At 38.1% G+C, this 141902-nt stretch overlaps 14 protein-coding genes across 18 annotated transcripts; 7 read left to right on the forward strand and 7 right to left on the reverse strand.

Moving 5' to 3' along the window:
• Nucleotides 1-2212: 2212 nt before the first annotated feature.
• LOC6639304 lies at nt 2213-11350 on the reverse strand. Its single transcript, XM_047012182.1, has 5 exons — nt 11310-11350; nt 10949-11038; nt 7680-7744; nt 2870-3534; nt 2213-2805 (listed from the first exon to the last, which is right to left on the reverse strand). Exons 2-5 carry the CDS (start codon nt 10961-10963, stop codon nt 2363-2365), a joined length of 1188 nt encoding a protein of 395 aa, XP_046868138.1. The 5' UTR covers nt 10964-11038; nt 11310-11350; the 3' UTR covers nt 2213-2362.
• A 5052-nt stretch (nt 11351-16402) lies between these two features.
• LOC6639322 (fibroin heavy chain) lies at nt 16403-20591 on the reverse strand. Its single transcript, XM_002061690.4, has 4 exons — nt 20313-20591; nt 18723-18860; nt 18009-18190; nt 16403-17957 (listed from the first exon to the last, which is right to left on the reverse strand). The coding sequence occupies exons 1-4, from the start codon at nt 20423-20425 to the stop codon at nt 16618-16620; spliced, it is 1773 nt and encodes a 590-aa protein (XP_002061726.2). The 5' UTR covers nt 20426-20591; the 3' UTR covers nt 16403-16617.
• A 2329-nt stretch (nt 20592-22920) lies between these two features.
• On the forward strand, nt 22921-24447 carry LOC6639321. The gene is made up of 3 exons (XM_002061689.2): nt 22921-23110; nt 23176-23504; nt 24131-24447. The coding sequence occupies exons 1-3, from the start codon at nt 22921-22923 to the stop codon at nt 24416-24418; spliced, it is 807 nt and encodes a 268-aa protein (XP_002061725.1). The 3' UTR covers nt 24419-24447.
• A 266-nt stretch (nt 24448-24713) lies between these two features.
• Nucleotides 24714-31952, forward strand: LOC6639320 (heat shock 70 kDa protein 4). Of its 2 annotated transcripts, XM_023181780.2 has the most exons (7): nt 24714-24788; nt 25012-25249; nt 26904-27855; nt 27921-28493; nt 29488-29583; nt 30284-30484; nt 30548-31952. In XM_023181780.2, the coding sequence occupies exons 2-7, from the start codon at nt 25143-25145 to the stop codon at nt 31193-31195; spliced, it is 2577 nt and encodes an 858-aa protein (XP_023037548.1). In that variant the 5' UTR covers nt 24714-24788; nt 25012-25142; the 3' UTR covers nt 31196-31952. The 2 variants fall into 2 exon arrangements, with proteins under 2 accessions (XP_023037548.1, XP_023037549.1); XM_023181781.2 differs by lacking the exon at nt 29488-29583 and having other exon boundaries at nt 24715-24788.
• Nucleotides 31953-32550: 598 nt separating this feature from the next.
• LOC6639397 (neuralized-like protein 4) lies at nt 32551-39682 on the reverse strand. Its single transcript, XM_047012242.1, has 9 exons — nt 39164-39682; nt 38744-39091; nt 37658-38688; nt 37415-37591; nt 36263-37353; nt 35372-36199; nt 34814-35126; nt 34635-34745; nt 32551-34569 (listed from the first exon to the last, which is right to left on the reverse strand). The coding sequence occupies exons 1-9, from the start codon at nt 39368-39370 to the stop codon at nt 32910-32912; spliced, it is 5766 nt and encodes a 1921-aa protein (XP_046868198.1). The 5' UTR covers nt 39371-39682; the 3' UTR covers nt 32551-32909.
• A 307-nt stretch (nt 39683-39989) lies between these two features.
• LOC6639396 (RNA exonuclease 4) lies at nt 39990-41157 on the forward strand. Its single transcript, XM_002061686.4, has one exon. It carries the CDS (start codon nt 40118-40120, stop codon nt 41021-41023), a length of 906 nt encoding a protein of 301 aa, XP_002061722.3. The 5' UTR covers nt 39990-40117; the 3' UTR covers nt 41024-41157.
• On the reverse strand, nt 41060-41679 carry LOC6639395. The gene has a single exon (XM_002061685.4). The coding sequence runs from the start codon at nt 41595-41597 to the stop codon at nt 41148-41150; it is 450 nt and encodes a 149-aa protein (XP_002061721.1). The 5' UTR covers nt 41598-41679; the 3' UTR covers nt 41060-41147.
• A 1463-nt stretch (nt 41680-43142) lies between these two features.
• On the forward strand, nt 43143-64641 carry LOC6639394 (formin-like protein). 4 transcript variants are annotated; one of them, XR_006954740.1, is made up of 10 exons: nt 43375-43728; nt 52624-52707; nt 58349-58435; nt 59081-60934; nt 61008-61227; nt 61294-61586; nt 61889-62443; nt 62532-62651; nt 62985-63372; nt 64357-64418. XR_006954740.1 is itself a non-coding variant. In XM_023181791.2 (9 exons), the coding sequence occupies exons 1-9, from the start codon at nt 43438-43440 to the stop codon at nt 64597-64599; spliced, it is 3747 nt and encodes a 1248-aa protein (XP_023037559.1). In that variant the 5' UTR covers nt 43143-43437; the 3' UTR covers nt 64600-64641. The 4 variants fall into 4 exon arrangements, 3 of the variants coding, with proteins under 3 accessions (XP_023037559.1, XP_023037560.1, XP_023037563.1); XM_023181791.2 differs by lacking the exon at nt 62985-63372 and having other exon boundaries at nt 43143-43728; nt 64357-64641; XM_023181792.2 differs by lacking the exon at nt 62985-63372 and having other exon boundaries at nt 64387-64641.
• A 2765-nt stretch (nt 64642-67406) lies between these two features.
• LOC6639357 (peroxisome biogenesis factor 1) lies at nt 67407-80436 on the forward strand. The gene is made up of 9 exons (XM_047011991.1): nt 67407-67617; nt 67857-67983; nt 68159-68262; nt 68785-68899; nt 68963-70579; nt 70643-70839; nt 70899-71522; nt 79991-80094; nt 80178-80436. Exons 1-9 carry the CDS (start codon nt 67525-67527, stop codon nt 80245-80247), a joined length of 3051 nt encoding a protein of 1016 aa, XP_046867947.1. The 5' UTR covers nt 67407-67524; the 3' UTR covers nt 80248-80436.
• Nucleotides 75899-79831, forward strand: LOC6639356 (fibroblast growth factor receptor homolog 2). The gene is made up of 2 exons (XM_002061682.3): nt 75899-78753; nt 79213-79831. The coding sequence occupies exons 1-2, from the start codon at nt 76093-76095 to the stop codon at nt 79798-79800; spliced, it is 3249 nt and encodes a 1082-aa protein (XP_002061718.1). The 5' UTR covers nt 75899-76092; the 3' UTR covers nt 79801-79831.
• A 1142-nt stretch (nt 80437-81578) lies between the features above and the next one.
• On the forward strand, nt 81579-86597 carry LOC6639354. Its single transcript, XM_023179857.1, has 2 exons — nt 81579-82697; nt 86406-86597. The coding sequence occupies exons 1-2, from the start codon at nt 81579-81581 to the stop codon at nt 86595-86597; spliced, it is 1311 nt and encodes a 436-aa protein (XP_023035625.1).
• Nucleotides 86598-94136: 7539 nt separating this feature from the next.
• On the reverse strand, nt 94137-97825 carry LOC6639353 (fat-body protein 1). The gene is made up of 2 exons (XM_002061679.2): nt 97658-97825; nt 94137-97549 (listed from the first exon to the last, which is right to left on the reverse strand). The coding sequence occupies exons 1-2, from the start codon at nt 97749-97751 to the stop codon at nt 94302-94304; spliced, it is 3342 nt and encodes a 1113-aa protein (XP_002061715.1). The 5' UTR covers nt 97752-97825; the 3' UTR covers nt 94137-94301.
• Nucleotides 97826-105807: 7982 nt separating this feature from the next.
• LOC6639185 (transcription factor Sox-3) lies at nt 105808-110587 on the reverse strand. Its single transcript, XM_023178230.1, has 3 exons — nt 110561-110587; nt 108798-109465; nt 105808-106545 (listed from the first exon to the last, which is right to left on the reverse strand). The coding sequence occupies exons 2-3, from the start codon at nt 109388-109390 to the stop codon at nt 105852-105854; spliced, it is 1287 nt and encodes a 428-aa protein (XP_023033998.1). The 5' UTR covers nt 109391-109465; nt 110561-110587; the 3' UTR covers nt 105808-105851.
• A 6454-nt stretch (nt 110588-117041) lies between these two features.
• On the reverse strand, nt 117042-138473 carry LOC6639184 (transcription factor sem-2). Its single transcript, XM_023178242.2, has 7 exons — nt 138437-138473; nt 131594-132504; nt 131333-131496; nt 122447-122513; nt 122246-122373; nt 119820-119914; nt 117042-117723 (listed from the first exon to the last, which is right to left on the reverse strand). The coding sequence occupies exons 2-7, from the start codon at nt 132397-132399 to the stop codon at nt 117127-117129; spliced, it is 1857 nt and encodes a 618-aa protein (XP_023034010.1). The 5' UTR covers nt 132400-132504; nt 138437-138473; the 3' UTR covers nt 117042-117126.
• Between the last annotated feature and the right edge of the window lie 3429 nt (nt 138474-141902).

Raw genomic sequence — 141902 nt, forward strand, 5'->3', positions numbered from 1 at the left:
GTTTGTTTGTAATATTATGCAATTTTGAATGCAATGTCGTTTATCGTTTATAGATAAATAGGTATATTTTATTTTGTTACGCACAAGAAGATATTGCAAATTAAACTAAGATATGAATTGACTAAGACTTTCACGATCCTATATGCAATATCTATATCTTTGATATTATCAAAGCTTTAAAGACACAACCAAAACTGAGGAGAAGATAATTTAAACATATGTCTTTGATTTTTTTAAACTAATATTTCACAACCGGCAATAGAATTCTAATGCTTTCTAGACCATTCTTAATTACAAAAACGTTTTCTAATAAAACTTCTTATAGTAAGTATTTCCAAATTCAATAGTTAACAATTATATTCCAAATTGCAAACTTATTTAACGACCTGTCTAGACTTTGAGACACTATTTTTTGGCAATTAATTTATAAAGTAAGCCTACATTAGTTAAAAACTTTCTTGGATAACCTCAAACGAGATCATAAAAATATGAAAACTTACCTTTTTGTTTGTTGTCAGTCTTCTGTGTGTGTGTGTTTTATTTTTAGTGTTTCTTTGTTCTAGGCACGTCGGCGTTTAATTGACACTTTCCAAAAAGTAATGAATCTCTTTTTTTAGGCAGAGTTGGCTTGATTTTTGAACTAGGCTAAGAAGCTGCTACTTTTATATGGCCACAAAATGTGTGTGTGTGTGTGTTGTGTGTGTTCGGGGGAGAAATCTCAAAAAAAAAGAGTCACAAAAACAAAGTGTCGACGACGTCTTTGATGAGGGTTGGCACAATTGGTTTAGTTGGTTGGTTTTCAGTCTTCAGTGTTAACACGGCGACCACTTCAAGGAAACTGGTGGCCATGGCTACATGGCCATGGCCTTTTATAATGTGCCAACTACGCGAGTCTTTGCAAACTGACCTAGGCCACAGAACAGAACAAAGAACCAGAAATGGGAAAAAGCTGAAAAACAAGACGATCTGACTCGGTGCGGCAGCTTCCCGCAGGAAAATGTCGACATCAAGCTCGAGTCGGTTCAAGCTGAAGTAGTGAACAAAAAAAAAAAAAAATGCAGAAAACAACAAAAATAGATAGCCAAAAGGAAGAAACAAGCAACCAGAATAGAATAGTCGACTGGTAGAGGGTTCTTTAGGTATCAGGTTCCCCGCTTTGCGCTTCTGTCTCGTTTTTGCAATCTCTTCCTATCCCTCTCTGGTTTACTTACATTCAGTTGGGCAGATGGCAGATGGTCAACGTAGATGTTGGACTTCTTGGAGAATGTTAAACCAGCCGCGTAATAGAAGTCAAGCATGGCCATGGCCACTGCATTGAAGCCACATTGACAGGCCCAGACCAAGACCAAGGCACAAACTCAAGCTCAAGACCAAGTTTAGGGCGGGGGGGGACTGGTTCAGGTGCAAATTGAATGCCTTCTTCCCCACTTATCATCGTCCCACCGATTCGTTCCCCTCAACGTGATCCTCCTCCTGCTGCACCACTCTTTCTTTGTAGATAATTTATTTTCATGCTCCATGCCTTGGCGGAAAAGATTAATCAAGATTTGCACATGCTTGCGTTCTATTCTCCGATCAGTTCTCCCCTTCGCTCTCTCTCTGTCTCTCTCTCTCTCTATCTATACTCATGTCTCTCCTCTTCTTCTCTTGTCGTTGTAGATGAAAATTTATTTTTGTTATAAAATATAATCACTTCCCGCAGCAATTAAATACATGTCTCTGCCTTAGACTTAAAACTTGGACGTCTTTCTTTCTCTGTCTATCTTTCTCTCTGTCTCTGATATCAGCGCCTCAAGTCAGGCAATGAAAATTGATAAAAAGAGATGAAAAAGAGTTCATTGGACTTTTACGATGTGAGAGAAGTTTATTGCGTTTGTGTGTGTTGTAGCGAAATGAAACCCCATAAAGTTTTTCCTACAAGTTACAATCTTAATAGTCATCATATATGTCATTATATATAAAAATCTAATTGAACATTTAGTCATTAAATGACATGATAAAGTACTAGAAGACCAATCAAAATCTCTTTACTTCGGTTTTGGAATGCAATGTCAACTTCGTGTATCTATGTCTTTTGGATTTCAATCTAAAGTGGAACAGGAAATCAAAAAATTTTTGAATTCTAATAATGATCACTTATTTACAAGATCTGTCTTTTCTTTTTTTTACTTGTGTCGCCTTCAAAGTATTTAAATTGGATAGGCAAAAGTCATAAGTTGGTTTGTTTTTTTTTTTTATTATTGGCAATTGGTCAGTTGGCACACACACAAAAAATATATATCTCTAAGCATTTAGTGTATAGAATAGAATTGTCATTGGATATCCGTTTGAAGAATCCTTTAAGAGGGAATCGTCTGGGGACTCATTCGTAATGCAAACGCCGCTTGGGGGCCATGCGTATGAAGGGTTTGGGTGGCGATTTGACCTTTGCTTGGGTTTGCCTGGCAGCATATTCCTCGGCAATGGCTGTACGCCATTGATCGACGAGAGAGTCACCATTGCCGGAGAAGCGTATGGGGACAAATGGTGTTTCGCGAGTCAATGGAAAGCGGGCGACTGCAGCAGCTATGGGTACATCATTGTAATCGTAGTCATCGCTGGCCTTTTCCGCTGCCGAGTTTGGTGTCTTGATGACCAATTGATTGCGGGTGGGCAATGAGATGCTGAAAGCGGCGGCTTCCTCCGGAGAGACACCAGCAATGGCTGTGGCCTTGGGTGAGGCAACTGCCAGACCATTGCGCCCAGAAAGGGCAACTGCATTGGGCTTAGATGAGGCCACTCCGCCCTCACCGGCAATGGAGAGACCTTGAGTAAGAGTAAATGACAATGAGTTGAAGTTTTTTACGGCTGGCTTTCTATTACGACTTACCCACTGGCTTGGCCTCGGCCACAGCTGCGTCTTTTTTGGGCGCCATTATGGCCACACTATCATTGACATCCTCGTAGGGATCTTCTTGATTGGGCGGCAGAAACTCATCCGGTGACAATTGCTGTTCGGTTACCTCTTCCAGCTTTTGCTCATCTATTTTCTGATCTGCTGGATTAATGCCCGATGCCTCGAGTCCAAAGTTTGAGGGCTGCTTTTGTGGTATGGGAAACAGTTCCGGCTGCAGGAGTACACTGAAATCCTTAATCTGTCCCGTTTGTTGTTGCAGGGCCAAACTTTGGGCTGCCTGTCCCAGTTCAAGCAAACTGCTGGCATAGATTTTATTATCCTCTTCGCTAAAGGAGCCCTTCCTTTTGGCCATCTCCTGAATGGCCACAAGACGAGCGGCGGCCAATTGTATGCGATTGAAGTCACTGGCACTGGCCGAAATGGATGATGAAGCAGGGGAGGAACTGCCATCTGCAACGGCCGATATGCCAGCTGCTGATATGGTGATGGTGTCATCTGCATCCCGATCTCTGGGCACAGCTCTCACTTGCGGTTGGAGTATATAGGTGGCCAGGCTGCCATCTCTTTGGGGATGCAATTGCAGCAATTGCCCTCTTAGGCCACCATAGTAGTTTAATGGACTTGCTACCGATCTGTGTCTAAGTTAAGATTTGTATATATATAAACGTTATAGATGGTGTAGAGAGTGTGTGGGTGTCTGTGTGTGTGTGTGTGTGTAGGTGTTTGTGCTTGTGCGAGAGAGATAGAGTGTGTGTGTGTGATGGGTGAAAGCTAAGCTAAGAGCAACAATATCTACAAAATGGATTAGCGGGCTAAAAAGCAAATTAAAATCAAATAATTTATACAAATTACTTAAACATTTATTTACACTAAAATGTATATTCAGGCCTCTACTTAACATAGGAACAACACACATATATATATATATATATCTACAGATTGTATAGGACTTATTATATATACGTATGTATATTTTTGATATACTTATGCCCTTGGGGAAGTTGCCTCGTTTAAAGTTATTAGCATTTGTGTTGACTAATTAAACAAATCCAATTCCAAATCGGCAGTGGCATGTGCTTTACCCCCCACCCCTGCTATGGCCACAGATTCAGGATTAAAATACACATTGGTGGGCACGCCCTTCTTTAGCAGTGCCTTGGAAATGGGCGTCGAGATGGCTGTGCCACCATTACCAACCACAGCCTTGGAATGCGGCTCTAATATCAAAGCTGCCTGCTTATGTCCTTGTATGGCCTTGGCTTGCAGTGGCTGATAAGGCAGAAAATAATTGCCAAATGGTATTTGTGGTATATTCCCACCATTGGTGCTTGTTCTGCCGGTGGCCTCCACCTTTAATGCCGCTGCCATTGCCGCCTGCTTCTTAATGCCATTCAATTTCAAGGGCGATGAGTTCTTCTTTTTATTTTGGATTTTTCTCAATTGCTGGCTATTAGTGGTAGATGATATCACATGTTTGCCAGGTATGGCTATTATTTCCTCTATCACATAATCCGTGTTAATTTGTCTTATGGCCGATTTAAGTTTTTCATCTGATTTGAAATCGCCCAATTGCTGTTGCTCTTTGTTGGTTGGTGTCTTGGCTTGTTGTAATTTAGCCAATGTTTCAATCTCATCGTCGAATTTTTCGGTGGTTGTCTTGGCTGTGGTGGTGGTGGTCGTTGTACTCGCTACCGGTGAGTTGGTGCTTGTCTCTGCTGTAAAACGCATGTAGAAATGCATGTAGAAAACGATGTAAAATTACGTAAGCTGTGTAGAATAGACGTTTTAACGGATTTTCAAATATTATGAAAATCAAATAAAACAAAAAATGCAAATAAAATTTCAACCTTGTGGCAGGAATATTATGGGTTGAAGTTGCAACGCCTGTAGCTGGGGCTGTAGCTGTGGCTGTGGCTGGAGCTGGCCTTGCAGTTGCAGTTGATAGGCTCCATATGGCTGTAGATTGGCAATGAGCTGCTCCAATGATCCAGTAGTGGCTGGTGGCCAAGACTCCAAGCTGGCAGTACGCCAATAAGCACTATTTTCATTATAGTTGTTGTTAGTTGTAGGATAGTTTACGAAAGGTGGGGGATAATAATGGGAGAAAGAGTTTTGGGGGGGAAAAAAAGCTGTTAGTTTTGTGCAAATTTTATTTGTGGTTTTTTGTATTTACAGCATATAAGTTGAGAGTGTGGGTGTGTGTGTGTGTTAGAGACAGCAAAGAGAGTATATTTCGATTAAGGTTTAGTATGACTTTCTATATATACATATTCAATACACCGTTTTACACCAAATGGAATGGAAAGCCAGCCAAATGACAAAACAATCACAAAAATACCATTAAAAATATATATATAAGTCAATATATAAAAAAATTTATTTAAAAGTTCCTAAATGAGAAACAAATTACGAAAACTAAATATAGATACACATATAGGCTAAAACGACATGTTTTTTTTTGTATTTTGTTTGTTTTTCTTTTTTAAATAATCAAAAATAGTTAATAAACATTAAGCCTCAGACTCAAATTCCGCCTCCTCCTCATCGTACTCGCCCGTTTCTGTGCCCGTCGGTGGAGCATAATAAACAGTTGGCCCAGTGGCCACCACCTTGCCTTCGCGTGGAAAACTCTTGGCTTCCAAATTGGTACGCTGCAATGCATCCTTGAGATCCACCTCGGGTGGTATGGATATCACTTTGGCTCCCGGGCCAGCGATGGTTAGACTACGTGGGTGAGTTAAAGCATATCCACCGGGACCGACAATAGCCGTGCCGCCACTGCCAGCAGTGGCCACGCCTCCCGGTCCAGCAATGGCAATACCCCCCTTGCGTACCTTTAGCCTTTGAATGATGATGCCACCCTCACGTAGAGCCTGCTTCTGGGTAGACTGATGGGCTGTGGCCACTTGGCCCACTGTATGCATCAGATGATGAGCCTTATGGGCAAACAGATGCTTCTCCGCCGATGTACTGCTATCCTGTTCGGCCGCTGTATTCTCTACGGTATCCAGATCATCATTAAAGCCATCGCTATCTCCATCGCCGGCTCCTTCTTTCTCATCATCCCATTTATAGTCCTGTGAGTCACTTAAACTTGCCTGCATCAGATGCTGCGGCTGTTGCTGGTTTAGCGTAGAGCCAACAACCACTGTTGGTGTGGGGCCAGCAGCAACGGCTGGGGCCAGTGGTGATCCTTGGAAGGGCATTTTAAAGATATTTGTAAAGGCATTTTTAATAGCCATCGATGTGTGGTTCTGCATCTCGGCCAGATTAACGCTGGGCACTCGGAAGGGATTCAATCGATTACGATTGGGCAACAAACCACCCGAAGGAGGCAACGTCGACAGGATATGAACTGGTGCCGAGGTGACCTTGTTGTTAACCAATGGCTGTACTTCTTTGGCACTTGCTTTAGTTGGCTTCGCAGTGGAACTGCTGACACGTTTGCGATTGGCAGTCAAACTATTTGGCTCTGGCTGTTGACGTGGTAAATGAATGGATTGCGGTTTATGTACTTGTTTCTCACGTGAATCCAGACGAGATTCTTTCGAATTGATCAATGTGGGATGTCTTGTGGTTGTTGTTGTTGTTGTCGTGGTCGTCGTTGAGTTGCCTCTCTTGGGTGTTCCATCCTCATTTAGAGCCAATTCACGTGGCAAGAAAAACAAATGATATTTGGGTGTCGATTTGCCCTGTTTTGCCCGACTGCGATCATTGAGCATCGACTTGGCCTTGCCATAGAAACTGTCCACATCGCCAATGATCTTATAGCCCTTAATGCGATACTCCTGTGGTGCCTGCTCCTTCAAATATTGCTCTTTATTCAGTTTATAGAGATGAACTGGTATAACAAAATGGGCTGGCAATTGTTGAGCTTCTTCAGCTGATACGGGTTTCGGTACAATCACACGATTGGGACGAAAATAAAGCTGCGACGGAGAGGGAGATGGCATTGGAGATGGCGCTGGAGATGGTTTCTCTTTGTGCTCCGTGGTAACATTTGGTAGACGCGTTTTCGAGGGCACATTATAATTAATTCCACCCACATTTCTAGTCAATTTCACAGCTCTTATTGAGGGTTCCAACAGAGTTTGACCATTACCACCGGTAAAATGATGCTGCTGATTGTGAAATGGTGTATAAGCGGGCTTGGGAAATAAATACTGACTGGAATCGAGTATGGGCGGCAGTTTCGGCTGCTCTGGCTGCTTCTTCACATAGCCAAATGCCTCGTTCACTTTGGCTATTTGCTCCAAAATGCGTTTCGCCTCATCCGTTTTCTCTGATGTCGGAGGCGCCACATTTGGATCAAACTCTTCCGGAAATTTGACCAGTCTTTGCTTTTGTATTCTGTAATTTAAAGTTTAGGTTTTTGTTTTTGTTTTGGTCTCTTTGTTTTGGTTTTTTTTTTTTTTTTGATTTTCGATTGTTTTTGGCTACTAAAACTAAATGCAGAAATATGGGTCAAATGGATGGGTTTCATTTATTATGCGTTTTTCTCTTCTTTTTTTTTTTGTTTGTGGGTTAGAAATTGGGAGAATGAATTAATAAAAAAATCTTAGTCACACACTTAGTCTGAGTTTAGAGTTCAAGATTTTTGTTTTGGTTTTTTTTGTTTTTTAGTCACAATTCTAATTAATAGGAGTAAGTGAGAGTGAGACAGAGAGCAGGCGGCAACAAATTTCTACTAAGCAAAAAATAATGACACATTCACACGGCAAGGCAAGGCAAGGGGTTAATAATCTTCTTGAATTGAGTTCGAAAAATAGAGAAATCAACTTACTCTACATTTGCAGCATTTGAATGAGGATGACCCAGTGCCAAAGTGGCCAATAAAAGCGTTGATAACTAAAAAGAAAAGTTAAAAAAGAAATGCCAAAAAAAAAAATTAGAAAATTTATCACATAGTATGTGAATATTATAATTACAAGAATTTCACAAGAAACTATGTTATCTTATTCATAACATCCATATAAATAAAGACATCTCTATAAATATGCTTAAAAATAAAATGAAAGAGAAATGGGCTAAATATGCTTATTGTAATTAAACTGTGACTTAAATTTTCACAGCTTCCTTCCTGGACTATATTTTTCAATCTTAACCAACTTATACTTGTGATGAGAGGCAGAATCTAAGTAGTGAAAGGGGTAGGAAAACGTTGCAAATCTTATTAACCTAAATATCCTTATTTACCATGTATGGCATTTACATTAATTAACACATGCTTAAATTTTAATAAGTCTTTTTGGAACAAGTTATTGGCCATTTCTAGCAAATTAAGTTTAATTCCTTAAATAGAACTTAGTGAAATTAGTTTTATACATATATGTATAGAGACATAGGTAAGATGGTAAGATTCTCTGATTCTTAAATACTCATGACGTTAAAGACCAAAAATGCGGTCAAGTGTCTTGCGAAAGTCTCTGCCTCGCCCCCTCCCTTTACCTCTTGCTCTTGCTGTCTAAAGGCATTTGCATAATTTCTTTAAACTTGAGCCAAAAAAAAAAAAAAAAATTAAAATAAAATAAAAAGAACAAGTGAGCAAAAAGTGAGAGCCAAGCCCAGTTTAAAGTACAAGTTTTCTCTGGTTTTTCACTTGGAAGTACTTACAAAATAAAAAGGGGGCCGATTTGGGTGTGGGGGGGATTATCGGTATTAACAAGAAAGAATATCGTGAAACTCCGTGCTCAGTGTAAATATTTAACTTCTTTATGCTCTCCCTCTCTCTCTCTCTCCCTCTCATTCTTGGTCTTTGTTTCTGTCTCTGTCTCTGTTTGAGCATTTGGCAAAAATCAATATTGACGCAATCTGGCCGGCCGGCCAGGGCGGTCGACCGACCCGTTAACTTGACTTGGCCCAAGCAAAACGCCCATCTATCAAGCTAAAAAGAAATGTCACTAAGCCGTAGCCGCAGCAGCAGCCGCAAACTGAAACTGAAGTTGTAGCTCGTGTGAGCTTGTATCTTAGCAAGTCATTGACCTGTTACGTTTTCTCAGATCAGAGCAGAAAGAAAGACACCAAAGGTAACTTGAAACAAGCCATCATTATCAGAGTTCTGCTAGAAAGCTAAAAGTGTATACCGATTCAATTTCGATTCAGTTTTGATTTGCAAGTTGGATTGCATTCTATGTAAATGTATAGCTTTTAGGTGTAGTTCTGAATGGCTTTCTTTTATTTATTATATTATACGATTTTCTTTTTATTGACCATAAAGTTGGCAGAGACTTGTCGTTGTTGTCATTATCTTGTTCTTTATTTTTTTTTTTTTGGGTGTGTTTATTTATCCAAAAATAAACTGGGTTAATAACTCGAAATGCAAAGTTTATGCAGCATTTTTTATATATAGCCCCGAGAAGTACCATCTCAAGTGTCTGTGACTGTCTGATTGTTTGTTTTAAGATTGAAGATAAAGTTAAATGATCATTTCGTTATACTATATATGCAGATGAGGAGCCATCCACCGTTCATCGGTACAAATCAATTCCAGAGTTAAGATTAATGAGCCAATAGTCAAAATCTGTGGGCAGCAACAGCTCAAATAACCGACCAGAATAGAATTTATGCTCTGGTGTTGGTGTAGCCCACAGAACCTTACTGACAACAACAAACAAAAAAAAAAAAGCCTTATCGATTTATTGATTTATGTTCTGAACAAAATGGAAAAACTTTCTGTTTTTTACATCATGTTTGTATGTATTGAATGATTCATATACACATGTACATGTTCTATGACCCACGCCTAGATTTCCAGATGCCTGAAGAATATTAATTTTATGATCTACGGGCATCATAATTAAATTGTCTTTCTATTTCTTTATGGTATTTTCCTTGTAAATATATGCTTGAATTCAAATTATTGTCCATGTCCCAAATTGAGTTATTCAATATTTATTTTTTAATTTCTTAAAGGCTTTTGGTGCCCTGATGAATAATTAAATTGAGGCCCAATAATGATTCATTTTCACTTTTCATATAAAGGAGTGTATGAGCCTATAGAATATTATCACGTATCATAAATAATAAAAAAATCACAACACTCACAGAAAATTTCAATTTATCCAAAAGAACAGAAAGGAAATGATCAATGCATAAATTATATTAATTAATTTTGTATACTAAAATAAAATTCATATACTTTTTTGTAACTAGCAGATCATTTTTTTTAAATGAATCCTTTAGGCACAAGAAAATTCTTAAGTCATTTTTCTAGCTTGCCAAAAAGTCTAAATAATTGCTATGAATTCATATTTCAGACTTCTTCTAGGATAACCAAATAAAGCTTACATAAGTTGAAATCTTATTAGACCAATAGAAACTGAAACAAAGCCTTAAAGGTTGACAGATTTCTCTATTGATGCTGATATATGTATTTAGTATTTAAATACATACTTTATGGTGACAAAAAAAAGGTGAAGAACTAGAAGCTATTAAAGACTTGCTGTCAGCTTATTTTACTCCATTTATCACCAAAGAAAACTTCAAAGAATGTTCATAAAAATCCGGGCTAAATACAAATTAGTGTCATTTTCCAAACAAATCGACCTTTACGAACATTTAAATAATTCCCACATCAAATAGCAGAAATTCTTACAATCTAAATAAAAACACCAAGACCATTTAGATAAAAGTTACTGTAACTTTTCAAAGAAAACAGAAAGAAAAAAAATAAACAACCTTTCTCTCTGGCCAAAATCAATTTTCTTTCTCTCTTTCTGTGGCTTTCAAATTGATTTTTAATGAGCTAGTCAAAGTCATAGATTTGCATATATGCCACAAATTCGAATTTCAATTAGGCTAGAATAGAATTTAACACAAAAAAAAATTGTCGCTTAGTGAAAGTTTCAAAATTTCAAGTGAGGGGGGAGAGAGAGAGAGACGATACAAAAGACTTAAGACACAAACTTCTTGGGGTCAGTTAATGAGTTCAACGGCAGCGACAAAAAAAGACCAAAATAATGAATGGATGATTAAATGCAATATTGATAAATAATTAACCAAAGAAAATTAATAATATCAACTTAAAAAAATGTATTTTTTATCTCTACTTACAACAAAGAAGCGCATTTTTCCTGTGCCTGTTGCTCTTTTTTATCGCTGTCTTTTTTTGTTGTTTTAATTTGTCCTGTAGTTGTCCTTGAACTGCAAAAATGAATAAATAAGATTCTCTCAGTTATCACCGTGCTATATCAGCAGCAACAACTGCAGCAACAACAACACACTTAAAAAAAAAAAACCACATCCAATCCTTTTAAGATTTCAATTTACGATTGTTCTTTCTGTCTCCTTGTTATTTGTTGTTTTCTCTGTTCTCTGAACACGCACAGCACAATATCAAAAGACACACACACACACACACAGCACATGAAAAAATGGTCACAATTTATATGTGTGGGATGGGGGGGAAACGCACCTCCAATCTAGAACCAAGCCAGTTAACAGCTGAAGATCAACTGATTCGTGCCCGGGCCCAATGTGTCCGTTTTATAACATTTTCCATTAGCCATGCAAAACAGAAGTTCAAAAGAAATGCCCAAGAGACTAAGAAATCCACAGAGAGAGAGAGACAGATGGAAGCAGAGACAGAGAGAAAGAGAGTGGCTAAAGTCAAGAGAATTTGATATGCCATGACACGTACGAATACGAGTGCGAGTGCGAGTACCTTGTAGCGCCTTGGCCTAAAGCTTATCAATGGGCGGGCATCTTTTCTCAATTTCTTATTGAAATTCATGTTGCTCCGTTTTTTTTTTTTCAGTTTCGGTTTTCTGTGACTGATTGAAATCATTTATCTCCCACTTCTTTGCTGGCTTTTTTTGTCGCTTTTGTTTTAACTGAAAACTTGTTAGGTCGCTGACAGAGCTACTGAACATCTTTTTAGTCTTTTTTTTTGCCTCCTTCGTTTGGACATTGATTAATTGGTCAATTATTGGCTTGATTGAGTGTTTCATTGCTTTAGGTGGAGGTGGAGGTGGAGATGAAGAGTAGCCCAGCCTATTAGCAATTTGGTGTGAAGAAACTGTCCAATTGTGTCTCATTGTGTGCCTTCGTGCGTGTGTCTATTTGTGTGGGACGCATGACATGTCATGTAACATGACATAAGCCTATCAGAAAACATAAAGGCTTAACTGAAGAAAAAAAAACAAAATTTGTCAAACAAGATTTGCAATCTGAACTTGTTAGAAAGTTTGCCAAATCATTAAATTTCACATAATTGGATCAAGTTCGTGTTCTAGGTCTTTTGTTTCGCCAGCGAAATATAACAACAAAATAGAAAAAGGAGAAAATTTAAATTATGAACAAAAGGCATAGTTACACTATAGAAATAGTTATAAATACATCGATAAAGTTCTTATGGAAAAATTTCATAAATTGTAAATCAAAGAATTATTTCATGAAAATGTGAAATTTCGGTTCTTTTTGTTATTATTATAATTCATATGACTAAATTGAAAAGTTTAATTCAAATATTTTTAAAAAATTACCCCAGCTGATTTCCTTCTAGAAATACATTTTCAAAAATTTTGAAATTCTATATAAATTGATTGCCCGTTTATTTGATTCACACTGTAATCGCTTAATGGCTGAGCCAACTCGAAGAAGATAAAAGTTCGTGTCCTGAGTCTTTTGTTTTTCATTCGTATATAAATCGATTTCCATTTGCAATTGACAGAGCCATCATAAGTCTTCATTAACTGCCCCCAAGTGGCAAGCAACTTGAAAGCGAATACGCACAGGTTTATTTATGATAATTTGAATGCTGCCTGCAGCTAAACCGATACATATTTCCTCGATTAACCCTAAAAAAAATAAAAACAACTAAGGAAATATTTCATGTGCACACTACCCACTTACACAGCACTTACGACCTTTTGTGGCACACGTAGAAATCAATAAAAAACCAAAAAAAAAAATTTAAAAAAAACAGGCAATAGCAGCAACAAATTGCCATAAGATTTATAGGTTCGACTCTGTGTACGAATACAAAATTAGCGGGTAAAACTCTGCACACACACACACACACATACAATAAAACAACACACTACACACAATTGGAATGCAGCCATCAAAAGGCGATAAATCGAACGGGGTGAGAGCAAAAACCACAGCTGGAACCATCGATACCAGAGCTGCCTTTGCTCTGGGCTCTTTGCATGAAGAAGAACAGAGAGACCTTGAGACCTATTTTTAAATGCAGTCAAAACGGGACTACTGCATAAAACTGGGTAGGGAAGAGGAGGAGCTTCAACATGATAATGATGATGATGTCGTTGCCTAGGCCTAAGCCAATTAAGTTTGACCTTCACCAACGGGAACAGAATACAGAATACACGATTCAGGAGAAGGCAATGGCAAAGGCAAAGGAGAAGGCAAATTCTTTAGCCAACAACCAAACCGTTGTTTATTCTATGAACTAATGAGTGAGTGAATGAATGTGCTGCAGCACCTGAGAGATCACATCTCCCTTAATATATGACTACTGCTTATTGTTGTTGTTGTTGTTGTGCGATTATGCTAACCCAATTATAGCTGGCAAACACTTCATTCCCACATAGCCGCCACACATTTCCCCATTGAATTGATATACATATATTGCTGAGAACGTGACCAAATACAAAAAATAATCCAAAACTACAATTCTCTAACATTAGACTTTGGCCCTAAAGTAAGTCACATTCTAACCAGGTCACTTTACTTTTTATTATTATTAATTTTGTCTTACTTGTTTTAAGAGCATTAAATTTGAAAGAAAGTTGTGCGTAGGAACTTGTTTTATAATAGCTCTTAAAACGAACATTTCGTTTAGCAAAAAAAAAAAATTAATTTAAAAAAAAGTGTGTTTTAATGGCCCACAAATTGTTGACAAAAAATTCTCTCAGTGAAACTTTATGATGTGTTTTTTTTTTGGCTTTGTTTCACAATTTTTGTTTAATGTTTTTTGGTTTTTTTGCCAAATATGATTATTATTTATAAGCATAAGGTTTTTGGCTTTGTTTTTGGTTTACTGTGTTTTATTTTCTGTAAATTTAAATATTTTTATTTTTTGGGTATTTGTGCCTTTTAGTTGTGATTTTTATTTAGGCCACGATGCGAGACGGCCCCAAGGCTTTCCGTTCAATTGAACAAAATTGTTTGGCAAGTGCTCGCACGCGTTCAACATTCGAAATGTTAATTTTTTCTTTTGTTTTTTTGGCGGGATGCACCTTGCCCATAATAAATGTAAAGCATTTTGTCAACAAATACCTAATTGTTTATGATCGGCAAATCAATTAGGCATTATCAAATGTTTATGCTTGAAGCCTGCAGCAGCACGTGGCCAAAAACAAATTTATATGGCAAATGGACAAATTTCTGCGCGAGGTGGGCTAATTGTTGGCTAACAATGAATTTTTAGTTTAAAAATATCCTTAAAACTTAGGTGTTTCTATTAATTATTTGTTTAGAGTACATTTTTATTTTAGCATAGCCCAGAAGAATGAAATATCACAGAAAGAAGCTGCTTTAAATTGATAATAACTAATAAATTATTATTATCAATTAACCATTTGATATTTTATTATGATGTTATACAACTTTTATTAGTCATCCCAATTGATTTTCCAAATTTAAGTATTTTCTTTCATTTTTCGTTTTACGATGCTTACAGATTGAAAGATCTCATTTCCAAAACTTAAGACATAACATTTTTTTTGTAAATCATTTAAATGCATTTGGAAAATGAGATTTTATTCCTATTTTATGGATCGTTTTCAGTCATATCGATGACTTGCAGGTCTGTGGTTTTCCCCTCCCCATCCACCTATCGAGTTTTTGGTGTCTTCTGATTGATCTAACAGACTAAAAAACGACTTACCTACTTGCGTTCCGTTCTCAGGTCACGTACACGGGTCTACATGACAGTTGCGACAATCTGATTGTTTAGCTGCCAACTAATATAAATGGTTTCATTAAAATCAAAGTACAAAAGATAATTTAAATTATGTCATTTATTTTTATTTGCGAAAGAATCTTTGATGCAAATGACCAAAATTTGTAGCGGAACTCAAGTCATTTGATTGGATTTCCGTTAGTTGTGATGGCTGTTCCGTTGCCTTGGCCAAATTACCACCCATGACAACAAATCCAATGCCAGCTCCGGCTTTATAGCTAAGCTCATGATAACCAGCTGCATCATAATAGGAATATTTACCCACAATATGTCCAGCCTGATCGGTATGCTGTGAGTGAGACATTTGATGGGTAGAGAAATCAAAGTTTGGACCCGTTTGCCTTGCATGTGACAAGTGCTCCTGATGAGGTTGTTGGTGTTGATAGGGAATCTCCATTGTATTGGGATGTCTGCGCATATTACTCCAAGATTGCTGAACAAATTGATGAGGACTATAGCCAGGGACAGCAGCAGTAGCAGCAACAGCAGCAGTAGTAGGAGATGAAGGAAGTGACGTTAGATATTGTTGATCCTGATAATCGTAATTGGGCGATAGGGCATGTCCGCCCAATGCATCTTTATCCGTATTGTAGGCATATTTATGACCATTGAATTCCATATAGACCTGGGCTCCATGCGCGAGGCCACAGCAGAGTGCCAACAAGAGTAACACGTGACAGATGTTCATCTTTAACTGAATCAAAGTTCGCTTGAGTTGGGAGTTTTATAAGATATTAGTGCTAACCGCAAGACTTGGCATACAACTTGTTGTCTTGTTAGATTTTGTGAGCCACGAGTATCGCATAACCGTTATTACTATATACCTATTGCATATACCGCTTTGATATGATGGATATGTATCACAACTGACATCCATTTCCTATATCAATTCTTGTCACATTTTTTCTCGTCATAAACTAGCAAAACCTAACATGTTTTTCCATGAAATGGTATAAATCCTTTTTGTTTTCTCAAGTCTTTATGAAGATTATGCATTTCAGTTGCTGTATATTCCATATTTAAAGTACTTAACTGAAAGTGTAGAACGAATTTATTAATCAATCTTACCAAAAAGTGTTTCCTATAGTTCAATATTCTCTAGTGGATTAATGAAAGAGACAGAACCAAATGTGCATATGCTGTATCCATTGGTGTAAGTGCGATGGTCTTTTTTTTGTTCTTGTTCTCGTTTTCAATTTATAATAAATTTGATATGCCTTTTCCATTTGCTTTTCAAATAAATGTTTCCGCTTGGTTCTCGTTTATTTACAATTTACTTTTCGAGTTTCAAAACGATTTGAAAATGAAATGAGGAATCGAGAACAGGCCTGGTTAATAACTTTTTGTGGTTCTTGCCTAAAAATATGCAAAGAATTTCAAGTTCTCTCGCTTATAAAAAAGAAAAAACTTTATTCTGAGATATAAGTTTAGCCAAGATAAGTTCCTATTGTAAAATTATTAGATTTTGTTGATATTTCTTCTATCAAACCAACAGAAGAAAAGTTTATGAGAAGATGTTCTGAAAATGTTAATATATTTACATAAACCTAAAAAAAAAAGGAAATGAAAAGAAGGGTGTTCTGAAAATTTTGTTTTTTTTGCTGTATGATGGGTATGATCAAAGTCGTATTGTAAATGATTTTGTTGTTTAAAGTAGATTGGCAAAAATGTATTTCTGGTTCTTCTGGTTTCGATGATCGGCCCACTTGTGCACAGTTAGTTAGTTACTTAAATAACAATGTTTTAACTTAAACTAAATCGATAAGGGGAAGTGTGTAGTGGTTGTTGGTGGGTGTTAATGCTCTCTGGAGGCATTTAGCTCGTTGATCTCATCTTGCCTCAGGGCTTCGGATGGTGACAGAGAGACACGTCCGCCCAGCGGCACAATGTCAATATTCTGGACATGAGCCCTTACACTCTGACCCGGCGGCAGACCCACATACCATTTACCCACATTTTTAATGACCGTGGAATCGCGATGTCGTTGCACCCATTCGCGATCCCGATCGATTTCCAATATACGATGATTTGCAGTGACCAATGGAGGCAGTGAACTGCCAACATCATCATCATTGAGATGGTAATTGTCACCGGGACCACTTGAAGCACTGCCGGTCCCACCACCTCCAGCTGTGGGTGGTAGATAGCCAAATGATGATGAAGATTCTCTTTCAGCTGAATCACCACGGCGTGAGGATGAGACGGAACCAGAACCGGAATTGCTAAATCTATTGCGATTTCTTGTGCCGCTTGCATTGATTCTATTGCCTGAGGTTCGACTGCCACCACCTGAGGCACCACTGGTAACTCCACCTCCGCTCCCACCTCCTGCTGATCCCCCTGACCCATATCTGGTGTTGCCACGATTTGATCCGCCAGCTGGATAACCTCTGCGATCATCTTTGCCTCGTTGTGGGCTAACGGAACCACTGGAGCTGCTACTTAGGCCATTACCACCATCAATCCCAATCTCCGATTCGCCGTCATCACCATTTCCTGGACCTGAACCTGCACCTGCGCTAGCACCTGGGGTTCCACCTGCAACGCCTGGTTTCAAGTAATCCGTTGAGCCAGTGCGTCCCCTGCCACCACCCCCACCCCCACTTGAAGAACTACTACCTCCACTGCCTCCACCCACTCCTACGCCCACTCCTGCTCCACCGCTTCCTGTCGTACCCAGTTTACCACCTGCTCCCCTACCAAAATCATTGGCCAAACGAAAATCTGTATCGCTCAAACGAAAATCAGCCACCGAAGGATTTATATGAGTGCCCGGACCTATGCGATTCTGGACAACTCTATAGCCTATGCCTGCACCAGCTATATACTCCACCGTCCTCTGAACACCCTTGTCATCCAGAAAGGAATAGGTGCCCCTAACCAAACCATCTGGAGCACGACTCTCAGCCCTACGATGATCGGGACCAGCGGCTATCAGTTTATAACTTCCCGCCGGACCACGTTGAACGGACATCTTGCCCCTTGTCTTGGGATGGGCCTTGTACAATGGATTCGAATAGCCAACATTCGATGGATTATCGGGCACTGCATTGGATATCTCAAATCCGGTGCCAGCTCCAGCTGCATAGCGTACACTATGTCGTTCACCCACATCATCCAAATAGGAATAGAGACCTAATTAAGTTGAGAATTAGTAGAAAACTACAAATTGTTATTCCTACTTACCTCTTATGCGATTTGTGGAATCATTCTCTTCACTTCTCGATTGATCGGCTGTACGAAAACTAAAACTATATGAGGGATCATCGAATGGATCGGCTAGCGGATCATCTGGACTTCCTCTGGGTCGTACCGGATACTGGGCCAAATCCATTTTTCGATGTATTTTCGGACCATTCGCACGAAAGCTTTTTGTATGAGAATGTAGAGGGAAATTATTAATTAATTAGACACCTTTTGTTCCCATCAAATCAAAAACAATTCTCAAGACTTATCATATTTTGGATCTTGTCATTACATTGATTACCACATCCACCATTAGCGATCAGAGAGTTTGATCTCTCTCGGTACAGAATTTACCTAAGCACTAAAACTCTAAGCAATTTGTTAACAGTTTTTTTTTTTTTTGTTTTTGCCGTTTGCTCGTTTCCCCCAAACCGGAGATTGCAACAAAAAACAGTTTGGTTTTGCCACTATTTGAACTTAATGGAAAAACGTTTAGGCAACACACAAAACACACAACGAGACACAACAAAAACAAAAAAAAAAAACGTAGTTCAATGTGTTAGAACCGTTGCGACTTGAAGTCGTCCAACTCAAAGTTATGCTTCAGTGGCGCCTGCCGCTGTTGATATATGAGCTCAGAGAGAAGTTCGCTGGAGGAGCCACAGAGGGAGGAAGAGGAGGAGGAGATGGCAGTTGGTGTCTTCATTTACTCACCCACGTGGTCCGGCCGTATAGACAGTCTCTTCGATTTGGCCGCTCGCTGGACTACGCGAACCATAACGACCTCGCACTATGTTGTCGGGAGTACCAGAGGCGCTATGATAGTAGCCGCCAATGTCATCATTTGCATGTCTATTTGTAAGTCCAAGACAAGAGAAAGAAAATATACATTAAGTGAAAGAAACATAGTAAGGGGGAGTGAGAGAGAAGGAGATAAATAAAAAGATTTTGTTACGCTTGCCAAACGCCGTTCAAAAGGTGTTAAATATTCCAAACAATAAAGTGGGCATGAGTGAGGGGGAAGTGGCTATGTATTTGGGGGGGGGGAAATCTTTGATTTGGCCAAATTTATGATCCATGGTAAAACGAAAACAAAGAAGAAGAATAAGGTAAATAGACAATTACAAATTGAGATGTTAGCAATTAGTTGGAAAACTTGTCATAAATATGTAAAACAAAATTATTCGAACTAAATTGTTCCTTAACAGGAACGTTCTTTTGATCTAAAGGATTCCATATTATTCTTTTTAAAATGGTCTAAGAAAGGACTGCATATTCTAATTCTTCTTTGAAGATGAAATCCTTTTGATCTAGAAGGAATTCCAAATTTAAGTTTTTCTCAGAAGATAAACTTTTCTATGGCCAAAAAAATGATCCCACGAATCGCTTTAGCAAATATTTTTTATGTCGATTGCTAACTGAATTACTTTTTATTTGATTGGATAGGTATAGTTTATACTGCATAGCTAAAATGATAATAGTTTAAATTTTATGTATACAACTGGTGAACTTTGATCTAAGGATTGAAAGGATTCATCTGAAAAAGTGTTCTAAGCAATTTTGAAATATTTTTGAATGTTTTTTACTCCATTTACTAAGATTTTAAATATTTTTATATGCTTTTGATAAGTATTATATAAGGTCTATAAATAATAAATTTGTATTCAAGTTAAAATTTAAAAGCAATAGAGATAAGTTCCTTCTGAATCGTTCACCATATATATTTTTTATATAGCCATAATATTGTTATAATCTGAGAAGATCTGTTAAACCTAAAAGTAGTCAAACATAAAAAGAAACTCCTTTTGCATAGTCTACAGAAAAATTTAAGAAATATTTTATCCAGCATCTATTAATAGTTTTCTTAAATTATTATAAAAAATTTGAAGATTGAACACTTTGTCTAGGACTAAAAAGAAAACAAAATTCTCTTTTCTGTAACGTCTCGTTTATACAATAAAGCGAAAGATTATGGAGAAAAAATTCTCAAAAAAAGAACAGAAGAAAACAAACATTTGCAATTACAATAGTCCTTAAGTTCACACTTAAAACATAGAGACTTTCCAAGGCCTTCCAAGACTTTCTGAAGTGGTTCCAGGTAAAGAGCCACTTCAAAAGCCTTTCTTTTCTTAAAGAACTCTCTTTGGGCGCATTCAGTTGCGAAACACAGTTTGGTCTCTAAATTCTTTCTTAACTCTTTTCACAACAACAAAAAAAAGGATAAAAATAATGAAAAAAAAAGTAAACCCCAATTTGCACTTGGAGGGCTAAACACATTTTGAACACTTGAGCGTATAAATATACCGATATTGATAGGATCCATCATCGTTAATGGTATTATATTCGATTTCAGCATAAACCGTTTGAGTGAAATGGCCAAATAGAGCGCATAGAACAAGCCACAGTAGCAGCAACATTTTATGATAGACAAACAAAAGTAACTTTCAACACTGCAGCAAAGGGAGAGAATGCCAATCAAATCAAATTAGCATCCTGTCCAGCAGTAAGAGGAGCTGGACAACAACAATTTTTGTTATGTATCCCCGATACTATGGCGAACCGAACCGAGTTGGCTTAAGAACAACGCGACAATGACGACTGAATGGGTTAGAGCGTTAGGCTTTTGTATTTAAATACAAATTCTCAGGCGAATCAGCGAACGGTGGCTGGCCAGCGGTTCGAGTGGTTCGTGCTGTGTTTTGCTGCTGCTGCTGCTGCTACTGCTGGCACTTGTCTCACCTGACCACCCACCCAAAGTGATGGAAGCCACGAAGATGAAACAGCAGCAGCAGCAACAACAACAACAGCAACAACGTTTTGTGTGCAAATTGCGTTACAAGAAATGTTTGTCAAGAAAGAGATACAAAGCGAGAGAGAGAGAGAAGAAAAGAAGAGGACGATAAAATGCACAGGTGTGGGAGAGATGGTAGAAGGTAGGAGATGGCAGGAGGGTCAGACAGGTGAGAGAATTTGTTCTAATGATGGACACGCAAGCAACTGCTGAAACTGCTGCTGCTTGTTCTTGGCTTCTTGTATTTCTCTTCTTTTTTTTCCTGTCCAGGCTTCATGTTCAGTAAATTGCAACGAATCATGGAGAAGGTAGGAGGAAGAACGAAGGGGATAAACGATTCGAAATGGGGGAGAGAATGTTGGCTGTTGGTTGCTGTTGTATATTGCCGGGAAAGAATGAAAATCGTGCCTGAAGCTGTCTGTCAATTAGCTCACGTTGTTCCTGTTGTTGTTATTCTCCTTCTTGTTGCTTGCTTGTTGTTTGTTGTTTGTGTTGACAATTTTCCTGGGTGATCTATGACCAAACAATTTCCAATGTTTCCATTCCTCCGTTATTTCACCCAAAGAGCAAAAGAGACACCATTCTCCCATGGGAGACAGAGATCTTGATTATGGTTATGGGCTATTATAAATTTGTTACCCTCTCTCTCTCTCTCTTTCTGTCTCTCTTTCTATTTTTTTATGCCCGAGTCTAGGTCAGTGTCTTAGGCTCTCTGCACATTATGCAATTAAATGCAATTACACCCCTCGACCAGAAGTCGACACAATTTCCGCCTAGGATGTGCCAAAAACTTTGAAAACTTTTAAAGAACTTCTTCGTTCTTTTTTAATGAAGCATAATTATAGAAGGTAGCCAATTTCAAGTACAGTTATTGGCCATTGTTCTCATAGATACACTGAAAGAAATTGTCAAAAATATAAACAACTTTTCTTAACAATTAATACAAATATATACATACTAGCTGACTGAATACAAATCTTTCCATGGCTCAACACATCAAAACTGAATTAAAGCTGTGAAATGGGGAAATTTGCGCCCTAAAGTATGCCATGAATTAACTTGCACATATAATCCTGGAAATAATTTTAAGTTACTTTAGTTTCCTCTATTCGGTTTTTTATTTTCAAAATATATATTACAAGTTGTTTTAAAATTATGTTTTTTTTGCATTTCGACCGCCTTGTAGTTAAAATTCACCCTATCTTGAAATCCTTTTCGTTTTGTGGGGCCTCGGAGCAATTGAGCCGCTTGTTCTCCTAGAATTCTTTTGCGCACAGTGTAGGGGAAATATGTCAAACCTTTTGATTAGAGCAGAAAGAAAATATTCTCGAGTTAAGGCATCGCTTGGCTGACTATGATACTTCTTCTGCTTCTTCTTGGATATTCTTTGTTTGTTTTTAGCTTTATGACTACTGCCGCATTTGATAATCTTTATTATAGCTTAACTTTTGGTCATACATTTTACGCATATATGCAAATTAGTTTCAACTCCCCCGAAAGAAAAACAAAAAAAAAAAAAATCCGAACTAATGCGGAAGACTTTGTTGGCTGACCCAACCCCAACATATTTTTGTGGTCGAATTGTGCAGTCAATTGAATCGTGATTCTGTGGCGGATGAATTCTAAGCAATGAATGAACAATAAGGCGAATTGACAATAACATCTGTTTTGTAGGCAATGTTTGTTGATGTAAAGTTTATTGTAAAGTTGAATCAAATGAAATGTAATCCAAAGCGAAAAGATATCATGCCAAGCCAATGGCCATGTTCATAATGATCATGTTTGGTCTAAGGACAAGTTTCTAACTGTCAATTTTGGAGGCAACTGCACGCATGGGAAATGTGCAACCAGTTGTGGCAGGTTGCAGGTTATTGCCAGTTGCCATTGAACCACATAACCAAACAGCAAAACTGGAATTATGCTTTCCAACCAACTAGGGAAGAAGGCGGAGGCCAGCAGGAGACGTGAGGCAGTAGAGAGGGACTACAACGATCCTGCCATGTGTTTGGATGAAAAGTGAAAATGCTTTCATTTTCATTCATTCAATTGACAGCAGGCAAAGTGTTCAGTTCAGCTCAGATATTGTTGTTTTTTTGTTACTTTTTTTCTTTCTTGTACAATATGAAAATTACACAACTTTGGAAAATTTTGCAAATTTTCTGTGTGTTCATCACATCGATCAATGCTCTGGGCTATATAATACGCTATGAAAAGAAAAAGGCTCGATGTCTAAATCCACCACGAACGGCCAGAAGGGTGGAATCAGTGATTGGCGATTGTCAAGATGAGGTCAAAAATAAACTGGTTAACGGTTAGTATGAGTAAAAAGAATACTCTTCTGTAAATTCTATAATCAAAGTCGCATTTACCCTTCAGAGGCCTATGAAATTCTCAAGGAGCAGGTCTCCCATAGTCAGCCTCCGATAGATGTCAATGATGATAAAGTTGAGTTTATAGAGTCTCTGGAATGGCCACCGATACATGGTGAAACAACTATAGAACTGGATGAGTCACAGCCTTCACCTGCATCTCCTGCCCCATCGCCTCCCAGTAATGGCAGTGAGTATGAGTATATAATCTTTGATGAGCCCGAACCACATAGACGTATGGCTCGACTAATGAGAAATATTAAACGTTTGGATATAGCCAAAGCGGGTATATATCATCCCACTTTGGTACCATTAGAAGATAAACGTATAGCTGGGGTAAGTTTAAAAATAAAAAACATAACTAGAAGATTCGGTTTATGCTTCAAGGGTAGCGTTGAAAAATATTAGAATTATTTGGCTGGTCACCTCTCTTAGTTTTCATGTTAATGAAATGCATAAAGCAAAACTGCATCCCCAACGCTTAATTAAGTTCAATGTTAAGCCCAAAGTAACAATATGACTTTGTCGACTTTGTCTGCCATTGATTTGGCATGCAATTAAACAAAGTACATCCCCCATTCCCCCCAGTCCCGTCCCCAAAACCCATCCCTTTGCCACCCAGTCACATTTGTTGCACTCCCACAAGCTTCTAAAGTCAGGGTTTTCCACAACAATTGAAAGAAAAGCTTAACCGTAGATTTTTCACACAAAACTCACAGCAAACGCAGCTCAGCAGCAGCGGCAGCAGCAACTTAAATTTGATGGTTGAAAAGTGAATTTTATGGCTGCATTTAATACATATTAGCTGGGCTTTTATGCATCAGCAAATTGAATGGCCGCCATTGCATTTTATTTTTGTGTTTTTTTTTTCATGTTTCTCCCTCCCCTGCTCCCTCTTTTTTTTTTTTGTTCTTTGTGTGGGCTCTTGATTTTTCTTCGGGGGGCGGTGGGCTGGATTTTAGTGCCTGCTGCACTGTGTCTACGCTAAGAATAACGCCATCGACAAATTTGGATGGCCGACACTGGATGGCCTGGTGGACTTTTATTCAGAGGGTGTCCACGAGCATGGATTTTTTATGGCCACGCTGAGATCGGTTAATCTCTGTCTGCGTGCCATGACGAACAAGTATCATGTGAATCGCAAACGATTGCCACAAAAAGGTGAAAGCTGTGATTTGGCCTTCGATGTGTTTGATTGTATATCGGATCAAATAACAGGATATTGCCTCTATCAATACAGCCGGTATTAACCGACAATAAAAACTCATCTAAAAAGTTACCACAAATTGGTTTTTTATTTTATTTGCCGAAAGTAAAAAATGTATTTTGAATTTTTTTTTTTTGATATTTGAGAATAGAGTGAATAGAGTGAAAATGAATGAATTTGAAATTATTTTAAATACTAAAAGCTTGGCGCCCAAGTTTCGCAAGTAATCGTCTATCGCCAAACAAACTGAGAGCGCCACAGTGCAATGGCGAATTTCGATAATAATCGATAGTCGATTGCAAATAATTCATCGATTCGCATTTAACATTTCTCTGCTATTGCACATTTTTGAGTCTGCCTTGTAACATCTGACATCGAAAAATTGTTTTTTTCCTCCAATTTTGTTATAAACGGTGCGTGTGTGTAAAACGGATTAAATTCATTTGAAAATTCTGTCATATATTGTCAATACTTTTCATTTACCTTTACTAAGGGATACAATTTGAAACAGTATTTACTTTTATTTATTAAATCGACTAAACAGCACGCGTTTGCCTGCATGTCTAGGCGCTTTTACGTGCGTGTGTGTGTGAAAAAGAAATATATTTTATCGAAAATTCTCACATATATTTGCAGTAAAATCTTGGAGCTGGTGTGTGGAACCAAAGCGAATAACAACCGAAAACCAACAGCAACAGCGGCAAATCAATATAAAAAAAAACCGAGAAATACTATTAAATAGAAGAAAATCAAAGAAACTATAGAAAATGTCTGTGATTGGCATCGATTTTGGTAACGAAGGCTGCTATGTTGCGGCTGCCCGTTCCGGTGGCATTGAGACGCTAGCAAACGATTACAGTTTGCGGGCCACGCCGTAAGTAGAGAAATCCCCATATTTTATTCTTTGTGTAAATTGTCATAAGTTTTTTTAATTGGGGGGCGAAATCATTGATAAGGTTCATCATCTTTGGTCGTGTCCCCCCACCACCCAGTATTCCCATCCGTCACTATGCACCAGTCGTACATTGGTGTTTTTTTTAGGTTATGTAGAAATGTAAGTCATGCCTATATGTGTGTGTGTTTGTGTTAGTGTGAGCGCGCCTAGAAAATTCCATGGTTGTTGTTGGTAACGATTGTGGAAAAAATTACATACATATGTATGTATGTACAAATTTATATTCGTTTATATGTACATATGTATTGCCAATTGAGGCCTAAATTTGGCTGACTGCACACACAACAATCCCATAAAAAGAATTGCAATTTTAATGAGAGGAGCACGCTATGGCGACCACCCCTAACAGCACCTTTCCTCCTCATTGTCGGCATCTTCGACAACGACAACAACAAGAGCAATTTGGGAGAGGGGCGAAGAGAGAGAGATAGAGATGAGAAGAATTTCATTGATTTAATTTATTGTTGCGCTGTTTAAACTCAAGATTCTTAATTTAAATCTGATAATTTGCGTGGGCTCAATTTCCACTTTTGACAATTTACATTTTTTTTTTTGCTCTTTTCGCTTTTTGTTTTTTTGGCAAGCACGCAATGTGCAATGCGTCATGCGGTCAAGCAGCAAGTTAGAGTGAGATAGAGATAAAAGCAGCGGCAGTACCAACAACAGCAGCTGTTGCTACAGTGAAGAAGAGAGAAAGGAGAAAAACGTGTATGTGTATGCGCGAAACTGTCAAAAATAAATTCAAAGCCGGCAAATACAGACGGGCCAAAAAGATGACATAGGCCACTACAGTGAATATTCATCCCATTTCCATCTCTCTCTCTCTCTCCAGCCAATAGGATTTGGAGGGGGCCAATAGAAATAAAAGAGAAAATTCCAGAAAGTTCGAGAATGTCGAAAGGTGTTCCATTCACATATACACACACACACACACATCCAAATGTACATGTTAATTCTGCTTAGGTTCTACGCCAAATGGGAAATTGTTTTCGTCGTCACACTGTGTGTACAGTTCTAGAAACATCCTGCAACGTTTTTAACCGTTAACTGTAATCCAATTGGATATTTTACTGGAAACTTGAATTACAATTGGATACTTTTCCGGGATATGTACATCAATTTTCTTAATGATTTCTTAAAGAATTAGATGAATAATCCTTGAACACAATTGGGTGGAATAATTTCTGGAGTTTCAATATTTTAAAAATATTTTATATTAGTTTATATGGACATATGTAATTATTGTCGATCGTTTGTTGGAGCGGCTACTGTAGTAATAGGCTAGCCAACTAGCACACACTCACTCACACATAGAAATCTAAACTAACCCATACATGAACATACATATATGTATGTATTTATGTGCATGAATGTTTGTTTAATTAATTTGAGGTGATTTTTTTTTAAGGCACTTTATTGATGGAATTGACATTGATTTTTTGGCCTTATAAGTACTTGTTAACTAAATACATTCCATCTTTCTCTCGCTCTCCCTCTCTATCTCTCTGTTATGCTCACTCGTTTAATAAGTTCTCACACTGATTGGTTTTTTGTATTTTTTTTTTTTCGACAGCTCCTTTGTGGCCTTTGATGGAAAGAAACGGATCATTGGCGTTGCCGCCAAAAATCAACAGGTGACAAATATGAAAAACACAGTTGGCGGTTTCAAGCGTTTGCTGGGACGTAAATTCAATGATCCACATGTCCAGCATGAACTATCGAGCATTCCAGCGCGCGTCGAGGCGCGCCAAGATGGCAGCATTGGGATTAAGGTTAACTATTTGCATGAGGATCAACATTTTAGCCCCGAACAGTTGACAGCGATGCTGTTCACCAAACTAAAGGAGACATCGGCTTCGGCGATGCAAACGCAGGTGAATGACTGTGTCATTGCTTGCCCCGTATTCTTTACGAATGCCGAGCGTCGTGCTTTATTGGATGCTGCTTCAATTGCCGGATTGAATGTCCTTCGCTTGATGAATGAGACAACGGCGACAGCTTTGGCCTATGGTTTCTATAAGAACGATTTGTTTGAGGAAGAGTCACGTAATGTTATATTTATCGATTTTGGCCATTCAGCACTGCAGGCCAGTGTCTGCGTTTTTACCAAGGGTAAATTAAAAATGTTGGCCAGCACTTGGGATCAGATTGGTGGTCGTGATTTTGATTTGGCTTTGGCTGAACATTTTACCAAGGAGTTCCAGGAGCGTTATAAGATCAATGCCAAAACAAATGCACGTGCCAATTTACGTCTGCTGACGGAAATTGAGAAACTGAAAAAGCAAATGTCCGCAAATAGCACCAAATTGCCCTTGAATATTGAATGCTTTTTGGATGATATCGATGTCACTTCGTCGATGCAACGTTCCCAAATGGAAGAGCTCTGTGCCCCAGTATTGCAACGTGTTGAACAGACTTTTAAGCGTTTGCTAGCTGAATCGAAATTGCAATTGGATGATATACACTCGGTGGAAATTGTCGGCGGAAGTACACGTATTCCTGCCGTTAAGCAACTGATTGAGCAGGTATGTAAAACGAGGTCGTTATGTGAAGCATTTTCATCTTATCACATCTTTTTTCCCCACCCCAGGTCTTTAATAAACCGGCTAGCACTACGCTAAATCAAGATGAGGCTGTATCTCGTGGCGCTGCTTTACAATGCGCCATTATGTCACCGGCTGTGCGTGTCCGTGACTTTGGTGTCACTGACATACAAAACTTTGCGGTGAAAGTCCTTTGGGACGGTGAGGGTGCCGCTGGTCCCGGGGAGATTGAGATTTTCCCACAGTTCCATGCATCGCCGTTTAGCCGTCTGCTTACCATCAATCGCAAGGCACCATTCAATGTATCGATTGTCTACGGCCAACCAGTGCCATATCCAGATCAAACAATTGGCGTATGGAAAATCAAAGATGTCAAGCCCACGGAACGTGGTGAGGGTCAAGAGGTTAAGCTGAAAGTTCGCATCAATTACAATGGAATTGTATTGATCTCCTCTGCCACACTGCTGGAAAAGAAGGAGCTGGAAGAAGCTGCTGCTGCGGCCGCAGCTGATCAGGCTACTGCTGGAGCTGCACCAAGCGTCGGCGAGGAAAAGTCAGGCGAACAGCAGGCAGCTGGTGGCAATAAAACTGGTGAACCGGCAGCTGATGGCCAACAGGAGGTGAGTTCTCGTCTCGTACCATTCATCCATCCATCAATCGTGCCACATACGCACACACATTTCTCAACAAACTCTCCTTCCTCCTCTTCCTCATCCTCATCCTCCTCCTCCTCCTCCTTGTATGTTATTTGTCTTTGTTTTTCTTTTTTTTCATCTTATCTTTGTTTGTTATTAGCTAGAAGTTAACGTAGTTTGCTTTTCTTTCAACATCCCTTGTCTTTATTTTTTAACCCATGTGTTTGAAATTTTTTCAATTTTCTTTTATGTTAAGCAACAAGAATTTAGCATTTATGTAGCAAGGATATTTTTTAAAGATAGTTCCTTATAGGAAACGGCTTTACATACATTGTGCCTGTATTCTCGAGTATTCGGAATATCAAAAAACATTGGAAAACCACACCTGATTAAATTATTACAATTATTACAATATGTAGCAAAAAGTCTTAAAGCTAAGCCGCCTAGTCCTAATAGGAATCGGCCAAGTGTATATATAATGCTTAAATGATTGCGCCTGCTTAAAAAAAAAAAAAACCAATTCTGTCGGTTTGTCGTCTCTCAATGTTTGTTTGTTGCCATTAACCAAGATATTGTTAAGAAATTCTTCAGATAAGAAACAAACGCGATAATATGATTATTATGAAATTTGTTGAATATAGAAATAACACATAGTGTATTGCTTGTATTTTTTGATTTTTAGATTGTTTTAGTTTTTAATTATTTTGCCTTGCTTGCCATGCTATAATCCTTCTAAAAATTACACGTCTATATTATATCATTTGCATAAATATTAATATATTATATACATATATATATGTATATATATCTACCCATATATGCATATACATATGCCAACCAACGTTCGTTCTTTCCTCTCTTCTTCTTCTACTTCTTTTTTTTCATACCTTTATTTTGTTTACTTTTTTTTGGTTTCGTTTATGCGCGCGCGCGCCTCTCGTCGTGTTGCTGTTGTTGTTATATTTTGCTCTTCTCTTAGGCATATTGTGAGAATGAGGATGATAATTATACATCAACAGCGTCATCACCTGGCGGACAAGGGTGGGCACAGCGGGTCAAGGGCTGGTTTAGTTCGGTACGTCTTTCCCTATTCAAATTTCACAAAAAAAAAAAAAAAAAAAAACCAAAACAAAACAAAAAACAAAAACCAATTTTGATTCTAAAAATTATACAAATTTACAAAAACAAAAAAAAATTTGATAAAAACACACAAAGTTTTTTCCGTTGTTGTTCTAATACTCCCAATTAAAAACAAAAAACGATTGAGTTTACGGGAGAGATAATAAAACGAATGAAGAAGACCGCTCATAAGCCAAGCCGCCGCCTACCCTGTGTGCTCCTTACAAAGCCAACAAAACACAACAAAAACAAACCAAACAAATATTTCATACAAATTGCCTAAAACAGACATAAAGTTTTATTATATATATATATTATTTCTTTTTATTACTTGCCAGCTAACTTTAATTTTCCGGTTTTCATTTTCCACCCTCAAAAAACCTATCCCAAACTTTTCTGTTGCTCTATTTTTGGTTCTCCTAACATATTTCTAAATATTTATATATTATATATAACACAAAAGCTTTTGTTGTTGCTCATCTTGTGTAGGCCGCTGTGTGTTGCTTGAGCTGATTTTCCTCTTCGCTTTGTTGTTTGTTGGTATTCTGTCTGCTAATTAACGAACAAAAATTAAAAACAAACTTTTATATACTTTAATATTTACACATATATTAATAATCATTTCTCTCTCTCTCTCTCTCTCTCTCTTTCTGTAGGGCACCGATAAGAAAAAGAAGACAGCAAAATCAACTGAACTGCCTTTGGAGGTGATTACGCATGGCTTCAGTCCAATTGACTTGGATAACTATACACAGCAGGAACATAAAATGATTGGCAATGATCAGAAGGAAACTGAACGCATTGATGCCAAGAATGCATTGGAGGAGTTTGTCTATGATATGCGCAACAAATTGCAGGTAAGAAAGAACATAAGACTTGACCATAAGTTGGATAATATTTGGTTGCTTTTTCTATACTAGGGCGGTCCATTAGAACGTTTTGTTGTGGAGAACGTGCGCTCAAATATTGTAGCACAGCTGAATGATCTCGAGAACTGGTTATACGAGGACGGGGAGGATTGTGAACGTGAGATTTATACCAGTCGTTTGCAGTCACTGCAACAGCAGACTGATCCCATTAAGGCTCGTGCCCACGACTATGAACTGTGCCCGGCCGTATTTGAGGAGTTAAAGGCCAGCGTTGCCCATGCCCGTCAAGCAGTCAATGAATTCCGCAAGGGTGTCCCGAAATATGATCATTTGACGGAAACTGAATTCATCAATATATCGGAAATGGCCGATAAGACACAGAAATGGCTTGATGACAATCTATCCAAGTTTACGCAAACACCACGCACTTCTGACAGTCCCGTCCAAGTGGCTGCTGTCCGTCAAGAGGTCCAATTACTGAACGCCTGCGTCAATTCTGTTATTAACCGTGCGAAACCTAAGCCACCACCGACTGCTACACCGAAAACAACGACAACACCGCCCAAGGATGGATCAGCAGCCGATGCGAATGCCGAACAGAATGGCGGTGAGCCGACATCAGCTGGTGATAATAAAATGGATGTCGATAACAATGGCCAGAGTGCGGAACCTAATTCCTCGGGCATGGATGTCGAGTGAAATGACGATGATAGAAGATGATGATGATGTGTGTTATGATTGAGAAGAGAGCGAGGTGGCACATGGTTTATACATGTATAATGAATAATGGTATTGGCTTAACGATAAAAATCAACAACAACAAACAACAAGCATCAAACAAACAAAAAAGAAAAACCAACAGCGAAACAACAAATAATAATTATAACAAATTACTTTGTACATTTTGTAATTTCTCAATATGCTTGCCCGGAAAAATTCCAAAATGTACGAAAATATGTGAGAAAAGCAAACAACAACAACAAGCAAAACAACCACAGGCCCCAAAATTTATATTTAATTAAGAAGCCAGAAATCATAATTTTTGATGATATATATAATATTAATAATAATGATAATGATGATGGATAATAGCTGGGATGGATCGATCGATTGCAGCAGCTGTCAGAGAGTTGCTGTTAAGGCTAATGCTAAATCATATATATATATATATATATATATGTATATATATATATACGAACACACACATTTGCAGACAAACATAAACATATAGGTAAACATATATATACATATATATATATATATTAAACATGAAAATCAAACTTTAAACCAATTTCTAATCGATCATTTTTCATATAATTTGAATAACAACCAAAATCAACAAACAAACAAATAAAACATAAAACAAACATTAAAAAACAAAAACACAGCCGACACTAAATGAATGGAATTCAAAATAATCAAATAAAAAAAACCATGATGATTCCAAAAGAGAAAACGCAACTTTTTTATATTTTTCAAATGGAAGGAGGGAAAGTTCCGCCAAGTTTCTTTTTACGGCGGATAATTTGAAAGTACGGACAGAATATGGCTTGATTCCACAAGTAAGTTATCTATTTAATCGTTGTGTTTGTGTGATTATTTAAAAGTTTCTAATTTGTTTTGCAAATGATTGTAATGTGAAATTACAAATTTCAATAGGGGCAGAAGGAGCTAGAAAATTAAGAGATTTTTTAATAACTTTTTAAAACTCCTCAGAAATAGATTATAAAGTGTTTTATGGGTTCGTTAAATCTGGCCCGGGTTGTATATGATTTACGTGCCATAATAAGAAAACTTTTCACTCCTGGCATTTCGTGCCTTAAAATCGCACAAAAAGGAACGAAATTCACCAAAATTTCTGAAGATGAGATTTTTAAAGAAACATAAAAAATGATTGGTAAGGGTAAACGACTTTTTGAAAAAAGAGAAAACAATTAAATTTAATTTAATTTAAATTAATTAAAAGTTTAAAAAATTTCTCTATCGGACTGGGCCTTAAAATTAACTTTGTATTTGTCCTGTGGCGGACCTTAAAAATTTCAAACTCAAATTAATTCAAACTTTTGTGATTAAATTTTATTGGCTCTTACAATATATAAAAACTCATCGTTTACAAAGATTGAGAGGAATGCGTATGCGTTTTTTTTTTGTTTGTTTTGTTTTTAATGATTTTTGGTTTTTGGAGGCGGCGGCGGCGAAGGCTGCTGCACGGCTGAGGCTGTGGCGGCATATAGGAATAGGTAGGAGGATACGAGGCGTCTTAGCTGCTTGCTTGTGTTTAGGAGTATTTTATAATGATGACTTAGTGAGTATAAATTTGATAAATTTTAATGTTTGACTAGTGTGTGAGAGTGTGCGAGTGTTGGTAAGGTCAGACGAGTAAGGCCTAGAGAGCTCTCAGCTCTCTCTCTTTCTAATGTGAGCTTTGATCCTCAATACGATCTAATTTGATAATCAAGGCATTGATTATGCAGGCTCCAGCCTCTTTGGTAAACCAGCAGAGATCATTAAGTAGATGTAGAGATGATTCGCTTAAAGCAGGAGCGGGAGGTGCAGTAGCAGCAACAGCAGCAGCTCCTCCTCCGCCGCCATCAGTTTGCCCTCCTGCTGATGACTGACTGTTGGCAGCTGCCTCATTATCCAGACTGCGTCGTTTCACATCCGCTGCCGATTTGCCTGTGGTGGTTACACCCGAAATGGACTGACGCCTTACATAGACTTCAAATGATGTCGATATACGATGTAATCCCAGTTCGGAGACATAATGATGTTGAGGCAAAACTGGTTCAATTACCGTGGCATTGGGTGAGTAATACAATTCCAAGCGTGTGCCTGGCTCATCTTTATGGGTAGCCGCCGACTCTTCGTCTGTGTCGAGGGGCAGCGGTTGGCCACGATCCAAAATGGCTCGAATTTTATCCACTCGTGTCATATAGTAGAAGGGCAACCAATCGCCATTGAGATCGAAATGTACCTGCTGTTGCTGCTGCTGACCCTGCTGAGTCCCGGATGAGGAAGCTCCACTTGCTGTTGCTGCTCCCCCCGCTCCACCACCACCACCACCACCTCCGGTTGTGCCCGTCGTTCCGGTCGTCGTTGCTGTTGTTGTCGTTGTCGTTGTCATGGATGTGCTAAGCATATTGACTGTCTGCTGGTTTAACTTAAAGTAGACCCAACCCTCCAGTTTATCACCTCCAATGCCATTGCTGGGCAAGCCACTGCAATTCAAGCAGAAACATATTGGCTCCAAGCGACTATCAAAGAAAGCCTGCGGCAGAACCAGTGAGGCACAGAAACGTTTCACTTGCTTCAAATACTCGCAATCGTTTTGCTGTTGCTCCAAGCTGGAAGGCGCCGCCGTGGCCGAACGCAACGATTCGGCACGCTGTTGATTCAATGAATTTGTTGTTGTATCCACCGATTCCAATGAGTTTAATGAGGGCAAATCCAATGCCTGATCTGGCATTAAATGATGACGTGTATATTCATTCTGTTGCAGCTGCTGCAGCAGTAATAAATGATTCATATAATCAATTTCATCATCTTCCAGAACATTATCGCCAGCTCCCCCATTAGCTCCCGCTCCCACTCCAACTCCCACAGTAGCAGCCGCTACCAATTCATTGCTCAATTCACGCTCATTATTAATGTCCACATCGATATTATTCTCCAATTGCTCGGTGGTTGATGTTGTGCCAGCTATTGTTGTTGTTGCTGTCGCTGGCTCACCCAACGATCCAGAAGTGGTTATGGCTGCATTTGAGGATAATGGCAATTCGTCATATTCTTTGTTTGTATCATAGACAATTGAATTGCTTAAATGTTGTGGGAGATTCGTAGACAGATTTGCTGCTGCAGTTGATGATCCTGCTGCTGCTGCTGCTGATGATGATGACGGTGGTGCTGTTGCTCCTCCTGCTCCAGTGTTGTTTGTTGTGGTTGCCCCAGCTGCTGATGCTCCCGCTGCTGTTGTTGTTGAGGTATTAAGGGAATTTTGGAAACGCTGAGTACTTTGACTGCGTTGTATATTGAGATTTGTATTGTGCTGCAGTTGCAAAGATTCACGCAAACAACTGAAAATGAAAGAGAAGGCAACAATAAGGTCAGGAAACTTATTTTACTTTCTGTTTGGACCCACCATGTAGATGAAGAACCACCCAAATCATTACGTTGCTGCTCCAATGTGCGATTCTTAATCGATATATTTAACAATAGATTCTCCGAAACGCTTTCCATCACCGAACGTGTCCTGTGAAATGGATTAGCATTGAAATTCATATATAATCCTGTGATTAGTTAGTCGAAAATTTCACTCACATGGCATTTGAAGGCGCTGCCGACGTAGAAGGACCATCTCTGGCACTATCGCTCATCGGCTCGGTCTCCTTCTCCTTTTCATGCATCTCTAGGTGAGCCTTTTCGCATTGCTGCGGCATTCCATTATCTAATTCGAGGGCTTCGGGGGCTTCTAGTATCGGCGTGCCATTGGCATTGTTGCCATTTCGAGTCGCATCATTTCCAGTTATAAGTGAGATCTTTTCACATTTTCCATAGATATCAAAGACGGGATATACATGTCCTGGCAGTCCGGTGGCTAAATCCTCCAAATTTGTTGAACCAACCATAATTACTGAAACGGGGGAATAAATGTTATACTAATTAATTAACCAAATTCATAAGGATGGAATGAAATAAAATTCATATCGGAACGGTTGAATTTTTCGTTTCAATTAAACCTCAGAAAATTAAGAAAAGTTTATTGATTCGTTTCTTTTTACTATCTGAGGTCAATCTCTTGTTGATTCTCAAGTACCATTCTTCTTTGTTTGAACTATTGGGGTCATTGGGGCAAGGGGGGGTATTCTTTGTACTTACTCAGCATGCCGGCATGCGTCAGGGTCAATGTGATGACTGTGCCCACTTGAATGTGCTCCAGAGCTTCACCATATTTTGATGCCATCACTTGGCCATTGATGTTCACATAGTCATTGGTGGTTAGCCAGCAACTGCGTTTGCAATTGAGCAAGGAGATGGGCAACGTTTGTGGACTGGCCGAGAGGACACCCAAGCCGAGTGTGCCACGCCATTTATTATTGAGGGCATCGACTTTAATGCTTATGCTCTCACCCTTGCACAAAGGTTTATTAAGGCAGACAATGGCCTGATTGTAGGACTTGATTCTTGCGGCACTGCGTCGATCATCGGCGAGACGTATGTGTTTCTGTGTTATATCCACAAATTCATAGTTCTGGGCCTCCGAGTCAATTGATTCGAGCATTGAGCTATCTTGTTTATTCAAAGGATCCATGCCAAAGTCCATGGAATCCTGTAGACGAAGACTACAAGGACGCAAGGGTGAGCCCGCGGGGCCCTGAGATGATATCACCTGAACACCCATTGTCGAGCCACGCAGCTCAACAACCACATAGACATCATTGGGTATATTTTGGAATTGTATATTCACATTCTCTGAATTGAGAAGCATATTCAAGGAGTTTTCCACACGTTCCAATGTGATGCGATCATCGCATCGTAGCCAGGCCAATGAGGCCAAAGAACGTTGCAGGCAGCTGGAATTAAAGCGAACTTCATTCCCGCTGACATACCAGACATTGGCGGGAATGCGCTTAATACTAGTTGGTAACTTCTTGCGTACACTTTCATCACTCAGATTGAGATCCGTGATGCCTATGCTGAGACAGCCTATAAAAAAAGGGGAGAGAGAGATAGATGAAATGCTGGGCAAGTGTGAGAGTATTTACTTACCCGCAAACATGGGATTAATCGAGGTCAATTTGATTTCAAACGGTGATCCCATACTCAAGGGATGCTCCGAAAAGACCAAACAATGCGAAAGAGCAGCCGATGGGCCAATAAATCGTGTAGCTTCTGTCCAATCTTTGGTTAAACTAACATTACCCGATACACACGTCCAACGATGTTTCGTTTCTAATGCTCCCGGATGATGTTGTATCACAGAGGTGGCCTGACAACTTTGCGAATTCTCACTGGTCGCATAGGGTGCTCTAATATCCAGTTGAGTCTGTGTCAGACTCACCTGCGCACACTGGCCATAGAGATCGATAATGGCATAGATATTGGGTGCATGGCATTCGCATGCCGGCCCCTGATCCATTCCGTTAACAAAGAAATGTATAAAATCACCATTACGCATCACACCGACCCTCGTATTGGGTCCCAGAGTGTCCAAGTCTATGAGAACATTCGTGCGTATGGTTTTACGATTATGAAAGATCATGGAGCCACACAGAATGATCGTATCATTCGCCTCCAAATCGGTGGCATTTGGTGCCAATTGAATGTCTTCGGGCCGGGTGCCCGTCACCCCGATTTCTATGTTGCCCGACCAATGGCGTACCATTGTCTCGAGTTCCACTTCGAAGAGTTCACGCTGACGCAACGGGCGATTGCTAAAGACAATGGCATCATTGAACTCGGCCAATGAATTGGGACGTGATGCAGTCAATCCACTATTCGATATGCCCGCATTCGCACCATGTATACTATGAAAACGTAATGGAACTTCGCTGTACAGCGTAGTATTTGAGATTGTTGAGTTACCCGTGTCGGGACTGCCACATTCGGAGGTATCCACAATGCTGGCCTGGGCAGCCTGACCATAAAGATCGATTACTCCATAGACACGTTCGGGTACATTGGTAGCCGCTGGACCCTGATCGACACCATTAACCCAAAAGTGAAGAGTGCCATCATCTTTGCGTACAACACCGACACGATCGCCCACTTGAAGCCGATCAAGATTTTGACCATATTGCTCGATGACAGTGACACCATTCTGCATGACACCATTGCCAGTCATCATCCAGGTGCCAGATCTAAGAAAGAGACGATATATTAGTTTAAATTCCAGATTGGTGATGATTCTGCCTAACTTACCGCACATTTGTCATGGTAAAGGGAAAATCCAGTTCATCGGCTGTGTGTGTGGTAACGCCCATTTCAACGGAACCAGCCCATTTGGTGACCACACGTTCCAGACGCACCTGAAACAGTTCATTGGGACGCAAAGTGCGACGAGTGAGAACCACACCATTATTGAAATCATCGGCAGCACTGCAATAGACAAATTTCAATCAAAACAAACAGAAAATGGGAGTCTCTATAGAGAGATAGACTCACTTGGGACGTAGAGCAGTGCGTCCACTTTGCGTGACTTTGGCATGAGTGCCGCATATATGATGAAATGTTAAACGATCATCGTTACGGGCAATGGCTCGTGTACTGGATATGGTTTCACTTAGACCACTTACGGCACCAGCCACTTGCATTTCACTCTCTGGGCTGAGTAGACTCAAAGTGGGTGTACCCGATTGTTGCTGCTGCTGGTGGTGATGTTGATGATGGTGCTGATGATGCTGCTGGTGCTGCTGCTGCTGGCTCTGTATGCCTGCTAGAGTCATGCCAGCAGCCACAATATTATTACGTCTAGTGACCAAATTCTGTTGCTCACGTTCATCACGATCCACAATGGTTACTTTAATGGTCATGCCATATAGATCGATGACACCCCACAGTGTGTTGGAGACACGGGTGGCAGCCACCCCTTGATCTTGGCCATTGATATAGTAATGCAAATTACCATTGGATTTACGCATCATTCCAACACGATCACCTTCCCTTAGCTCATCCAAATTGAATTCTCCGTATTGACGGCGCGTGCCCTTGCCATTGGTTAGGATGCCGCATCCGGACATCATAATGGTGCCCGAACGCATATTGGTCATGGTGGCAGGAAAATGCAGAACCGTGGGATTATGTGTGGTCACACCAACTTCAATGGATCCCGACCATTTGTCGACTAACTTATCGATGCGTATTTCAAATAATTCATTGTCCCTAAGCGGACGATGGGTCATGACGACACCATTATTGAACTCATCCAGGGGACGACGTCGTTCACCGGAACGAAAATTTGGTGATAGTTTCACCAATGAGCCACAACGTGTATGGAATCGAAGGCGATCATTGATATCGTAGACAAAATCCGTACCATTTGTGGTGCTACCATTTCCATTGAGATTGAGACGCGACAAAGCATCCAGACTAGGAGCACTTGCCACCTGCTGGTCCACACATACATCAACACTCATAGCGACATCGAGATTCTGTACTACTTGCTGCAAAGGCTGCTGTAGTGGCGAATCTAGAAGCTGCAAACCGAGAATTTAATAAAAAATCTCATCTTTTATTTAAACTTGAACTTACTTCTCCCTCGCGAGGACAGAGTGAAACTTGTACACAGCGTCCATAGAGATCAACTAAAGCCCACAGTGGTTTGGGCATATTTTTAGCAGCCACACCTTGAGATTCGCCATTTACATAGAACACCAAATCATTACCCGATGTCCGCATCACACCCACACGATCATTCTCATTTAGAGTCTCGAGATCAGTGCCATAAAACTCGAGCAGACGTCGACCATTTTTGCGTACATCAATGCCAGACATAACCCAAGTTCCATTCCGCATTGCTGTGGCACAGGCGACCAATTCCAGATCATCTGGTGACTCGGATGTTACACCGATTTCAATACTGCCGCCCCAGGAATGATTCTGTGGAAGCAAGAAAATCCAAATTAGTGGAATTAGACAAAATGACATCCGCAGTGACTCTGTCCAACTTACTTTCTTTTCTATAACAACCTCAAAGAGGACATCGTCCTCTAGCGGCTCCGCACTGAATATCAAGGCATGACTGAAATCCCGCATAGAACGTTGAGCCGAACGATTGCCATTGTAAAGGCGTATGGAACGACCGCAACGGGAGTGAAAACTCTGCATTTGTTGTGCTGTCGTGCTGGTCGTCGTGGCCAACATTGTGTTTATATTCATTTTCAGTCAAGTTGTAGTTTTTCTCCAGTACAAATCAATGGGTTTCCTCCTCCCTATTTGAAACCAAATATATATATATATATGTGTGTGTGTGTGCGCGACACTGGCAAACTATTGGAAATAGTTAACGCACAATTTTCGGACAAGTTATGATGTTATGCGTTGGCATTTGTGCTTAATTACAAGATTTTACATTCTATTTAATAAATATAATCAAAAATTTGCAAACTAAGATATTACATTCTATTCAATAAATCGAACCTCCTCGATAACACACACACCGACAGTGCTGCCAGACGTGAAGTGACGTCGTGAACAATTAGCGCGAATTGATAAGTCAGCTAACAGCTGATTGGTATCGATAGCTTCATAAGTTTCGAACATAGACAGATGTTCTTTTGCCGCCAATAATATTTCGAAATGTGAAGAAATTTACTTTAAAATTAAATTGAATTTCTTTAAGAATAATTTAAACAAATATTAAATATATACTAATTTTTAAAAATATCAAAGAAATTTATCAACAAATATAAAAAACATAAAAATAAACAAACTATCGATATATCATGGTGGCATCTGTCATCAAATGTTTCCCCCTACCTCCTCAAGTAGGTAAACACACATTTTATTTCATCGATAGAATCTGTGGAATTCACAGCTCTATTCTTTTGCTTTATATTTAATTTGGGAAAAAAAATTGTATAAATAAACAGCACAAATCGGTAAAAACGTTTGGCAATTCGGTTAATGGCTGCTAAAATGTCGTCCAAATCAACCACGCAACGCCAAAAACAGTTTGACGAGAATCGCAATAAGTCAGGTGCGAATAATAATAACCACAACAAAAACAACAACAAACCCGCGGATTCCCCGCGCTTACAGAAGTCCATGGAACGGCTACAGGTGCAACAGCCAAATGTAAACAGACGTGCAGCTGGCTCCAATTGGCTGGCAGCCACTGCTCCAGCTACCATCACAGCATCTGGTAGTGAAAATCAGAGAGAACAGAAGCCAAACACATCAGGTGGAGGAGCTCCAGATGGACCTCCTGCTATGAGCAAATCTGCTCATAGGCGCTTAAAGAAGAAAGCAGAGCGCAATCGTTATCTGGCCATGGACTGTGAAATGGTTGGCGTCGGCTTCAATGGCAATGACGATATGCTGGCCCGTGTCTCTATAGTCAATCGTAATGGGGATGTGCTTTTGGATAAGCATGTGAAGCCGCGCCAAGAGGTCACTGACTATCGCACAAGTGTATCTGGCATCCGCCCTCAGGATATAGCTAATGGTGAGGATTTTGCTGCCGTTCAGGATGAGGTGGTGAAGCTATTGCATGGCAAAATACTTGTCGGCCATGCCCTGCGCAATGATCTCAATGTGCTGAATATCAAACATCCATATGAACACATTAGGGACACATCCCGTTATAAGCCGCTCTCTAAGGTCGTCTCGAATGGACATACACCTAGCCTCAAGCGTCTCACCTTGGCTGTGTTGGGACAGGAGATTCAAACGGGAGAACACAACTCAGTGGAGGATGCACGCGCTGCCATGGGTATCTTTAATCGCATTGCTGACGACTGGGAGAAGCATCTGGAGAAGCAACAGCAACAGCACCAGCACCATCACCATTACCATGGCCATCATAAATGATATGGCTCTTGGCCTTAGTAATAAGAGATTTATAAAAAATGTTTAGATTTTATTATTTTCCCCTTCTCTTTATCTTTGCCCATTTGCATTTGTAAAACTGTTGTTTAATTGTATAAAGAAGATCTTAAGAATCACTTTGCTCTGATTGTGCTTTAATGTTGTGAATTGCATTGTGGCGTGCCATCAGATCCCGCCAAGGGTCCTCAAGCATTGAGGGATGATAGTACTGAGAGAAGGCGTTACCAGAATCCCTGTGCTGACCACCACCGCCGCCGCCACCACGATGCTGATACGAACGTCCTCGATTGCCGCGACCAAAGAATCTGCCACCTTGTCCCTGGCGCTGTTCGTGAGGTGTTTTGTTTTGATAGAAATGTGGTGTGGATGAAGGGGCTTCCCGGTAATTGCCTCCGCCGTATGCCCTCTTATCTTCGTAGAATCCGAAATTTTGTTGCTGCTGTCCTGGATTTTGTATACCACCCCCGGCATGGTGAGACATGTACTCCGCTGACTGTGAGGGATATTGACCTGGTGTCTGGTGCGAGAAGTTATAGTTGCGACGCGGTGTCCCCATTTTTAATGCTTTTTAAAATAAATTCAAGAATGTCAACAAAACACAACACTTTTGTTTCGATTATTTCGCTGCAGCAAAATAGGGGTTTTTGGTATCGATTGCATGCTCAAAGTATCGATTGCATGTGCCGATTTATCGATTGTATTAATTGTAACTATCGATACTTATCGACTCCTTTGTCGGAGTTCGACTCTTTTGTTGGACTCCATTGCTCGAGTTCGACTCCTTTACCTAATGTTGGTACTATTTTTCACGATTTTTACTCTTTTGCATAACCTGCACTCTTTTGTTGCCACCAACACCAGTGATGTCATTTTTTGTTAGGCCAAAACAGCTGAATCGACTCAAGAAAACAGCTAAAAAAAGCTGAATCTCCGGAGAAAAAAGTCGAAAAAAAGCTGATTTTTAAATATTGAATTTTTTTTACTAGATTTTCAATATCTTCCTTATCGCTCTTATAATATTCCCTCTGTTGTATTTTATTTAGACAGCTGGGTGGTAGCTGGTAATCAAAACAGGATTTGTTTTCTCGGTGCAGTTTTATGCTTAATGCTTTGATTTCTTTCTTAAAATCATCGTCAATTGCGATAGAAACAACTCACCAAATTGAGAAAGTGTAAAATTAAAAAAATTTATATTTCAATTTGCTAAAAAAGCTAGAATTCCCGCCGCCCGCTGTTTTCAAATTTTTCCCGCAATCTCATTTCCAAAACAGCCAGATCTGGCTGGAAATAAGCTGAAATGACATCAGTGAATGGTTGTTTATATTTTCTGGGAGTGCGGTACCATAAAACGTCGTCGTCGCGGAAGAATTTTTTGCCTTCATTTTTTAAACATAATAAATAATAAAGCGAATAATAAATAAATATGCGCTGTCGCTTGCAAATGAAATATAATAAAAAAAATTGCAGCTTGCATTTAAATAAATTCTTTAGGCCAAGTGTGGAATAAAGGAAATACCGTCGACAGCTGCAACAACAACGACAACGACAACAAAAAAGTGCATTCAACTGCAATGATATATATTTTTTTGGTTAATTTTTTTAAACGTTCAAGTCGATAGTGATGCGAATTAATAGATTCAACCAAGGTTAAAAAAGGCACCAAAATAAAGAGAAAAAATTAAGGAAAAGGAGTGCATAAAAAGAAAGAAAAAAGGCGACGCCTTGTTTAAAAAGGAGAGGAGCCTCCGCCTCCGAATCTCTGGCTTTGTCTGTGCATTTGCATTTGTGTCTGTGTTCGCGCGTGTGTGTGTCTACAAGTGTGTGTGTGTGTTTGTATTTGTTCAGCAGCAATTTTTTAAAACAACAACATCAAAAAAAGTAAAAAATTTGCTTACTTTGTCAAATAACAAAATTTTTAATGAACAGCATTTTTAGTCTTCACACATAAAATAAATCACATTGATTGGGTCCCGAATATTTGTTTGGATTTTTTTAAACAAAAATTCACAAGTAACAAACAGAAACAGTAGCAGGAGTAACAGTAACAGGAACAGGAACAGGAACAGGAGTAGGAGCAAAAACAGTAAATAAACGAATCGAGTAGTCGCAGGAGCAGCAGCAGCACCGCTTTGGATTTCTTTAACGAAATCAAAGAGCAACTATCAAGTTGCCCCGAACGTACACGGGAATTCTGTCGCACTGCATGGGGGACCCTTTCGTTAACCCTTAGCACAGCGCTTACAGCGGCCAGCATCGAAGCCGGCGACGAGGGTGGTGGACGAAGTGGTGCTGGACGAGCAGTTGGCATTGGCGCTGGAGGCGCGCACGGCGGAGGAGGCGGCGGCGGCGGCGGTGGTGGTGGAGGTGGTGGAGGAGTTGCTCGCTTTGCCACCATAATGGGTGCAGTCAAATCTCGACCTATTACACAAGCGGATGTCAATCAGGATGCCGATTATCATCATCATCATCAACAACAATTGGATCAACATTCCAGCAATAATCATTCAATGCTCCGCAATGGACATCCGCATCATAATGGCACATCCACACTACAAAAGCTGGATCTACGCTATGACATTGGCTCCAGTTCCCAATATCATCATGTTCGTCAGCCAAGTGTCCGTAATCGTAGTCAACCGCCCATACCCCATTCTGATGAGCTGGATCGCCGATTTGCCAAAGTCTTGGTAAGTCTTAACTGAACTAAACTCCTAATTATTATCTAAGGATTGTTTGGCTCCCAATCCGATTCCCCCCATTCTCCCATTCCTTTGCATTTCTTGCACATGCCTCAGTGTAAGTGTGTGTGTATCTTACTCTGTGTGTGCGTGTGCCATGTGTGTGTGATTGATGACCTCATCGAGTTTACTTCGCTTGAATTTTGTCTCTCCCTCTATCTCTGTCTCTGGGTGTGTGCTTGTTGTGTGTGTGTCTGTTCTGACTTGCAGTCCCAAATCGACAACGTTTCCAAAATGAAGGAGAATATACATACATAAATACACATACAAATATGTATGTGGGTATAGACGCACTGTGGTTGCTTTGCGTTTTCCTTTTTCTGCTTGAACTGCTTGCGAATTATAGGAGAATCCTTAAAAATTACCAGCTTCATGTGTACACTGAAAATCAATCGATATTGAAATCGTTTTATCAGAATTAATAATAATATTTTTAATTTCATAAAGATTCGTCTTACTTATAAAAAACATACTAGCTTGATAGTTATATGAAAACGATATAATTTTTAAATCGCTCTTGAAAATATATCTAAAATTGAATTTAAAATACATTTTTTAAAATCCCGGAAAAAATGGAATTTTTCCAAAAACTTTGAAGAATTCACTTTCCAAAAAGCTAGAAAAAAACCATTGAAATAATCTATTATAAAAGCTATTTTAAATTTTGATCCAATATCCACAATAATTAAGCCTGACTTAAAGCTAAATAATTGTTAAAGATTAATATATACTATATGATAAAATACAAGAAAGTTAGGGATTACGTACCGAAATAAAATATTGTCAAACACTAATAAAAAGGTTTAGGTATTATTTTGTCCTTAACATGATAATCCTAAGCCAATTAAAAGTCTTCAAACTGCTTCTTGGTATAAAATTTCAAATACACACATGTATACATATATGGAATTTAGGTGAAAATATAATGACGACATCAACAAATATGTTTTCTTAATATTTTAATCATCCCATCATCAAATGGTTTTTTTTTTGGTCTGGCACGAATTCTGTGAGTTTTATGGTGCAATTTTACGACCAAAAATTAATGAATCATCCTAAACAAGAAAATTTCGTTTTCCACTAACATATCAAAGATCTTTTTCACAAAAAAAATAAAGGATACTCAATCGAATCGTTTTAATCTAATCAAATTCTTATGCCAAAAAACATCTTCAAAAGAGAGAAAATCAGAGAGAGAGAGAGAGAGAGCGAGATAGAATTGAATCAAACCCGTTCTCATATTACTACTCACAACACTCCCCGGGCTCAATATGTGTACTTGACTCTGACGATGGATGAGAATGGCGATAAGTGAGAATTTGAGCTGAGGCATATATACTATAAATAAAGATTTTTCTTGTTGTTGTGAGAGGGAGAGAAAGAGAGAGAGACTGGGAGATAGAGATAAGCCAAAGCAACCAACCGCCAAGCATCATCGGCCCCAGCTTGGATGAAGTGAGTCAGCCGCATCTCTCTATAGCTTGAGCTGAGCTGAGCTGAACCTGGCGACCAGATGATGTTAATAGGATGATTGCTGCTGGATGATACAGGGGAGACGCATACAGGGAGGGGAATCGAGAGCGGAAAAGAGGGCGACATTCGATCAATTTGCTTTAATTGCCATTAGCATGTCGAATTGTGGAGTGGAATAGAGTAGAGACAGCAACAACAACAATTGTGGGTCACACTCATTTGTTATAGTTTTATGACGGTCAAAAACTGTATAGCTTTTTGCTTTTGCGCCCCATTATCTAGTCTCTTTGTCTCTTGTTGTTGTTTTCTTGGCTTTTTTTTTCTTTTTGGCAATCCAAAAGCTGGCTCCATTGCTTAATTATGTAGACTTGTTTATGGTAAAGTGTGTGTGTGTGCTCCCCTAAGTGCTGCTGGAGGAGATTTGTCTTTATTTTTTTTTATTGTAAGACACGAGACACAAGACACTTGTAATCAACAACATGGTGACGAGGTTCTTCGACTGATAAGCAATCAAACGACCATTGATGTCGACAATCTTGACCACAAGAACTGTCTCTCTTGGGTAGATTTCGGAAATTTCGTAATGAAGAATTAATTTGCAATATAAGAATATTTGATAAGTGTTAAAATTGAAGTGGCTCTCGAAAACACACCATAAAAATGAGGGTGAGAAAAAGAGAAGAAATGGCTCTCTCCCTTCTTAGAGTAGCAGCCCTTTAGCTCTTAGCTAATAGAAATTCCCATTTTACCCATAGGCAAAAGTTCAATCAACCCACACACACACACAAATCTAAAACACAACAGAGAAACAGAGAGTCGAGAGTCTCTACATCGTCATCGTCGTCTACTCGTATAACCGGAAACATGTGCAGCCACTGCCACTGCGCGCATCTAATCAGAGAGACACACCAAAACGCAAATTCAGAACGCAGCAAAAAATATGTTTGTAGTAAAGTTTTTTTTTTTTTTTTGCAATGCTATTTATAAACCCCATGAATCAGTCGGCAAAACAATACACAAATTGCTTGCAATTGAATTGAAAAGGCGCCTTTTTTTTTTGTTTTGCCTCCGGCTCAGCACTCACCAATGGCAAGGTAAACATAAATTAGCTAAGCCCAAAGCCAAAGAGTCGGAGTCGGAGTCGAAGGTAAAGGCATGCCCCATCCATCCAATGGCAATGAATGGTAGGGGCTACCGAAATGGCAAACAAACAACAAACCTCTCTATATGTATACACATCAAACACACACACACACACAACTCAATAAGTAAATACTTCCCAAAATGCGCGAAAAAAAACGACAACAAAATATTAAACACACCACAACAACACCAAAACCCCAATGGAATTATTAGGGTAAACAAAATAAAGTGTGACAAAGTTTTTATATTTTCCATTATTATTTCACATGTACCCTTGAAAAAAAATAGAAAGAAAACATTCCTACATTATATGGTATATTGTATACTACAACTGTATACATAGAAATAAATTTCGCACTTTATTTTCGTTGTGGGATAGCATACAAATACATATATTGCAGACGTCGGGGTCACCAATGGTAATAATGAAAGCTTAGGGCAAGTTGTGCCTTCACGTCGGGGTCACCAAATGGATTTTTAAGGGCAACAACGCCTAATGCTGCTGTGCGCATTCACTTGAAAAGCTTAAGGCAAATTGCCTACCCGTCGGGGTCACCAAATTAACTAATTACCTGCAACGTACACAACAAAACAATTTAGTAATTAGAAATTAAGGCAATAAATTTGAGAGAAACTTGCACACGTTGACCAATTGATTAATAGATAATTGACAAGATCGTCGGGGTCACCAAATCGTAAGAACTTGTTTAAGCTTTTGATCGACATATGTAATTCTATATGCAACTTAAGTTATGAACTGTTATATATCTGACCTTGAACATTGAAGGTTAACAGAAGCTAGGTTTCATTATTATATATGACTGTTCATATATTTATTTATATACATACATATATGTATGTACATAGCCAGCTAATCAGGCAAAACCACAAAAATGTCGTTGTACATTTTATCCCATTGCAAACAGAAAAAATGTTTAAAAGTAAAAGTCATAAAAATTATACTGATAAGCTTAAAAGCTGCCAACTCCTTTGTTTTTTTCACTTTTGTTTCTTGCTAGTTTATGATTTTAATAATTATTAATAGTTTGTTAATTATATGGCATTATTATTTTATGAGCATTATGCTTAATAGGCTTATCTTAATGGCTCCAACTGGCACACACCTCTTTCAGCGTGTGTGTGTGTTTGGTGGCATCTTGTGGGTGTCATTAGACTAAACCACATGAAATCCTCATTAGTTTACACAAGCTTTCACAATGAAACGACTTTCACTCACTTCGACCATTTATTAATCATCGAGAATATGATAAAACAATTGCGCTTTAACGTCAAACTTGGTTAAAGTCTCTCTGTCTCGCTATCCTAATGACATATTTTCATGTCATCAATATTGTTTGTAACGAACAATGACGACCTAAAAGATACCCATTAAAAGATACACATTATTTGTTTGGAGAGATAATTCTTTGCCAAAATGTTAATGTTAATAAACTTTGTTGATTCAAGTGCACTTTACTATAAACAAATGGTTTGACTTGTTTAGACATTTAAAAATCTATTTTATTGTATAGAACAATATATGAGATCATCCCAAGTGAGAGTGAGATAATTTGTTTCCCTTTTTTACGAGTGATTCTTAAAATTAGGTAGGGAAGAGTGCTTAGCTGTGGGCCCAAAGAGTTCAGAAATGAAGCCAATTCCGAAAGAGGGGGCCCAATTATTTACAAGTTTCCCACAGAAGAGTCTCTATTATATAGCTTTTGATCGTTTATTGATTTTCCAACAATATGTTTCGTTTTACATTTGGTGAAGTTATCTATCTAAACACTCATTCCTACTTCATTAATGGCATAATGAATGTTCATTGTAAGATCGCAACTATCTACCCTATTAGTGGTTTTTGTCCCTGGTTACAGGGTGTGAGACTAAAACCACAGACACACACACTCTATAAGAAAAAAAAACAACCGCAGCTGCAATTGATGTTATTGTTGGAATTAATACCTCATAGACAACTTTTTGATGACTTTGTCAGAGCCAACGTCAGCGCCGATTTGAAGAGGATTGCACATGGTCAGCGGCATTATACAGATATCTCTGTATATACATACATATATGTATGTGTTTGCTAGATTTCTATGTGAATCAGTTCTTTTTTCTCCCTCGTTATCTTTTCTTGTATTATAAAGCAAAATCCCATCATTGCCTTTTCACTTCCTTGCGGTCTGCAAAAAAGAAGTCGAATTAAAGATAAAGCAAAAGAAATATGATTGCATCTGTTTTTTTTTTCTTTACATGCTAAATGACTTTAGACTTAATGGGAACTTTGAAGAACTTTGAATCAGCCTAGGAAACTGTAAAGAACATTAATTTCTTGCGTTGTTCGTTCTCTAGGCATTTAATTCGTCTTTTTGTATATTTCCGTTTTGTGTATATAGTACTTTCGATTGAACTGACTCATTTGTTCAATAAATTGACTCATAGAAAACATACAATAACCACAACAACCACATGGCATTACTTATTCAGTACACGCATTCAAAAAATCACTCTATAAATAAATAAATCAGTGAATAATTGAAACAATTTCAGATTATACTCTATTCCTCATCCTAACATGTGGTTAAAATAATCAACAGGATGATTAATTCGACCACTAAGCTTATATTTGAAAAAAAAAATATATATAAAAAACCCAAGGGAAACTTTCTCCACTTATCATTGGATTGATTTCTTTATGAGGTCCTAAAAATATTTTCAAACCATTTTCTAAGAATAAAATATTTCATAAATTCTTTCTTTCTATATCTCGTTCTTCCTGTTTAATTGCAAATTGTTACTCTCAATTTCCTTTAATTTCTTGGAACTATTCTGTTTGGTTTTATATATCTTTTCTATGCCTAAAGAATTTGTTGTTCATGACAAATGATTCGAATCTGTAATAAATATTATCTACAATTATTAGGAATTTGGTTTTTACTGTTTACAAACAAAGGGAAATAAGCTGTTAGTAAATAATGTTAATAACAAATTCTAAAATTCCAGTTATGCCAATATATATATTTATAAACATTAAGGGTATTCGTACACATAAACAAAGCCTTAGATTCTTTTCTTAAGAAAATTTATATAATATTTATAGATAGCGTTTTATTTATCTATTTATTTAAGAATATTTCAAATTTTTTTAAACTATAAACCAAAAATAAAGGAAAGTTTAAAGTATAATGTCCAATCCTCGAACCACATATATACATCCTTTCTCTCGCTGAAATTTCTTATACTTTATTGCTAAACTAATCCTGATTTCTACTCCAAATAGGTTAGGTGCATGTAGTAAACCCTTAACTTTATGTCATGTTTTAACTAAACTAAAGTTTGAGACTATAACACTCTGAGGTAAACCCTAAGACGTTGAGAGATTTGAGTTCCTCGGTGGGTGGTCTTATTTACATATGTATATGATAGTAAAAGCTGTCCAATTTAAACTATGTAATGACTTCGATTTACCCTTTAGCCACCTTTGCAATGAGTTTATGCGATAGTAATATACCATACAAGCTTGTCCACATTTGACAAAAGCGTAGAAAATATGATAAGTAATTGGCGGGAGCGGGAATCAGCAGCTCTTTTATCCCCTCTACCTCTTTATGCACACACTCTCTCATACATGTTGAAAATATTTAAATTGCGTATCCGGTGAGACAAGCGACTTCGCTTCCCCTTACCTCCACATTGAATATTTCATTGAATAAAAGAGCAAGGGGAAAAGAGATAGACAGAGTAAGAGGATGGGTGTAATGTCGGAGGTGTAGTAGAGGGGTAGTGGGGAGTGCTTTGTTGACTTATTATACTTTATATACATAGTTTTTTATTTATGTACAATATTTCTTTTTTTCTCAATTTCATTTGTCCAAGAGTCAGAGCGTAACGTACAATAATATGAATGGAATACAAAAAAAAACAAAAAGGGTGGGGCAGAGATTGGGCAAGGGGTCAAAGGGGGGATGGGTAATAAGGAAGAGGGGGTCGCAAACAATAATTATTCAATAAATTTGTGCAATAAATATATAAACAAAGTGCCGGTTGGGCACGTTCATTCTTTAAGATAATTCAAGCAATTGTTTACCTTAATTAACACACAGCTCAAGATGATGGGAAGACTCTGATCAACTATATATATATATATATGCCATAATTGACTGTGAAAAGGCAAAAAACAATAAACAAAAGCTAATGCAGTTCATTAGAGCTATACGAATAATAATCATAAATCAAGTCAAGGTGCGAAAATGTTATAGTAAAAAAAAAAACAAAAGTTTTTTTGCGTTTTGCATTTCATTTAATTTTTTGTAAAATCTCTTTTCGTGATTAAGTTGAAAACAAAAGCGTAATATGGAGAATTATTCATTTAATTTTTTGCTATTTTGTAATTGCAATCGAAACAAAAAATTTGTGTAATATACAGGGTGTAATATAAGTTTTAAGACAGACAGGGTAAAGTTTTTTAAGTAAGATTTTTGATTTGCTCATTAGTAGAAAGGAAAAGAAAGGATATAAAGAGGAAGCTTAAGGTAATAAAAGACTTTTATTTAATTTGATGTGTGTTTGGGGTGAAAAACTTTAAATATCTTTCTAGAAACGAGATATTCAATTCAAAATTCCGATAATTCTCTTAAAATTTAAGAAGAATCCAATGAGATAATATCTTCACGGTCCTAAAAAGGTGTTCAAAACTCTTGAAGTAGTTCTTTTTTCGGTAGTGAAAATAACTTCAAGTTTACTTTAAACAGCCACAACTCATCATCATGCTGATCAGGATTATATACATACATATGTACATATAGAGAACATTGCTACTTTATATGGCTTGTTGGCATCGTTTTAATTTTTTGGGTTTTTATTTGCATTTAATGTGTTTATTTACGTTAGACATTTTTATTTTGGCAATCAATTGTCGCTTTAGATCACACCCACACCCACACACACACACACACCTTACCATAAATGGATTTTTTAGCCCGCACCTTTCTCCTTTTGTTTCCCCTTTCCTCTTACCATCATCATCTTCATTTTGGTTATGCTGCACTGTGTGTTGGCACTCCAATTAGAACTTTTGGATGCAACAGCAGCTGCACCCCAAAAAAGATGTAAGAAAAAAAGGTGAAAAAGTAAATGTAAAACCCTAAATTAAAGTCACGTAAGCATATTTGCTGATTTCATTATGGCATTCTCGTAAATAAGTAATAAATGATGTGTACATTTTGGTTTTTGTTTTTTTTTTTCATACCATTTTTTGACACAATGAGTGCACATTTGGTTTTTGAGGAAATTGTTGTTGTTGGCTGCTGCTGCTGATGCTGATGCCCTGAATGAATAAATGGATACGTAGTTGGTTGGTTGCTTGAATAAAATACTCTGGCGATGGCACATATATTTACTGTATTCAGTTTTGTTACGGTTGAGCGAACCTTTTGGCTTCATCATCATCTTCATTATAATCATCATCAATGGTAGTCACAAGTGCGTTTTGCTCCCTTTGCCATAGTCGTCTCTAATCATGGAACTCTAAAAAGATTGTCTCTCTTACTAAGTTACTAAGTTTACTGTTTACTAATGTCGACAAAATTAAAGCAATTCTTTAGAAGTTTCTGCAAATTCTTAGTTTGTGATAAATTCGAAATTTCCAGGCTGAAATATATGAAATTGTTAGGAACTCATAGGATTTCATACGAAAATGTCGAATTAAAAATATGCCACCAAGTTTTATTATCAGCTGAGTTTGCTAAAACCTCCAGAGTAATAACGGCCATGCCAACGCTAAAACTAGTTGGGAATTATAACTAAATAAAGGGCAGAGTCGATAACAGCAGAGAATCCCATAAAAACAAAGATGTTTTATCTAGAATATATATTGCAACCGTTAGGACGATCAATTGATAATGCAATAATACATATAACTGACCCACAATATAAAGCTATTTGCTTTTCTTTGAGTGTTATCAACCAATATTTGTCCAAGATCTAAGAGAACTCTTTAAAAACGATGGAAAACTTGCTGTGTGTGTGTTTAGGTCTAATGAAAGCTTTCCATTTGCCTGATTACCCCCTTCTCCTAGCCAGGTGTGCGTGTGTGGTGTGTGCTTTTCTCATTTGTGTTGATCAAACGTTTATTTACTCAATCTTTAAGTCACTTATTTCAGCTTCACCTTCTTTACTTTGTTACTTACTCTTCTCTCTTTTTCTTCTGTTTTTGTTGTCTAATAGGCTTCCATGGATTTGCCACCGGACAAAGCGAAACTCTTACGCAACTACGATGATGAGAAGAAATGGGACATGATATGCGATCAAGTAAGTTGTTATAACATTTAAGTAACTTCCCATTAATAATGCGTTAAATTTGATTTATACGTTATTATTATACATACATACATACATATATATTTTGCCATGTCTCTAAGTCGCTTTTTATCAACAAACTAACTCCCCGAACGCAATAAACAAACTTCCTGTTTTCCTATATATCTTTTATATACCAGTATGTATGTATATGTATAATTTTTGCAGATTAACGTATTGCACTTTGGACTTTTTTAATAGAGTGGTTTTTTAGCAGCAAGTAGTCTGGTCGGTCAAGAGAAGGGGGGAGAGATTGGGTCAACGCCTAAACAAAAATTTAACTCAGTTTAGTGCCTTGAGTGGTGGAGTAGATTGGAATGGTGATTGAGGGGGGGAGGGGCTATGGAAGGCGACACCTTGAACGCGCGCCGACGCTGACCTTTAGGCGACTTCTAGAGGCGGAGTTGAGATAAACAGACAGAGAATGAATAGCGAGAATTGAGTCGTTCTCCTCCCTCTCCCCTTGCCTAGTTGCCTTCTTGTAATTAACTATGCCAAATGGCAGTTTGCGCCATAATTGTTAGTCATATACATATAGTACACACACTCATACATTTATGTGTCTGTCTGTCTATGAATGTAAAGTAGGTTTATGCGTATATGTACGTATTTTGTCATTTTGTAGCTCAATTAAATTTCAAAATCAACAGAAAATTTACTTTGATCTAAGTTGATCTGGAATGTAGTAAAGTTAATAAATTCCAAAGCTGTAAGATGAAATTTCGATGTAAACTTAAAATTTACCATTTCAAAAGGAGAGGTCTTAGAGGACTTTTTCAGATATATTCATTCTGTAAACTGTATACAAAGCATTAAGTGAGTTAAGTAAATGATGGAAGAACTTTCTGTTTGCATAAAATGTTCACAATTCAATCGGTTCTGTCTTTATACTTTGTTTTTTTAACTCTTAATTGCGCTATAACTATAATTCCATTCATTTCGAAGGGTCTTAAAAAACTTTGTTTATTTTTATATAAAAGATTATCTACAAAACAAATATACATATGAAAGAGCAAGGTCACGGTCAACATTTTTGATATGAATAAAGCTATTAAAGAAATGTAAACAATTTGCAAAGTCAGTCTGATAGTTCATTGGAACCTTTAAAAAACTAATGGGAATACTGGGAATTGAAAAGATTTTTGTCATTTAAATTACTACCCACCGATTGTCGACCGCCATGAAAGCTGTCGTTCGTCTTATCTCGCTAATTGAGCATATACAATTGAAAGTTGTAATTTATTATATTATTTCACTTCCTTATCTTGTGAGAAAGCACAGAGAGACGGAGAGAGAAGTAGAAGAAGTAGTAATATATAATATACATGTCTCCTCCTCCTCCTCCACCTCCCTCAATACATTATTCTTCATGAAATATGTGACGAAGGGGTGTGCGTGTGTAGCTAGGGAGGGGGAGATGGAGAGGGGAGTCGGCTTGGAACATCATTATTCAGTGCGTGCTTTTTGGTCGCAAAATTTTTGTTTGATGTCACACGAGTTTATTGCTTTGAAAATACTGCAAAATGGACACTTAAACGCTATTTTCGCTTGTTGAATCCGCAAAATGGCGTTAAACGACGAGAGAGACACACATTTTATTACTTCTATAAAATATATATCAAACGAAATGAAATCTAGAATGACAACAGCGACGACTTAGTAATAAGTTAACGAGTGGGCAAGGCAGGAGGTGAGGTGGAGTGATGAGGAATTGGCTGATGTGTGGGTGGTATATATAGGTGGAGCCGCCAGACACGCTCATCCAAAAAAAAAAAAGCAAAAACAAATGTATAAACGGATGTATATACACATGTCTGATGTATGTTTAATCCATGTCGACAAATCTACATTGCGTGCCTGCTGCTTACTGCCTACTGTCTACTACTGCCTGCTGCTGCTGCTGTAGTGTTTTGGGAGTTATGACGAAACTATTAAAGTGTGCACCAGAGCATGAGCATGCCTTGCCTTGCCTTGTTTTGCCTAGCTCGGTCACATATGTGTACCGTGTACGGTGTACCGTGGTTATGGCTACAACTACGTCGGCGGATACGCGCCTGCTTTGGACTGCGGATTGGCTGTTTGGCTGTTTGGCTGTTCTGGCTTGGTCATTAAACTGGGTCACTGAATTTTCAAGAGCTGCACCTAGAAAAAGAAGAAAAAAAAAATACAAATTCGCCATAGGCGTATTGTAAGAACTAAAGAATGTCTCAAAGAGAGCCAATATACAGCCGACAATGGGTAAAGTGTTGAGCCCCATGAGAAAGGCGGGGGTGTGGCGGTGGGGAGAGAAAGATGCAGCGTCAAAAAAAAAGTTACTGCCATACGATAAAATATCATAAACACCCAAACAACAACTCCGACTTTGGTTGTCGTCGTCGTAGTCAACGCCGGTTCCTTAGCCACCGCCTGCATGCCAACAGACCTGTTTTCCATAATACAAACTACTACAGACTCGGCACACACCACACCACACCACACACACACATCACTCATACTACACACATCACTGTGGGTACTGGCGACTAAAATCACAGTAAAACCTAGACCGAGTAAAAGAAAGAAAGTTCTTTCTAGCACGTTTAGCAGGATATTTCCTGCAATTCGTGCTAAAAATGGACATTAAGATGGGAAAATATTTCCTTAAACGTGCCCAACATTGAAAATGATAACTAGCCATTCATCAATTGTTTTCTCAGATAAGTTTTTTCTTTTTTTTTAAGCAGGTAGCTACACTTTAGAGAATTTCGAGCCTACATTTCAAATAGAATACTTAAATGTTCTTCTAATTAAAAGTCTGTGTTTATGTGAAAATTTTAAGCTATAAGACACTTGAAAAACTCCTTGCTCCCATAGTTAAATGTTAAGAAAATTGTTTTTGGCCCACTGTAAGACCACTTAAGACCCAAGCTCTTAAGCTAGAAAATGAATGAAACTGCATGAAAACCCCACACACAGACAGACAATGGGACAACTCGTCAAAGTGGAGGCGAAGTAGTTGACTCTCTCAACACAATAACAATAACAACAACTCCAACTCCTTGCTTGAGTGTAGACGACGATCCCAGCCAATCCTCCAATCCACCAACTTCTTCAACTCTTCTACTTGCTCCATGTAGGAGCTGCTGCCAACCAGTGACAAAATGCAAATTATTATGACTGCGATAAATTGCAGTTTTTAATCGCTTGCCTTATACCTGGTTTATACTATATATATATATATGTAGGTATAAATGGTGGTATATATATATATTCATTTGCTTTCATTTTGTTGCTCCATGACGTTTTGGTTTTTGGTTCGACTAGGAGGAGGAAAAAGAATCAAACTGGTTTTCTTTTTTTTATACTTAGTTATTTTGTTTTTGTTTCTTTCTCTAGTTATTTGTGTGTTGCACAAACCAAAACCAACCCACACATAGTTTCAGTTGTGTTGTTGTTGTTGTTGTGAGGCATAGTAGTAAAAACCGAAATACACAAACATGTATACCACGCTTCATGCTTAAAAACACTTCAAAATGTTTTAAGTTAGGCAAGCCAACCAGCCAACAGCCACCAGCCAGTCCAATAGTCCGCCAGTCAGTCAGCCCATCCATCGATGCGGTGCGGCGTTGGGATGTGATGCCATGCGATGCGATGCGATGTGATGCTTATGTGATTGCCAGAGGGAAATACAAGAGGGTGTTCGGCCAGGGGCACGGGGTGATGGGAAGGGTGAAGAAAACTGTAAACATGTATGCACAAATATGCAGTTAAGCCAAAAACAAAAAAACTCACACACAAAAAACCAACAAAATAACAACTTCAAAGCGTAGAAAAACAAAAGTAAAAGCCGCTATCGACTGCATAAAAAAGTTTATATATTTGTATGTAGATATTGTGTTTAAGTATAAGGGTAGATCTTGGGGATACCCTGCAATAATGGTAGCTACTCCATAAAATAAACATTTCTCAAAGATATTTTATAGATAGGTACTTTATTCTAGCTTTTGCGGAAAAGTCCATCATTTATAACGTCCCTTTAAAAAGAAAAAAAAGGTTTATAAAATTTGCATTATAGTCAGATAGATCTTATGTTCATCTTATCTTCTGTAGATTGATTATATGTAGGTCCTTACCTTTTAAGAATTCTTACAAATAGAAGAAAATACTAAACTAGGTTGGCCCTGTGCCCAATATATCAATATGGACCTTTTTATTCTTGAGTGATGCCTCAAAAGACCTTTAAAGGGAGTTATAGAAACGAGATCAGGGCTGTGAATGTATATTTCCTTATATACACAGGCATAAGGACATTGAAAACTAAAACTTTTTAAAAGATATAATATAGTTTTTTGAAAATTGCTAATTGGTTTCAAGACTTAACTTAACTTTGGTTTATAGATATTACAGGGTAATATATTTAAGGCACTGCTTACTCAGCCAATATTCAAATTAGTTTGTTTCTTTATAGTTATTCAGATATTTGCCAACTATTGCGGGTTGGTTAGCTTATTGAACGATGACTTTGCCAATTGAGGGAGGTGTGGAGAGTGTTGCAAAACATAACAAAAAAATTTGCTGCAAGTTAGCTGATAATTAAGCAGTAAAAGTTTCTTTCCCTTACATCTTTCACTGTAGTAATTAGAAACTCGGAACAATGGTAATCAATGTAACGAGCTGTTAAAATAAATAAGATAAGATTTGTTTTGTTTTCTCAGATAATTCGTCTCGTTTTGCCATATCTTCAATTAAAAATGGGTTAAACAAAAACCGATAAGTGACTTCAAATCTTTGGCATTTAAATATTCTTATCGGTTAGATAATTTCATGTTGGCAATATATATTTATCTTTAGATTTGGCAGATATAAGTTAGGGGTTTGTCTATCTTATCTTAGAGGTATTTTCAGAAGCGTATGCATATAGATAAGCCAATCTCTTGTAGGTCGTTGACATCCCGCTGATTGAATGCAATTATATATGCCTAAATGTGATTTAACCCCTTGGTATCTAAAAACTGATAGAAATGATGTCTAACATTGTAATTATTTACCTTTCCTTTGTATTCTTTGTGAGCCTCAATTTATTCTGCAGTAAAAGACAATTCTTTGTTATCCTTGTTAATGATAATGATTTCCTTCTATTTCATGGTGTTTTAAAGACTTATGCTATTCTGTATATTTTATTACAACCAGTTTCACTTAGCAAAATATTGTTCGTTTAAAATTAAACTCAGATCAAGTCACTTAAAGGACCAAATAATGGATCTACATGTAAAGTTAAGTGTGGCATAAAATCGACCTTTTTTTTCCAAAATTTTAGCAGGCAATATGTAAAATGTTTAGATTTAGATTTTGGAAAATTAAATTTTCCATTTTAGAGAAGTAAACGATTTTGATTTCGATTTTAATTTTTGAGGCTGAAATCGGCTAATTTTGGATGGAAAATATATCATGGATTTCAGAAATTTTATCAGTGTATGAGGTGACATATCTTTCTTGGAAAGGATTTAGTTTTTAATGATAATGATTGTCTTCGTTTTTAAATTTAAACTTTTTTCAATAAGTTGCCAAAAGCTTGAGAAATATTATTGAAACACTCTTGTAACTTTTTTTTCAGGAACGAGTGCAAGCCAAAGATCCTCCATCCCACTATTTGAGTAAATTGCGAACATATTTGGATCCCAAGGCATCACGTAGTCATCGGGTAAGTGTTTTGGGTTTATCTTTACTTATTTTTCTTATATCGTTTCTGTTTCATAACTGAGTTGAGTTGAGTTTCTTTTTCATAATAATTTTGAAGTTATTAATATTTATGTTTTTTTTGGTTTGTTTTTGTTGTAATATTATTTGTGTAGTTAGTCGGTTTCTTTTTTTTTTTTTTTTGTAGTCAATTGAACATTTAATGGTGCATAGTTATTTAATGAGATAAATGTCTCTAACCTCTATCAAAACTTGTAATAATAATTTGTAGTAAATATTTCGTTGATTTTTTTTTTTTTTTGTTGGTTTGGTGCGTTTTGTCTTTGACCTTTGTGAGGGGTGAAACCAAAAAAAAAGAAAAAAAAAAATACGAAAAATTGATTGAAAATCTATTCTACCCAAAAATGTATTAATGTGTAAATTTCATTTCTCTACTCACAACACTGACAAACACACACCAATAAAACACACACATGCACACACATATATACACCACGCACAAACCTTTCTTTCTCTTCCCCAAAAAACTGCACCACAAAAAACAAAAACCTGATCCTGCTGTGCATCTCCTCCTGTCGTCTGTGTGTCCTGTGCCTGCTCTCTCTCTCTCTGTCTCTCTTTCTTTCTTTCCTTTTGTACACTTTTACAGCTTTACCTCTTTTACTTTCTTTGTCAGAAACGTAAAATGGTCGGCGAATCGACATCGACCCAAGTGCTAAGAGATCTTGAGATCTCATTGCGCACCAATCATATTGAATGGGTGAAAGAGTTTTTGGATGATACCAATCAGGGTTTAGATGCTCTTGTTGATTATCTTAGTTTTCGTTTGCAAATGATGCGTCATGAGCAACGTATACAGGGTGCCTTGTGTGGAGCGAATTCCGATGAGCGTTTGAATTTAACCAGCGGCGGCGGCGGCGGTCTTGATAGCAATGAAATGGTAGTGCTTAGCAACAATTCATCATTGAGTCCCGGCGGCGTCGGTGGAGGCGGTGGCGTTGGTAACGGTGGCTCCGGCATCGGCGGTGGCATCTCTGGTGTCACTGGCATTGTAACGGGTGCTGGCAACTCGAGCATATTGGATTCATCTCGTCATAATCATCAACAGCATAATCATCATTCCTTGTCGTATAGCTTTCTGCGACCCACCATAGCGGATGCCCTCGATAGTCCCAGCATGAAGCGTCGATCTAGACATATTGCCAAACTGAATATGGGAGCGGCCACCGATGACATTCATGTATCGATAATGTGCCTCCGTGCCATAATGAATAATAAGTATGGCTTCAATATGGTCATACAGCATCGGGAGGCCATCAATTGCATTGCCCTCAGTCTGATACATAAATCGTTAAGGACCAAAGCATTGGTCTTGGAACTTTTGGCTGCCATATGCCTGGTAAAGGGGGGACATGAGATAATCTTGGGTTCCTTTGATAATTTCAAGGATGTATGTCAGGAGCAGAGACGTTTCCAAACCCTCATGGAGTATTTTATGAATTTCGAAGCGTTCAATATTGATTTTATGGTTGCTTGCATGCAATTTATGAATATTGTCGTCCATTCTGTCGAAGATATGAACTATCGCGTTCATTTGCAATATGAATTCACAGCCTTGGGTTTGGATAAATATCTCGAACGAATACGATTAACCGAATCGGAGGAATTGAAGGTTCAAATATCGGCATATTTGGATAATGTCTTCGATGTGGCGGCCCTTATGGAAGATTCCGAGACAAAGACAGCTGCACTGGAGCGAGTCCAAGAACTGGAGGATCAATTGGAGCGTGAAGTTGATATCCATTCGGAATTCCGTTATAAATACGCTGAATTGGAAACGGAAAATATGACCTTGAAAACGGAAAGAGAACAATTATCGATGGTCCGTCAGAAACTAGAGGATGAGCTGACCATGTTGCAACGCATGCTACAACAGAATGAACAGGAATTGAAGAAACGTGACACAATGTTGCAAACAAAGAATTTGGAACTACAAACCTTAAGCCGATCTCTGCCACGTTCCGCGTCGAGTGGGGATGGCAGTTTAGTTAATGTTGGCGCCAGTCTAATGGCTAGCTGTTCGGCAAATGGTTTTGATGGCCTGACAGTTGGAGGAGGATCGGATACGACAATGGTATCGGTAGCAGCATTAGCGGCGGCAGCGGCACCACCACCACCCCCACCGCCGCCACCACCACCACCACCGCCGTCGTCAATGACAGATGTTGTGTATCCAACAGCAGCGACACCATTAGCACCGCCAGCACCACCAGCTCCACCACCACCACCCGGCTGGAGTCCATTGGGTAGTCCCAATGGTAGCATGCACTCCACAGCACCATCTCCACCACATGCACCACCCAATTTGAGCTCATTCCAGCCACCACCACCACCCGTGGCTGGTTTTATGCCCGCCCCAGATGGAGCCATGACCATTAAACGCAAAGTGCCCACCAAATACAAGTTGCCCACTCTCAATTGGATAGCCCTAAAGCCCAATCAGGTGAGGAATTAATATAACTTTATTAAAGTATAGATCCTCTTTCTAACATATTTCTCTCCTTTTTTCCCCACAGGTACGTGGCACTATTTTCAATGAGCTGGACGACGAGAAGATCTTCAAGCAAATCGATTTCAATGAATTTGAAGAACGTTTCAAAATCGGCATTGGCGGCGCTTTGCATAATGGCCGCAATGGCAGCGAAGTTGATGGCACATTGCAATCGTATCCCAGTAAACGTATACGTAAGCCCGATAATATCTCGCTGCTGGAACACACGAGATTAAGAAATATAGGTGAGTTTGTCAGAAGTCTTGCAATTCAATCGATTTGTTAATCCCCCATTCAATCCATTATGTTAGCAATCTCTCGTCGTAAACTGGGCATGCCCATTGATGATGTCATTGCTGCCATACACAGTCTGGATTTAAAGAAGCTATCGCTGGAGAATGTTGAGCTCTTGCAAAAGATGATACCCACCGATGCCGAAGTTAAGGCCTACAAAGAGTATATCATTGAGCGTAAGGATCAGCAGCTTCTGACCGAGGAGGATAAATTCATGTTGCAATTATCGCGTCTAGAACGCATCTCATCAAAGCTGTCGATTATGAATTATATGGGCAATTTTGTTGATAGTGTCCATCTAATTAGTCCGGTGAGCCTAAACAACACAAAATCTTGAGAGTAAATTGACCAAATGCCGCAATCAGATCTATAACTAAACTTCTGACCCCTAAAGTATGCAATAGACTGCGAAAGTATTCATTGTTTTCCAAAAATTTATAGTTTCCTTCACCACACTCGAATTCTTGCCTACTTTAGGGGGCAAACTTCACCCCCAATTTATAGCCCTAAATCTACTTGGTTAATTATATCCTCAAGACGTTATATTTCTCTTATTTGACGGAAGAGATTGAAATTTTTATTGATATATTTCTCTGTGCTCTTTTTCGACAGCAAGTGCAATCGATTGCTGGGGCCTCCAGTTCATTGAAACAATCGCGCAAATTTAAGGCTGTGTTGGAAATTGTCCTGGCCTTTGGCAATTATCTCAATAGCAATAAACGTGGCCCGGCCTATGGGTTCAAGTTGCAATCCTTGGATACATTAATTGATACCAAATCGACAGATAAACGTTCATCCCTGCTGCATTATATTGTGGGTACCATACGTGCCAAATTTCCCGATATATTGAGTTTCGACAATGAACTCTATGGCACTGATAAGGCGGCATCTGTGGCCCTTGAGAATGTGGTGGCCGATGTTCAAGAACTGGACAAGGGTATGGAACTGGTGCGCAAGGAGGCCGAACTCCGTGTGAAGGGCACTCAGACGCATATTCTTCGGGATTTCCTTAACAACAGTGAGGATAAACTAAAGAAGGTGAAAAGTGATCTACGACATGCCCAGGATGCGTTCAAAGAGTGTGTAGAATATTTTGGTGAATCATCACGTAATGCCGATGCGGCTGCCTTTTTTGCATTGATTGTGCGTTTCACAAGGGCATTTAAGGTGGGAAGTCAATGTGAAATTCAAGTATATTTTGGGTTAAATTTAATATTAACTCTCTCTCTCTCTCTCTCTTTCTCTCCGTGTGTAGCAACACGATCAGGAGAATGAGCAACGTCGTCGCTTGGAGCAGGCAGCTGCTTTGGCTGCCTCGAAAAAGGAAAGCGATCAGGTGTTAATGCGCAACAAGGTCAATCAGAAGAAGCAACAGGTGAGTGGTGAAGGACATGGTGGTGGAGGACCTGGAGGACGCAGTGGCATACCATGCTATTCCAGGACGGCCAAATCCGTTTCATATATCTAAAGAAGTGTGTGGAAAGGGATCCCATTCATACAAAATCAAATCAACTCCATATATATTTTATAATTTTCATCGGTTATTCACATATTTTTTTTATATATATTGTGATGATTTCGAATATCTGTTATATCCGTGCTACTACTACTACTACTTACTACTACTACTATCCTGTATAACCTGTTCAATATTTTGTTTTGTTTTTTTTTCTTCTTATTATGGTTTTTTGTTTACTGACAAAAAAAGGCAACATTTTCAATGCCTGCTGGATATTATCAGGGAAAATAGCACTACTGTATGGACTTAATATCCTTTATATAGCATCCTTAGCACGTACAATATACACACATCTTCCGGGTAACTCTTTGGTTAACACTATACCTATAAACATATATCTGCTCATGGAGATGGCCATAAACGAATTAAAAACCCCGCAAAACCGCAAATCCAATCCAAATAAATCCATGTAAAATGCACCACCAACCGAACCAACCACTTGAACTATCAATCCATCAACCAAACAACTATCCAACACCACCACCACCAACACCACCAACCTACCAACCACCCACTAGCAACTAGTCGTGTGTCCTCTTGGGTTGGCATGTTTTGTTTAATCCACTTTGTTCTTAGTGTAAGTCATCATCTTGGCTTGTGTATTCTTTCCTACTACTAAAACTTAATTCTAACATTCACACTAATTCACCATGCTAATCCCCTTGCCCTGTGCTCCCAATCCATTTAGCTAGTCACTAGTCCCTCCTCTAAACCACCACTAAAAAATGAATGTGTAGCATTTGTTTCGACTAATACCCAAATTAATCCAAATCTCATCACCGCATTATACATACATATATGACGTGACAGCGCTAAAGCATGACAAAACACGAAGCTTATTTCAACAGGTCTATGAAATGTTTTCAAGAAAATACAGAAAAATATATTTATATATGAAAAATTGTGTAATTAAGACTCCTATAGAAATGCTTTAATTTTGGGACTTTACAGCAATTTGAAGACAATATCAGAAATATCAGCCTAGTTTTGAAAAGATAAAGATATGGTGTTAAATAGAATTGTATTTCCAGTTTAAATATTTTCGTCTTAGGGGACATTTGGTTAAATTTTACTCTAAAATTGTTTACTATAATAATTGACTTAGTAATCTATGTCTAATCTATCAATTAGATTCTTAAATGTTCTAGAAATTAGAATAGAATGCAATCTTTTCTAGATGGCAATAGCTTTTAGATATTTGGCAATTAATCAGGAGAACAAAAAATAAATAAATACTTATTTTAAACTAGGGGAAAAGAAATACTACAGAGACACACAGGTTACAAAATCTTGTCATTTCCTTAAATCTACTAATAATTTGCTTAATATTTCATGATGATTTTTACTTTGGTTTTTATCCATTCATATATTTTTTTGGTGTTGGTTTTTTTGTCTAATGCTAATCTATTTCTTTTTCTTTAATTTTACGCTCCGCTTGCTTCTCCTCTTACTCCTCTTTTTTGGTTGTTTCTTTCAAAAACAAAAACAACAAACAAAACCAAAAACAAATATCGAAAAAACAAAAATCGTCTAAAAAAAAAAACAACCCAAAAACCAAAAGTTGCCTACAAGTTGCGCGCTTTCCTTACAGGATGCCGTCATCAATGAATTAAAGAGCAAGGCGCATTCGGTGCTTGAGAAGAAGCTACTGCAACAGGATGAGGTCTACAATGGTGCACTGGAGGACATATTGTTGGGTTTGAAGAGCGAACCCTATCGCCGGGCAGATGCTGTGCGTCGTTCGCAACGGAGAAGGATTGACAATAATCGCTTGTCGCGCACCTTGGAGGAAATGGATTGCTAAGAAAACAAACAAAACACTCTAATTAGATACACATTATGTATATTATTATGTACAAGTATTTATGTGTACATATATACATATATATATTTTGTAGGTGTGCCAACAAAAAAACAAAAACACGCACTTTGTGAGGCAAATAATTGAGGTCTAAATCGAATAATCAAAATTCATACTACTGAAGCAAAATTAGCAAAAAAGAAAAAAAAAAAAAAAACAAAGAAACTCTGCAATATTGTGATTGGGCGATTAAATTTTTGTGTTAGAAAATGCACACCACACACACACTACACCCTCAAACTATTACACACACACTTTTGCAACCTGCGAGACAAACATTCCCAATCTAAATCGAAGCAACTCACTAATCGATCGAAACGAAAACTATTTTTCAAACGATAATAACCGTTTTGTATTTTCTCTCGAATATATATATATTAATATATATTTTTTATCACCGATTTATTATTTTTATGTGTCCTTTACGCACACCCACACACACACACACACACACACTCATAAACATATACTGCTATCTTCAGAATTAATTCGAATGGTTTTTTTTAGTTTAAAAATCTCTTTTGAATCTCAGAATCAATTTTATTTTCTCGCCCGATTTGATGGTATATACATCTTTATACATAAACCAACCTATATATATATACATATATATTTATATAAATTTTATTTTATTTTTTAGTTTTTTTTTTTTTGTGAAACTTTTTTAAATTGGAAAAAATGTATTGTTAATTAATGATTTTACAAATTTTAATTCTGTAAATATATGCATATATATAAAATGGTTATATATACCTATATATATATAATATATATATATATATATATATCGAACGATATACACCTATAGTACATTTTAAGTTTATTTTTTTGTATTTTTTTTTTATAATTATTATTATTATTCGAATTGATTTGGCATCTTAGATGGCCAAAAAAAAAAAAAAATAAGAAAAACGTGAATATACTTCTACATACATATACAATATCTATATATTTTGTATTTGGTTTTAAGTTATGAATTGTAAAATTGAGTAGAATGCATTAAATTGTACATTACCATTTATATATATATACACATACATATACATATATAAATTATATGAATTATGTTTTTGAGTTATGTTTTCTTTTATTGTACATTTCGCACACACTTCCACACAACAAATTTCAACACACACACACCCAAACACACACGCATAGAGCTTCAAAATGAAACACAAACAATTTCAAGCGCCAAATATTGCAATGAATACAATTTTTAGAGTCGATTTTTTTTATATATTTTATATATATATGAGAAACAAAAGCATTTTATAACATTTTATTGTAGATCTTTTATACAAAAAACTAAATATATATATATATACAAATATATATATATAAATTATACATTTTTATATGCCAATTATATTCTATTCCACAAAAAAAAAAAACAAAAACGAATACACACACAAGTAACAAGCGATGATGAAGACTGATAATGAAGCAGTTCATGAAACGATTCTATAACCGTGCAAATCAAGCGAATATATATGATATTTACGGCAATGCTTTGTAACGAACTTTTTCTAATCCTTTATATACATACGTACACGTACTAAACTACTCTCTATATATACTATAGACGTCTAGTGTCTTCTCTATATAATACATACATACATATACATATACATATATATATGATAATGTGTAATCGTATCGAATTTAGTTCAACTGTTAAGCACAGGTGCCGTTGGCATTGACGAACGACATGGTCCTTATCCATATCCTTTCGCAGCATGTTCTACATTATTATGTTTAGTTAAACATATTTTAATTTTTTGTTTTGTTTATGCAAATCTCAAAAACAAAGAGAATAGAGAAAGATAAACTGAGGGTCCGAGGTGTGTTTAATAATAATAAAATAATTAATTAGCACGCTTACATTGTTAGTTTTTAAATTATTGTGTTATTTAATTTAATAAGTGAAGCCAGACCAGCTTTTGGTATACGACGATATAATCTATATACATATGTATATATAAAAGACAGCCGGATTTTGATATCTAAAGATGAGATGGGCAGACCATACTCAGATCATCCCCAATAAGCTGAGAGACTTGTGGAAAACCGTCGCAACGACTTTGTAGAGAGCGTCCAACAAGACAAGAAGATCGAATGGCGTTTGGCAGTTTTTTAAAATTAAATATTGACTTTAAACAAACACATGTATTTCACCTCAATTTAAAATATATCGTTAACCTAGTAATAAACTACCTTTGATATAAAGTTAACCTCATACTTGGGGGCTTGCCAGTTTTGCTGAGCAAGGACGACAGGATCCCTTGCTGAATAGTCAATGACAGTTGGAAGTGACGTTTAATTCACTTGTGAAAAGTTTTTGGTAAATTTTAGCTAGTTTCACTATTTTAACAGTTGTGTATGGTGGGCTTGGCCGCCAAAGATCTGGCATCTATGTATATGAGTAGACAACCGGATTTTTTTATACATATTCATATGTTGTTATATTGTAAAACTTTGGCACATTTTTTTCACCGATTTTGAGCACTTGAACTATTTTAAATAAATGATAAACTATAAACAAGCCAAAGAAAAAAAAACAAGTAATATTATTTTCTTGATTGAAAGTAAAGGTAAGAGCATAACACTGTCAGTTATAAATTCAAACTAGTTTTAAAATTGGTCAATTGTGGCGCCACAGATTTACCAGTATTTGCCCACTATTGAAGCAGCTGCTTGCAGATGGCCCTCTACCGTCAAATGATCTGGCAACACTTCTGGCGAACTTTTAATGTTGCCAGAATCAGCGCAAAATCCAAGTTTCCAAATATAAATTTCAGTTTAAAAATGATTTAAAAAGCGAAAGCAAGCGAATCGATTGCATGTAAACGGTTCACGCCCTCAGCAAGAATGTTCAAGCGTACATTTAAAGTAGTTTATCGGCCAATTAAGAATAATTTTTTGTTACTGCCGGACCAATACTACGGAGTTGTGTCAACCTATGTAAGTGTTTGTTTTGTTATGTTTTAGTGTTGTTGGTTGGTTGGGGGGTCGGGGCCGGGCCGTGGGTTTCTGAGCCTTAGTTCAAAAGTCCACCTGTGGCACAATGCCCAATGTCCAAGAAGATTGCTACGACTACATAGATTAGATAAGGCCCACCGCCCTCACCACCCACCCACCAACTATAAATGTGTGAATAGAAACTAATCTTATTTGATATCTGATACACATATACTTCATAGGACACGGGCTGCCTTAGTTTGCAGTATAATGGACGCGTCCATTATGCCTCTTGGGCGCCGCATGCGGGTGGCGGCGGTGTCAAAGACACCGAAATTGGGATCAATGCCAGGGCAGCCAAGGAGATTGGTGAGTATATGTATATTATGGGGTTACTTAACAAGCGGATGTGCATCTGTTGCCAATCCTCCCTATCTACATACATACATATGTATGTATATATATATTTTCTTTACGTATAATGTAATCAGTATATATAGTAATTTCTTTATTTATCTATTCGTATGTCTTATTCTTGTCGTAGGTCTGCATGAAAATGATTTGGTCAAATGTTCGCTCATCGCTGACGTTCTCAATCTGCGCAGCGTCCATGTTACACCCGTTTCGGCCAAAGATTGGGAGATCATTGTGAGTGGAGTGTCTATAAATAGTTGACGTTTATTTAATTTGTTTTTAGTACCGACTTATATATATATAAATTATTTTTATATCAAATTGGCATTTTGGCGCGGGCGTGTGTGTCGTGTGGCCATTGTTTCGCCGGCATTGCCATTGACCCGAGATAGTCTCAGATATAGATAGACATACATACATAGTTCATGAATAGTTGGAATTTATTGAATATTTTGAAATGAAAACATAAACAGAGTCACACATCAGCTGCTATTTTTACCATTGATGATGCTCACCACAAACATTGCTCATTTATCAATATATATATAGATATTTTCCAATATTTTAATGTTTCTATACAATATACAAAAAAAAAAAAAACAAGTATTTGCTATAAACATGTGTGAAATTTAAATATTTCTATTGAGAAATTCTCTTCTATAGGGAAATCAATTTGAAACCACTTTAGTTTAGGGTCTAAAATAAATTTCTTTAGCTTTTATTTTGATATATATTTTGAATACTCTTATTTTGCAGGAGTTGAGCAGCGAGAAAATCTCGAGTAGCATGCTGGAGCAAACTCGTATTGTGAATTCCACACAGATTCTAATCATATGGATTAACAAGTCCATGCAGGTGGCATTGACAGTGGGTAAATAATGGAATATACAATTTTAACAAACTAATAAATATATTTTACATTTCTTTAAAAAAGATCGTTTGAAGCCACACATAAGCTATGGAAGAGTTGATCATAATACGGAATTGGTTGTGGCGCCAAATCTTTATAAAGGTCTCACCAATGGCAGCAATTCGAATGGCATTAATGGAGAATCCACGGATAAGGATATATCATCGAAATTGGCACGCAGTAAGACAAGTGTCCAGATTAAAGATGAAGTGGATGGCAACAAGATCACAAGACCTGCTCCGCTTACACACTCATCGACAGTGAGCAATGTGAAGAATACAATGCAACGTAACAAACGGCAGGATCATATGGAACGTTTGAAGAAGGATTTACGACGTGAGAGTTCGCATAGCTATGAGTTTCGTGTAGTGCGTGGCCTGTGGATGGAACAGGCTCAGGAATCTGATGTCTATGTGAATAGCAAGCATTTGCCAGATTTTATGGACCTGGATCTATTCTATAGCATGAAAACGGCCAGCGATAAGGAGTACTATGTAAGGGTACATTCAATTAGTAAAGAACTGGAAGAGGATTTACCAGCCACATTGCATCCATCCATTGAGTTAAATGCCAATCTAATGAAATTGCTGGGCATTAAGGAGCTGGAGCGGATTGTGCTGCGACCAAAGACCATTGTGGTGAATTTCGTTGAAAAGATTGAACTGTTTGCGCATAAAAAAACTCACTATAAAATTATTGAGAATGCATTTAAGCGATTTGTCATCGAGAGAACACAAAAGCGGCCCATGTTGTTTAATCAGGAGGAGGTAGTCCGGCTGGAGGATGATCTTCTGGTGACTGTGGGCATTCTACCCGAGCATTTTCGTTATTGTGTGGTCGATGCGCAATTCTTGAAGGAATCGAAAATCTATGCTGCCGATTTAGTCCGTCCCGTCAATGAGATAATCAAAGAGCAACCCCAATTGACATCTCCCCTTAGTGTTAAGGATCTCATACGTCTGCCCGAATATGATAGAATTGTGGATCATGTGGTGAAAGAGTTACGCATGAATCTGTGCCTTAATGCCGATAATTCTGTGATGCGTCAGTGTAATATACTCCTTACCGGAGCGGCGGGCACTGGTAAAACTGTTCTCGTGGAACGTATACTAGATCAATTGTGCCGCAAACCGGATTACTGCTATTTCGATATATTCTATGGATCAAGGAGCAAGGGACGCAAAACTGAATCCATACAAAAGGATTTGCGTAACATATTCACAAGCTGCCTGCAACATGCCCCGGCAATTGTTGTAATTGAAAATCTCGATGTACTCGCCCATGCGGCAGGTGAACAATCTAGCCAGGATGGTGAATATTATAATCGTATGGCCGATACAGTGCATCAATTAATTATGCAGTATACAACAAATAATGCCATTGCCGTGATTGCCACCGTTAATGAGCTGCAATCGTTGAACAAACGTCTCAGTTCGCCCAGAGGACGACATGTCTTTCAAACTGTTGCCCGTCTGCCCAATTTGGAACGTGCCGATCGTGAGATAATCCTCAAAGAACTCTGTAGTCACATTAATGGCCGCCAATTGGATTTGGTGAAGTTTTCAAATTTAACCGAAGGTTATCGTAAATGTGATCTAGTGCAATTTATTGAGCGAGCTATCTTTTATGCCTACAGGATAAGTAAGTTGAGCTTTCAAACAAAACCAAATTACATGATGCTAATGAATACTTTTCATTTCAAAGGTAAAAGTCATCCTCTGCTTACCAATGATCAGCTCATTGAATCCTTGGAGCATACCAATTCCTATTGCCTACAGGGTATACAAAGTAATCAAAAGACTGGCTCTGAGCAGGAGACAAATGAAATGCGTGTGGAGGAGTTGCCTGGCTTGGAATTAGTCGTGGGTGTACTCGAAGAGGTTCTCATGTGGCCCTCAAGGGTAAGTTTAACAGAAAATGAAAGAAATTTACTCTATTCAATTGAATTGTTTTTTCCTAGTACCCTACCATATTTAATGCCTCACCGTTGCGCAATCAAGCCGGCGTCTTACTCTATGGCCCACCTGGTACTGGTAAAACGTATTTGGTCTCACAATTGGCTACCTCATGGAATCTGCGTATAATTTCTGTCAAGGGACCCGAACTATTGGCCAAATACATTGGCCAAAGTGAGGAGAATGTGAGAAATTTATTTAATCGTGCCCGCAGTGCCAAGCCCTGTGTACTCTTCTTCGATGAATTCGATAGTTTGGCCCCAAAACGTGGTCATGATTCGACCGGGGTGACAGATCGTGTAGTCAATCAATTGCTCACCGAACTAGATGGTGTCGAAGGGCTGCAAGGTGTTACGGTTATAGCGGCCACCTCAAGACCCGAGCTACTGGATCCAGCCTTGTTGCGTTCAGGACGTATTGATCGTTTGGTTGAATGTCCATTACCCGATGCACAGGCTCGGGTTCGAATCTTTGAGGCATTGAGCTCAACATTAAATCTAGATGAATGTGTGGACTTTGATTGGTTTAGTGGACGTACACAAAATTATACGGGAGCTGATATACAAAGTGTTCTGACCTCGGCAAATATGGCGGCAGTTAAGGAGGCGTTAGCACAATTTGGACATGAGGTAAGTGCTGGGGAAGTAAAGACCGGAAATTGTATACATATACATATATATATATATTCAATTGGAAGTTCTTGGTATTTTGTTTTAACAGTTAGTTTTTCCGTTTTCGGGTCTAGGTTCTCATCGTTAAGGGGCAAAACAACAAGTGCATAATAGAAAAAGAGTGTACTATAAAAATTTTTCTTTCATTTATTTTTGGGTTTCGAGATTCCATTGGGGATTTTCTTTTTTAGATATAAGTCACGTAACGGATATTTCCTTATTGATATGCGATTATCGCGCATGCGCACGTACTGCAAAAGACAATGGAAATGATGTTGTTGTTGTTGTTATTGCTATTTGTTATTGTTGCTGCTATTGTTGTTTGTCTCTTGTGCATAAATTAAACCGCGCGGCAAGCAAACACCACTCGACACACACACACACACACACAAACACACACTTTCGAAGGGTCCCCCGGTGATAAGCAATAAAGAATTCGAAGAGAACCGAAGCCACCGCAAACATGTTTAGAATAAAAGTAAAAAGAACAACAACAACAACAATTGCAATATGCGGGAGGTGAAGACCAACCAACCAACCTACCTAACCTATCATCTACCTGTAGTAGGAGTTACCTGTAAGCAGCAGCAACTACGGGGCCAGGATCGTGATTTGCTAGCCACTTCAATTGCCGAACCAACAAAATATCGTATTGAAGTACCCATCCGATACTCGGCTTACTCTATACTCCTCCACGGGCATAACCATAGCCGTTGTCGTTGTCGTTGTCGATGTTGATATCCAGAAAAATACAGACAACAAAAAAAGCAAAGTTTCCGATCGATCGTTACTTTTCAGTTGTGTGCGCACATTCAAGCGAATCGGTTGGACGGTTAGGTCGGATCGTTGAGAGATTTCTTCGTTTTGTTTTTTTTTTGGTTATTATTATTATATTCCTTTAACTTATGGTTAGTGCAAACGGAAGTGGTTACCCCAAAAAGACCATCTCTCTCTCTCGCTCTTACTCCTCCCGCAATCTCACTCTCTTTTTGTGTCGTCGTTTTCTTATTAAAAAATTGGCAACCAAGCGGAAATGCATATGAACCATCAGGCGCCCTTCAGCCACATGACAATCAGCAGCAGCAACAACAACAACAACAACAATAACAAAAAGCATTTTAACAACTGCAACCAAATATTGTGACAATGTTTTTATTTCGATTTTTGTGTTTTTTTTTGTACAAGACAAAGAACGTGATTTCTTATTTATTTATTTTTTTCTTGTGGTTTTTCTCCTCTTATTTGGTTTTTGTATTGAGAATTTTCGAGTGGCAAGAAAAGAAATTTATGTTCACATTTCGTCTGACATGAATTGCCCAACAAAAAGCCAAAACAAAAAGAAATTAAAAGAGAAATGTTTCTGCCTGTGAAATAAATAAATTCAATTCTCGAGTGCAACAAATAAAAAGATAAACCGCATTTATCAAGACTTCTTGAACAAAACAAAAAAAAAAAGCTCCCCGACAGTTGTCCAGACCAACGTAAACTCAATATATATTGAAATAGATCTTAATCATCTCCAGAATAGTATCACATATATATCATGCCAATATGCATCATATGGCTATAACAGCAACTCAAAAGGGTTAATAAATTTAAATAAAAAAGTCAATTCCAATTCCTATTATATATTTCTAAAGAATTTTCTCAAATATTCAAATACAATTTAAGTCAAAAATACATTTGTAATTATAATTATAGTTTCTATTGGAAATAAGAATGGATTTGATTGATCTTGACACCATTAACTGTTCTATTTATAGACAACTTCCTAAACGACTTCATTTTGAGACATAGAACAAAAAAGTGAAACTTGCTTGGCTTAAATAAATTTGTTCTTGACCTTTTTTTGTTTATAAAGTTGACAGAAATCTTTACAAAATGTTAAAAATAAAATCTTGATAACATTTTCTTTTACAAAGTTCACAAAAAACCTCTATGAAAAGTTTTTCAAAAGAGTTATCTTCAATTTCCGATCTATTTTAGTTTTTCTGTTCAAATTTGATTGCATTTCCATAGAACAGAAAATGTCAATTACTAATGCAAAAGACAAAAAACAAAAAACAACAACAACAATTAATTCGCAAACCGCATAAGTTTATAATAATTAATAAAACAAAGGTGTGAGCTAAACGTTTTTGGCCATGTGTGTGAGCTAGCGCTTTGCTGCCAATAATATTGAATGACGGACAAAATTGTGAAGAATAACACAGAAAAAAATACAACAAAAACAAAAAAAAAAAACACAATATAATACATACTTCAAACATCATATGTGGCAACAAATGACAGAAACCAAAAATACAAAAAAAAAAAATTAAGGAATTGAATAACTTAAAAGCTGCGACGCGTGTGCATATATCAAACAGCAAAAACGGCGACAGCAACCAGCAAAATGGCAACGGCAATAGAAATAAATGCTAGTACAACCGCAACAACAGCAACAACCACAACAGCAACAACAATAATAACCAAACCGAAACCGAAACATGAGCAACTGTTTTGTTATAAAACTCATTAATGCACAGTGGTTTAAAATTGCCTTTAGATTGGCTGGTCTTCAATATGTTTGAAAAGGCCGAAAGATATTAAATTGCATGTGTGGTTAAGACTTAACTAGGATTGCCACTTGTCCACATGTTGAATGAAGTTTCGCAATTGAGAGTAACCAAATGGAGAGCAGGTCATTCAATAATAGTTAGAATTTGCATTTAAAATGGGCTTCACTTTTTACCAGTTAATAAATTAGAATAATATTTCTATCATTAACTTAACTTTTAGTTAGATTTATTGGTAAAATATTTCTAATCGGTCTAGATTTCCCAGCTAAATATGAATACATACTATATACCAACTGTTGTGTTTATAGTTGTTACCAATATTTAGTTAAGCACAGCAAGTGCTGATTGTTTATTTTTTGTAAATATTAACTTGGAAGTGCTTTTTATACCCCACAAACAAACATCAAAAGAAAGTGTTTTAGGATTATCCAAGACTATTCAAAAGTTTTAGCAATATTTATTCAATTTATTCAAATACAAGTCAATATAACGATACGATATTAAAAGTTATAGATAGACATAAGAATAGTCAGGGCTGTTTCCGTTGTCGGAAACGTTTTCATTTCTAATTCCGATCTTGAAACGTGAATCACCTCAAAATCATTTAACGTTAGATTCGGAAACGAGAACAGGCCAACATCTAAAGTTTCTGGCTTTACAAGACATTCCATTATCGTCTTCCTAACTGTCAGTTGAATTACTATAATTGTAACTATTGAAACTTCCGTTTTTCAAATAAAAGTCGATGATAAGATTACTCGGACTATATGATTATGTAAGCTTGAATAAGCATATATATATGTCTTACAAACGATTGAATTGTTCAAATTTTTTAATGAACTATAGGAGATTATTGTATGAATAATTCGTCATCGTTTGCATTCCACTGAGAACTGAACATTTTCGTTAAGTCAATTAGAAAAGCTCTATATGTAGCGACATTAACAATACAAGTCATTATAGTAATAAATAAGGCTAAGGCTAAGATTGATTTATTTACAATCACATGATAATGTTGAAGTTTTTGTTAAAGAATCTCAAAACATGTTGGAAAGAATGAGAGAGTAACCTTAATGAAAAAGTTACTCAAGATTTAGATTTCTGTTGGTTTAGTTCGTTAGTTTAGTTCGTTTCTTTTATTTTCTGCATTTTTGTAACAATTATGCTCCAATGTTACATTGCAGCGATTGGATGACAACCAAAATTGTTTGACTATATTGGGAACTAACTTAACCAAAATGATTTTTGATTGATTGATTGACTGTTTCAGTTACCCCCATTTTCGAATTATTTTCAATCAAATGTAGATTAATGGGAAATTGAGTCCCAAGGGTATTTGAGACTTCGACCTGGATGAAATCTTCAACTAATTATGGCATCATTTGGGTATTTCTCACTTAGTAATGGTGAATCTTGACACCTTCTATATATGTACATATATAAAGAATTGTTTATAGGCAAAGCAGTTTAAATGAAAAGTTAAGGTGAAATGCAATTTTAGTCTCTTAACATTGTGACATTAGTTCGTTTAGTTTTTGTTTCGGTTTGGTTTTTTGTTGAATGAAATCAACTTACGATATATGCACATGGCGAAAATATCGTATATAGACAAGTTATAATAGAAAAAAAGAAGAGTGACAGAGAAGGAAGAGGAGGAGGAGGAAAAGAGACTCGGGTGTGTGTGTGTGTGTGTCCGGCAATTGTGAGCTCCAACCACGTCGGCGGGCCTCATTACCAAAGCAGTGCACATAATCTTCAGTGTTTTTTTTTTTTTTTTTGTGTTTTCTATAGAAGGTGACTGCTGTTGGTAATAAAATATTAAACAATAATAATAAATAAATAAAATGGGAGACTGCAAGAAATAGTGAAAAGGTGAATGCGAGAGAGACAGAGCAAGAAAATATTTGGCTAAAAGAAACATTTCATACAAACAAACAACTGAAGTTCTACCACTCAAAGAAAAAAACATGCAAAAATTGCTGATCATCGCCTGCTTGAGCAGCATCTTCAATCTGTTGTTGGCAGCCCCCACAGATGAATGTGATTACAAGCAGCATCGTTGCTTAATCGATGTCTTTGCCCTGCGTCGACAACAAACAAGCAGCAGACGAGTGCCCAGCGATGTGGATATAACATTGAAATGCTTTCGTCCACAACGTAAATGGTATTACCAAGATAAATTACAGCATGAATATCCTTTCTTACGTTTGAATCGCATACAACCCGAACAATCGGGTAACTACAGTTGTTTGGATGGTCAAAATAATTGGTCAAATATCACATTAATTGTTGGCCATCAAGAGGCTGAAACTCTGGATAATGATATTGCCAGCATCGATAAAATTCTACATGACAAACAGGAGGAAGAGGAGCAGGAGGAGGAGGAGGCAGAAAAGGAATCGGTGGAACAATTAGATTTTCGTCTATTGAACGCAAATCAAACACAAAGATTACCTCGTCTAGCAGAAGATTTGCCACAAGTTGTGCAACGTCCAGCTGATAGTTTCTATCAATTCACTTGTCAACCGAATACAAATGATGAGAGGCAACCATTGAATATCACATGGCTGCACAATGATAACCCCATTGTCGTCTCGGGCGGACGAGGACGCATAAAAAAGTTGAAATGGTCACTGAATGTGACCCAATTGCAAGTGGAGGATAGTGGCAACTATTCGTGCCGCATGTGCAATACTTATGGATGCATTGAAAGTAAACCCAGCCACCTGGAGGTCATTACACGCACTCATTTACCTCCCCAATTGAAAGAGGGCTTGCCAAAGAATGTAACCACAGCGCCGGGCGAAAATGTCAATTTCCATTGTGATCTAGAGGACTCCAAATTGGAGACAAAGATCACATGGCGTCATGTGAAGCCGCATATAGTGGATATCAATCAGTTAATTGAACAATTAACCAATCACCCCATGGAAGTGAATAAAAATGTAGAGCAAATGCCCACCATACGAGATCATCCGCATTTGCTGAGTCTCGGCAATGTCCTGGACGAGGATGAAGGCTGGTATATATGCATAGCAGAGAATCCAGTGGGCAATACTGTGGGTGCTGCCTACATGGAAGTTAGTTCAGCTTTAATTACCAGCAGCACGACAACAACAACCACAACGACCCCCACCATTCCAGTGACCACCACTGAGGCCGACGAGGATTCGGATGATAGTGCTGGCGATAGCATTGGCGATGCTACAAACGATGAATCTCCGCCAGTTTTTCGTAAGGGATTACTCCGGCAACAGCATTATGTGGCCGGGCAGACAATCACTCTAAGTTGTCCAGTGGCCGGTAGAGCCACCATCTCATGGACAAGGAATAATAATACTCTGAATCGTCGTTTTGGTGGTATTTTGCAAAAGAAATGGATGCTACGCATACAGGATGTCACCACAGAGGATAATGGCCTATACACCTGCACTGTGTGCAATACCAAGGGTTGCATACGCTTCGAGTTCAATGTGTGCGTGATTGAACGTGTACGTTCCTCGCCGATCATATCGCCAGTGCCGCAGAATCAAACGGCCTATATCAATGAGACAACGACCATTGCTTGCTCCGTTTTCTCCGATCTCCAGCCGACTGTCGAATGGATACGTGTTGTGCCAGGAAATCACTCGAAGGCAAATGTTGTGCCCATCAAATTGAACACTACTCAGGATACGGAACATTCGAATGGCATGTACAATATCACATTGCGGCATATAAGCCTAGAGGATGAGGGCTGGTATACATGCATGGCCTCCAATTCGCTGGGTACTAAAAATGCCAGCTTTTATTTGCGTGTCACCGAACGACCGCCCAGTATCTATACGGTGCGGCGTTCCCTAACTCCGGGCTTTGCTGTGGCCATTCTGATCATATTGACGTTCTTTCTCATAGGCAGTCTTCTGATTGTCTATATGCTGAGACGATTGCGTCGCGAGAAATTACTTAAACATCGCATCGAAACGGTCCATCAGTGGACCAAAAAGGTCATTATCTATCGCCCCGATAGCGCCGAGGGTAATTCCTGTTCGGCTGGTGATCTTCAGATGCCTGTGATCAAGATTGAGAAGCAACGCACCACATTCTCGACCACGGGATCGGGTTGTGCCGATCCCTCGCAGGCATTTAACGAATATGAATTCCCATTGGACTCCAATTGGGAGATACCACGACAACAGCTCTCGCTGGGCTCAATTTTGGGAGAGGGAGCCTTCGGACGAGTGGTCATGGCCGAAGCGGATGGCCTGCCACGCAGTCCCATTTCAGCTGAAACCATTGTGGCCGTTAAAATGGTCAAGGAAGAGCACACGGATGCCGATATGGCCAGCTTGGTTCGCGAAATGGAGGTCATGAAAATGATTGGCAAGCACATCAATATCATCAATCTGCTCGGCTGCTGTAGTCAAGGTGGCCCACTTTGGGTCATTGTTGAATACGCTCCGCATGGCAATCTGAAAGATTTCCTTAAACAGAATCGTCCTGGTGCTCCCATGCAGCGGCGCAGCGATAGTGATGGCTATTTAGATGATAAACTCCTGATGACACCGCAACAGCAATTGGGCGAAAAGGAGCTAACCATGTTTGCCTTTCAAATAGCCAGAGGCATGGAATACTTGGCCTCGCGACGGGTATGTTTACTTCTTAGACATCTTTAGTTATTAGTTTTTGGCCAAAAAGTCAAGAGGAAACATCTAAACTTGTAATCTAATTCATTAGCTGAAAAACTAGAGAAAATGGTTGAAATCTTTAGGCGAAAACATGGCATCGATTTTTCAATTTCTTTAAATATCGAAAAAGATTATTGATTGATAACAATTTGCATTCGAACAAAAATTAATTGTATCTCTTTATCTCTCAAGGGGTTTTTAAAATAAATCTCTGTTGGAAATACTTGAAATTCGACTTCCAAAATGTCGTATATGAAATATAAAACTTTGTTTCGAAAATATTACTTCGGTCTAAAAATGTATCTTCATGATTTCAAAATTCTTCGTTTATGATGGATTTTTTCTTGAACTTTTGCCAAAAACACGTCGAAACATTCTTGAATTTGAGGTTAACTTTAAAACAATCAACTATATTCCCAGTGCATACATCGTGATCTGGCTGCGCGTAATGTATTAGTTAGCGATGGTTATGTAATGAAAATCGCCGACTTTGGACTGGCCCGTGATATACAGGATACGGAATATTATCGAAAGAATACCAATGGACGTTTGCCCATCAAATGGATGGCTCCCGAATCGTTGCAGGAAAAGAAATATGATTCACAAACCGATGTTTGGAGCTATGGTGTTCTGTTATGGGAGATAATGACATATGGCAATCAGCCATATCCGAACATTATGTCCGCCGAAGAGCTCTATAGCTATCTGATCACAGGTCAGCGAATGGAGAAGCCAGCGAAATGTTCACTCAATATTTATGTTGTGATGCGACAATGCTGGCACTTTGAATCCTGCGCCCGTCCCACATTCGCCGAACTGGTGGAGAGTTTCGATGGCATACTGCAACAGGCTAGCAGTAATCCCAATGATGCTTACTTGGATCTCTCCATGCCCATGCTGGAAACGCCGCCATCATCGGGCGATGAAGATTATGGCTCCGATACGGATACATACCAAGAGACTTCCCCGCTTAAACATCCATGTACCACCACCTATAAGTTTAAATAGTTAAACATAAATGTCGGTTATAAAAAATATATATATATATAATTCCTTTTTTTTTGTTTAGTATTTTTTTTTTTAAATTGTTCTGTTAGGGCCCGCAAGAACTTCCAAATATGTAAATTTCTGAAAAATAACTTTAATGAAAATTGAATTCTTTTACCCTCTCGTCGTTGTCATCATCATCGATCAACAGAAACTGCCAAAGAGAATTTTAGTGAAGCAAAAACATCTCATCGAATCCTTTCAAACGACCCGGCCATCGCTAAGTGCCTCCGATGTGGCCAAATATCAGAAAACGTGAGTCATCCATCTAAATAGCCTTTTCGGCGAGAATCTTTTTTAAAATTTTGTTGTTTTTTCCCCCTCTCTTTGTAAAATAGTTATGCACGCTTCACCAACAAGGAGAAGAGCTCCAGAGACTTTGTGGCCAAACGGGCCACATTGGCATGAAGACAAAATCTGTCTAAACTAGAATTATGTAGCTAGTATCTTTTAAATAATTAATATCTTAAAAAAAAAAAACAAATTGGTTATTGGAGCAAGACAACGAAAAATGTGATGTGTCCAGGGTTTTTTTTTCTCTTTTGTTTCTCTTTTTTTACATTTTGTTGGAGATAATAAATGCGAATTTATTAAGGATATATTTTTTGAAATTAGAAATCTCATGACTCTCTTCTGGTTTTTAAAAACGTAAGATATTTACATATATATTATATGTGGAGTTATTTTCAATTTAATCAACTCAAATCTGGTAAGTTAAAGTTTCAGGAAATCGTTTAAACTTTTTGTTTACCTCAATTTTGCAAAGTTCACTTTATTTTTGGACAATTTTCAAAAATCGAGAAATTTTTTGATGTCATGAATATCAATTTTTGTTATTGGCAACAACAATAGAAAATTTAAGCCAAATATTATGTCGAAATTTTGTTTTTTTCTTCAAGTTTTAAACATTTTTTAAAATTTACCTATAAATATGTAATAAAGGCGGATCTAGAACTATGGTGGATCATTACCCCTTAAAGTTTGTAATAAGCTAGAATTTCGATAAATTTGTAGCTCTTCCTATGCCCTGTAAATTAAAAATTGTTTATATACAATATTTGCTTCGAGGTTTATACTATAGCCACAGATTATTCCAAAAATTTGTGTATGTGGTTTAAAAAGCGAACTGCTTATGGCATACTTAAGGGGGCAATGTATAATTTCACAGCTACATCATAGACCCATCACAACAAAAGATATTAAATACTCTCAACACTGATCATTGGCACAAAATGTAACTGATATATACCTGAAGTAGACATCTGATCAATTTATATTCTGAATACCCCAGACAAAAGATTAGCCCGAGTCAATACACTTGATAAGGGACCATGGGACTAAATAATCTATAAATACGAGATGACTTGCCATGCGACAAATCAGTATCAGTTGAGAATGCAGCAACTTTTGTTATTTGTGGTAATCTCTTGTCTGCTGGCCTGTTCCCAATCCGGTTGGAATGTTCGTCCACGTTGGTGGGCAACACCCACCCAAGCTAATGGCAGTAACATTGATGTGGTGACCATGGAATGGCAAATGCGACAACGTTTTCTTCTGGATCTGTTGTTGCAAGTACACAAACCTCTGCTGCAGGGGCAACTGTTTGAATTGGGTAGCCAATTGAAGGAGGAGCCAAGCGATTATCAAGAGGTGTATATATAAATGAAACCCATTTTAAGCTGAATTCACAACGGTTTATTTTCCAGGGAACTTGGCCACTTTTAAGTGATTTTATAGCAATGGTTCATCAGCAGGAAATGCCAAGGCCATTTAGCATTTTCAGTCAATTGGATGCAAAGGTACCAAAACAGCTTTCGGGTGTCTATCGGTTTCTGGTCTTTGCCAGAGATTGGACAATATTTAAGCATAATGCCTGCTATGCTAGAATATACTTTCATCCAGTGCTTTTTGTGAATGCTCTGCAAATGGCCATTAAGGAGCGAGAGGATTGCAAAATGATGCGTTTACCTGCTCCATATGAGATTCTACCACAATTATATTTCGAAAGGGATATTATACTGGCTGCTCAATTGACAAGTTGGCAACAATTGGCGCCAGTGAAGATCTCCACGAAGCGCACTTGGAAGGAGATCTTGGCCAGCTTTATGGGCTACACTCAGTCAACTTTAAAGGACTCGGAATCCGAACTCTTGCCAGCCGAACCAATTGTGATTGAGGCCAAGAAAGAGATGGCTCATTTAGGATTAGATGTGGATTTGAATGCTCATTGGAATCTAATAATCAATCAACTTCTGATGGATCAACAAGATGAGACTAACGAGGATAATACAATTATAGATGGTGATCGTATGATGGCATTTCGTGGTCCTAGCGATGAGCAACTCTATAAGGACAAAATCCGTAGACGAATGGGAAACGAAGCGAAAAGCTCGCAGAATTTCATTTATAATCTACAACAAATTGTACGACTTTTGGAATGGAAAGATCTTGTGACTAATCAACGATCAATGGATATAATACAACCTCGTCTGATAACCACTGGAGGCAAGCCCTATAGGGCCACCAACATTAGCTTAGAACAAATCCGAAGTTTGATGCATTTAGAATTGGATAATCTAAACAAACTCATAGAAAATGAGTTGAATGTTTCCTCAGATACGCCCTCGTTGATTGCACATCGCATTATAGCCGAAAATTATCGTCAGTTATGCGAGAATATGAGTCGAGCTTTGAATGATAATCGTTTGGATCAACCGAATATGTTTAGCATGGGAACATCTAATCTACGTGATCCCATTTATCGTTCATTACTCTATCGACTGGATCAACTAATCAATGTATACACAAAGCCATTGACGAGAGTCTTTAACATGGATATAAAGATTAATCAGTTAAGTGTGAGTCGTTTGGAGACTTTTGAGGAAGTTTTTAATACCGATTTGATAAATCTAATGGATCAACAATTGTTGCAAACACAACGGAATAATTTGCAAATGTTGCAACGTCGTCTCATTGCAAGTCAGCGACGTCTTAATCATAGATCGTTTAATATAAGCTATGAAATTCAATTATTGTCCACAGCAAAAGCAACAACAACAGCAACAACAACTATGCCCATACTAATACGTCTTTATCTAATACAAGCAGACGACCATCAGGCAAATTTTGGCTATCATCTCGGTAGCTCTTTGCGACATATAACAAAGGGTCTTAATCAATTCGTCCATCATTTCCCTTCACCTTCGATTCCCGTGACTCTAAGCGAACTCTACGAGGCCAAACAACCACCAGAAATATCCCAACCTGTACCTTTGACAAGATTTCCCTCACACCTCTTATTGCCACGTGGTGGAAGTGGCAATGAAGGGAAGGGATTGAAATTTCATTTGCATGTCGTGATTAGTCCTTGGCAGCAGCCACATCAATTCATGGCCAGCGCCATTAAAGATGTGTTCATAGAGCACAGAGACGACAGACATTAAGACAAACTAGTAAACACTAATATATGCAAAATGCCTCTTAATTGGCTAAATTAAAACGCTCACTCACCTGTGTCCTTTCTCCGCCCCCGACAAACAACCAATAGCCTTATCGATTGCAGCAATGGAGACAAACACGTATCCTTGTTTGTCATTCACCTTTCCCCAGGAGATTCTCGTCATAGAGATGAGTGACAAGATATATATTTCAAAAGTAAAATCATTATTTAAACGATTTAAAAATGTATACACCTTTAAAAATTAATAATTATTATTTGAAAAAGCTTTCTAAAGTAAATGTTCAATCGTAGTGAAGTCTGCTAAAACCTTTTTCCAAGTAAAACATTTATTTAAGATGCATGAATTGAAATAATTCGAAAATTGCATGACTTATTCTGATTTTATTAAGCAACAAAATTAGTTTGGTTGCTTTTTACTAATGCCAAATAAATAAATAAAAATATTTTGTATAACAAAAGTATATTTTTAATAAAGGCATCTCAAATATGAATGGAAAAACTACATTAATTAATTTTTTTTTTTTTTTTTTTTTTTTTTTTTTTTTTTTTGCAATATGTGTATTTTAGCAAGGAATCGATTCACAAATGATCTTAACAAAGCTTTTTACTTAACATAATATAAACGCCAAACAGTTATTTCTAACAGTGTAAATTTTAGTCTTATTTATATATGTACATTACTCTATATTTTTAGGGGTATGTTTATATAGGTATACAAGTCAACAACTTAGCGTATCATTGTCAGATACTGCCTTCTCTTCAGCCTGTGGATGGTCCTTTGGCTCGCAAGAGGTCTCGCCATACATTAATTAATAGTATTTACAATATTAATAGTATTCGCAAGCCTATAGCATACTTTTGAGGGCAAATTTACTCATTATTCTTACTTCTAAGTTATATGTAAATCATTTTTTTTTTTGTTATTTCGAGGGTGTTTTAATCTACTTATTCAAAACTAGTCATTGAACACATGTGGTCTATTTCATACATGTTTTAGTTTAAACTGACAAACCAAAGAAATAGACAAAAAAAAACCCTTCAAGTTTTACTATCCTATCAATCTATACAATAGTTCTAAGGAGAAAGAATTCAACAAAATGTTTTTAAATCTATGTAAAAATTTGTATAGAAATCATTTAATATTATTATGTTAGGCCATTCGACCATCTCTAATTTCTCTTCACAGAGAAATAAACACCCACATAACATCTTTTCAAATGAAAATCAAATAAAATGACTGGCAAATAAGGCAAAACAAAATGGAAGTGTGAGCCTTTTTAGAAGAAAAGGCGATAGATAGAGAGAGTGTGTGAGTGGGAGGGAGGGGGAGGGGAAGGATGATGAGGAAGTAGGCAAAAGTATACACCAAAAACAAGTTGAAAACCGAAACGGTTTATTATGCGAATGCGATGACAACAAAAAGGCATAATAGTAAAATTAAATGTGTCTATTATGCCAGCAATACACACATAAAACCACACACAGGGACACCAAACCACACACACATACACATACACATACACACACACACACACACACAGATTGGAGCACTCAAACACTGGGACCATACAATCATATAGCCTATAGAAACATTTGGCAGACAAGAAACGTTTAAGGAAGGATGTCTTGCTTAGAGAAAGAGACAGAGACATAGATAGAGAGTGAGAAAGGGACAGAGGGGTTTTAAAGGAGTGGCATACGCATAAAAACAAATGCACAATACAGTTTTATTCACTCACACACACACATAGACACAGATGTATAGACGGATGCTTAGTTCCAGTTCCTTGACAAAAATGAAAAGCGAAATCAACGTCAAGGCAAAACGAGGCCGTTGAATGGAGACCGGGGCGGCGTGTTTGTTGCCAGATAAGCGCAATAATATGCACGTATTTTACAGCACCCAGTTTCCCCTACCTCACCCTCACCCTCCCCCTCCCCTACCTCAAGCATCCCCAAACACCTAACCTTCCCCAACTCCAAGCGAACAAAAAAAAAAAAAAAATATGGCACCAAATGTAGAAAATTTGTCCTAAGAATGCGCCAAATTTAAATGCGAATTGTTTTCATTCTCTTTGCCTGCGTCGCTTTGCCTAATTGACTTTGCGTGCCGCACACCAACAGACCAAAAATAAAAAAAATAAACGACGAAAAAAAAACACACACAAAAATGAAAACGAAAGAACTTTGCAAGAATAGGCGACAATCAGCGCTTTTTTGTTGCTCTTGTTGTTTGCCTCTAATTTGTGTGTGGTTTATACAAAAAAAAAAACCTAGGAAAAAAACCAATTCACAAAAGTCCTCTAAATGAAAATTGTCAAAAAAGAAAAGGAGCAAGAAAAAAAGGGAGATGATATAAAAAAAATTTGTTGCATACTTCAAGGCTTATTAATTTTTGATTGTTGTTTTAACGGGAAGGGGCCGAGGACTTGGACTTGGAAATTAAAAAGAAGAGAGATTAAAAAACCTAGAAAAAAAAAACTAGAAATTCGCATTTAAAAGAGAGAGAGAGAGAGAGAAAGAGATAGTGAGAGAAGAAAAACTGTTTCTTAGATTTTCAATTAGCCATCATGTGGAAAAGATAGAGAGGAAGAGTGGCTAAGAGACTTACTTTCTACCATCATCCGTCCTCTGCCCCCCGCATATTAGTGCAAAAAGGACAACATAAAGAGCGAGGGGCTGTGGGAAGGACCAATGTGCACATTCATTGCTTTTTGCTCTCTGGTATTCCTGGGTATTGTATTTCATTTCCGTTTTCATTATTATTTGTGGCTGTCCAACTTCGACCCGTCACTCCTTCGACAATCTTGGGGCCTGTTGTTTGTTGTCTTGGTTTTGCCTTTTTATCGTTCTCATACCCTGTGCATATTCCGTAGTTTGAAAAGGTATAAGCAAATCAATGAATAGATGAACTAAAGGATATTCATGTGTCTCCTACTAAGTCTTAGGCGTGAGAAATGGAAGAATCTATTTCGAAATTTCTTTTTATTAGGGGGCAGAGATTTACCATTTTACTGCCATGTCAATCGAATCATATGGAAAATATCTTAGGGATTAAGGATTTTTTTTTTGTTCTGAACTTGTTTAGTCTGTAAAATGATTACAGGGTATCACAGCAACAGCAACCTTTCGACTTAAGGTAAAGGAAGAATTTTTGTTCTTGGTGTTGTCTCCACCATCCTCCATCCTCCATCCTCCATCCTTCAGCCGTGTTCTTGTCCTGGTCCTTGTCGTTGTGACTCTTGAGTACAAGAACAAGAACGTCGACAACGCTGGCAACTTCCTGCTATCGTGCTAATTTCCGTTTCTTTATCTTGACACAATGGTGCGCATTAAAACCAACAAAAAAAAAAGCGACAAAACGAAATGAAATAGAAAAAAAAAGAAACAACACAAGCGCAAAAGAGAAAAGCAAATTGGGGGCGGGCAAATTTCATACGAATGCTAAGGGTGCTTTCAATGCGGGGGCCGTTCGGGGGGAGGGCGTAGTTATTTTTCCTTTTTTCTTCTTGCCAACTGCAGCTGACCATTGCGCTTTTATTTCCGACGACCTCCAACGACATCCACCACCAGCTGAACCAGCAGCAGCCCCCCATTATACCACCCCCGACCCTCTTCATATTAGACGCCATTTTGTGGCATCCTGCTTGCCCCATTCCTCGTCCTCTTTGCCACAGTTACAATTTCTACCATAAAATTTGCATGTTGAGTTTTTTTTTTCATTGGTTTTTGGTTTTACGTATACGTATATATATATATTTTTGTTGTTGTTGGAAATATTGATAAATGCCCGCCATTAAACGCGATTAACAATTTGAATTATGTGCCAAAGCCAAATTTTATTGCCAACACACACACACATAGAGAGAGAGCGAGAAAGACAGAGCCATACACACGCGTCGACAATTCTATGGCCAAACAAATGGCATCATTATTAAAATATACATAAATAAACGCCTATATATGTATATATATACATTTTAGGCAGTAAGTATTTAAAAATAATGAAAAAAGCAAAAGAAAAAAAAAACATTTGTACTGATGAAATTTTTGGTTCAATGCAACCGCGAGAAAATTATGGCCAATTGTTTGGGTAACCTATTCTACACACAGTTCAGTCAATTCAGTCCGTCAGTCAGTCACCCAGTCATTCAGTTATTCAATGAGGACAAAAGCCTTAGAGAACTTAATGCAATTTTCGTCTAAACATTTGGCAAAAAAATTTCAATGAATTGCATCAATTGCCGGTCCATTGTCACCATCAAATTGTGGGCGTGGCATCAATGCTCGATGTTGTCGCCGTTGCACTTCAGACCCATAACCGAAAACCCCGAACCCCAGACCCCAGAGGGTTGGATGGCGGCCTTCTGGTGAGCGGGCATAATAAAATAATTGCAGCGCACGTGTCAAAAATATTCAAAAGGATTAAGAGTACAGCCGCATGGACACCAACCAGTTTCCTTTCTTCCTTTTGTGTGTGTTTCACGGTGTGTGTGTGTTGTGTGTGTGGTGTTCCTTTTTTTCCTTCGTTGTTGTTGTTGTTGTTGTCCAACTGATTGCATAAATTGTTATGGAATGCCATAGCGGATGGTGGTAGCGAATGATGGGCAGAGGTTTTCTTCACTGGTTTCCATTCTATTCAGTTGATATTGTTATAGTTGCTGTTGTTGTTCTTGTTGTTGTGTGGGCATCAAACGAGGGGGACAGAGAGGAGTGTAAATTTTGCGTTATTGCAGCAGGCAGAATTTGGCTATGCTCTCCTTTCTAAAAGGGTATCAAATAACTAGGGGTATATTCGTTCAATAACTCTAGTAACTAGAATACAACTAAACAGGAGTCCTCTTTTCTTCAAGGATGGCATAGAACGTTTTGTTTTCGAATTTTTCATAAAAAAAACTCTCTTCCTATATGTCCACCAAGTGGTGGATCCTCCGCTTAAAGTCATCAAAAATAGTTGGAAATGTTTACCCAAATTTATTCTTACAATGTTTTATATAGTTAAACAATAAAAGTCGTAGAAAACCAAGGATTCAGTCCATCAAATCGAAAAGTATCCCGAGAAAGGACTAGGGAAACGGAACAAAAATTGTTAATGGGTTTCGCATAAGTCGTTCTCTTCATAAAATGTATTGAATGTGTTTTTTTTTGTGCTTTTTGTTTTTTTACTATGCAGCTTTAGGAATTTGTTTTGATTTGCAACGAATTTGCTGTGGCATTGTCGATATTTCTTGCCTCCTTGCCACACTTTTGTTATGTGTGTGTGTGTGCTGAGCGTTTTATTGCTTTTTTTTTGCCTTCGCCACTTGCCCTTAGGACTATGTGGGCGACGTTGTATGATGAGGGGGCGATGGACGACGACGATGATGCTGATGATGATGGTATGGGTGTGGTTAAAGGGCTTTCGGCTGGGAGGGTTGCCTTGGGCTGAGCGTCTCCTGTTTTTTTTTCTCTCTCCGTTTTGTTTACATTGTTGTGGTGTGAATAGCAAATAAGCATTCGAAGCAATCGCCAACCTCCATCCCTTTAGGCTCAACACACTGAGGGGGAGAAAAAAATCTTCACTTCTGTTCAGATCTAATTGCGAATGCAGTAAATTTGATATTTCAACATTTTCATGCCTCATTAGTTGCGAAAAATTTTTTCCATTTTAGCATTTTACATACACAAATATAGAGAGGACACGAGGCAAGGGAAGAGGTGAAAATTGTGTAAAATGCATTTACTGCAATCTGTGGCCACAAAATCAATTTGCGTTTAAAAATTGTATAAGCCAAACCAAAGCCAAAGCCAAAGCCAAAGTGGAAAGCTTTTAGTTTGCAAATACGCAACCGGATATGGGATAAGCATTGAAATTAAATGCATTCAAAAAGTCAAGGGCGTAGGTAGTAACCCAATCTGAGTTATTTACATTCTAATAAAAATCTAATCTTTATTATTATTCTCAAACATTGGATTCATTTTTATTTTCATTACAATATTTTTGAATTTTACAATTGCGCCATTTTTCGCGCTTTTGTAATATCGATATATAAATGTTGCTCCTTTGTGCCTATCGATAGTCACGATCTCTATCTCTCTTACTCTCGCAATTTTGATACTTATAGCGCAGCTTTGTAAACATAACTGTAAGCCTCAAGTGAATAATTCTACAAAAACAATGCACATAAACGTAAATAAATAAATGTTAAATATAACTATTAATCGATATGTTTAACATTTGTTTACATTTTTCCTTCTCTCCTAACTACTGCTCACGCATACCAATACACTTTTTGCTATTGATCTCTCACAGACGCGCGCTCACTCACTCTCACTCTCTCCCCCACTTTTTTCAGTTTTCCTTTGCCAATTGTGAAATTAATACGCAAAAGTTTAAACTCTCGATCGTTTTTGTAATTTGTTGGCTTTATAAATCTCTTAATGTGAAAATTAATGTGGAAATGTGTAAAGCTAATTCAGTTTGTTTGCATTGACTGTAAATTGTAAAAGAATTCGTTGGCTAATTATTGAGGAAATAATTTTCTGTGTGTGTGAAAAAAATAAATGGCGAGCATCAGAGTTGGCGTTGGCGTTGACGTCGACGTTTTGCATGACTTCAAATCTAGCGTAAAAACAACAGCAAATCCTGCTTGCTTCTTTGTTTTTGTGTTTCTTTTTCCAATTAGAGTTTGTGTGTGAGAATGAGGTAGCAATATTATCTGCTCAAACTTAAAATGGTGAGAGGTGAGTAAAATCTTGATTTTAATTTGGCTTTACCAAGTGGTAAGTTTCAATTTTAAAGTATTTAATTATATTTATATTTATGTGCCTGATTAATAGCAAATATTCTTATTATACTAGATCAGATTTGTCCATTATCCCTGTAAATTGCATCTGTCTGACTACGTCCTTGCTTTGCGGTGGCTGTAAATTGATTGATTTTGTGCTGTGACAGCACAGTAATTGAAAATATTTTACAAAACTATTAGTTTAGCAAAAAACGTATAGAAAGGCATGGGTGAGGCGGTGGAGAAATGGGCAACTCCCCACTTCAAATGCTGCCAAATCCAACTCACAGAGCTGCTTACCTGTGTCAGGTGGTGTAAGCATCCCTTCCGGTTTCCGGTAATCCCCTTTTTGCCAGCCACATGCTTAATATGGTGGGCGGGGCTTTTGGACGTTTGTGGGGTGTGGAAAAATCTAATATAGAAGAAAAGTCAAAGGGAAATATTACTAAGAAATGCCAATAAAAATCGTTTAAAATATATTTCCATATACATATGTAAAATTATCATTAAAAGCAGCAATAGAAAAGAAAATATAATAGATAATAGACAAAGAAACTGAAACATTGAATGAAAAAATATACATTTCATTGTCTCTTTGCCTTTATTCGATACACCTGTTTGTCAACATTCTCTGAAGGACAATTCACCCACCGGGTATTAAAATGTTCTACATTTTCGGTGTTTCTTTTTTTTTTTGTAATCCTACTTGAGGCAAAGCCTCAAAAAGTTGTCTTCTTTCTTATCTAGCGAGGCGCCAAAGCGTGTCAGCTAAGAAACTGACAGAAGCATTTTGGTAAGGGGAATGTGGGAAACAGGGGGGAGGGGCGAAGCAAGGCAGGCACACTGCGGAAGGGCTAGATGCTGATTTCAATACAATTCAACAAAAGGGAGAGAGAGAGAGAGAGGGGGAGCTAAAAAGAATCTTTTTACAATGCATCGCATGTATTTGAATGTATTTCTTTATATTTCACTTTTTTCTTGTTGTTGTTGTTAATTCACAACAAATTGAATAGAGACGATGATTCTCCTTTCACCCTCACCCACGTAGTACACACCTCAAAGGAACAAAAATATTCACCTACAGTGGTCCTTCCTTCCCAATTCCTTCCCCCTAGTCCCTTTTACCATTAGCTTTTGTATTTTGGCTGCGGCGCGTATATCACATTTCCATTTTTGTTACCATTTCTTTCGTTATTTATTTATTTTTTTTCGCTACATTCTAAATATATATGAATAGCGACAAGTTTTATGCTCAACTTGATAGCCCCACCCCCTCACATCCATTCACTCCTCATCATGCAAAAAAAAAAAATGTTCATAGCGAAGGGTTTTCAGTTTTTTTTCGGGTTGATTTCGAAGGCATCTCACGCCCCTTCTATTTGAATGATTGTCAATATTTTCCACACGTCTACACAAAAGGTTGTGCCCAACTGTTGGCATTGATTTACCCCCAGCAAATAAATAAGCAAAATGAAAAGTTACAATAATATATTGTTAGTTTTTGTAGCACTAGTCAAAAGGGGCTAGAGAATTTACACATTTCCTACAGCTATATATGTATGTATGTACATATCTCTAGTATAGGAATTATCTATCAACTAAATAGGCATTGATGATGATTATGTAAGCTATAATCAATCTACTATGCTTGAATTGTTAGAATAGGTAAAGTATATTCCAATGGATATATTCCATGTCCTGCATGTCAAGCCGATTAGGGAAAAAGTATTCAATATTTTGCGGAAAACTTTTGCCCTTTACTAATTCCTCTCCATGGACCATTCACTTAAGAGAGAATATTTTCAGTTTCAGTTCAACTAACTGTGAAATTGTTTGCCAAACAAACAAATAGACAAACAAAAAAAGGAAAAAGTTGAAAACCGCAAACACATAGAAAGAGATAAGAGAGAGAGCCAACTTGTTTGCTTAATAAATAAACTTTATATTCATAACTGAAAAACTTTTTGCCTAAAGAGGCAGAGAGATATAGAGAGAGGGGAAGAAAGGGAGAGAGGGGATAGGTTCAACTAGCGAAACAAACGTGGCCGCTAATTTGCGTTGGCAAAAAGTTTTTCGCATAGCCCTGAATAGTATGCTATGGTTATTTGGCATCGCCTTAGGTAGGTGGAGGGACTCGTGAGAGTGGAGACGTGGGCACGTGGAGTGGAGTTACGCGACAGCATTTCCGTTGCCAGAGTCGAGTGCACTGTGTGGCAGAACATAAATTATGCTAGCATTTCCGCATCAGCTGACTAAAAGAGGCCGCCTATCCCGTTATCCCGCTATCCTGTTATCTTCTTTTGCTAAGCGAAAATCCCGCTAATCACAAAAGTTTGGCCGCTTCTTGCCGTTTGCTTTTGCTAGCTACCTTCAATTGCCACTCGAAGGCGCAAAAAGTTTTTGTGCACGAAAAAGGGTTAAATCGACTTTATACCCAAAAAGTCTCAAACTTTTTCCCTTCCCTCTCTCGCTCTCTCTCTCACTCACTCTCTCGCTTTGATTAAGAAGACATAATTATTTTTGCATTAAGCAGGCAGCTAATAGGCCGTGTAATACGAAGTTGTTGCTACTCTAATCAGCTCATCATCAGATGAGTATTAAAAACACGGAGAACGATGAATGACGCCGACGCCGACGACGATGAAGAGAAAATAAAAAGCACTCGAAGATAATGAAAATGCATTGAGGCGTTTAAAGTCTAGTGCAGAAAACAGGATCAGGTCGAGTGCAAAAAGATTTTTCCATTATGCCACTTGGCTAGCAGGAGAAATGACAACGACAACAACAACAGTAAAAAAAAAGATGAAGAGGAAAAATACAACAGAAAATGCAAAAGAAAAGAAGTAACTAAATCGACTAGTTAATACCTAGTAAATGCATTTTTTCTACAAACATTTTGAAGGGCCCCTTAAAGTATGCATTAAGCAGTTAATGAATACTTTGTCAACCTTATCAAAGTTCTCCCGATATCGGCCTTTAACTTTAAATTATAAAAGGTTTTTGAATATTTGATGAATACAGAAGAGCCAAATAAATAAAAAGAGAACAATTCGAGATCATTTGGAAAGAGAAATTGTCGTTGATAAAAAAAATCTGATAAATTTATCTTTTAGCATATTAACAGAAAAAAACAAAAAAAAATTGAATTCGAAGGGAAAAATATACAATATCTGGACTGAGACTGGGCTTAGGTAAATATGGGAAAAAATGCAACATTTTACCGCCTGCAGCGTAATGTCTGCTGCTGCTGTTGCTGCTCCTCGTTGGTTGGCTAACACTTTTTGCCGTTTTACCCGGGTGTCTGTGATGAGAAAATGTTTCAACTAAAGAGGAGGGTTAAAAGAACTGAACACACACAAACACACACACAGAGCTGGAACAACAAGGAGAAAGCACGAGAGAGAGAGAGAAAGCGAGAAACAGTGACTGGGAGCCAACAGTGACAACGGAAAGTGTGATTATATTTTCATTTTCAATTTTTTACGGCCAATTAATTTGGCAATTGACGCTTCGCTGGGCGTCTGCGCCCTGCCCACATAGAAATCAGATACACCGTGTGCTGGAGAGGAGGATAGGCGAGGAGGAGCCAAGGGATTAAAGGTTTTAAGGGCTGGGCGATGGGTAAATTGAGTTGTGTGGCAAGAATAAGAAAAGTCTATTATATATAGTGTTGTGTGTGTGGACAGGTTGTGTTGTCAGCTATTGCCTGGCAGCTATTCTGTGTCCCTGCATTGTCTGGGCTAAAGGTTTTTGTGGGCGGCCATTGTTAAGGGGCTGAACCCCAACTCAGACTTGTTGCAAGTTCCATGCAATTTGCATTGAAATTGTTTTTCCGAAAATTAGAAAAGCCAGTCAAGCAGAGTGGAGAGCAACACAGAGAGAAAACAGAGGAAAGAGAGAGAGATATAGAGGGAGAGAAAAAGGAATTTAAGCTCTGATGATTTACCAATCAGGTTGAAGTCAAACCGAAAGGAAATTCTCTTGATAATTTCGATAAATAACTGGTTTATGATTTTAATTTGATTTCGTTCAAGTTTTCAGTTTGGTTTCAATTTTAATGCTTTTTTGCATCGATTGCAAAGACGATTTATTCGACGATTATAATAGTAATAACATATATATATAGAAAAAAAAAATACAACTACTAAACTAAATTGACATAAACATCAGCAACAGGGGGGTCCGTCCGGAAGATTTGGTTTGCCGTAGGTCTCTCATGGGTTGATAATTATTAGTTAGTTCTCCTGATAGATAAGAACATCCTGCACACTGAGATTGGGCAATTGGATAAGTTGTTCCTCGTTCTCAATGCGACGATCAAGGGGATAGCCTAATGGACGTATATCCTGAATCGATGACGAGCCAATGCCCATAACAACGCCCGGAATGCGACGCTCCACACGACGCTCATCCAACTGAAGTGGCGAAACAATCACAAGCAATTGCATGGGCAGACCCTCAGGACGTCCACGAGGCAAGAGCAGGCGCTGAGGGAAGCGACCATTTTCGCCAATCAATTCGAAATTATCCTGCTGACCACGCAATTGAAGCATCACACGACGATAGATCTCAGTGTAGGGAGTGACATCGCGGGTGGTCCAGGGAATATCAATGGAACGACGCTGAATGCGATTGCGGCCGGACTGCAGTTGGATATTGATGGCATCGAGAAGAATAAAGTCGCGACGACGCTGCTCCAATGGCACTTCGCGACCTTGCTGATCCTCACGTGGGCCCAAAAACATGCGTACTATGACATCCTGTGGGCGCTCCGAGCTAATGTCCAAATCAATGATGAAGTCTTTGTTATTCAGACGACGCTGACGGCCAATAACCGATCGTTGTTGCTGCTGCTGCTGGTCAATCAGATTGGTAAGATCAATCTCGCTATCCTCGTAGCGTGTACGCAGTTTATCCAAACGAGCATCATTGATGGTAACTCCTTGCATATAGAGCTCATCGCGACGATAGCCTCCCAATAATTGTTCACGCTGTTCGTCCACAATGCCGACAATGCGACGCAAAGTATGCTGGACCACGGGATCGCTGAGAGTTAGGCGGTTGATTTGCTCTGGATTTTCACGGATCAGCTGGCGCAGTATATTCACAATGCCCACTTGACCCAGACGACCTAGCAAGACATCAGCAATGCGTCCTTCCACCTGACGTTGCTCATCAAATCGACCACGTGAATAGGATGAGTAAGAGGAGGAACCCACTTCTTGGCCAATAACTGTTTCCAAGCGACGTTCAATATCATTGATTTGCTGCAATACCTCACGACTGCGACGGGAATCCAAGCGCATGTCATTCAAACGAATGGCATAACGTTCCTCCTGGGACTGACGATTATTGTAGAGATATTGCTGTCCAGCTCGTTGATACTTTGAAGTGTCCTGGCCCAAAGAGATTCTCTCTTGATTGAGACGGGCAACTAATTGGCGCAAAGTGTGCAAAAGGACCTCATTACGGCGATAGTTTTCGACCGGGCTTTGAACAAGGCTACGACGAGAGCGGCGACCACCCTGGCGCACCTCATCATCATTATCGTCATCGTTGTTATCGTCACTCTGGTTCACTTGCTGCTGCTTTTGGCGACGTTCTTCACGATTTCTTTGCAACATTTGCACGATCTCATCGTCGCTCATTTCCGTTAAGCGATTATCCTGGCGTATAAACTTTACAATGTCTTCATCCTGGATCAATCCACCATCTACCACACGACGCCCTTCATCAATGGTATTTCCGCGGCGAGGGTAGAAACGCTGTTGTTGTTGCTGTTGGTTCGGATACTGCTCTTGGCCAAGGCGACGACGATTGATGTGAACAAGACGCTCATCATCACGCTCAACACTCTCTAGACGATCAATGGGACGTTCATTTTCGTTGTCATAGCGCTGATAACCGCGTTGCTGATCCCGATAGTTGCGGTATACATTGTAGTCGCGGCCCTGATCAACATTTTGACGGTAGTTCTTGCCCTCATAGCGCTGTCCTTGTGCTAGATAGCCAGTAATATCCTGATCGTAGGTTCGCTGACGGCCCTCATAGCCTTGCTGACGTCCCTCATAGCCTTGCTGACGTCCCTCGTAGCCTTGCTGGCGTCCTTCGTAGTTTTGCTGACGTCCCTCATAGCCTTGCTGACGTCCCTCGTAGCCTTGCTGGCGTCCCTCATAGCCTTGCTGACGTCCCTCGTAACCTTGCTGGCGTCCTTCGTAGTTTTGCTGACGTCCCTCATATACGCGCTGACCGTAGCTCTTCTTGTTGTTATAGTAGTCATCATCCTGACGTTCTTCTTGCTGCACACGACGGCCTTCGCTGAAGCGTTCACCACGCAGGGAACCGATGTAGCCACGACGTCCAAATTGTTGTTGCTCCTGTTCACGCTCTTGCTCAATGCTGCTCAAGCGGCGGCGGCTCACATGCAATAGACGGTCGCTATTCACATTCACTGTGGGCAAATCCTCGACTCCACCTTGACGGCCATAGCTTTTGTAGATATAGTCACGTTGAAGTGGTACACGAACTGATCCACGGCGCACTATATTCTCATCATCAACGTTGTCATCATCGCGTCGCAGGATGCGCAGGAAACGTTCACGCTCATTGCCATAGGTTTTTGGCTGGTATTGATACCGATCCTGATACTGATACTGCTCCTGGTCTTGCTCCTGATTTTGCTGACGACGGCGGTTCACACGCAACAGTGTACCATCGACTAGACCCAATTCCTGTTCAAGGGACTCGCGCTCTTCTCGCAATGCCAACTCTTGGATGAGATTCTGCACAAAGCTGCGCAAAGCAATATCCTCGGTGAATAGAGACATGCTCGATATATCCTGATTCTCAATGGATACAACCACACGTCCTTCCTGTCCCTCTCCACCAGCTAGACGAGCCTGCTGTCTCCTCAGGGCCATTTGCATGTGCAATTCCCGGAATGGATTGAGTATACCAAAGACTGGATTAACACGCTGTATGCCTACTACATCCAGGAACAAAGGACGCTGGCTCACATTCTGTCGTACACGTTCAATGACCTGCTGATCCAAGTACAATTCGGGCAAAATCTCACTAATGGCGGGCATAATCAAATTCTGAGTGTCCCGACGTTCGGGCAGGGCCAAAGCCAAGGCATTCACCAAAAGAACTGGATTGATGTTCCTTCTCAGGTAAACGACATTGCGACGGAAGGTTTCAAAATTGTCGGAACGGACGAGCAGGCGATAGATGCCTCGCAATTGCTGGATATGCTCCACTTGGGCCACCGAGTATATCTGATTTTCGTCAAGGAGTCGTCGTTGGCGATCCAAAGCTATGATGCGCTGCATCTCGCTATCAATGCCGCCAATATAACGCTGAGGATCCACAATCAATCCCTCATCCAATTGTAAAAGATCATCCTGCTGCAATGGTTGCTGGACACGTTGGACTATGTCCAAGATGAATTTCTGACGCTGCAAATCCCCAAGAGAAAGGCGATCTAGTGGAAGAAATGGAAAGAAATTTATGAATGAAACTTGTATCTCTGATGATGATGATGATGAGGGAGGTGCTCCTTCTTCTCTTCCTCCTGTGTGTGTGTGTTTACCCAATCCTAGTTCGCGGTATTCAGGATTCACCGTAATCCTTCCAGCAGCCACCAGGCTGACCATAAAGGCCACAAGCAACACGAATTTGTTCATTCTGAGGATGAGTGAACAGGGATTGAATTGTTTATTCTTCTTTAGTTCTCTAAACGACAAGATGAAGCAGAGACCAGAAGGCAACTGTGTCTCCAAACGTCGCCAATTGCACATTTTATACCCTCACGAAAGGAGGGAAGCTTATCTTTGTCTTCTGTGACTGCATAGGCATAGGCCTACACTTATCAACGTTTTTTTCTTTTTGTTTCTTCGTCGGGTTCGTCAATACGTTTATCGCTGTGCAAAAATGTGCAAAATCCGCACGTTCATTATGCAATTAAACCAAAAAATATATTGAGATGGGATCATCTGCTTGAGGTCATCAAAAGATTGTTCTAGACTCTGAGACTCGGTTGCCTGGTGACTGGGCCGGGTCACATGGCTCGAGGTATGGCTTGGCTTGGCCATTGCACTTTGGTTTGATTTCATTCTAGGTAAATTCTACTGCAATTCTAAAAATAAACCAAAAAGTATTAATTCTGATAAGAATTTAGAATCGAATAGACATTATGAGAAACTGATTAGAATGCTTATTCTAATTTCATTTTTATATTTTAAACTTCTAAATCACTTTTTATGCTTTTAATGCTTACTTAAATGAAAAATAATCTTCATTTATTTATTAAGATTAACATTTACATTTGATTTTATATAACTTGATGCTTTACTTAAATGTCGTTTAGCTGGGTAATCAGAAGGAATTATGTACGAGTATATAACTCTTGCAACCATCATCATTCAACATGCAACATTTTGCTTATTGTCTACCCCTTTTTTTGGCTTTTAGTTGTCCTTATTGTTTGGCAATGAGCAATAAGAGAGCGAGAGTGATTGGCGATTGTAAAGGCGAAAAAAGGAGTGTACGTTTTACTCTGATGCTGCTGTGAATGCAAAAATGTTGAAGTCACTACAAAAGGATGATAAGAAGACCAAGGGGAATGCCAGGGGAAATATGTGTCTGTGTGTGTGTGTGTGTGTGTGTGTAGGGCATTGCGGAATGCCCTTGCAATTTTTCTATTCACATTTAAATTGGCAATTCGTTTGCCTGGTGGCTTTTGTGCACCATTTTCTTTTGCGAATTCGCTTCTCTATTTTTTTTTTGTTCATTTTTTGTTCGGTTGCGACAATTTTTGCAACGTGCCTGGCATGCAACGGAAATGTTGCAAAACGCGAACGATAGAGAGAGTAAGGAAAAGAGTGAGAGGGACTGTGACAGAGAGGGAAAGAACTACCAGGATGACGCGTGGGTGGGTGTTTGGTTCACTGGGCTTAGGCTAACTGGGGTCATTGTCTCCTCCATTCCTCTCACGCTTTTGGTCTTCTAATGTAATTGCAATTGTTTGCCACCTCCGGCTCCGGTTCCAGTTTTTTCATGAAAAATGGTCAGTGCAGGAAAGAAAAAAAAAACCAAGATGAAGAAAACTTTGATTTGTCTCGCTTTCTCTCCGGTACTCTCTGTTTCTGTGTATACCCTTTAGAGGAAGAAAACGGGGAATATTACATCAAAGATTTTGCTCGAGGATTGGGTTCACGGAGGGGATCTGTTTGCTAGGTGCAGCTATTGGGTATCACAAGGTCGATGCAGCGACCTTTTTGGGGTGTAGAACATTTTTTGGTTGTGCTGTTGCACTTAACACTTTGCGCCGATTTTTATGCATGTCCAAGCGCATTTGTGAGGCATTAATTGCTCGTCCTGCCACTGCTGCTGCTTCATCCAGTCCAGTCCACTCCATCCGTCCAGCCATCCATCATCCATTCAATGCCATTGCATGTTCAGCAATTATGCAGCAACAATTTCACATTAATTGCTCCTTTGTGCCGGTCATCTCATTGCTTTCTTTCCCCTCTGTTTCACTTTTTATGTATAATTTTTTTATGACCCTTGGAAAAAAAATGTCCAGGACCAGGTTCTGGTTCTGATTCTGATTCTGGTCCTCGTCCTGGTCCATAGCATTGTTTGCAATTGCATTTACAACTCCAATGGCTCTTCTGGCAGCTGCTCATTTTAATTGCTCTAGGCCTTGCGTCATTTTGTGGCCCCAACAACAACAACAACATGTTGCAAGATGTATTAAACGCATGTGTGTGTGTGTGTGCAACAATTTGCATTATTTCTGCAACATTTTTTTTCAATACGAAATCGCCAACAGTAAAAGAAATCGTCAAACGGCATTGCAAATGGATTTAATTATTTGAATTACTATATATACGATATATGTGAGAATATAGTCTATAGCTATCTGAAAAGTTATAGTTATGATTAAAACTCTTCTCTATATACATTTATATATGTATCTGCCTTTACTTTTTAGATTGTTTTGAGTTCAATTAAGCTCACAATCAGTATTATGATTTTTGTTTTTCATTGTTTTTTGTTTTTTTCTTTAAATCATCTCTCGGTTAATTCTTATCTATGAACTGGCTGTTTTTTTTTTTGTGACATATAATGGAAATTTTTTCTTATATTTTGATCTTTTATTTACAAAAAAAAAATAGAAACAATCACTAGGGTAAATTACATCATTTTAATTGTTATCAGTTAATCAATTTTAAAGACATTAATAAAGAAAACAAATCTGTTATAACTTCCGCATTAAACTATGGAATTTTAATGAATTGTATTAGATAGATACCCTGTAAACAGGGGGTGGGTCCCTCTAGACTGAGTCTAAAGTAGTTGCTGATGCTAATTTCTAGTATATACTTCTAGCTGACCACTGAGATCTCTTAGGAAGGCCTCGTTAGGGCTAAGAAATTGAAATTTTAAACCAATATTGGACATGGAGAAAAACCTTTTGATTTGTTTAGCATATTCTATGGAGATGGATATGGAGTACAAATCACCCTTGCCCCGTCCCCCCATACTTCTCCTCTGTGTTGTGCTCACTCCCGTTTATTTTACTCTTCTCCAGCTGTCTCTTGTATCCCTTCTCTCAAGTGGATTGTCATAAGGCTTGTCTTCACTGTGTAGCCAAGTAAATGAAGTAAGTATAAGCCAAATGCTATGGGTGGCAAGGATGGGGCAGGGGAAGGGGGAGCTGGCGTTATTTGGTGGTGGTGGTGGTGGATGGTTTTGACTTAAATGCGATTTAATGCCTTTTTTGTTTGTCTTCCATGCGTCGGATATCCTTTTGACGCGCTGTGGGCGTGATAAACCGCAGCAGGCGTCGTCCCTGGCGTCGTCGTCGTCCTCGTTGTTGTTTCTTCCCCTTCTTCATTCTGTTTACTGCTTCTTGGCTAATTTGCTTGGCGTGTGTTTTTTCCATACTTTATGTTTTTCATCGTTTGCCTCCTTGGTTTGGTGTCTTAATCTTATATCCTTTTTCTGGTTTCGGGTTTTCGTCTTTTTTTTATTTATTTTTCTTTTTTTTCATTTTGGCTGGCTTGGCATTAAAAAATTGTCGCCCTTTGTTGGCTTGATAAAAGTGCTTACAAATGCTTAAAAAATTAAAATTTATTACATGCGATTATGATGGGAATTTTCTTCTTTTCGGCGAGGTCGATCTTTGCCATGAGAGTTGACTTGCCAGTGGCCACATGCAAATGGGGTATGATGATTGCCTATTATTATTTTTTTTTTTTTTGGTTGTTTTTTGGGCGGTTCAACATATTTCCGGGGCAACTGGACACAGTGGTCCTCCGTTACTGGCCACTCCATTCAATTGATTCATGGCCACACAATATCCTTTGCGTAATGGTTTTCTCTCTTATTCTGGGCTACCTTAAATACAGTCAACTTCAGCAAAAATGAAAAAATGGAGAGGGGCAACACAAGAAAAAACGAAACTGAAGCTATGAATAAAGAGAAGGAGCTGCAAGGAGTGAGAGAGAGAGAGAGAGAGAGACAGAGAAAAAAGTATAGCAAATAAATATAAATATATAGTAATAATGAAGCACCAAGAAAAGAAGCAAGAAGAAGAACGCATGGCAAAAAGAAAATATTTCTTTTTATCACAACGGATGTGAGTGTGCCAAGAGTACAGCAAAAAAAAAAAAAAAAAAAAAAAGAGGAAAGGAAAGAAAACCTAGAGAGAGGACAGCCGTATCATTTCTATCATACCGAAGTGTCTATACTCTAAGTTCACTATAGTCAAACTAATGGCAAAATGAGGGGAAGTCCCAGTTTAGTTGTAACTCTGTTTTCTTTAGGGTATACAAAATTGAATGAGAGACACTGCAAACGAGGAGATGGAAGGGGGCAGGGGGCCGGCAGCCTTCTAAATAAATAAAACAAAAATTCGCCCTAGCTTCGCCCATTTAGAAGTAGTGCAGGAGGAAGAAAACAAAAAAAAAAACAGAGAGGGAGAAACCACGACCAGGCACAGAACCATGGCAAGTTTTCTCATTGCCACTTTTGTCGCCCTTTTTCTCAGGACACACACACACACACACAAAGACACACACCCGCAAACAAAGCAAATCAAACAGATTCTACTTATTTCACACGTTTTTCGGGATGCTGCTTCTACTCCTGCTCCTGCTCCTGCTCCTGCTCCAGTGTTTTTATTTGCCTTGAAACAAGTGAAACTGAGTAAAGAATGGAAGCGAATTGAAGATGAACGCACGTGTCTGCGTGTGTCTGTTAGTTTTGATAGCTATTGACTTTTGCTTTGGGGCGTTACGACCCCACCAGACCCTTCCAATGGATTTAACACCCAATTTCCCCATCCGACATTCCACTCAGCCCACTTAGACAATTGACCCGTTAAATTTTTGTTTTTGATAATTGATTTAAGAACACTTTAAAAGATCTCGACGGGAATTAAATATATATATCGATAGCTACCTCTTTATTTTCAACTCTCCATTTGTTTGGCTACCACTTATAGGTACATATGTACATACATATGTATGTATAATAAACAATTGTTTAGCGTTTCTGCCGCTCCCCGCCCTTGTCAAAGTTATATTAAAGTCTATATAATTATTTGCACTCTTGATAAGGTACACACAATGAAAGGCTGGTAATTGTTGTGGCTTATTGTAACTATATATGTAGGTAGTATATTTTTTAGTTTGGCCGAACTTATTATCGGAAGTTTTAGTCAATAGCCTGTGAATCGTTCACTCACATCATAAATCACTTTTGAATTGTTCATTGGGCACCTTAAAAAGAGTTGAAAAGTTTTTCTGTAGCCTTACAAAATCGACTATATAATTTTTGAACGGGTACATGTCATAACGCCCAGTGTCATAAGGCCCATGGGCTTTATGTCACAAAAATGTGTGTCTTAGCGCCCATGGGCGCTAAGACACTTTTAAATGTGAACTAGCGCCCACTCCAAAAACGAAATAGCGCCCGAGGGCGCTACGACACAATTGAAGAATATTCAATAAAATATTTAAAAAATGTAATTGTTTGCCCTTTAATCGTGTCATAACGCCCATAAAAAAGTGAAATAAAGTCCGGCGTGCTTTATGTCACATTTAAAAGTGTCATTGCGCCCGTGGGCTTTATGTCGCAAAAATGTGTGTCATAAGGCCCAAGGGCCTTATGACACTGGGCGTTATGACATGTACCCAATTTGAACCTGTCATCATAATATTTGTAAATAATTTGTATTGCACTTTCTATAGTACAAAATAAATGGAATTGTTTTGAATCTTAAATCTATTCTATTCATTCAGTCTGACCTTCATTCATTTCAATTCAGTTGGGAATTCGAATGAAGTCATGAATTCATACTAATGTCTAAAGTGAGACTAAGAATTTTTTTGTCCTTCACTGCAAATTTCTTTAATTAATTTAATTCAATTTGTATGTTTTAAAGTTCTCAGAATTTTTGGTAAATAAATAGTAAAATACTGAAAGTTTTAAAGTCAAATTCTAATCCTAATGAAGGAATCAATGTGAAGTGCATTTTGATGACATAATACTCTTACCTAGATTCTGAAATTTGATGTTTTTCTTTACTTACTCTAACTTTTTGTAGCATTGCCAAGTTAAAAGATCTTTATACATATATACAGGACAATAGTTGTAGGTAACTGAAAATTCTCACACAGTTTCAATACAATTTCAAAAGGGGATGGGTGGGGGCTGGTTGATTTAAGTAGTATATTCAGTTCGTCCTTTTTGCCACTCGAGAACGAGGAAGGAGGGAGAAGGGAGGAGGGGAAACTGCTGCTCAATTGCTGCTTGTGCGTTGGACAATTTCATTGGGCAAATATTTTTGTAGCATTCTCATAGTGATTTTTGGTCTGTGGCTTTTGTCTGTGGGATGTGCGGGTACAAAATGCAAACATTAAAAGCGACGACGACAACGAGCAGGACGAGGACCAAGACCAGGACACTATAAAAACGACCTTGCGGGCAACAAAAGACAGAGTCAGACGTCTCCTTTTGCCACTTGTCTCTCTTCTCTCTGTGTGTGTGTGTGTGTGTGCGTGTGTGCAGACGACGACAATCAGCACACGACTTTTGGCTGCCGACTGTTGAGTGGTAAGAGTGGGGGGAGGGGTTTCATAGGGTGGTGGGGGCTCAGGACACTCTTCTTATCAGCAGTTTGGTTACGCTGCAGCGTGGCATTTGTGTGACTTTTATGTGCGGCTTTTCAGCTGGTTATGATGCCGTCGTCGCGATTGCTCGACCCCGAGCTACGACTCCAAGCCGAACCCAAACTACCCATCCCTCCCCCGCCCCATCACCCAGAGGGTCGGGGGTTGATGTCTGTGTCTTTGCTATTGCTTTTGTTTTGGGCCACTCGCAACTGGAAAGAAAGACAAAAAAAAAAAAACAGTTTCAATTGAATTGTTTTTTGCTCTTCTGACTGGGTATTGACACGCCTCAATGAAAGTTTCTCACAGTTGGTTGCATTAACAAGTGGGCGACAGGCAGCGTGAATCCCATTAACAGGAATCACCCAGGATCACCCCCTTCTTTTTTCATCCATTCCAGCCATTCATCCACCCCGAGGCGCGACGGCAATTTAAACTAATAATCAACGCATCAGCAAACATTGTCGTTATTATTCACGCTCATGTGGTGGGTGGTGGGTGGCTCCCCCTGGCGTTTGACTCTTGACAGATTTTATGCTTCTTCACCTCTTCTATTAAGCACCCCCCAACCCCCATCAAGTTCATCAATCAGTCATCATTTGTAGTGTTTTTTTTTTGCTATTTAAAAATCGTTTATTTGCTTTGTTGTTTGTTTTTCGTTTCTTTAGTTTTTTATCTTCATTTGTTTTTTTTTTGTTTTTATCACATTAAAATATAAATTTGTTTTATAATAATAGTATTATGTATATAGGTTTCCTTATAATACACACACACACAGACACACAAATCGGACAAATTTCTCAACAATATATTTTATTTTAAAGCACTAAAAACCTAAAGAATTTGGCAACTAAAATAAAAACTTTGCCAACAATTTGATTTGTGGTCAGAGGTTAGAGATCAAATAAACGAGAAAATGTCTAGGAAAAGAGAAAGTTTTTGTTTCGTTCTTCATAATGAAGGTTTACTGTATCTTTGCTCTGAAAAGCAGATATTGTGCTGGCTATTTCGATACTTTAATGTCAGTTTTGCGATTTGAGTTACTATTCAATTTTTAGAAGACTCATTTACGATTTTTCAATGAGTTTATATCTATTTTTTTTGTATTTCGATTGATTTTTAAAAGCCTATAACTATTTTCTCGGGACAATTTGAAAGTTTATATGCCACATTTGCTTTGTCTTACCACAAACCAAATTAATCGACATCTATAACAATTAAATTATAAACTTATTTAAGCAAAATGCAGACGAGAAAAAAAAACACTTACTAAAAAGATTAAACAAGGAAAAAGCTAACACTAGAAGTGGCTCTAACACTAGATAGAGAGCGAGTGAGAGAGATAGTGAGAGACAGTGAGAGAGAAAGAGAGATAGATAGATAGAGTGTAGGGCGGAAGGGAGGTGGAGTTGAATTCCTTTTGTCAATTCATAGAATTTGTTTTTGTTTTCTTTTTTTTTTTGGGTGGGTGGATGACTTTGCTCTGTATCTTAAATCGAATTATATATATGATATTAATATATATATATGTATATATATATATATATATTTACGATCCTAGACCGCATGCTCGGCGGTGGCGCCATAGCGCAATGGAGTCGGTCAAATAATATTCGGAGGCGTTGTGGCCGCCACTGGAACTGGTAGGACAACAGTGTTGGACACTGGTGAGGATTTGGCTGATTTGACACAGCCGTAGGATGAGATGCCGGTGCCACTGCTACTTGGGGGCGATGGTGGTGTCTCTGGGCTAATTAATGGTAAATAACGCCATGGATGATAAATGCTACCAGCATACATTTGCAAACGGGCCTGCAGATCGAGGGCGAGCGTTGGATCCAGTGGATAATGGGCGAGGGTGGGGAATGCATTCGGCAGACGGGGCAGTGAGAGTTCCAATGGTGAGCCAAAACCATATTTGGCCGCTGCCGCTGCAGCCAATTGGACTTGATGATGATGATGGGCGGCCGCTGCAGCCGCAGCATGAGGATGTGTCTGCGGATGACCATGTCCATGCAGCTGATGATGATGTAAATGATGATGAGCCATTGACGGTGAATGCAAAGGTTGTGAACTGTCCTTTGAACTGGATAAATTGACACCAGTCAAATTCGCTGCCGATCCAATGACACCATTCGAATTGCTAGCCGATGTTGCATTAACACCACCTCCACCACCAATTCCTCCGCCGGCTGCGCCACCATTACCACCACCCGGCACTGGTGACTTGTTTAGCGTCTTGGGTTTGCGTCTAGGCCGATATTTATAATCGGGGTGTTCTTTCATGTGCAGCGCCCTGTAAATTAAGTAAATGTTGATACATACAAATATATAGGTATACATGAAGATCGATCGAAACGAACGATTTGAACATTGATGATATCATAAAGTCAAGCCATAAACCCTTTTCTCTCTCTCACTCTCGTCCCCCTTCCCCCTAATTTAGCAAAAGACTGAAACAACTCCCAAGACTTGCACCAACTTCACTTCACTTTATTTCACTTCACATCCAACAATGCGCAATTGTTGACATTTGTTTGACAAAACGATAAAAATACAAGAAGAAGAAAAATATTTATTAAAATAAAGAATGAAAAAAAAAGAAGAGAATAAACAAATTGTTGATAAAAAAAGGTGTGTCCTCGATTGTCTTGTGTTTCACTTTGGCTTTCTTTACTTTTAGTTTATTTTATTTTTGGTTATTCGCTTTGTTCCCTAATTGGTCACTTCTTTTGCCTTTCTTATCTTTCTTAGACCCACGAAAACCGAAACCGAAACCGAAACCGAAATTGAAAACCCCGAATATTATTCTCATTCAACATTCTTATCTCGCTGGCTCATTAGCAAATATTTAAACAACAATTCCATTTCATATACATATACGTGAGTTGAAAAACCACGAATGGGCCATTAGTTTAAGCCCCTCAAACTATGTAGTTACTGGCTGGCTGACTGACTGACTGGCTCATTAATAAATGTCATCAATATGAAAAATCAAATAACAACATTTTCATCACAATTTGGCAGTCAAATACAATCAATAAAAGGATTATGACAGTCTAAATGTTGGCATTTCGAAACTAACATTTTGTTGTTTGATTACATTCGTTGGAAAACACGTATACCCTGTAGAGTCAAGAGAGCTCTGAATTAACTAAAATATACAAATCTTCAAAACAGTTCTAAACCAACTTAATATTACTATATATCAACTTGATGTAAATATTGCCAAAACTCCTTTAGTCAATATGTCTAATTTATCATCATCTTAATTACCTGTCATTTGAATTCATAATTATATAATAGTTTCTCCAAAATTAAAATAAATTATACTGGAAAAAGTACAGGATTCATGAACTTGCTTAATAATCTTTATGGAATCCACCAAACATTCTACAATAATATCTTTCTACTTTGATATTAAATACCATTTAAAAATTATTGGTGAAACAAAAAAATGGTTAAAAAGCTAAAAAACATAATATTAATCTTGATAATAACCTACTATAAATATTATAATTTTGAGTCGTTTCTTGCTTTTTAAAATTGTTTTCAAGTTTATCGCATTTTCTACAATTAGATTTATATCGATTAGAAAATCTTCTTCAATTAAGACATTAAATTAAAATTACAATTTTAGAATGTTATCAAAACTATTAAAATAATTATGATTGAAAAATAATGCATATATTTGAGAAGATTTAGAACATTATGTTTTGACTTTAACTATGTTGAGACAGTTCCAATTTTTTCTATAAATTCTGTTGAACATTCAGCTCAAACTATTAAATGGATAATTATCCATCAAAGATTCGATATTTCTTAAAATAAAGTGCTTGAAAGTGCATTTTTGAAAACATAAAAGTTTACCCTATATAAGAAGTGGTTACAAAATCTAATATCTAACATATTCTGGTTATGAAACAAGTGAAAACTATATTAAATATAGTTAAATCTAAACAATCTAAATAACTCAAGAAAATCTAAAAATCTAAACTAATAAAAGTATATCAAATCTTTGCATTTGGATAAGGTAAACCGAAAGGTAAGAATTCCAAATATGATTCTAAGGCATATAATACCTAATTCAATGACTCATTTCCATATAATTGTTATGTTTTTAACCCAATCAGTTTGAACGGGTTGTGAGGGTTAGGAGGACTCATGAGTATAATGTCAATGTGAATGCAAAAGATATGCAAAATAAAAGTCTTTTGTGTGCGTAACGATGACATCTGACTCTTACTACCTGGGGAGTTGAATTCAAATGAAGTGTTTACCCAAGATATGTCCGATTATCTCTTATGTGTGCCAATGAAATACCACAGACCCCCTCCTTCCCCGAGTGTGTTTGTGTGTGTGTATTCTGGTCACAATAGTAAGCCTTTGTCTTAGCTAATCGATCAAATTGTAACCCAGACCAGACCAGAACAAAGTGAGAGAGAGAGAGAGTGAGAGTGAGTGAGTGAGTGAGTGAAAAGACGTACCCCTTCCCCACACACTCTTTCGATGTGTGTGTGTGTGTGTGTGTGTTTTTTGCTCCCTTACCTCAAACGTTTTGCCTCATCGATGAATGGACGCTTCTGTCCCTCGGTGAGCAATTTCCATTCGGCACCCAAACGTTTGGATATCTCCGAATTGTGCATTTTGGGATTGTCCTGCGCCATTTTGCGTCGTTGGCCACGGGACCAGACCATGAAAGCGTTCATTGGTCGTTTAATGTGGTCATGACTGTGATGCGATCCCCCATTTGAATTGGAGTTGCTGTTGGAACTGGAATTGGGGTTGGTGGAGCTCTGCTGCTGCTGCTGCTGTTGCTGATGATGCTGATGATGATGATGTTGATGTTGATGATGATGATGGGAGAGTAGCTTGTTGGTTGCCCCTCCGGGCTGCTGTTGGGTTCCAGGTAAAGGAGGTGATGGCGATGATGATGATGCTGCAGCTACGGCTGCCGCTGCTGCTGCCACGGCTGCAGCTGCTGCTGTTGTTGTCATTGCCATACCCATGCCGGGCAACTGCGGTGAAAGGCTACTACTGTGTTGACTGTGTTGGCTACTGCCGCTGCCACTGCCACTGCTTGTGTAGCCACCATTACTGTGGCTGTTACTCCTATGGAGCAGAGCGGAGATGCTTGTCATGATTAGATGATGAGGTGGTGGCTGTTAGGTGGCTGGCTGTCCGTTTTTCCAAAATGGGGAATATGCTTTGCGTTCCTGAAATGCCAACGGAAATGGTATTCAATAGATATGCTTTGTTAATGAAAAACTGGGGGGCAATGCTGCGTCTGAGGTCTGAGGGGTGCGAATTAGAGTACCACAGCACTCTCAATGACTCATTGTTTGAGGTGGCGGTGGCGGTGTCGGCGTCGGCGTCTGAGGTTGGGGTAGTTTAACAATAGAGGAATTAGGTAAAATTTTTAAGCCAAGAATCGCATAAGGGTAGGCAATAAGAAGTATAGTTAACTGTAAAGCTATTTCTTCAAATTCATAATCCGATCAGTGCATTTAACCAAGCGAGATTTCAATAGAAAAGAAGGGTTAAAATATTCTGTATCCCGTTTACAGATTATAATTTCTAAAAATTTTCGTAAATTGACCTTTCAAATTTTTGTCTAATAAACAAAGTATCTAATATCTATAAATCTGCTCTCTCTAGTTGAAATTTTTTAAAAGGTTTCAAAGAGTTGTAAAATTTAGGCAATTATTTATTGTTCTTACTTTGTTTACTCCAAAAAGATAGTTTTTTTTTCTTCATGAAACTTTCAAAGGGTTCTAAACATTTTCGAAATGATTAACAGATCCACAACCAAATAATTTGTATTAATACTAAAATAGAAGAGTTTGAGTATTTCGTTTATTGATAGACTTTTCCTTAGAAATAGACTAACAAAAAATTAAGTTCTTGTTTATAAAAATTTATTTTTAAAGGATGAAAAGAATGAGTGGATAATATATAATCTATAATACGATAATAATTTTATTATCGTAATTATGAATATGGATGAATTATGAAAGTGATTAAGACAGTGAATAAACAATTAACTATATAAAATTAATCACAAAGATAGAAATTTCTTAATATTATCCATATTTATGTTGACATGATAATCAAATAGAGATAACAAATTTTCCAAAAACTTTTAATATATTTGCGAAAAAGCCTTTGCCGCTAATTCAACCCCCAAAGTTATGCTTTACTTAATGGTCTGTACGCGAAGTAAGTGATCCTGGCACGAAATATGAAATGGGCTTAGGTTTTCGAGTCATTATTATATTATACCAATCTATCATATTATATATTATGCTTACCTTTCTCTATCTCTGGATATATATTTATTGATAAAAACTTTTGATAGATTTAAAAAAAATTGATTTGTTTTTAAGTTTTTTTTTTTTGCAGTCACTAATATTATACTAATATTTTTTGATATTAATCTATAGGATATGATTGTTAAAATGGTTATTCTTATAAAATAATTCTTTTCACTGTTTTTCCGATCTGCACATGAAAAAAAAATGAATTGTTGTCTCACTTTTGATTATTATGATTATTATTATTTACACATGATATTCATTTGTTGGCATAGAACATCTTCATTTGTAATACAAATAAAAGCCGGCTTGATGTCCAATGTGTTCAATATGTGTGTTGGGTTTTTATTTTGTTGTTTCTTTTTGTCCGTTTGCCGGAGCGAGGCGTCCGTGTCGTGTGCGCGACAATTTTGATTTGAAAACTGAATTTCTATGGCATTCGAAAACTTGCGACAAAAACGGCAAACGACAACAGAACACACAGAGCCCAATGTATGAGAATGGGAATAGTGGTTCACTTAGTGTGTGTGTGTTTGTGTGGGAGGGGGTGTCAAAGTGGTTGGTTGGTCGTCGTCGTTGCCGTCGCCGTCATCGTCGTCGTCGTTGTTGCCATACACTTTGAACCAGTGGCAAGAAAGAGAGTGCACTATTGTGTGCGAAAGAGAAGGTGTTTGTAATGTTTGTAGAGTTTTTTACACCTTCCAAAGGAACCCAACAACAACAACGACAACAACAACGACAACAACAACGAAGACAACTAAGACGATGGCTGACAACGACGTCAACGTGGCGGCTAAGTGATAAACATTTTTGGTTCCTTGCTTGGTTCCTTCTTCGATTCAGTTTTTATTATTATTTTCTTCTTGTTTTTTTTTTGAGTATCTGTGTCTGTATTTGTGTTGCTGTTTGTTGCTTGTTGACAATTGTCTTATGTTTGGTTCTTTTGTTGTTATTTGCCCAATTGTCTGTGTGTGAGCCAGTGTGTGTGTGCGTACCTGGCTGCTGTTGCATTTTTAACATTGATTATCTTCACAAAATTGAGTTGCAGCTTATCAAATTTTATTTTTTGCCTGACGCCTTGTTTGCTCCCACAATCGATCGTTACGGATCGGATCGGTTCGGTTCGGATCGGTCCTCGAGCACCATAACCCATGTGCTCTTACTTCCTATCTCTCTCTGTCCTTCTCTATTTCCTTCGCGTAGTGTTGCCTTCTCTTTTTGTTACAAGGGTTGCGTGCTTCTAAATGCTTCAATTGCTTTCGTTGTTTGTTGTGCAAATTGCTAACAGGAAATTCTTCAACTAGTTTCCTATAAAAAAAAGAGAAAAAAAACGTAAAATGTTTATATATTTTTTTTAATAGTTTTGTTTAATCCTCTTATACACAATTATAAATGGTTTGCATTTATCTTCTTTTTTTTACCGGGAATTTCGATGGTAATATGTAATATGTTAAGACATAATCTAAATATACTCTAAGAAAGGGTATATCGATTTTTATGGACTTTTGAATTTACCTCTTTCTAAATATTTAGTAAAATATGCAAAAGAAACGTCCCATACGAATATTTTGTTTATATAACTTTTGCAATAAGAGATAAACATTGCACTATCTTCTGTTTAATGTATTTTCTGATAAAAATTAGAAAAAAACTCTTCTTAGAATCTGTTAAAGGTTTTCAACTTGGATTCATTTAATAAATTCGAATTTGGATTCAACAAGGTTTGTGTAAATATTATTTTAAAATTTATTTATGTTTGATGAATGACGAATAGCCATATACTTATGTATGTATGTAAGAACAAGAACAATTGGCTACTCATATCGGAGTCATTTCTTATCAGAGGTGTTCTATTAAGTTTGAAGCAATCGATTCATTTAGATAATCAGCAACAAGTCGCTTTGTATTTGCATGCTATGAACTTTTTCGTGAGTCACTTCCGTTTCGATTCCTGATTTCCGATTCCATATTAGTTTGATAAACTTGATTTTACCCAGTTGTATTATCTACTGTGATTCTTGACTAAAAACACAACTATTAATAAGGCTTTATTCTGGAGGACTTAAGGTTTCTAACAATATCTTTTAGTAATCGAGTGGGATCCATTGAAGCCTTTCATTCTCAGACCTTATGAGGCAAACGATTTATTTATATTAGGCAAATATAATTGTAAACTTTTTGAATTTGCCATCATATTTGGCGGCAAATGTTTTGCGCAGTCGCCGCTCTCCAATTCTCCAGTAAATTTTGTAGAATTTTCTACGGTTCCACCATTAGCCCACACTCAATCCAAATACAAATGCCAAAAGGGAAACGCATTTCACCCACAAACACGACCCACAGTCACATACAATAAAAATGGCAGAGCTCCACAATTGTACTCCAGGCTAGGCTAGGCCAGGCCATAGTCAGGACTCCATGGCCTCCCCAATCCCTCCCCCAAAGAGTGAGAGGTGGAGAGGTAGCTCACTTGCGCGCATGTCGATGGCGCGGGTGCTGTTGCCTTTTGGCCAATGGCGTAGACAATGCTGGATGGGAGTGAGGGGCAGTTGCTGCTTAGAAGCGTTCTCAATGGCTCTCGGTTTTTTATCGTTTTTTGTTTTGCATGTAAATTGAATGCATTTTATTGGCCAAGCCATTGGCTGGCAGCCCAAAAGGGAAAACAAAAGGGCCAAAGGTAAAGCAACTGGTGGTCGCTCCCTCAATAAAAAAGCCGAAGAAGAGATGAAGATGATGTTTGATGCTAGTCCTAGCCTTATCGTTAGCCAACAGAGGAGCACACAATGCTGGCCAACAAAGTCCATACCATGGCATGAGGTGGCCGTCTGCCATTTGTTCTTGGACATAATGGACATTATGTTTGGCCCTATTATACTTCTGGCTACTGGGGACAAAGCATCTCCTTTCCCCCATCTCCATTTTCATCGTAGCCATCATCAACGTTCTTTTGGCCATAGTTCAATTCCGCTGCAAACAAAAAAAAAAAGAAAAGGGAAAAGGAAAATTTGCAAACTGTGTGCGAAGGTTGTCATAATTTTGGATATACTCTATGCCCTCTATAAGTCGCACTCTGATTCCTCTGCCTGTCCCCTTTCCCTCTCTGTTGTGTGTGCTTGTATGTTTGAAGGAATTGTGAGTGTGTTTTTGGGGGCTGCGTTTAGTTGCAGTAATTTATGGTAGGATTTCTAGCCAACATGGCATAAAATTTTTGCATATGGGTGAAAGTTGCTCCCTATTAGTGTGGAGAGGGGGGACGAGCAGAGAGATGAGGGGCTCTAAATGTGACCGCCGCTAATCGTGATTTGTGTTTTAAATGGCACAGAAGGCAGAAGAGAGGAGCGAGCAGTGGGTTTTATTATGATGCTGATGCTAATGCTGGTGAATGGGGCAATGTCTGGACGAGACTATAATGGCAAACTGCTGAAGGATAATTGCATTGGAGAAGCTGAGAGAGAGTGAAAGTGAGGGAGCTAAAGGGGCAAATATGCGCATCTATTCAAAATAAACATGTCTATTTCAAGAAAAACAACAAAAAGCCATTATAATAGTTAGCTATATCACTTTAGTAAATAACTTTTCCTATTCAATATTAATATAATACAAGGTCCATTTTAATTAGTTGGAAGTATGTAAATACCTTTTTGTTATTTATGTTAAGAAATTACTGTTATCGTTTTATTAGATGAATTGACTTCTCAGTCTCATGTCTATGAATAGGAGACCATAATTTTGTTCCTACCAAAACAAAGACACTTTATGAATTGCATTTGTGGTAAAGGGTTGAATTCCGCTTAGCAATAAATTTATTAAAAACTTAACATTTTTAGACCAAAACACTTTTTAGTTTAGATAAATTTTTTGAAGGGTTTCACCCTTAAATTTATTGCTTTTTCACAAATACAATTGATAAAGTTTCCTTGTTTTGGTAGGGTTTTTATAAATTAAAAAGTGGCAAAGGTTCTGGTTTCTAAACTGAACTAAACTAACTGAAAACTAAATGTTTCAAAGTCTACAGTGCAAGAAGTACAGTCGTGTCTGGATATAGAGCTCACCTTCATAAAGTGAAAACATTGATCTTGATCGATCTTATACGTACAGTGAGCAAGGGTTACCATAAATAATCCTGCGAAATTACCGTGGACCGATTGGAAAAATGTGTTTTGGTCTTTACGAATTCTTTAGATAGAAATCTTTCAATAGGTGAGTGTCCCTTTATTAGCATTAACAGATTAGACAGTTCTCATAAGGTTTAATTATTCAGAAAATGAAATTTCGAGTTATAAGATTCAATATTCATATTCAACGTAACGAGAGTATTTAAAAGTGTTATAGTTGGATTTACAAATACTGCCCAGTGGCGCCTCAGTGGTCTAAGTTGGACATAAACAAAAATTGGATGACCCAATTTTATCAAGTTTATGTTTTTTAACAAAATTAATTTGCATTTACACTGAAGAAATATTTAAAATTTATTTTAAACATTAAAGTAAAAAGTTTATGCAAAGCTCCATAAAGCTCAGCAATATATTTCATAGTTATAAAATATTCCGCTAGAAGGCGTCTCAAATTTTATGCAAATTTTTAAACATTTTTTTCTGTCTTAATTGTTGAAGTTTGAAAATGTTTCAAATTGGATTTTGAAAGTCAACCGAAAAAGCTTTGCCAAAAAGAAACTTTAAAAGCCTTAAATATCCAGTAGAGGAGATTGCATTTAACAGGTGGCGCCAGCTAAAGTTGTTTAGTTGATGTACCTACCGCCAGATGGCGCAGGGGCAGTGCTGCCACCTGGTTTTGCCTAATAATTCCGTTAAAGTTCAAGCAAGTGTGACAATTTGCCTTTGATTTATGCAGACTTTTCTCAATGAGCGCTAATTGCAGTTGCAGTAGCTGCTCCAAGTCGTCAATTCAAAATGCCGTGAAATTAATTAATTTTGTTCCTGATTTTTTTTCTCTCTTATTTTTTGCACCTTTGCACCACTAATTAGTGGCCAACGTTGGGCTGCAGTTGATACCCGCCTGCTTGAGCAATCAAAAGCAAAAACAAAATCCGTTTCCCGTGCTAGGTTTTTTTTTTTTATTTTTGTCAACGAGCCGGAATTGAAGCTGATTGGCCAGAAGTTGCCTTCATTAAGAAGCGTTTAGCGTTTTGCGCGCTCTTGACTTTTGCAGTCCACCCATCGTCGCCCAACCACTCACCCTCCTTCATGATTTCACCCACCCACAAACTCGCCTCAAGTGAGAATAAATGAGAGAGCTTGCAATTAATTAAAAATCAAATTGAGGGCAAAAGTTTTACCCAAAGTCTTGGCCTGAAAGTGTGATGAATGATGAATTTTTAATGGTATTTAAGCCATGAGAAGAACAAAGCAAGGTGGAGAATAAAAAAGATAGGAGAAGCAGCTAACTAGGTAAAATGGGCTGTAAATATATCTTCTTATTTTTTTTGATTTAGCAATATGCATTAGGGCAGAAAAATTTATAGATGAGTGGACGAATTCGAATGTTTGGAAACTGGAATAACACAAAGGAAATTTAGTATTATATCTTATATATTCGTCATACCTTTTAGGTATCTGTTGCTACTTTTTTGTCCCCGTGTTTCTGTCTCTACCTTTCTGTCTCTCAAGAGTGTTCTCTAGATTTAATGAAAAGTTGAATTTTAGAAAATAAAACATAATTAGAAGGACCAGAGTTAAGAGATTTTAAAAAAATCAAAGCATATTGCAATGGATTTTGATTCATTTTTGTTTCGAAAGAAAGCCATGTATTTTGCATGGTTGATTTCCAAATTTTCTAAGTTGCTTGGCTTTGAAATTGATCTGTAGAGATGTCAGAAATAACCCGATATAGCTACATATATATGTTGGCTAGGATTAATACATATATTGATCCCTATTGCCATCTAAAAGTATTCCAAAGATAACATTTGGGTGTAGGGTAAAGGCTCGTTGAGTTTGCCGGTTGAACTTTGCCTTATTGTTTTTAGCCTGACATCGAGTTTAATTAAGCAAATGCAGCCAGCAGTCTCTGCTCTCTCCTCTCAACCCCCTCGTTGCAACCCCATTTTAACTCCTTTAGAAAAGCAAAGAAAGGAAATTGCTGCTTATGACAATGAGCCTTTTTATTTTTTATTTTGAATTCATTTTTTTTTTTTTCGATTTTTGTTTTATTTCGTTTTTTGTTTTTGTATGTTTAATTTATATATATATGTGTTTGTTTTTTTTTTCTTGTGAGTGTGTGTGTTTGTGTGTAGAATTTAAATATATATTTAAATGTTAAATTTATGCTATGCACTTCGTTTAGCGTTTAAAACAAAAAAAAAAAAAAATTGCACCGCTCGTTGTTCTGCTTATTCCTCGTACTTACTCCCTTCTCCTGATGGAGAGAGTGGGGGAGAAGCTACGACAAAATCTTACTTAACTGTAAAAGTTGGCTATAATTTTTCGTGTTTTCGTTTTTTTTTTTATATATATATATATATTCATGTATATATATATATTTAATCTCGCGTTTTCCTAAGTCATCGACAAGTTCAACTCTTCGCTGCCATTAGAAGATGGTGGTCAGAAGATAACCGTCAACGGTCGCCGAAAATCGGTGGCAGCTCCTCCCCCACCAGCTGCCCCAGTCGGGGCCGGTCCGCCACCAATTGCTGCACTGGCCGCCAATTGTCCGCCATACTGTTGAGCCGCATATTGAGCATAATCCAAGCCACTGGCCGCCGCATCGCTCGGCGAATGTAAATGTGGCTTAGCATCGACCACAAGATTGCTGCCACCGCCCGACTCTAGTTGTGGTGTGGCATCGCGATCATCTAGCCCACTGCTGCTATTATTATTATGAGAGCTGGCACTTCCTCCTCCTCCACCGCCGCCTCCTCCTAGCAATTGCTGTTGCTGCTGCTGCTGTTGCTGTTGTTGCTGATGATGGGCCGCTGCATGTTGCTGGGCCCCATAGATTTTGGATATATCAAAGGCATAATTTGCCGCACGATCTTGATACATTTTGGAATCGAAATAAGCCTTGGTCAACACACTGGGATCCAAATAGGCGCTATAGGCAGCGGCACTAGCCTGACTACCAGCAGCCGCTGCGGCCGCATTACTCAGATATGAACTGCGCTCCAAAGCGAATTTATCCATTTGACCCGATAGAGTGGCCTATAAAAAATGAGAAATCAATAAATTGAATAAGATAAGATTAAAAATAATCCTCGAAGCAAACATAGGACAAAGTTTCCTCATTTCAAACCTCTAAAAAAACTAACAAATGACAGACTAAGGCTAAGATATGTTCTTGTCCTTCATTTATCTTGACCAAATAGAATGAAAAGAAAGGACTTTAACTTTTAGAATTTATCTTAGAACTATTCCAACTCCAAGTCTTGACAAATAACCTGCATTTTGCTTTAGATTACTCCACTTTTTCCCCGTTTTCAAAAAACTTGGTAATTTGCTCAGCTGAACTGCAGAAATTTGTGCTGTGATCCGAATGGCATGGTCTCACCTGCCATCTTTGGCTGGCTGGTTGGTCTATCACTTTCTCGCTCTGTCAATTGAATTGTGTAAACGCAATTCTAAATCAATTAACTGGCACAAAATGAACCCGATCCCCCGACCGGTTCCCGTTCCCCGATTTCTGGACAAACAAACAGACAAACAAACAAGCAAACAAACGAAACACACAAAAACAAAAGCAAACAGTTACGAAATCCCTATAAAAATCCACGTAAAATGCAATGCAGCCAGACAGACAGAGCATCAAAATATTTACGAATCCCCGAGTAATTCCCAATTGGGCGCAAATCAAATCAAATCAAATTGTAATCCAAAACGCTTTGCTTTTGGCCTCGTCGCGTTCGAATCCCGTCCCCTGGCTGTTGGTTGATGATGACGACGATGATGATGATGATGTGTTAACAACATAATTATAGCCCAGAGCAAAGTGTTCCAAGTGGAGGGAGAGTCACTGAGTGAGCGAGTGTGTGAATGAGAGGGAGGGTGAGTGGGATGGATGAGCAACCCCTCGAAAACAAAACGGAAATGAAGCAAAAAGCAACCCTCGGATAAAGGAATGAAGGGCAACTGGTACATACTTAGAGCAATGAAAAACGTATTGCAAATCAAATAAAATTAAACTGAGACCAAATCTACCGACAGGGTAGAAGGGGGCAAAGTCGGGGAGTGGGTGTAAGCGGGGGTTGGTTAGCTGCCACAATTAGTTGGTCAAATAAAAGCCACAAAAGTGTTAAACAATTTGCACTAAACAACCATTCAAAGTAATCCGTTGCCTTAGCAATTGTTCGGAAGGTGGGCGGAGGGAAAGATTTGGATTTTGATGATGGGCTTTCTTTGGTTTGGAATGTGTCGATGCCGGCCAAGACCTCCTCTCCTACGTTTGTGTGTAAGCTGTCAGTTTGCAATTGAATATCTTTTTGAGCATTCTCTGCAATTTAACATTTTGGTTACCTATTATTATGTAGATATATTATTAAGGCCTGTAATTCAAGGCTTTGCTCATCTCATCTCATCACAACCCAACGAAGATGAGGAGGAACATCAATCACAGTCTCAAATAGGTCCAGTCTGAAATATGCCCCAACAATACCATTTAATAGTCATGGCTTTTAATGATGCATATGGGCAAAAAGAAAGAGGAGGAGGAGGAGAGAGAAGTATTGGGAGTTGGCCATGATTAAGGTTGAGATCTTGTTAAGTTATCAACGAGCAAGAATGCGGCAGCTGCTACACACAAGTGTCCTAGTTAGTATTTTTGAGTTAACTGTCACTTTGCTGAGCTCATGAGCTCATGAGGTCCCACCTGTTCTCTGACCAATTTGTTTCAGTTTGTTTTTAATGCCTGCTCCTGCCTAAACATTCAATGACAACTATGTAAGTCCGAAGGATGGCAAGGATCCCCTTCTCATGGTCTATGTCTCTCTGGGCCTATCGAGTCCAAGGAAGCGTGTCGCGCTTAGTCACGGCCGCGTGTTTTCCGCTCTTTAAAGTGGGCGTCAGACGTAGGAGTTGCTGTAATTATGTTATTAAGGTAACCCCCGGTCGTGGTCGTGGTCGTGGCCGGGGCGTCGGGGTCACCACCATCACCACCACCAACAACACCAAAAAAAAAACAGACACCATGGTTCGATCGGTTATAGTAATTGGTCTTTGGGCTACCGTTCAGCCGTTTTGATGGACGTGCTGGCACTTGAGAAAAAAAAGAGTAAAAAAAAAGAGCTTAAGTCAAACACACTCACCTGCGTTGTGGTCGGCGTCGATGTCTGGCTGAGATGGCTGCCCAAGTGATAGGCTGCCGCTGTGGGACCGGGAGCAAAGTAACCGGGCGTAATGCCTGCAAGTGAAATGTGCGAGAGAGGGAGAGAGAAAAAGAGAGAGGTAAATGAGTTTAAATTTTAACAGGTAAAACGCGGAGGAGGTGGAGGAGCAGGAGGAGAACCTAAAGGGTTGGCGGCGGCTACGGCTGGAAGTGAAAAGAAAAACTGAATTCACAACACAATTATGACCATGGTCATGACGACAGTGGCCTCAACTCCAACGAAAATATGGTGAAAAATCTTCATCAAAGAAACTATCGGATATATAATGTGATGAAATTCATTCGAGTCTTGTTGATGTCTTTGGCCACTGTCAGTCTTTTGGTCTTGCAGCTTCAACTTGGCCTGGTCTATGCCTATGTGAATCTCTCTCTCTCTCCCTGTGTGAGTTTAAAAAATAATTGCCACTCGAAATATTTTGCGCCCTTTGTTCGGTTAACTCTTTCATTCCATTTGAATTTTTTTTTATTTTCGGGGTCGCTATTTAATTGTTCGCTGAATCAGCTATTTTGTACCGACGACTTTAAGAGATGGACAAGTCAGTAGTGCCGTGGGGCGAGGGTGGGGGGGATATATCAAGATGCCCACCAGTTATAACCAATTGCCCTAAACGGTAGTCATCCAGCTGCCTGTATTTCTTTTTTTGGTTTGTTTCTTTTCTTTTCTTTCTGTGTGTAGTATGATAATTACAAGCGCCGCTTATTGAATTACAAAAAAAAATTAAAAAATAAAAAACAACAAAGTATTTTTCATTGAGAAGAGGCGCTATTGCTTTGAATGATTGAAGAAATTCAACTCAACAATGAGATGTGGAGATGCTATTTGATGGAGAGCAATTAAAAATGCTTAGACAACAAATCTCTATCTCTATCTCTATATACTATACACTATATATATATACATATGTATATTATTTGATTTCCACTTATTTTCAAGTAGCAAATGTTCAAATGTTTCAGATGCCATCATCAATTGTTATTATTATAATGGGGCCAAAGATTAGGCCCCATCCCCTGCTGCTGCTCCTCCTTCTCCCATTTTATTGTTCAAATATAAAGCTAACAAAACGGAAGCCCGACAAGCTCTGTTTTTGACAGCCCCAAAGAGGAAGAAAGGGAGAGAAAAACCAAAAAGCATTGAAAAATTCTTTAAAAATTTCCTCAATTTTACACACGAATTTTCACTAAGCCAATTAGGAAGCCAATCCAATATATAAATTCCCTATATAATAGTGGATAAATTTAATTTTGCAGTTGGTTGAATTTCATGTTTAAGTTAAACACTAATTCGCTTTATTTATTACGCATTTCCTTGCATTTTTATTATCATTTCCGTTGAGCATAAATCATCCTATATACACACACACACACACACACACACACACACACACACACCCAACCCCACCAACACCCACTTGAAGGGGGAGAGAGATGGATAGAAAATTTGCTGCCACATCAAAAACTTGCGTTAAATTGCAACCCAACAACAAACAACCAACCAAGACAAAAAAACGTGACAAATGCTAATTTAAATCCTCCAACCAGGACACTAACAACCCAAACTAACTATATAGAGAAAGAGAGTTATATATATATACCACCCCTCCATGTGGAAAATCATGAATGGAAACTTATGCTCATGTCTGTCGTGTCTGTTGTCTGTTGTCTGCTCCACCCCGCCCATGGCCCATCCCATCATGCCATCCTGTGTGTCATTTGAATGAATTGTTAAGCCAGGATGATGACTTCACAGTTTGTCAGCCAAATGAAATAACCGTTCGGGTTTATGGCTAGTGCGGTTAAATGAGTGTGTGCCAGTTGTGTGTGTGTGTGTGTGTGTGTAGTTTGTCACATTTTCCACCCAGTCTTTCCCCTCCGCCTCCCCATCACGTGTCACATTTGCATTTGTCTTAAGTTAAGTCATAAAAGTCACTTTTCGTATTTTGCATAGTTTTTTTTTTTTTCCATGTCGTTTTTATTTGGTTCCGTTTGGTCCGACTGTTTTAAATGCTTTTAATATATTGAATATGTAAATAGTTTTTGTATATCCATTCAACTGGTAGAAAAGTACCTGAAGATTCTTTAATGGTCTATTAAAATGATCTGTGACAGGTTAATCATATGAAAGCTCAGTGTCCATATTTTAATACTAGATAATTGAAAAATTGTATATTCTATTGACTTTATAGATGGCTTGAAACTCTGTAAATCGACTATAACCTAATGTCCTTCCCATATAAAGTGTTCATTTTAAAAGAAGATAATAATAAGAACTATATATTTGAAGATTGTTAGGAGCTGGATTGGTAAAGAAATTTGATTCTTTGAAATGATAATGTTAATAATTACCTGCTCGTAACGCCTCAACCGGAACCGATGGATATGGCATTGGATATGGATAACCATCACGTCTCAAGGCCTTTGGTTTGCGTCTTGGCCGATATTTATAGTCCGGATGCTCCTTCATGTGCATAGCTCTGTTCGGAGTATAGAATCATAGTATTGAATTCAATAGGAGTCCAATGATTTTCACTTAAGAGACACACTCACCTTAAACGTTTGGCCTCATCAATAAACGGACGTTTCTCCTCTTCTGTGAGCAGCTTCCATTCGGCACCTGATTGTGAGAGATTTAAGGTATAAGCTCTTGTTGTTGTTGTTGTTGTTGTTGTTAATACCATTAGATACATTCATTTTGGGTTAGGTACTTGTCCAATAACTGGCAACACAATTGAAGTGCCATCTCCTCCACCCACCCATGTCCTCAGCTCTCGTTATCAAGGAGTGAGAGAGAAAGAGAGATCCCCAAAACGTAATTCAGTCTCGGCCAGAAACTGGCTAACAAGAAGGATAACCAAACAATGTTGCGTCCGTTCTCTGTCTTTTTCTACCACATGTTGTCTCTCTTTCTCTTTCTTCCTGTCTCTCTGTATGTATCTCTTACTCCCTTTCACTGCTTTGTTTGTCATTTGTTGTTGGTTGTTTGTCAGTGTTCAGTGTTCAGTTTTGGTTTGGTTCAGTCAGCAGCTAAGACTCCCTTCTCCCCCCTTCCAATCATCCCCTCCCAGCAGGTGGTTTTTGTCGTCCGCCTTTCCTTTTGTCCCTTTCTTGTTTCCCTTAACTCTCTCGTACTCGTACGAGACTTACTAACTACGTTCTTGAGGGCGTTGGCCAGGATGTGTACATGGCACACACACTCACACACACAGACACCGAGACATAAGTGGCATATAGGGTTGGTTAGGTGGCAAGATGGAAGGTTGCTTTACTAGGTAGTCAGTCTCCCTTGGCATTGTATTTAGAAATTGCAAATGTTTTTAAGTTAATGTAAAATGTTATAATGACATGTGTCATAATGCCTCAAAAACAGGGAGGGAGATATAACGATGCCACACAAAATGAGGCATACAGAGAGATAGCGACGAAGAGTGGGAGACAGTGGGATAAGTGGGGACAGGACAATGACAAGGAAGAAATTATGGTGCGGAGAGACTTATGAGAATTGTCACCATATTCAGAGAGAAAGCATCGAGTTAAGCCCTCCGTTGCTCTGATTTAAGATCATACCAAACGGATAAAACTTTTGAAAATTTTATACTAATATCTTCTCCATGCATCAAAATCTTTAACGATCATAAAAAATTGGTTTCTTATTTTTGGAATCAGCAGGATGTTGAATTTACATTAGATACGAGATATTTTATAAGTTTAGATACTAATTTGATCTTCTTTTGATTAATTTCCCAAAGTTTTACCTGTTTTCTTTGTTTTCCTACATTGTTTTAATCTCTCTCTGTAATCTTATTTATTCAAATATTATAATTAAATGACTTTTATATTTTTAATTAACATAAAAAATTCAAACTTCACACATATTAGAAATAAAATATATTTTATTTACATTATCCTTTAGGGCTTATCCGAATTCTCTTGGCTACTTTGATAGATTTTTCTTTTTGTCTATATTTTGATTGCTTATTCCTTTTCTCAGCTTGACCATTTCTTTATTCCTAAGCATTGTGTATTTGTTTTTGTTCCTTTATTCTTCTATAATTGTTGTATAAATGAATGTATAGAATTTGCTTTTACTTTGTTACTAACTAGCTTAACTCTATTATATTACGCCTGAGTCCACTTATATAGCTACTACCAAGAAGTATCCATCTAATTTAGTTGATGTATAGCTTTTCTGCCCCTCATTCCCTGTTGCTCTCTCTCTCTCTCTCTCTTTCTTTCTCTGTCTATTCTCTTGCAGTAACAAGAATGCGAATGACAAAAGAAAAGGAAAAGAATTGGACATATTGTATATAAATTACTTGAAGAATTCGAGTGGGAAATGTCGCTAATTAGTTGTAACGTGTAATTTTAGTGGCTTGTCACATGGCACATGGCAGTGCCAACAAGCTAAAGGGTCCCCTGCCTACCGCCCTCCGCCGCCCCAAATTGCCCGTCGACCCCCTTTTTAGGAATAATATCGGACAAACATAAATTGCATTGTTATGGGGAAAAGGCTTTGTTAAGAATTGTAACACTCGACGATGATGACAGGTCCGGTTGGAGAGAAAACGACGAGAGACGACTGTCAGGTCCAGATACAAGTTCCACCATCTCCCACCCAAATATCCAGCTTAGGCCCACACACACACACACATACACACATACGATAACAAGAAAGGAACGAACAAGAGAAAACTATAACAATAAATGCCATACAAAAGGCACAATTGTAGAACTGCTACCCATCCGTCCCCCCCATTTCCTAGGGGTTTCTGTATGCCCACTCATAATGTGGATTGCTTGGTAAAATACTAATTTATAGATACATTGACAAGGAACGACAAGCATATACATCGTCCAAGTGGCAACTGGCCATCAAATGAGCAACTTCTATGCTCCACTCCAGTGCCCAAGTCCAGGCCTAGGCACTTCTGTGAACGACACCTTGAAGAGAGTGGGAAGACAGAAGCAAAGGTTTTGCACCCTGCACAATAATAATAATAAACAAGACAAGAATTGATAGGTGGAAGAAGGAGAATGCGGAGTAGCAGCCACATAAGAAGGAGGAGAAGGAGGAGAAGTAGGAGTACATGAAACATCTCCAAAGTTGAGCAGTTGAATAAACTAGGAATGACAATTGACAATGTCCATGTTTGCCCAATGTCTCCCAACCGGCCGGTGGCGCCTCTGACCCTCTCTTCCAGCTGTCTTTACTTCAAATAAAGAGAGAGGGAGAAAGAGAGAAAAGGAGAGACAGCAAGAGATGGAAAAGTGGCTTAATAATTGATATGAAAAACAAGTCGTTAACACAGCATTTCGAGTATAATTAACAAGTTATCCCCCCCATATCTGGACTGACTGGAAAACTGTTTCAAAAACCCAGAAGTCTGTTAACCCACAGGGCAAATATTGAAAGACCAAGACCAGAGACCAGAGACCAGAGAAACCAGCCCACGGCTCCAATTGCAGTAGTCGTCACAGTTTCACATAGTTGAACAAACTTTTCAAATAGTTTCAGTTGAAGTTTTTGGTCTCTTTTCTTTTTTGCCCCCCATTTTTTCTCACACTTTACCTCTTTCCCTGCACAATTGGGATACTTATTTCAACCGACTATTCGTACTCCTCCTCCTACTCAATGTTCTTATTTGACTTGGGTCATAACTTGACCAAAGATTAAATTGTTTGCCCGGCAATTTGATGCTGGGATTTGGTTTAGGGTTTCGTTCTGTTCTATTCGGTTTTCTATAGCGTTAAAAGTTACTCTCATGCTTGTTTGCGCCACTTTTGTTGTAGCGGAAATGTGTTAGAATAGAAAAAGAAAGGTGACCATGTGTGTGTGTGTGCCAGTCAGTGTGTGTGTTTGTGTGTGTGTTGTGTGGGAGCCCACATAGTGTGTGGAAGTAGCCTTCAAGCTATTTATTCACAAGTTTACATTTAATTAGCTAGAAACTTTGTATTGAATTTGTTAATTAGATGAATTTTTTTCTTTACCTTCTAGAAATATGACATCAATAATGTGAAAATTCATTTCAAAATCGATAAGTTTTAAATTTGATATACTAATAATTTGTAATTTAACATTTTAACAAGATTTTAAATCCCGATTCAAAACATTAGTCAATTTTTCTGCTCAGCTAATCATAAAAAGTTTTTGTATTATTTTAAGTCTAAATGACTCAAGAGTGACTTGATTTGAAGTTATTGAATTAGATGATTAAGCACTTGGTTCTCATTCTCACTCAAAGTCTAAATAATGTCCTTTAGAGGATAAGAATAAACCTTGTTTCCTTATAAACTGATTTCTTACACAAAAAAAAGGAGAATATTTTGAATTTGATGCTCATTATTAGGCTTCAAAGTTGTTGTTCTTAGGCTTACAATGAAATTACAATGAAACGAAGAGTTTTCCGTATTAATTGTTTGAGTTTAGGCTTAGAAATGGATTGACCCTTATCTTTTTTATTCAATCTCTATACATCTGTCTGTGATTTGTTTTATATGTATGCATATCTAAGACAATTGAATGGGTTTGTTGTTGTTTCTTGCACTGATTGAGCGTACTGTAATTAAGAGTGTATATCCACACCGCACACTTGCCCCCTTTTCTTTATAAAAGAAAAGGGTATGTTATCCCACCCACCCAGCTACCTCTTGTTCGACAATCCTTCCACCTGTCAATTGCAAAAGCTAAACGAAAGGATCGCCTTCACACTCCCTGTGTTGCTTCGATTTTTTTTTTTTTTTTTTTTGTTGCTGCTCCTCTCGTTTTCTTTTTATTCCAATTGCAAACTAATCAATTGTTTGCATTTTATTGTGCAACAAAAGGGTCTTGACGTATCCCCCGACAGTATATAGAGGAAAGGCAAAAAGGCTTGAGCTCGACCTTTTGTATGCTTTCCGCGCGCAATCAGAATGAAAGTCGAAGTCGTTTTTCTATTGTTCAAATCGATAGAGAAAGAGAGAGAGAGAGAGAAAAAGTGAGCGAGGGGCATGAAGTGGGAGGTTAACGCGAAGGCGGGCAAAACGAAGTAGGTATTGTTTAACATTATTTAATATTCCCGCAGGAACAGCTTTGATTAAAAAAAAAAAAAAAAAAAACCCCAAACACAAGCCAAAATCGAAATCAGAGAGAAAGAAAAGAAGCGTAATATATAAAGAGGCGGTCGGTCGATAGCAGTCGATTCGACAGGTTTTTCAATTATTTTCACGAAAAAAAAGAAGAAATATTTTCCCATTTGTTGTTCTTCTTGTGCTTATTGTTGTTGCTGCTGTTGCTGTTGCCGTTGTTTTTGTTTTTGTTGTTGTCGATGATGATGATGTTGTTGCTGTTGTTATTGCTCTTTGTTTGTTTTGTTGTTAATTCAAATTTCCAGACAGTAATTAATGACAGTTACAATTTCAATTAAGCCAGGGCGCAACAAAATTGTTTTGTATAACATTTTCTCTCGCTCTTGTTGTGTTTCTTTTTCTTTCTATTTTGCATACACTGTGCCAAAAACAAAAATAATGATTCGGGTACATTCATTTCTACCCCAAATATGTGAATATAGAAGTTGTTTGTAAGAATTTTAGAATATAAATCCAATGAATCGAAGTTTTTATTTATGCGTTTGGTAGTAAAGAGCTTGTTTATATGAAATTTTTATTCATTATCCTTTACCTTCGATGGGAAATCCTTTATTATTGATGAATAATCCTTTTGAGTCTCTAATTATAGCTTATATCTTTTAAAAATGTAGTCCTTCCAAAACCTTTTGACTTTTCATTTACTAAATATGTGTTGGAAATTCTATATTTCGACTTAATATATCGAAAATATATTCCAAGTTCACAAAATATTTATCAATTCATTAAATAATCTCAAAGGATTTTAACATATCAAGGATAATATATTCAAATAATTTGCAAAATCGATTCTAAATTCTTAAGTTTTAATTACTTACTAGAAAATTTTGCTAAATTTGATACACTTTTGTTGGGTTCAGAATTACTTTTATCGATATTAAAAGGGTATAGAAACTACGGTGCACTGTCTGGTTTAGTCCCGTCCGGGACACTGTTTTACTTATTATTTTATGCTCTTTTTTTTTGTTTCGACTTTTGTTTGTTATAATAAAATAAATGGCAATGCCGACGGCAACAGCGGCGTCTGAATCTGAAGAGGCTCTCCACAGTTGCCAGTTGGCAGTTGCCCAACGCTCAACTCGACTCGACTCGACTCACTCTCTCTTTCTCTTTCGCTCTTGCTCTACGTGTGTATCTCTGTGTCTGTATGTGTGTGTTGAAAAGTAGCTTTCGCGCCGCCATTTTTTGTGGCGCCTTTGTTTATGCCACAGTTTTTTTTTTTGTTTTTTTTTATGTGTTTGAATGGTTTTTTCTTTTGGTTTTTTGTTCAGTTTTCATTCTGTTTGCAATTTTTCATAATGAGCGTTATTTTATTCATTTAATTGAATCCCGGGGTAACTTTTCTCTCATTTGTATTTTTATTTTTTGTTTCTGTTGTGTTTTTTTGTTCAAGTGCAAAAAACTTTTTGACATTTGTGTAAATGTGGCAAATGGTTGCATATTTTTGTTGAAAGCTGTTTAATTGTTAATTCAAATAAATAAATAAAACCAAAAATTCAAGTAGTTTGGATGGATAATAATAGTTTTCTTGTTAATCAAAAAATTACAACAAAAGACTTGAAATTATTTTTCAAAATCTTTTGACTAAACTATCGAGTGTTTAAGTGCCTTTTCTATAGACACTTTGATAATTTAAATATTTCTTTTAAGTCAATTTCTATTATTGTTTGGTAAAAACAGATTAAATCGTCGTAAGGTTGGTGAAGATGTATTTTATTCGATCGAAATATGATTCTTAAAGCCTTTAAACCATGTTAAATGGCAAAACAAATATTACCTACATCAGTTTGCCTTCTTTGCACTCCCCCACAAGCATTCGCACACCTTTCGGGCACAAAAGGAAAACTCAATTCCTCTTCAAGCTCGCCCCCATCTTCGTCGTCTCATCGCTTCAAAAAACAAACTTAACAATGGCTGCAACTGACAGCAAATATTACAGAGGGAACTGTCAATTGACATAATGGATTTGCCAAAAATCGAAGAAAAGATGTGAGAGAGGAAAAAAAGAAAAAAAAAAAATAACGTCTATATTAAAATGAAAACCTAAACTGAAATGCCAACAAAAGCTTAGAGGAAGTTTTCTAATATACCATTTTGTTGTTGCTGGTCGAATAGATTGTATTTAAGTTGAACTTTTGCTGATTTGGTAAATGAAAGAAGGCAAAGTCGACAAAAGTTGTAAAAAAAAAACAGAAAGAAAGGGAAAAAATTGAAATGGAATAATAACAGAAAGCAAAAAAAAAAAAGAAAAGGGGAATTCCCCAGGCATTTTTGCTGCATTTTTTTCTTTCTTTCTCTCTGTTGCTTCTGCTGCGCTCAACTGAATGGCAAGTGAGTCGCATTTAATTTGCTTTGTTTTTGCTTAAACAATGGGAAAATATAAAAAGCAAAAAAAAAAAAAAAAGTCATTTTACAAGTGCTTTGCCAGAGAATGAGAGCAAAGTAATAGAAGAAGTTAGTAAATTGTAAAATAAAAGGGGTAGAAATGGAAGTACCCATAAGTTTTCTTTTACATAGAGTATAAAAATAAGGAATATCTTTATATCATTCATTTATATTCACATACATTGGTTTTCACTGTGAAACATGTCTGTTTCTATTTGAATTCAACATCATTCTTAGCCTTTTTCACACACTTCCTTTAACATTTGGTGTTAGGGATACAGCATCTTCCCAGTTTAAACTGCTTACTAATTTTTGTATTAAACATTTTGCAATGAACAAGGACAAGGAAATGGCTGCAATTTCAATCGATGACGACGAAGATGATGTGAAGAACTTAACAGCCTCGAGGGCCGCCTTTTTATTGTTATCGCTGTTATGACAGCGATTTTCTGCCAGATTTCGCACTCATCTAATATGCATGAGAAAAGCAGGCTGAAAAGCTTGCAAAGGTAGTGGATGCTGTGATGATGCTGTTGCTGGTAACCGGTAGACATAGTCTCACCAGTCTTAGCCTTGGTATTTGTTTTCTATTCTTATGCTAAAGACTTATGCTGTCAGTTGCCACGTGTCTGATTGAAATTGAATTGAACTAAGAGAGAGAGAGAGAGAGAGACACACACACAGAGAGCTCTGAAGAGAAGTGGTCTACGATAAGGAATTTTTGCCCAGATTCTGTTTTCGAGTGTGTGTGTGTGGGATTAGCTAACAAGGACGCCCCAGAAATAAACTACTTAACTTTGCAACTAGTTAAGCGGCGAGACAATGGCACAAACAGCTCGTGATTTGGCAACTTATCTGGGTGGGTGATTTCCAAATAATTGAAACCAAACTCAAATTCAACGAATCCCAAAACCCGAACACAAAATGTATACAAAAAAAGAAGCAAACCCTTCTTTGCCTTCCATATAATCAACAGCTTCCTGCTATTGTTTGACAGCCGCTTGTCAGTTTTGACAGTTGCGTTGAGAGTACGCTCGCGTTTTTGGTTTGTCATTGTCATTCTCTCTCCTCCCCGCCCCATTACGTTGTACAAACCGACGGACTGGCTGACTGGCAGACGGACGGAGTTGTGGTGTTGGGTACAGTTTGGTATTACGTTGATTAGTTTAAGTTGCATAAGTGGGCTGGACGGAGGAGGGAGCAAGCGAAGTGAGTGAGTGTGGGTGCTAGAGATTGGCAGGTCGTGTGCCGCATTTTAATTTTCGTTTTGTAGGCCGTCGTCTTTTGTTTCCAGATTAGACATATGTCGGGTGAAAACAGTTTTATCCAATCTCTCTTCCTCTTACACTCACTTTGGGTTTCTATTTTCTTTTCTATCTGTATTTTTGTGGTTTTGTTATACAAAGCACACATAATGAGACAACATGAAGTGAGCTTAACTTTGAAATATATTAACAAACAATTGTCTGTTTGCACTTGAAATAGCTTGAATAACTTAAAGAAGAAAAAAAACGTATGGTTTTTTGTTTTCTTTTCTTATTCTTTTTTAAATTAAATAAACTTTCAAATGAACCTTGAAACATAAAGTTTAATGGCTTAACGAAAAGGATCCAAGTATCTATTGTCAAAAATGTCAAAGGGGACACAACTGAAAGTTGCTGATAGTGGGTAAATTTAAGGATCCCTGTAAATCCGAAGTCAAATTTAAGATACATTCCCAAATCTCAATTGCTATTGTAAATCGCCTGACAATGATTTATCACAAAATTCCACTAAAGTTTAACTTTCAATTGAGAATATGTGTAAACTTCACTTTGATTCGAGTCTATCTAGAGGACAGTTCATTAGGTCGTAATGTCCATTTGCTATTCCCAAATATCTAAGTCTTTTTAAACTTTAACTAGAAGCTTAGGATTCACTTGTACTCACCCAGCCTTTTGGATATTTCGGAATTATGCATTTTGGGATTATCCTGAGCAATTTTACGTCGTTGTAGACGTGACCAGACCATAAAAGCATTCATTGGACGTTTGATATGCTCCTCATTCTGGCGTTTCGTTGTATTTTGTATCATCAGGCTGAAGAAGACGTCGCTGTACAGAGAGAGAGGGAGAGACAGAGAAAAGGAGCGGATGGTGAGGATTAGGTGAAAGTGTCAATAGCAGGAGTGTCGTCATCATCTTCACTCACCTGGCACTGCTGCCACTGTTCATCAGACTGCCCATATTTTGATGCAAATTGCTAATGGGCGATGCCTGAGAATTGTGATGGAGATGGGCAGCTGCTGCGGCGGCCATTACACTGCTCGATGTGGTCCCGGCTGATGAGGAGGACGGGTGATGTGGATGTGGTGGAGTACTGTGATGGCTATTGGTCGCACTGGATAAAAGCTGCGAACTGCCGTTCAAATGGGGCTGATGCAGCGATTGGCTCTGCGTCTGATGGCTAGATACCACCGATGATGCCGCTGACTGACTGTGATGCGAGGAGGAAGCCGCTGATTGCTGTTGTTGCTGCTGTTGCTGTTGTTGCTGCTGCTGCTGTTGCTGTGCCGCCTGTTGCTGCTGCTGTGCCGCCGCCTGGGTATGATGCTGATGCAATTGCGTATGATGATGATGATGCAGGGCAGCTGTATGAGGATGTAATCCTGCCAATCCTACCGAAGCCCCACCGTTTGGTGAACCTCCGCTACTATTGCTATTGCACTGATGATGATGATGGCCCAACGACAATTGTTGACTATGCAAATGATGCACGGAATGACTGTGATTGCCCTGTTCGGCACTGAGTTGTTGTTGCTGCTGTTGTTGCTGCTGTTGCTGCTGTTGCTGCTGCTGCTGCTGCTGCTGCTGTTGCTGATGATGCTGCTGAACGGCCGCTGCCAATTGACCAAGATGCGAACCGCTGCTGGAGCTCACAGAGCTCAAATGTGTCTGCAATGGATGTGCTAGCGATAGGCCAGATAGCGACAAATGTGTGGATAGACGTTCCATCATATTTTTGATGGAAATAGCTCCGCAATAATATTGACCAACGCCTGCTGGGATGGTGTCAAGGTTCTAATGATTATAGTTATGGTCTCTTGATGTATATTCGTTGCGCTGCAAGTAAGTTAAGCAAACAGAATGTCTTTTATGATCAGTTTTTATGATCAGGATAATACTTTTTAATAGTCTTGTCGATAAAATGAGCACAACAGGCTTAAAATCGCATAAGAAGTTATGAGTTTAATGTTTTGCAATCATCTTTTATATAATAATAATAATAAGAGAACAAATCGCAAATATATGAAGAAATTTTCCAATTTCTAAATCTAATTTCTTTTGTCGTTATCCAAATATCGCAAAAAAGCATTCGATCGGTATAAGATCTTATCAATCTGTTCAATTCGATGACGATAATTTATCGCTTATCGATTATTTTATAATAATTAGGCCTAGAAAGTTAAAAAACACGTTAAGGGTTTCAGCTACGGTAGACATTGCATCGTTTCTCATGCCAGGCTATGAAGCCCCTTCCAAAAGAACTTGCTGTCTTGCCTATAGGCTTTGTTAATCAATTAACTAATTGATTTGAGCTTTTAAAATGTGTGTCGCGCCCCCTTCTTACACCCCCATCCCACCAACGCCTGTTCCCCAACCCAAGGCGGAGGTGGAGGAGAAAAAATGGAAACAATACAATGGTACATGGACCTGCCTCGGGCTGGCAGTCGCCACCTCAACTCTAAATTGAACTTGAAACCTTTTCAGCTCCGTTTTTGTGTTTGGGCCAAATGTCAACCCTTAAAAGTGCGGCCTGCACATGCCGCTGCCGCCGCCGCCGTCACAGACGACGTCGACCATCCTCATTCTCCATCTCCTCTGTCTCCTTCTTCTTTTTCTGTTCATTATGCGACAAGGCACTTGAAAACCATTTCTTTCACTCATCCTCCGCCTCTCTACTCCTTTTCTCCCCCGTCCCCTTTGTTGTGCTCTCGATGTTTTGGTCAGGTTTGGTCTAAGGTTTTTTCCAATTCACATGTGCGTGCATTATAAGCGGGATTAATCTGGCCCTCCACTTGATGCCCAGCACTGAAATCTCTCTTTCTCTCTGTGGGCTGTGGGTTGTAAAGATTTTAATGTGTTAAATACACTCACAAACACACACACAGTGAGAAGGAAAAAGGGGTTTTCACCCCCTACTCCAATTATTCGCAGTCATGGGTCAAGATGCCCGAAAACCCATTGAGCGTCCGGCTAAACGCTTTCAATTTGTTTAATGGTGCAAATTCTGATTCTAGAGTACAATTGAGTTGGGCGTGCGGAAGACATATGCCTACTCTCATATATGTGGGGAGTTGAGGCTATAATTATTGTAGGCCGTGAGAGACGACAAGCTCTTTAGCTCGAACACAATGTGCCCAAGCAAATATGTCATCTGCAGTGGATATTTGCATCGAGAATAATATAATACACTTGATCGTTGGACCTAAATCTGAATCCGGGTGAATGTGGGCGAATGGTTCGTTGTCCATTTTGGCAAAGACCTTTCCAAATAATTTACTAAATCGAAATTGAAAATTCATACGTTTAGAGGGTGTTTTCGTATGTAAATCCAAAATTCCGAAGTTTATGAGAATAAAAAGCCATCGAAAGAAAGCTGTCTAGATCTTGTCTAGAATCTGTAATCCATACAAAATATATGTTAATCATTTATGATGATCATCAAAAGTATATCAAAATAGTTTGAATAGTTTTGGAACCTAGTTTAAAACAAATGTAGCCGGTTTTTACAATAAGTCTGAACTAGAGAGTTTAGCTTAAGATTTAAACTAGAAATCTACAGCAAGTTGTGTAACGTTTTCGATAAAATGTATCGATATTTAACGTTTCTTAAAATTGTCTATTTCCTAGAGTTTGTAGACATTTCAACAACACTTTCACTATATCATTTAGCATTGAGATGTATCTATAGCATATATTTTAAAGGAATCTACTACTGTTTTCTTAGTTAACTTCTGTTTCAGACACACACACACACACTCAGACTAATGTCTCCCTCCTTATTTGACCACCATTCCCTGGACCATTTCGGCTGCTGTCCAGTCGATCTCTGTCCATTATGCATAACGTCTGTGCAGAGGCTTTGCCATGCGCGACATCTGTACTGCTTCCGGGCATTATATGTATCTTTTTTTTCCTTCTGTTTTTTTTTCTTCTGGTATCCGCTGCAGTCGGTCCAGTTTGAGCCGAATCCAGTTCACATTTTGGTGTTAAAGTAAAAATTGCTCAGGCATGCGTATTAAGCATGAAATTTATTTATGTAAAAGTGAATAAAAAAAGGAACGAATAAAATAAAATGAGGAGAAAAAGAGGTAAAAAGGAGCCGGAGGAGTAGAAGAAACAGGAGCAACTGCTACAAGGGGAACAGGTGGAGTAGAGTTGAGTAGAGTAGAGTAGAGAGTGTGAGACATATTTGTAATCCTTATGGAGTGCAAACAAAAAATTTCTGTGTTGTCAAGTTTGGGTTTCTTTTTTTGCGCAGTTTTTTTTCTTTCTTTTTGGCTTTCTGGTGCATTGGTGCACCAAGCACCGTGCACCATGCACCATGCAGGGCCACCATGAGGCGAGAGGACGGTTGCACCACCAGCTGTGCGCAAATTGCAGTCAAGATATTTTTATTTGCTGTGAATTTTTTGAAAGAAAAACCAGAAAAAAAAACGAATAACAACAACAACTGGAGAAGAAGGTGGGAAGAAACTGTGACCGTTAAGCTTACAGTTTTTACCCCGAAAACTTTTCCAATTTATCCATCTATACATATATTTATATAGTCGTAGAATCCGTGGGCTAATCTAGTAGCTTTAATAGATTTTCAAGATGATGTTTTTCCCTATTCTTACATATTATTATGGAAATTTTTATTTTTTTTTTTTCTGTAGGAGTAAAATTACCTTAAGCGAATTTATCTCTCGCGGAGAGACGAAGAGGGCTACCCGTTGTCTGGTCTGATCTCCATTCCCCCATTCCCCACTCCTGGCCAACTGAATCGCAGTCTACCATGCACTATCCTCTCCCCATGGCAACGTGTTTGGCTGCCTCTTTTTCGTTCCTCTTGTTTTTTTGTTGGCTTGTTGCTTCTCGTTCATTTGTTCATCCGTTTGTTGGTATGTCAAACAAGAATTATGATCGGCTTAGCCACATGCTGAGAGATCTCTTGAGACTCGAGAGAGATTCGCCTCAATACAGGTAGAGCTTTAAGTGTCTCCACTTTGTGTTGAAATGTATCGTTCCGTTCCGCTTCTACTTGGCATCGTCTGCCTCATGCCTCATGCCCGATGCCCCATTCCCGATGCCTCATGCCTCTTCTCTTGTGTGTGCATCCACATCCAATCGCCTCCATTCAAAAGTGTCTCTTGGCCGCACGCTGTGTGCTGCTGCTGCTGCCTCTGTCGTTCTTCGTCGTCCATCGTCTATAGTCCATGGTCCGTGGTAGCCCTAAGCCGCTGGGCCCCCTAATGTTTGTAATTAAGAACTTTCACACTCGCAACAATCGGCCTCGTAAACGTATCTCTTGGTTTAGTGTCAAGTTCGTTTCCCGCCAAGGGCAAACCCAAATACAGATGAATATTAATTAGAATTCTTTTAGCTCTGTACTTTGCCCTCTCCTACCACCATCAACAAACAGCATTTTGCATTTGTTTAATAGTTGGCAAAAACACAAACCAAATAATCTACATAAATAAATATATGTATTCCTATTAAAATATATATAAATATATATATACATATTCTCATTCACCACAACATCTGTGCCTTTATTTCGGTTTTATTTTTTGTGTTTTGTATTAAAAATATGCGCTGTGTCGCCGAATTGTTATGCCTTTTGGCCTGGCGTTATTAACAAAATTCTATTTGCACAATTGTGTTTGGTCTTCTTGGCTCGAATGATGGATGGATGGAAATGCCTCGCATCATACCAAAAATATGTATAATTGAAGAAGAGGGCACGTCAACCTAATACACATACATACATTTGTTTTATTTGCACATTTTGTGCAAATTTATTTGTTCAATTTTTTTTTTTTGTATCTTTTCTTTTCAGAAATTGCGTCATTTGGTGGCTGACAAAAAAAATGGTTTTTGGCCTGCTTTTGATCAGCCTCTTGACTGACTACACACAAGTGTATTGTAGATGGTGGGAAATAATGGAGTTAACAGAAATATTTCCGGTCGTATGTACCTATATCTAGATATATCTAGTCAAAAGTCTGGCTTATAGTGTTCTAAGACATTCTGTAAGTTATTTGAGTGAAAAGTCACAAGATCCAACATTCTATGAAAGTATTTGTTTTAAAGACTATTTAGGTTTCCTAGTTGCCCTCTAAGGACTAATTAATTAGCCATTATCGTAATCAACCCTTACCCAAGATATCATTTGTAAGTAATTGAAATAAGCTTAGATATTTAGTATAAAGTTTTACAATCTAATCTTGTTCTTTTTTTATTTTGGCACATTGTTATATAATTTTGTTTTTCATTGATTTCTTTCTTTCGTATGTTTTCTTAATCAAATTGATTTTTCCTCAGCTTTTTTTCCCGTAATATAAACATCGTTAAGGAATCGTTCATTCCCTTGATCATCGCTCACAAGAGAAGAATGGATAAAAAAAGAAACATCGAAAGCAAAAGTAAACAAAACACAGTCAGAGTATAATTTTTTTTCTTTGTATGAATTAAAAAGATACCGACAATGATTTAGCACAAAATACCGAGCAAGCCTTAAACCCAAGCCCAACAACAAATAATTATCCAAATTTGTTTATTCTTGTAAATGCATAGTTTGTGGGACCCGCGCGCTGCCCTTTCAAAGAGGTCAGCAGCATCTTGAATCAGTTCGACCATCAATTTCTTAATTTATCTACATGAAAGGTTCATTCATTTGCGTACATTGAAATTATAGATATTAAGTTGGATCAGTAAACTGATGAATGGTGGTTTTTTTTTTGGGTGAATAGAGAGTGGAGGGGGGGATATATGAACGCGTTTATCAGGTATACTAATTTTAGCTGCTTTTTGCCTCATGAAATAGTTGAAAATACTCTAGACGGATCTCTGATCGTTATATGGTATATATCTTTATAGAAATTCATGTAAAAGTTAGGTGAAAATACTTTCAATCATTAAACGAAACTCATGTAAAAAAGTTTTGATTTATAATCCGAAATTCAGTTTCCGCTTGACTATTCCTAATAGTAAGTGAGTCCAAACAAAAGATATATTTTTGCCAAATGTAATATTGATATTAATACGATATAGAACCTATCAAAATGGAATATCGATATTAGTCGTTAAAAGATTAACATAATAGTGCTTAACTTTAATTACATTTATACTCAGATTTCAAAAACACATTTCAAAAAGCCATTCAAAACGGAAGAAAGTCGTTAATTTTCTATAGTAAAATTAACAGGGAGAGGTTTTGGGGGGAAAGCTATAAAAACCATTTTTATAACCAAAAATATGAATTAATTTCTGTGTGTTGTCTTTGTTTAATGTTGCTTATGTTTATGTTTTAAGATTAAAGCAGAACAGATTTACATTTGAACACATTTAATAGAACCATTGATAAAAGGTACAGAATCTATAGAAAGATCTGAAAATTACTATACACATGTATTAGGAACCATCTAATGGAACTCTTAATGGCTTTTAAAAGAATTCTATGGCAATATCTATGGGTTGAAGCTTTGTATTTAGATTGGAAAAGCTTTCTTATAAACAAACTTCTCTGATCTTTAATATTTTGCTTTTTCAATTAAAGTAAAACATTTCCATCAGCCCTTGTGATCTCTTTTTGAACTTTAGCCATATTTAGATTGACTTTGGCATTTGATGAATTATGAAAAGGCTTCTATTTTGGTCAAGATATAGGCCTTATGATATATGGTTCATTTCATTTAAGTGAATTTGGCCTCGATGTTCGGGTTAAGTGTAATGCCAAATTAGTCTTTCAAATATATAAAGTTGTGGATTGATTTGTTAATTAACTTACCTTTGATAGTGCTGCATTTCCTTAACTTAAGTTCCGTTGTTTGTTAATGCGATTTGCAGAGGATCGAGAAGATAAATAAAAGTATTTAACCAAATTAGGTTTTTGTGCATATATAGATAGATAGATGGATATACATATATAATTAATATATGTATTTAAGTGATTGTTATAAACAAGTTACACATTTACTTTTTTTCTTCGGCCATAAAATGTTGAATTTGTGTTATTAATTTTACTTAATAATTCTTCACAATATTTTTGTAATATGTGACTTTTATGACTTTGAGCTGGTCGGGTTTTTTATTTTTTTTTTAGTTTTTTTTTTATATTATTTTGGTTTTGTTGTTGTTGTGGTTGTTGATGTTTGTTGTATCTTGCAGATGTATTTTGTATCTGTATCTGTTTGTCTTACACATTACATATTAGATATCACTAGTTTATGTTTATTTATTTATGATCGCATGCTTCTTGAGTGCAGATAGAAAGATTGTGTGTGAGACAGAGACAGCGAGAGAGAGAGAGAGAGTGAGAGGAGTAGTGGTGTCAGAGGGGTGGAGGGCGGACAGGCTGGTGTTTGGTTTTTCATTTCATTGATAATGTGGATGATGATGATAAAGGAATGACGGAGGGGTATGCGGTTGGTGTTTGGAGTTGGGGCGGGGTATTGTTTGACTTTTTGTTTAACAGGCGTTTGAAAATAAGTAGCTTAAGGTTTTTCTTCTTTTCTTCTTCGCTACTCCTTGTTGCTGTTACTGTTGTTACTGTTGTTGTTTTTGTTGTTGTTGTTGTTGATGCTTTTCACTAGTTTTGTTTTGTTTATTTGTTTTGACAGAAACGGTGGAAAAAAAAAACACACCAAAAAAAAAAAAGGGAAGAAAGAATCTACATATAATATATACAGATAAAACAAGATAATGTTTGATGATATCGATTCTTGTCGATTTTAATAGCACAATTTGAATTTTTGTATTTTGTTTCTTTTTTTATTGGTTATAATATTTTTTGATCGCTTCTGTATCCGCTACGATTTGTGTGTTGTTGTCGTTGTCAAGGTGTTTTTTAGGTTGAAACTAAAACCGTCGCTAGAAATTTTGGATGGCTTGAGTCTCTGTTGCTCTGAATCTTGGTCTTGGTCTTTGCGCTTTGGCTTATACAACGGATACGTTCCGACGCGTAACTAAAAACTTGGCGCGCGTCGCTCTCTCGCGCCACAAAAAAACAACACACAACACGAGCCACATAACACGACAGCACGACGAGAGCGTTCCGCCGATTCAGTCACACGAACCAGAGAGTCAGAGTTAGTCGTTGTCGTCGTTGTTGTTGTTGGGTCCCAGGGACTTTTGTCATTCGTTCATTGGGACCAACGGCACACACTGAGGGAGGTAGGTACATGGAGCTGCGCGGGGGCAGCGGTTTGTGATGGAGCATAAGGCGGGACTGCTAGCAGAAAGAGAAAGAAAGAAGGGGGGTCGGTCGGTCGGTTGCAATGGTCGTTGCTTTGCCTATGTAACATTTTTGCTCTATAACACTCAAACACACACACACAGTCTCACATGCATAAAGGTCGCTCTCTCTTTCTCTCTCAAAACTTATGCTAAAAGCTTGGGCTCCTTTATTTTTTGGGCTATTTCTTGAATTAGTTGAGAATTTTCTTCTTAATTTATCTAAAAGAAATGAGAATTGTGCAAAAAATCCATATAGAAAATCCCCAAAAAACAGCAGCAAGTGAGAAACAGAAAGAGAGCGAGAGAAAAAGAGAACAAGTTAAAACGCTCTCTCTCGCTCAAGTTTTCAGGTGACACTTTGGATAAGAAAAAACAACAACAACTATGCTAAAGAAATGCAGGCCAACAAATGCAACAACAACTTCAACTTTAAAAGAAAGAGATGCACAGATACAAATACAAAGATACAAGAGAAACAGAGCGAGCGAGAAAGAGTGAGCGAGAAATACAAACTGAACCCACAACATGCCAGAGCAGGTGTATCGATGATTATGAGCGAGATAACAATATATACACTGGGCGTTTCCAATTGGAACCCCGACATTTCTGATTGGTTTACTCTTATTTGCACCATATTACATGTTGTTGCTTGTTGGTGGTGGTGGACTTTGTTGGATTTTGGTATAGTGTGGGGGGTGTCAGAGGGATGTGATGGCAAGGGCGTAGGTGGTCGGTGAGAGAGACTGTGGCCGGTGCTGGTGTGAGCTTTTTTGGGGGAGTTTTTGTTTATTTACCGCACAACTATACTTATTTGTGCTTAGAAACGTTCCTCGTTCCCACACACTATTCCCCCCTCTCTCAAACACTGTCTCTCTCTCTCTCTCTGTCTATCTCGTGTATCACTCTCCTTGCTCTTGAGAAAACAAACTATCGAAAGCAAAATCAACTAATCTTAATGGACATTTTACTGAACTGATGCTGACATGTTTTGGGGGTACTGCCATATTGCCTTCTTCTTATGGCCAAGAATGTCTTGAAGTAGGGGGAGGCGGAGAGTAGCTAATCTATGTATATGCACTTTAAAAGTATAAAGGACGACACCTATTTTAAGAGGGCGATGGGTTGCACGCAAAACTGATCAACAACTAAAGGGTATACATTTTCGTACTTGGTTCAACATTTCGCCCATATTAGAAAAATACTTCAACAAGATATCCTATTCCCTTTTACAACTAGATTGAGACATTCCACTTGTGTTAGTTAGTTATTATTTAAAGATCTTTTAATCAGAGGATGTTTATTAAACATTTGCTTAATTTGTAATCGAATATATAAGCTGTATGGATATCACTCTCTTGTTCCTCTCTTTACTCCATATGTTGTCTATATATTTTTAAACCATTATGGTAGGTACATCTAAATGGGCCTTTGTATACCTTTCGAAGCGAACCCTTTTTATGCATTTGCATTCTTCTTTTCCTGCAGCATACATTCATGTCCATGGGGTTTTTTGTTGTGTTAATTTCCTTTGGTGTTTGTGGTGGTGTTGCCACGACAACAACAACTACATGCCCAGACCCACCTACCTATGTTAGTACCTGCCAACCAGCCACCCACCCAACCACCCGAACCGCTGTCCCCCTTACGTTTAGCATTTGTCGCCATTGTTTTTTCCTTTTTTAGCATTCGGCCTTTGTAAATGGGGGCCCAGGCAACGAACGCAGGTGTTAGCTTTGTTTTACGTATGTGTGTGTGTGTGTGTGTGTGTGTGTGTGTGTGTGTGTGTGTGTGTGTGTGTGTGTGTGTGGGTGTGTGTATGTGTTTCATTTTTGGGGCGGTTTTTAGCGCATTTTGATTTTCATTTTTGTTAAATTTGTCGTCGTCTGGCACTTTGGTTTTATTTTAATTAACAACAAACTAATGACAAATGCCCACACAAAAGCGAATGAGTCCAAAATGTAAGCCACTAACACTCTAATTTCATTTGCAGAGTTCTAATGACCTAAGCTAAATAAAGA

Source organism: Drosophila willistoni (assembly GCF_018902025.1).
Source record: "Drosophila willistoni isolate 14030-0811.24 chromosome XR unlocalized genomic scaffold, UCI_dwil_1.1 Seg144, whole genome shotgun sequence".
Lineage (NCBI taxonomy): Eukaryota > Metazoa > Arthropoda > Insecta > Diptera > Drosophilidae > Drosophila > Drosophila willistoni.

What these genes read in the sequence shown, in the direction of transcription:
- LOC6639304 (XM_047012182.1), bottom strand. An exon ending in TCAAATGCTGCAAATGTAGA is followed by an intron (nt 3,535 to 7,679) that starts GTAAGTTGATTT and finishes ATCTTAACTTAG; the next exon opens with ACACAGATCGGTAGCAAGTC. An exon ending in GGCCGAGGCCAAGCCAGTGG is followed by an intron (nt 2,806 to 2,869) that starts GTAAGTCGTAAT and finishes CTCTTACTCAAG; the next exon opens with GTCTCTCCATTGCCGGTGAG.
- LOC6639322 (XM_002061690.4), bottom strand. Translation starts at nt 20,425, where the DNA reads ATGTTGCTGCTACTGTGGCTTGTTCTATGCGCTCTATTTGGCCATTTC. An exon ending in GATGGATCCTATCAATATCG is followed by an intron (nt 18,861 to 20,312) that starts GTATATTTATAC and finishes ACTTACAAATAG; the next exon opens with ACATGCAAATGATGACATTG. An exon ending in TTCCACAAATCGCATAAGAG is followed by an intron (nt 17,958 to 18,008) that starts GTAAGTAGGAAT and finishes CAACTTAATTAG; the next exon opens with GTCTCTATTCCTATTTGGAT.
- LOC6639321 (XM_002061689.2), top strand. Translation starts at nt 22,921, where the DNA reads ATGAAAATTACACAACTTTGGAAAATTTTGCAAATTTTCTGTGTGTTC. An exon ending in CAAAAATAAACTGGTTAACG is followed by an intron (nt 23,111 to 23,175) that starts GTTAGTATGAGT and finishes TTTACCCTTCAG; the next exon opens with AGGCCTATGAAATTCTCAAG. An exon ending in AAGATAAACGTATAGCTGGG is followed by an intron (nt 23,505 to 24,130) that starts GTAAGTTTAAAA and finishes GCTGGATTTTAG; the next exon opens with TGCCTGCTGCACTGTGTCTA.
- LOC6639320 (XM_023181780.2), top strand. Translation starts at nt 25,143, where the DNA reads ATGTCTGTGATTGGCATCGATTTTGGTAACGAAGGCTGCTATGTTGCG. An exon ending in CAGCTGATGGCCAACAGGAG is followed by an intron (nt 28,494 to 29,487) that starts GTGAGTTCTCGT and finishes CTCTTCTCTTAG; the next exon opens with GCATATTGTGAGAATGAGGA. An exon ending in ATATGCGCAACAAATTGCAG is followed by an intron (nt 30,485 to 30,547) that starts GTAAGAAAGAAC and finishes TTTCTATACTAG; the next exon opens with GGCGGTCCATTAGAACGTTT.
- LOC6639397 (XM_047012242.1), bottom strand. Translation starts at nt 39,370, where the DNA reads ATGAATATAAACACAATGTTGGCCACGACGACCAGCACGACAGCACAA. An exon ending in TTTACCATGACAAATGTGCG is followed by an intron (nt 37,354 to 37,414) that starts GTAAGTTAGGCA and finishes TCTCTTTCTTAG; the next exon opens with ATCTGGCACCTGGATGATGA. An exon ending in GGTGGTTCTTCATCTACATG is followed by an intron (nt 34,570 to 34,634) that starts GTGGGTCCAAAC and finishes TTTCATTTTCAG; the next exon opens with TTGTTTGCGTGAATCTTTGC.
- LOC6639396 (XM_002061686.4), top strand. Translation starts at nt 40,118, where the DNA reads ATGGCTGCTAAAATGTCGTCCAAATCAACCACGCAACGCCAAAAACAG.
- LOC6639395 (XM_002061685.4), bottom strand. Translation starts at nt 41,597, where the DNA reads ATGGGGACACCGCGTCGCAACTATAACTTCTCGCACCAGACACCAGGT.
- LOC6639394 (XM_023181791.2), top strand. Translation starts at nt 43,438, where the DNA reads ATGGGTGCAGTCAAATCTCGACCTATTACACAAGCGGATGTCAATCAG. An exon ending in GTTTCACAAGGGCATTTAAG is followed by an intron (nt 62,444 to 62,531) that starts GTGGGAAGTCAA and finishes CTCCGTGTGTAG; the next exon opens with CAACACGATCAGGAGAATGA. An exon ending in TCAATCAGAAGAAGCAACAG is followed by an intron (nt 62,652 to 64,356) that starts GTGAGTGGTGAA and finishes AAAAACCAAAAG; the next exon opens with TTGCCTACAAGTTGCGCGCT.
- LOC6639357 (XM_047011991.1), top strand. Translation starts at nt 67,525, where the DNA reads ATGTTCAAGCGTACATTTAAAGTAGTTTATCGGCCAATTAAGAATAAT. An exon ending in GCAGGTGGCATTGACAGTGG is followed by an intron (nt 68,900 to 68,962) that starts GTAAATAATGGA and finishes TCTTTAAAAAAG; the next exon opens with ATCGTTTGAAGCCACACATA. An exon ending in GTGGCCAAATATCAGAAAAC is followed by an intron (nt 80,095 to 80,177) that starts GTGAGTCATCCA and finishes TTTGTAAAATAG; the next exon opens with TTATGCACGCTTCACCAACA.
- LOC6639356 (XM_002061682.3), top strand. Translation starts at nt 76,093, where the DNA reads ATGCAAAAATTGCTGATCATCGCCTGCTTGAGCAGCATCTTCAATCTG. An exon ending in AATACTTGGCCTCGCGACGG is followed by an intron (nt 78,754 to 79,212) that starts GTATGTTTACTT and finishes CTATATTCCCAG; the next exon opens with TGCATACATCGTGATCTGGC.
- LOC6639354 (XM_023179857.1), top strand. Translation starts at nt 81,579, where the DNA reads ATGGTTCATCAGCAGGAAATGCCAAGGCCATTTAGCATTTTCAGTCAA. An exon ending in TAAAGATTAATCAGTTAAGT is followed by an intron (nt 82,698 to 86,405) that starts GTGAGTCGTTTG and finishes AAATGATTACAG; the next exon opens with GGTATCACAGCAACAGCAAC.
- LOC6639353 (XM_002061679.2), bottom strand. Translation starts at nt 97,751, where the DNA reads ATGAACAAATTCGTGTTGCTTGTGGCCTTTATGGTCAGCCTGGTGGCT. An exon ending in ATACCGCGAACTAGGATTGG is followed by an intron (nt 97,550 to 97,657) that starts GTAAACACACAC and finishes TTCTTCCACTAG; the next exon opens with ATCGCCTTTCTCTTGGGGAT.
- LOC6639185 (XM_023178230.1), bottom strand. Translation starts at nt 109,390, where the DNA reads ATGACAAGCATCTCCGCTCTGCTCCATAGGAGTAACAGCCACAGTAAT. An exon ending in GATGAGGCAAAACGTTTGAG is followed by an intron (nt 106,546 to 108,797) that starts GTAAGGGAGCAA and finishes CTTAATTTACAG; the next exon opens with GGCGCTGCACATGAAAGAAC.
- LOC6639184 (XM_023178242.2), bottom strand. Translation starts at nt 132,399, where the DNA reads ATGATGGAACGTCTATCCACACATTTGTCGCTATCTGGCCTATCGCTA. An exon ending in GATGAGGCCAAACGTTTAAG is followed by an intron (nt 122,374 to 122,446) that starts GTGAGTGTGTCT and finishes TACTCCGAACAG; the next exon opens with AGCTATGCACATGAAGGAGC. An exon ending in GGTTGAGGCGTTACGAGCAG is followed by an intron (nt 119,915 to 122,245) that starts GTAATTATTAAC and finishes TTTCACTTGCAG; the next exon opens with GCATTACGCCCGGTTACTTT.